The sequence below is a fragment of the Drosophila biarmipes genome, chromosome 3R, assembly GCF_025231255.1.
Source record: "Drosophila biarmipes strain raj3 chromosome 3R, RU_DBia_V1.1, whole genome shotgun sequence".
NCBI lineage: Eukaryota > Metazoa > Arthropoda > Insecta > Diptera > Drosophilidae > Drosophila > Drosophila biarmipes.
Genome location: NC_066616.1, coordinates 30,709,083 through 30,813,234, shown reverse-complemented (window position 1 = coordinate 30,813,234; position 104,152 = coordinate 30,709,083). Strand labels below are relative to the sequence as shown.

The following is a 104,152-nucleotide window of genomic DNA, read 5'->3' as shown; positions in this document are numbered from 1 at the left end:
GCCCGACGGGGTGTAGCGCATGTGCCCAAGTCGCTTAAGACTGGCCTTATACACCCAATCACCCGAAGAAACAAACACACGTACCTAAAAACGTATATATGTATAAAGTATCTCGAAAGACCTCATTTCTCTCGCTTTATTATTTCTCTTGCTGGCTTTTTTGTTAAACCATTTTTATTTTTTTATCGATGGCATACGCACGCGCGAATTTCAGTGCCCCCGCGGAGTCGGGCGATCGCCCAGAGGGGGCGGAGCGGTACAGGGGGCGGGGCACGAGAGCGTGCAAAACTTGGGAACCCGAGACCGGAGACCGGAGGCCGGAGATCGGAGACCCGGAGCAACAACAGCAGTGTGTGTATGGCCATAGCGTGTTGTTGAATTAATTTATATCCAACAGTGCGCTTTCAACTTTATTGCGCCGCGAAAAGCAGCCAGCCAAGTCAACAGTCGTCGGTGGGTCCCCCCGCCGCGGGAAGACCCCCTGCGCCAGACCCCTCGAGAGCCCCCCGCAAACCCACAGATACACCAGCTCACAGATACGCCGCACACCAGCGCAACGCCAGACCGTGGGAAACAAACTCGTGCCAGTCGTTTCATTGCTGTCAAATAATATCTTGATGGGGATCAACTTGAAAAGATTGGTTGGGGCTTGGGCCCGAGCTCGGTCCGCCGTCGGTCCGGGCCCCCCTGCCCCGCTCCGCCGGTCCGCCGCCTCTGACGGTTGCCGCTGTTTAGGATGCGGTCGACGCTTTTGTTTTTTTACCCAGCTCTCTCATTTTCTCATTTTTTTCGTATTTTTCAGATCTCTTTTTTAATGCTTTACACATTTGTTCGTCATAGCCGAGCGTTAAGTATGTGTGTCCATGTGTGCACTCAGAAAAAGGGGTTATAGGTCGCGGTTTTTTAACTTGAGATTATAGGGATTTCAAATATGACTAATACTACGAGTTTAGATACAAGGAAAGACGTATATCTTTAGGATGTTTCCTAGATCCGGTCTCTATCTATGCTAATCTCATACCAATATTTATTATAGCCCTTTATCATATTACACCATTTCAAGTGAATGGTTTATTAAGTTCAATTCCAGAATTAAAGAAGTTCATACTTTATATTTAATATCTTTAAAACTTTAATCCTAATGATTACCATTCTTTTTCCACCTTATATCATCATATAGAAAATCGTATTGCAAGATCATTTTTAGATAAGGATTTAATCGAGTTCCGATTTTATGAACAATCAAAGATAACTGGAAATCGGGTATACCATTATTTTTAAGATTTAACTTAGATTGAAATTTATAATATTATTTTTTAGCCATTTCATTATCTTAAAAAGAAACCTTTTCGAGTGTACCTTTGCTGGCATTGGCATCCCTCGTGGTGTATGGAAAGATCCAAAAAGCCAGAAACCAGTTTGCCATCCGCCAAAGCCAGTGGACTCCGCTCTGTGGCTGCTGGGATGCCGACACATACTCCGCTCGGAGATCACATAAAAGACCCGGCACACCTCCTACTGCAGTCTCGGAGCCCCCTGCGCCTCCGCCCCCGATCCCCTGCTGAACCTCCTCGCCCCCCACTTAACCACCGGGTTGTGAATGGCTCCTCCGCCTGCTTTTATGCACTGTTTGTTGTGTATACACGGTCGGGCACTTGGCACGTTGCCCATTATCTCAAACTCAAACTGGAACTGAGGCTGAAGCTGAGGCTGAGGCTGTGGCTGTGGCTTTTATTTTTTGTAAAAATTTCGAGTGCATATATCATATTACCACCACCAGCAGGCAGAGATGCATCATCATCGTGGTCCCGGCCTCCGCCAAGTGTAAACTGTCAATGGCCCCTTGACAGGAGGCCCCCAGATTGTGGGATCGATCCCCCCAAAAGACTCCCACTTTGCCACTTGGATCTTCGGTTTTTCCCTTCCTTTCCCATAAACACCACTGTCAGCTAGTCTTGGCAGGGGGTGCAATCTGAACGATCCATTAGTGGCACTGATAAAAAGACAACGAACCATTAAACAGGATCCCCATCCCCCGGCCACTAAAACGTATCTTCAAGTACGCGTTCGTATCTCGCCCTCAGCTCGCTTCGCACACACTTTCTCCCTGCGCCCTGTCGAGGGCACAACTCCTATGCTATCTGCCCGAAAGAAACCCTCCCTATCGCTCCACACTTTCAGCACACTTGGGCCGCAAGAAAGGGAATTAATTAAAATATCTATAAGATTGCCGGCTCACCCCTGGGGAGTGTTTCCAAAATCGAAGACAAGTGGCAGGACCGTATTTTATTGGTGGTGGTTTCGAGCCCTGTGGGAAAGTTGGAAATCGGAATCAAAACACCATGACAAGTGATTCGAGATGCCTATACAAACAGCAGATATGCAACCCCAAGTTCTGTTATTCTCCCTTTCATACGTGCCTTTATCCATTTGAAACCAGAACCAGGACGCAGAAATGTGTGGGAATGCGTGGGAAAGGTCCTGGGGACTCGGTGAGTTTCGAAAACCCAGAAAGGGTCCCCTATCCCCTGGGCCTGTATGTTGATTGCCCATTAGGAATACAATTTGCAACTCCTTTTCCATGATGTGATCCTGGGCTTCCTTCGGTGTCGTGAGAAATTTTACCAAGGAACACCTGCCCCGTGTCGGTGTGTCCTGGTTTGCCAGAGTGTTGGTGATTTTTTCAGCTCCTCTCGGGGATTTCTCGGGGCACTTGAATACGTTTCCGAAAATTTTGAGGCCAACGAAAAATTGTTTCCCACACTCGTCGGACAGTTGCAGTTTCTGTAGGGGTTTGTTTCCTTCGGATGGTGCACTTCTTCTCCTCTACCTGCTCCCGAAGCCGAGCTGAAACTTCCCCCGGCTCCTGGCGAGCGTCGTATTTCAGGTTCTCCGCCCCGATTATCGTCGGTCTTTGAGGGCGAGGGTCTCTGGCCTCCCGTCTCCCGTCTCCCGTCCCGGTCTCTGTTTGTATTCCCCTCCCGTTCTGCGGTGCGTGTCTGCGCCAGGGGTCCGTGCGCCCCTCTCTTTCCCTCGAGCGCACAGGAAATGCACTTCGGCTATAAAAGCCGTCCGTTTGCCGGTTGGGAAATCATTCTGACATCGTCAGCCTTTCAAGCAACACACGCACTCAGCACACTCAAATAGCCACATTTTCAACAACCAAAATGTGCCAGCAAGTCGTCGTCGTCGCCACCACCAACAACAAGATGAAGACCAGCTACAGCATCAAGCAGGTCCTGAAGACGCTCTTCAAGAAGCAGCAGAAGCAGCGCCAGCAGAAGCCCCAGGGCTCGCTGGAGTCCCTAGAATCCGTCGACAATCTGCGCAACGCCCAAGTCGAGGAGGCCTACTACGCCGAGATCGACGAGAACGCCGCCAACGAGAAGCTGGCCCAATTGGCCCACTCGCAGGAGTTCGAGATCGCCGAGGAGGAGGAGCAGGAGGACGACGTCTATGTCCCAGTTCGCTTCGCTCGCACCACCGCCGGCACCTTCTTCTGGACCACCAACCTCCAGCCAGTGGCCAGCGTTGAGCCCGCCATGTGCTACTCCATGCAGTTCCAGGATCGTTGGGCCCAGGCTTAGAAACCCAAAACAGTCTAGCCTTCCGCCCCTCAATCTTCAAGCTTTAAGAACTCTGCAAACATTGTGATAGCACCAGCGGCTTTAACCCACTACAATCTCGGCGATCCAGCGCTTCCATTAGTTACTAAGATATTGTGATAGACAAAAAAGAGAGCTTTAAAACACACGTACAAATTACAAAACAAATATCAAAATCAAATTCATTCATCTTATTATTGGTCGAGGGGTTTGGGTTTCAGCATAAGAAGAAAACACTGCAGTTATCTCATCCCAGATTGTTATGATTCGTCGGCATTCCTTGTGAATGAATCGCCTGTTGTCCTACACCAAATATTGTTCTGGAAGTCGACGTGCCAGATAAGAGCAAGTAGTTGAAGAGATATTCTTCGAGGTTTTTCCAGAGCATGATAAAAGAGGAGAAAACACTTGAATTACTTGCCATAAAGTTACTGTGTTATGATTTCGGGGAAGTTTGCTGAGTAAGAGTTCAGAAATGGAAAGGAAATAGAACAGACCTGCAATGGATGTAACAATAGACTTTGATTTATAAATGTTGCTTTAGAGTTCTCTGTAATAAAATTTACTTAAGATTAAAGGATTAAAAAAAGTATGATACTGTATTGTTATGATTTCAGTAAATTTGTAGCTAATTTATAGAGAAGAATCGTGGATATACAATATTTAAATAGGTTACTTCAAGAAACTTCGTTGATAAGGATTGGTATTACCAGTAACATACCAGTGGATTATAATACGTTATCATTAATCTGCTAAAGAAAATATCTTAGGATACCTATAATTATCATGACATCTATTTCAAGCCAGTTTTATGGAATCTACAAGAATATGTGGTAATTGCCTGGGGTACAATGAAATGCCCCTCTAACTGGGTCAGTAAAGACTCCAGCACATCCTGGAAGAAAACCAGCCCACACGCTTTGGCACAAGAAAGTCATTCCTGGGATAGTTCTGTCCCAAAATGGACAACCTTGCGGGCAGCCTTGTCTTGTGGCCATTGTGGCCAGAAGGTGTGATGTGCTCGCACTCCGGAGAGATGGCCGGGAGCCAAGTTGGCCAAGAGCCAAGTGTTATGGCTATCACCTTGGCTAAGGCCACCATCGCCACCTGTGTGCGGCCAAATATGGATGTCGTGCGCATAACTTCACGGCAGCTCCTGGCGAGCGGGCTGCTTGTCGCTTGTCGTACAACTTATTTATGAGTCGGCGAGGGAGTGGAGAAAGGCGGCTAGAAGGCGGGGAAAACCCCAAGAAAGATCCCAGAACGAGGAACCACGAACCAAACACCAAAAACCACAATTAAAATGCAACATGTAGACGTCAACACCTCAAGACATCGAATCACATGCCGAGGCGTCTCGAGGCGGACGTTGAAATTGGGCATAAAAACAGTTGCCGCAAAAAGATAATCGCCTGGGCTAGGGAACTGGAGAATCAAAATCCGACGCAGGTCCCTCGCACGACATTCCCACTCTTTCACACACTCTGTCCGTCCCGCCCTATCAATCTCAAACGCATTTCTCCTACACTAAAAATGCAAATTGATGTCGACAGCGGGGAAGGAGCCAGCGAAGGAGTTGGAAAAGTAAAGAAAATGAATAACAACATGAATAACCAGAAAGATCCAGAACGATTCGAAGGTGTTCGAATCCATAAGATACTCTTCCTTAAACTTAAGGTAGATTTAGATAGTTTTACTTGCTTATGACTCCCAAGTCCTATTTCTTAGAAAACAAATTCTACTACATTAACTTTTATAAGATTATATAAAATATATCAAATGGTTTTATACTTAAAGCACGGATCATATTATTATAAAAGATCTAACTATCTAGATAGGTTGTTTTAATACAGTTTATTAAGTCTAGCTCATTTTGATTACACCAAAGATATATCTGTTAAATAAGTATTTTAGAATCAAGTAAATATGTAATATAACCCAAACCTCCCCTATATCTTATAATACCTCTCCCAAGTGAATACCAAACTTCTGGTAGCGCCGTGACGTAAATTAAGTAGCAATATAAGTTTCTGTTAAATTGCCTTTGACAGCACATAATTAATTTCGTATGCAAAGCGGGGCTTGTCTGCACGAAAGAATTGAGAATTGGAAGAAAGAACCCATCATGGAATGCCGTTGATAATGCTGATGACACTGTTCAGGCCGTTGGCGATGGCGATGATAGCGATGAGTCCGGGGGAGTGGGTCTCTGAATCGTAGCCCCGATGGCTATCTCGCATGGGCTGTGCCTCATTTGCATACCTGTGCACTGAGACCGAAGCAACAACCTGATCCTGCGCTTGCTTTGGCTCTGGGACTGGAACTGGGATTGCTGTGGGGTTGCGCCTCGTGGTCTTCGTTCCTCGGAGCTGGGTTTAATGGACGCGTGTGTACCCAATTCTGGCTGGCGATGACCGGCGGAGCGGCCTTCGCGTGCGTGACGAGCATTCGCTTAGCGGTCATTGATTGGCTGGTCTCTGGGCTTGTTGGTTTTGGCCAGGTCTATGGAGGGCGCCGTCAGCAACAAGTGTGTGAACACCATTAAACGGTGATTAGGCCCGGCCACCACGCTCCCTTGGCCACCGCCACCGCCGGCGCAGATCGGGATTCCCCGCCTCCTGGCCACCGTTTGTGTGTGGCGCGTCGAGAGGCCTCAATTACCATTGTGCCCCACGGAGATCGGCAGTTGCGATGAGCTGTGCAACAATGTGGGCGGTCAGAATGTTGTAACCGAATTAGACCGGCCATCGAAATGTGTGGAGCGATCCACGATCATTTGTCAAAACGTCTGCGAGTGAAGGGTATGGGGGTTTTTTGGGACTCGATAATGAGCGAAGAATCGTGTTGTATCACTTCTTAATCTACTTAGCCATATACCTATTAAATTATCCGATTATTGTACTTTTCTAATTATAAATGTTACAGTTTAAATTATTAGATATAACGTGTATATATAAAGTGTATTTTATTAAAGACTTATGTAAATACAATGTAAAAAACCTAATAGGAACTCTTAAAAAAAAAGCAATCAAAACAACCTTTAATTTGATGGAAATGTCAGCCGTATTTTTAGTAATAAATCACTAACGTTCCAGAGAAACAAGAGTCATCTTCCCAAAAAAAAAAGTTACCTCAACTTGACAATTTGTAAACAATGTTATCACAAGCACAGCCAAAAAAACAACATAGAAAAGTATTCTTCCCCGATATTATCAATATTTTCAGACAGAAGCGTTGTTATATGTGATAAACAAGATAATAGCAGAAACTTTGATGATGCTGTTTTGAAAAAAACATTTTACCTAGACCGCAGACAAGTCAATTGGAAAATCAAAAGTATACTCGCTAGGGAAAGTCAATTTTTTAATGCTCTTACAGTCATTAAAATTTATAAAGATATTTAAGTTCAAGGTTCTTTGTGCAATCAAATGAATACGCAACAGGGATATTTTACGCAATAGTAGGATTTTTATTACAATTATCAGTATCTTCTCCTGATAAAAACAAATATACCCCGCGTAAGGGTATAAAGGTAGTTAGTCACCCAAACAGAGCCGGTACTTTGTAGAACTTTGGAGACCGCGCCAACGAGTTTTTGTTTGGGTCGCTGATAAGGGGCCCGTCCCTATCAGCACGCTATAACTGATACCATATCTCCTAGTAGCTATAGAGAGTCATAAAAATATATAAAAATCAATGAAACTTCAGACAGTCACGGCAATTGAAATCGATAGCTACTACAGAGAGAACGCATTCGTGGTAAAAACCCAAAGAACCCAAAAAACCTAAAAAGAACAACCTCAAAATGATGAAACAAGCTTTGACAATCTGCTGCCTGGTGCTGGTGGCATCCGTGTACGGAAACACGGTATCCACCAATGACACTGCCTGCCCCGTGATGTGTCCCAGCATATACAAGCCCATCTGCGGCACTGATGGCCAGAACTTCAAGGAGTTTGCCAGCGACTGCAACCTCTTGTCCCACAACTGTCGCCGCGAGAGGAACAGCCTGCAGGGTGAGCAAAAAAAACAGAAATTAGCTTGGAAACCGAACTATAAAATCCTTATATTCCCCCAGCCTATGCCGCCACCGATGCCGCCTGGTGCAGCTCCGAGTTCGTCGAGAATCTGCACGAGAAGCTGGGCAACTTCAAGCTGGAGGTCAAGGAGTGCTTCAAGCCCTGCTCGATGATCTACCAGCCGGTGTGCATCACCAACGGCAAGTACCGCGCCGAGCTGGCCAACTCCTGCCTGCTGGAGACCTTCAACTGCGCCCTGCAGGTCTCCGGCGCCCAGCCCGCTGAGCTCTTCCGCCTTCTGCGCGACCAGAAATGCTAGTCGGGATCGCCATGGTCGTAAAGTCGGAAACAATACACTGGACCACCTTTTGTCCGACATAGCCATCCTTTTGTCTTGGACAACAAAATATAAACCTACGAATTTATGAGACACGAGCAAACGAGTTGTTAATTGGGGTGCTCACAGTGGGTGGGTACCGAAAGTGAAATGCATTTTAGGCACAGGCAGTTGGCACAATTTGATATGGTCAGCAGTGCCATCACTTGTCCAAAAAGGTATTAAAGGTCGTTTGAAAATGTTGAGAGATCTCTTAGACTCTCTTAATAAATCAGAGCTTAAAAATATATACGCAATGTCAAACTAATTATATTTTATTTGTATTCCCTTTGATTAAAACATTTTATTTCTGTTATTTTTAAATATTAGTTATGTTTTAGATAATAAAAATCTATTTCCTGTTGGCTATCAACATTTCATGTTTCTTAAAAAAAACCCTTATCAAGCTGTTTAACCACAAGGGTTCCCTCCCACAAATTCTAAATGGTTATTTATTACTTCCAGAATTCGGGATAATAATATTTAACCACAAGCTTTATCAGCTACCTATCTTGAATGAAATTTCCCTAGCGAGTTTCCGTTGGTGCCTATAAGAGGTGTAAGCTTAATGACTGCCCATATCCTTTCACGACTCATTGACTTGAGCCACTCATGAAGGGCATTGACACAGGATACAAGTGTTCAGGCTAACCTTTGCAAGCCTTAATTCTTAAACCTATAGTGTGGCAGCATCGATGGGGCATTCACTGCAAGGTGATACCTGTTTGCACATCCTCCCCAACTCTTTTCATCTTCCCTTTATAGTTTGACAACCCGTCTTCGCAGACCGCTCATCTGTCAGGCCTCATTAGGTTCCACTCATAACACTGCTTCCGTTATCCTTTGCTCTGATCTTCGTTCTTCCGTTATGCCAGTACTCTGAAAGATCGGGTTCTCACCCAGATCCCCAATGATGATAGTACGGAATAGGTGTCTGGTGTCTTTCTTACTGGCAAAGATGATCTATCGAAAGATTGCTTTCCTTTTACAAATATCTTTATCAAGTACTAAATATCCACATTTGATTTCCTAAGTTCTAGAATTCGAAGATAAACACACTTCAAACCCTTTAGATACTGTGTCTCCTAGGTTACATAATAGAATAATATTTTCAAACAACTTAACTACCTTTGGGTTTAAAGGTCCAAATTGTAAATTCCATTAACAACAGAACGCATTAAAAATTCCCATAAAATTGGAGCCCCAAGCATAATGGTTTTCCTTATCGAGAGGGTTCTTTCCCTCAGACCCCCAATCAAGTAATAAAACGTTTCCTTTCTTCTTCTTTCCATTTGTATGGTACAAATTGAGTGTTTATATTTTATTTTACATGCAAATTAGTATCACATTAACAACGTAAATATTGCGCAGGGGAATAAATAAGTGAAATTACAATAATTAGGGGTGTGACCCCCGGTGAGCTTGAGATCTGTTTAGTGTTGGGGGGGGTGATGAGGTGTTTCTGTGGGTGGATTACAACTAGCAGAGGGTTCCGGGCAGCTGACTGAAGCTCTGGCAGAGCAGGGCGTGCAGGAGATCGTCGTCCACCCGATCCTGGGTGTTGGCCCAGAAGAAGGTGCCATTGTCGGTGCTGATGTACTGGAGGGGCAACTGCAGATCCCAGAGGTTGCTGGGCAACTGTGTTGCACTCGCACTGGAGTTGCTGTTGCTGCTGCTGCTGCTGCTGTGGTGTCTGTGCTGACAGTTGCGTCCGTGCTGGCAGTTGCCGCAGCTCTGGGCGCTGACCTTGTCCACATAAACGCTGCTTATCAGGGTGGGCGTGTTGGGGGGCTGGGTGAGGGACAGCTCCTCCTCCTGCTCCTCCGGCAGCTGCCTCAGCTCCAGGCCGTACTTGTGAATAGCCTCCTCTGGCGTGGTCTTAGCCTCCTCCTCCGCAGGCAACTGGACTAGCTGCTGTGTGTTGTTGAGATCCACGTTGTTGGGATGGGCCAAGGTCAGCTGGGCGGTGCGACCTTTGCCGCCCACTTTCAGCAGGCGACGCAGAGGCTGCCAAACGTTGCGCATGCGCCGTGTGGCCTTTGCGTTGGCGGGTGCGGCCGCTGTCAAAGCTGCCGTGCTGCCGGTTGCCATGTTTTTGGTATCCAGATACATGTTGTTTGCGGAGCTTTTGCTTGTGGGTTTCTATAAAAACTATGGTTTTTCGTATCTGGACGGCGAGCGTTGCGTGTGCGCACCTCGCGAGAGTTGGTCGTTTACTGATGCTGCTGCGCCGGCGTCGCTCATATTTATATATGAGGCCAAGTCGCTGCGCTGCCGATGGCCAGTCAAGAGTGAAATCGTACGCCGGCTGATCTCACGAGCGGCTGTGGCCCAAGCACCGTACGAAATTTGAGTGCACTCTCACACACAGCCGGGCCAGGGTGAGAGGTGAACCCACCGGAGGAGGGGTGCACTCGGAGCCAAAGGCCTTTTTATGTGCGCGTATTTCCCAAATAAATTCCAACAGGAATCCACAAGCTCCGGTCTTCTGTGTGTGTACTTTTCCCATGCACGTACAATCGACAAGGGCCGCTTGATGAGTTTTGGCTGCAGGTAGATGAAGACGACGCTGCCGCACAGTGGGCTCAGCGGGTTAAAAAATATAAAACAAAATGAAAACAGTTCTTTTATTATTTTATTCCATTTCTGAGGAGTCCCCGAATATTAAAAAAGGTGTTAGTGTTTTAATTTTAAAATAAAGATACAAAAAAAATTATTTAAAAAAAAATGTCTTTAAAAATTTTGTAATTGCCTATATTTTTTGAAATGCAATAAGAAAATCTAAATAAACGTATTTGAATATTTAAAAGTAAAATATTAAAATAGTAATATTTTCAAAATTTGGTTAAAATTAGATTAAAACAATTGAGTAGGAACGTTACACTAACTTAGGGTTCGTATAAAAAAGCAAGAAATTCGGACAACAGTCTAGAGATATTTAATAATATGTGGGATATAGTTATGTTTTTAAAATATTTTATCAACTTTATTGCCACATACTTATGATATATTGCTTTATTCCTAGGTGGGTATTTAGATTTTCATCATCATGTACTTTTGTATCTAATTTCCCCAATAGATGGTAGCTCCAGCCCACTGTGCGCATCGCCTGTTCGTCATTTATGCACGACTGACTTTGTTTTCACATTCACACGGTACCCAGAGCCCGGAGCCCAGTAGTACATGGGTTGTTGTCCGGTCTGCAGGCTTCAGGGCTCGGGGTCGGGATTTCGGGGGAGATGGATGTGGCTGGCGCAGGAGGAGGGGCTAGGGCTCGCCGCAGTGCCGTAGTCGAAGGGGCACGAACAGCACCTGTTCCTGTGGCTCTCCTTCTGCGAGCGTGGGACTAAGACGCTGGGCATTTCCGTCCTGGGGAACTGAACCGAGCTGAACGGGCAATCGAAATGAGGCAAAGGCAAAAGGCGCAGGCGTCGCCGTTGCTTCGATGTCGATGTCTTCGAGTGTGGGAAAGGGCTTATAAGAATTTCACTTGGTTTTTCGGCTTTTTCGGGGCACTGCCATTGTTGTTGCTGCTGACGACGCTGTTATTTCTGTTTCCTTTCGATGTGATTTTTGTTTCTGCCCGAGCCGAGCAGCTGTTATTGCTACTTGTTGGCCTGTTTGTTGTCGTTTATAATCAAGGCTCGCAGAGCCCGGCGCTGATAAGTTCATTTTAAAAAGGGACTAGTCGCAACGAGGGGATTATGACATGTTGTGGTTCACACGCTCGGCTAACTGGGAACTGGGAAACGAGAACGGGATGGGAATGGGAATGGGATATAAGTAAGGGTATGGTGTGCCTCTGGGCATGGGGGATCTAATGAGGCCGTGACCTCGTTCAGGCAGCAAGTCCTTGCCGCAGCGCAGGTTCCCACACTGCACAGCCAGCGGAGTTAGCTGCCATAACTAGTTGGGCCGGCTGAGGCTCAGAGCCACGAATCGGGTTTTCTCGGCTCTGTAGTTTTTCTATATTTTTTTGTTGGCCCAAACTCGTGCCAATCGCGTGTGCACCGCACGCTTGCGCACCAGAGATCTCTCGGCGCGACTTGACTCGGCTCTCTTGCCTTTGGCCGCTATTAATCTTGGCTGAAACACTGCCACCTCCTCAGCCTCCCGCCAGCCCGCGCACTTTTGCCCCCAATCAGCGTCTAGGCTTTGAACTGCACGTTTGCCAAATTGAAAGCGACTGACTTGGCAACACGGACACCGGCTCAGGCTGCATCTTGGAGTCGCAGCTCGGAACTTGGAACTCCGAAGCCAACTCCGAGTGCGATTGCGATTGCAGCTCCGACAGAGGCCAGCTTGTGCCTGGGCTTGTGCCTTTCGCAGACCGACTCGGGGAGTCGTTAGGCGATTTCTGCACTTCCTTATGAAGGGGTTCCTTGGCTACAGGAAAAAAGATCTTAAATAAAAAGGGAAAATTAAAAAAGATGAAGGAAAATATTTTGATATTATTTTCACACCAAATGTTTATAGATGTTTATTAAACCTAAATATATTACTGGGGTCTAGGGTAATATTTATAAAGTAATAACTATTGTAGCGATTAATTAATAGCTTGTCAATACAGGTAATTTTTATACATTTCCAATGTCTTCTTTTTTCTGTCTCTTTGATTTCATATGGTATTATATATTATAATATATATTAGTATTCCTCCTTCGAGAGCATTCGAAATTCGGTGCCGAGCGACCCCTCAACGCTGTCTTTACCCATCAGCAACTATTTGGCTCTTAAGCTTTTGGTTCACACGACCAGCGCGATGGCAACAAGTTTTGTGCAAAACTATATGGCATATATACACATCGGCGGACACGCGGACGGGGGCATATATGACAAGCAATTAGTGTGCATTGAGGTTAGTCGAAAATGGTTTTGCGGTCTCGCTGTCCGCGCGATTATTTTGCATATTCGCATTACTCATACGCCACGTGTGCCGGCCAAGTTGAAAGTTGAGGCATCTTGAAAGGCGAGCCATCGCAGTGCCTTGGGAGGCTTAATTGTTATGGCTCCAGCTTCAGTCAGCAGAAAGCCAAGCCGTGCCAGGCCAAGTCGAGCCAAACGGCTAACGGAAGTCAGGGCCAGAAGACAAACAAACAGAGCGATTCTGCAGCATCATGGGAAATGCTTAGCCAGGCAAAAAGCCCGGCCACAAAATATACAAAATACAATCGGAAAAAAAGAGGAGAAATAACTCCGAGGCGTCCGACCACAAGTGTCATATTGCCGCCATGGTGATAAAGCCAGCTGCGAATAAAGGGGGCATAAAACAGCCGGGGCAACATTTTATACACTCTGTGCTGACCAGTAGCCCTGAGATCAGCGAATTAAAAAAATATATGTGTGGAGGACGGACGAAAAACGAATCTTAGAACGACAACCGGATGTTAAAGTTTATGGCGAAGGGTTGGCAATCGGACTATGCAAAAGCAGTTTTCTGTTTTATTTTTTTGGAACCGCCAATGCGCCGAGATAGCGAAACTGTTACACTTAATCGATACGCTTCAGCGAAAAGTCAACCCGAAGCCAAAGCCATCATAGTGGTGGTGCACTGAGAGAAAAGAGGGAAATACAGCTAGTTTGCACTAAATTTATGTGGGGCTTGGCAATTGTGAATTACATAAAACTTTAAGTTAGAAATTGTTGACATGCTAGGTGTAGATTACTTGTAAGTCACTAGGTAAAACAATTTTGGCATCTACTTTAAGCCAAGTCCAGACAAATAATTGTTTTGGGATTTTAAATAGCAAAAAAAATCTGTTTAATTTTGTATATTTTTATTAACTATTTTATTGACTGATTGAATTGTTTAAAATCTCTTTAAATGTTGAGTATTCAATTTTAAAATTCTGTAAATTATTTTATTTTTAATTTAGTTTCTAGTTATTAAAAAAATGTTATTGTACCGATAAATTACTGATACCACAAACTCTTCCTTGAACATTGGGTATTAACTTTTAAGCCAATAGTTTCAATGAAAAAACTATCTAAAATGTATCTTCAATGTCCTTAAGAGAAGTCAGAAACCCCCCAAAGGGGCACCCCGATTTCTCCCCGTGCAGTTGTCGCAGTCATCATCATCAGCCAAGCATGCGACATAATTGCGCGAGTTAAGGCAGCCCCTCCCCCCGTGCCACCCCATCCCCCCGCCACCAGCTCGCCCACTGCCCCCCATCGGCGGCTGACAGTCAACCCGCTTGAAATCAACCAGCAGCAACAGCAACAACATTTCAGCAATCCATCGGATCGCATCACAATCCAGCCATCCGTCCAACGTGTGGGAAACACACGACAAATCTGTTTCCCACGGTCTCGTAAAGTAGGCACACCGCACTCACACAGCCGCGGAGCCATGGGTCCCACAATCGCATGGCCGTACATACAGGCGGTCGGTAGTCGTAGTCGTAGGCTCCCTCGTGTCTCCGTCCCATTGTTGGTGCGAGCGGCACGGAGCAGCGGACTGCGACAGCGAATGGGAGCCGAGCACTGTCATCATTGACAATAAGTGCGACTGGGGTGAGGGGCGGCCCCAGGGGGTGCGGGGGAGGGCCTGGGCCTCTGAGAATGAGATCCAATCCAATCCGAAAGCCGACTGCTCGGCTTCCCTCTGGCCATGCAATCAATTGAAGACGACGCGCGCCAGAGCACCAAAGCCACAGATACAGATACATTTATAGCTGCGGCCGGGCACGCTCTCACTCGCTCCCATTTGCAGGCACCTTGGTGCGAAACTGGTGAGGTTCAGCTCATAATATTGCATTTTTAGTTTGTAGTAGGTATTGCTTTTAATTGGGGGTTCAATAAGTGAAATCCAAACCAGGTTGTTTTTATAGCATACTTTTCGGAGTCCCTAGGACCTCTTCAACAAAGTTATAAGTCTCTTGAATCTTTTAAAATTTGTTGGCTTTCAAAAACAAATTTTTATTAAATAGTTTTACCACGATAAATTAAAATATAATTGTTTTTAAGTTCAAATAATAAATAAAAGTACCTAAGCACCCTAAAACTACTAATATCCTTTTTAAGTCGGAATTTTATAGCATACTTTTTGGAGATATCTAAAAAATACAAATAATTTTTGATTATAAATCAATTTTAAAATGTTCTGTATAAAAAGATTTTTAAAAAGGGTAAGTAAAAAAATTAAATAACTTTAAAGAAATATTATTAGTTAGGAGAACCTAATTATTTCTTGGTTAGTTATGGTACTTACCTCATCTCTATGCTTAAGATAGCATGTGTAACATACACTTTAATGGATTATAAAGACTTCAAAATGAGAATAGTAATATGATATTATTTCCTCTTTTTTATGAGGATCAACAAGTGTCTATGCTATTGCAAGACTTAAATATTGAAGTCTATGCTAACTCCTGCTGTAGAGACTTTCCGATCCTTCGTCCTATAATACCTGGTATTTTAGTGGATATTATGCTGTTTCGAATTTTTTCTACATGCAAAGATATATTTGAATCCCCATCCCACGAATTGTAGACCCACTGTGCCCTGCAGACTGCAGGTCCAACCCCCATCGGTGGCCCACAGTAGCCTCTCTTTGTGCCGCTGCCGAGCGCCGCTGGCCGAGCTACCGATCCGCGACCGAAAGAGCAGAGCCGAGCCGAGGGGAACTCGATCTTGGGCCCAAGTGGCGGGCCATGGGAGCGTGTGTGAGTGATCATGCGGGAGCTTTGTGGCCGGGAGAGCGCGCTCCCCGATCTCCGGGAGAGCCGGGCCCGCCGTATAAAAGTAGGGCTGGGAACTAGTTTGCCACTCATTTCGTAAAAGTGCCGCCAGTCGAACGCACCGCAATCGGTGGAACGCGCAGCGCACGCGCACTCTCGTAACTCGCAAAGTCAAAGAACCATCCGAAATCCCAAGTGATAATGTGCAGTTGAGAAACCAGAAAGAACGATCCTTGAAACACACGCGTAGAGACACCCAACCATGGTCATGGAGATGTCCAAGACGTATCAGTACCGCAAGGTGATGAAGCCGCTGTTGGAGCGCAAGCGACGGGCCAGGATCAACAAGTGTCTGGACGACCTCAAGGACCTGATGGTGGAGTGCCTGCAGCAGGAGGGCGAGCACGTGACCCGGCTGGAGAAGGCGGACATCCTGGAGCTGACCGTGGATCACATGCGGAAGCTCAAGCAGCGCGGCGGCCTCTCCCTGCAGGGGGTGGTCCCCGGTGGTGGCAGCCCGCCCACCTCGACCAGCACCGCCCACGTGGAGTCCTTTCGCTCCGGCTACGTGCATGCAGCCGATCAGATTACACAGGTCCTGCTGCAGACCCAGCAGACCGATGAGATTGGCCGCAAGATAATGAAGTTCCTCTCGACGCGCCTAATTGAGCTGCAGACGCAGTTGCTCCAGCAGCAGCAGCAGCAGCATCAGCAACAAATACCGCAGCCATCGGGGCACTTGGCCTTCCCACTGCTGGGAGGATATGGACCGGCGGCCGCCGCTGCCGCCATTAGCTACAGCTCCTTCCTCACCGGCAAGGACGAGCTGATCGATGTGACATCCGTCGACGGGAACGCGTTATCCGAGACGGCGTCGGTCAGCTCGCAGGAGTCCGGCGCCTCGGAGCCCGTCTGGAGGCCCTGGTAATTGGGTCTACGCCTGCCCGAATCTAGATCTTATCCTTACAACATAATAATCGCAAACCCAAAAATGCAACACGATCCGTTGTCTTCCAAAGTAAATCAAAACAACCCAGGATAATTGAGGTCGATGTTTGGCTAATCGATTTCTGAATGCTTTTGAAATACTTTAGTTTTAGTCCCGATAATGGTAATTTGTAAATTGTTTGTTTAATTTCAAACTGTGATATAACTAAAGTACGATCAATCAGTGAATAGGCATATATATCTACTCGAGTGCGCTATTTTCCTACTGCAAACGCTTCCTAAGTTCATTAGCTCGTGGCGCTCTCTTCATTGCTTAGATACCTTATGTTAAGCTTTAAATAGTCTATAAATGTTAATTTATGGTTAGTTGAGAACGAGAAATCAAAAACAGACTACCCAAATAAAATAAATCAATAGAATTGCACATTATATTTTTTATTGGTGGGGGAGGGGGACTTTCTTTATTATCAGATTTTCAAAAGGATGTGTACACTCTGTTATAATGTTGTTAAATACTTTTCAAAAAATTGATACTATTTTGGATTAAAAATTACATGTTTCAATTAACCCAAATGAAACCATCAAAACAGATCTCTTTTGTTTGATAATAATATAATAATACAAATGTTTAAGCCAGGTAACTTAAAATCCTTACGCCTATTTTTTATATACTTTGTTATTTTCAATAAAAGCTATTGTATACTTTTAGATTTAAAGTATGATAAATACATATACTTCAAAGTATAAAGAATTTAATATATTTTCTATAGGAAACTTATATATTATGCTATTTGCATAAACCAATAATACAATATTTATTTTTTTTGGTTTAAAGTTGCGCAATATCCAAGCGAATACGTTTATTTATGGGCCCAAATCACCCATTTTGTTTACTGCCCCAATAAATTACCTTTAATTGCCGTGAAGATGCCTCGCCCTGAATGTATGCAACACAATTCCGACTCGGCCCTGATTCATTCACATAATAAGCTGATCATCTAATTGGACCCTGTTCGTCCACCAATCTGATCGGCCATCAACAGTTCCTCTACCTGCCCGAACCGAAAACTGGTTGGAACTGCAGCCAGATCAACAGGCCAAGCAAGCAACCCCCGACTGTCCCGTCCTCACTACCTGCTGGCAGGTAGGGTGATCAACAATAAGACCCGAAAGGTTCAGGATCGAATCGGATTAGGGCCCGCTCGTTTTTCAAATGAGTCATGCCAATTAACAAAGGATCTCGCTCCCTAGTTATTTTCCGTGTTGATTTGTAAACGGAAAATCGTTGGAACAAAGGAGTTTCGATTTCTATTCATGTGGTTTTCCCCTAAAAAATGTAACACAATGTTATGGTAAAGATAACCATTTCCCCATGAAATGCTTTACAAATGAATTGATAAAACAGCGAAAGTTTCTTTTAAATTGTATATATATTTTGATTGTTTTTGTAAATGTTAAGTAAAATGTATCACAATTTTTGTAAAGCTGAGTTGATCGGCTTGCGAGTTAATTTTTGTGGAATGATGTCAAAAATTAACGGAAGACGTTGATTAAAGCTGGAGATCCAATGGAAGACTTGGTTGCAGGTGGGGGCGGGCTGGTTCTGGCTCGGATTTGCTTAGGCCTGAACCCAGCGATCCTGGGGGATGGCGATCTCGTTGCCGGTGGAGCAGTAGAGGGGCTCGATGAGGTCGTTGTCGGCCGGCAGATCGGAGACGGCGGTCCAGAAGAAGGTGCCGTGGGCGGTGCGGACGAAGTGAACGGGCACGGTGGGCAGTTGCTCCAGCTCGTAGTCCTCCATGTCGCAGGACTGGGAGAGGCGCTCGTTGGCCTCGTTCTCGCAGGACTCCAGCGAGGACTCCAGATCGGCATTGCGGCTGTTCTCCATGGACTCGAGCGACTCCAGCGAGTTGGCCTTGAGGGTGTTCTTGAGGTTCTGCTCCTCCTCCTCGACGCGCTGCTGCTGCTTGAAGATCTTCTGCAGCAGCTTCTTCACGCTGTAGGACAGCTTCTTGTTCGACTTGATGGTCATGGTGTTGGTGTTCCTCTTGTTCTGGCACATGGTGATGTAGAGAGGGAGATGTTTGCTGTACGAAGCGATGAGCTCGAATGATGTCTGGTCCTCGGAGCCGGGGCCCTTTTATACCCGCCAGGACGCAGGAGAAACCCGAACCCCGAGCAGGTCACAAAACACCGAGTGTGGGAAACTACAAGGATACGTGTCCCGAAAAATCCTATACACAGACCGTTCCCCGGCGGGGCAACAACAAAAACGGCAGGTGTGTTTTTCGAAAAGGGACTGCATCGGCATTAACCTGCGTGCGTTGGAGGGTGACGGCATGTGGTGCCGTTTCGCTCGCACCTGTTGGCGGCATGGGGAATTTTATCCTGCTGCAGGATCGTGAGAAACGAGACTTTCTACCAGTTCCCACAGTCTCGCAGAGGATCCTTTTTTCCAAAAAGGAGATTCGTTTGGTTGTTGTTTTTTCCCTTTTACTGCCGATCACTTTTGGTTTTTATGTGCACTTATCTCATTATCCCCAGGCGGTGCGAGCGGGACGGGGCTATGGATCTGGACGAGGGATCCAAGGGGGCGGGGGAAATCCCTTTTCCATTTCTCGAACACGTGTGCAGCTCGAGAACGTGGGAGAATATTTTCAATTTTCAACGCTCGAACGGCGGCGAACAATTAATGCCCGAAAACCAGAAGATCTCCGCATAGCTCAATAGGCAAACAATCCGTAGAATCTGGCGGGGATGGGGTAGGTCCACACACACCATGTGAGCGAGGTCCTGAGATCCTAAATGCGCTGTAATTTGAAATTTATCAAATTGTATGTGGAGGCGAGGCGTGGCCCAGAAATAAAAAGAGCGCTGGAGATGGGCCTGGGACTGGGGATGGAGGACAAGGATCGTCGACGTCGAAGGAGTTGCTTTTAATTTCTGTTGCTGATGGCACACAATTAGCAGGGGACCGCTTCTTATTATGAGGGGCCTGGAGGGTATGGGTAAGAAATAAAACGTGAGAGCAGGAGGAGGATCACGAGGACATCGCTGGAGCAGCACACGCACAGCGGACGCCCGTCCCTTTTTTGTGCGGTTCCTTCGAGGTTTTTGTTTTTTCATGTGGATCTTTGATGGCGCGTGAGGCGCTGAAGCCAAGGTTTCCCAGGATTTCTTTCGCCTTTTTGTGTTCCCCAGCTCCCTTTGGATATCTCCCTGGCGTACTTAATGGATTGTCCCTTGACTTAACCATAAATATTTGGAACCCGGTGTGAGTTGGGACAAATTAAGCAGGACTCCTCGGTGAGAAGTTGTAGGCTGGCGTTAACAGTTCGTCCTGGATCTGGGATCTATTGAGCTGGCGGTGAGGTGATGATGATTATATGGTGCCCTTTGTTGGCTGAGTGGGTGTGGTAACGGATCGATGAGTTGTAGTGAAAGGATGGGATAATTGTCTTTATTTGGGGATACCATTTGGATGACTTATTGAACGAAAAATTACAGTACCATAAAAATACTATTGCCAAGTTAATATGATTTATTGTTACAGCGATCTTAATAAAAGGATTAAGTAAAATAAGCTTACAATTTTGAATCTTAGGTTGCAAAAGCTTAAAAAACATTTTTAAGCAAAACAAATTTAAACATGCTGGGCTTATTAAGGTATATTTAAGGCATATTTATTAACATTTTCTTGAAGACTTTTAAGTCACCAACTCATTTCAAATACCCTTTTTTTTGTGCAAATGTATGTTTTCAGGACATATATATTTTTTTCCACCCAAGCCCCAATTAAGTCATTAAAGAAGCACAATATGCTGACAAAAGCAACAGAAAACTGCACCAATTTTCGGGATTAAGAGCTCAGGCCATTCCGATAAAGTCCCTCCTCTACTAAGCTACAAAGTATCTTTGATAGAGAGGTAGAATATTTCTATAAAATCCCCTGTGTTTTATCTCAACAAGAGCTGCCTCCAATCTCTTCAATATCCTTTGCTGGATCAACAGTCCCAAATTATTGAATTACTTCTTGGAATCTGGCCTTTATAGCCTTGGGCTCGGGACTCATCCAGTTCCACGTATCTTTTTCGGTTGACTCATGCTACCGCATTATTCGGCCTTATTATGCAGGGATTGTGTCGTTCTAATTGTGTTTTGGTCCTTTATTTTTATTTTTTTTCGGTCGACTCATTGCCCCCAGTTTTCCCTTTTTCGATCGTTGTTTTTTCCCAACTTTATTGTGTGCCCACGTGTGCAGGGCCAAAACAAATAAAAATAGCTAACCATTTGGCTGGGAAACCAAGGCCCCGCTGGGGGTCTTTAGGATCTCGGCTGCCCCTGCAGTGGTTTTTTTTCTGGCTCTCGGGTGACTACTGTGGTGCCTACCATCGCTCCCCCACTCCTCCATCTTCCAGGGAAATCTTCGGCCGAACACGTGCACTGATTTCCTATCGCAGCCCGATCATTTAAGGTTCCAAAACTGTAGATTAGCCCGACGCGCACAAAAGACCAGAGGAGAGAGGTGAAAAAAATAAAATAAAATAAAATCAACCTGACCCTGGCAGTCCATTGTCTGCGGGCCAAGTGTTCGGACTCGGACGGGGGGTGGGAACGATCGTGTTTGTACACGTGACGACCTCGTTTCGCTCGCAGCAGGGTGTTACGGTCCAAACTGCGGCCCCGTCACGTCCCCTGATCTACGGTGCACTCCTATCTAGCTGACTATCCACCCAAAACCCATTCCACACCACAGTGCGGCAACGTGAGCAACTTGCCAACGTGGACATTTCACACATGTGCGCTGTTCGACTGGCGGCGGGAAAAGCCCACCGATCATCGAGGTCTTCCCTCCCGCCGCAGGTCCTGTTCCGCAGGTCCTGTTACACCGGACAGCACTAAACGAGACCGGTCAGGACCTTCCACACCCACCGGCGGTGCGGCGACCAGAGGATGTGCTAACTGCCCGAATCTGCTACGGTATTTCCGTTTACGTTTTCCGTGGTCAGCAGCGTGAACATCAAACGAGGCGTGCGAAAAATTCCGTCGAACGTAAGACGATCTGCACTTGAGCTATAAGGTTGGGATGAGAAACATCCCTAGTCAGTCGCATGTGCACAACAGTTAGCATAACAATAACAGGGAATCGGTGAATAGCGTATCTTAAGGAACGAAAGTATCTCGAAGTTTCGATGTTCCCTAAAACTATTAAAGAAAGAAAATATAATTTTAAGATAGATTCTTATTATCATATTTGTTTATTGTATAAAGTAAATTTTAAAGTTATTTGTAGACTTAAAAAATTACGTATAATATAAATTTTATTTAAGTGGATCAAGGCAAAGTCTTAGGTAATATCTAAATAGGTAGAAAATATCTTTAAAAGAATAATTTCTTCTGTTCATATCAAAATATATTATCATTATCTTATCCTTACCAACGAATATTCGAATCCTTAGGATCTCAGCTAGAGGGTACCGCCCCAACTAAAATATAAATATGATATGCTGGACCTACGTGGCGGTTTCTTTGGGTTTGTAATGATAAAACAACACAGCCCGCAATCAGCGTGGTGATGCACAACACATGTGGGGTCCTCCGGCTCATCGGATTACACAGGGACACTGCACTTGACACGAGACAGCGCAACATTCCCTTATATGTGGTTCTTGTTTTTTAGTTTACAAATTAGTATGTGCGATGGTGGGTCGCATATCCGAACTCTATATGCGGGAGGCGAGTTCCAGGAAAGCTGTGGCCATTGTCACTGTTGGTTTAGGATATCAGCGGAGCATCAAGAGTCCCGTTGCCGTTCGATCCCCGCCCATCACTCGGCACGCACGTGCAGTCCACAAAAGGGGTCGTAATTGACGGTTTAACTCGATGGTGCCGGAACCTCCCCTAACTGGATAAAAATAAGAACCACAGCGCTATGTGAGCCCTGTCCAGGGGTTCGAGGCGTAGACGGTATGCAGATTCGACAAGACCCGGCAACACGTGCAGCACCACGGTGTTAAGCTGTTGATCGGGGCGCAGACAGGTCTCAGTATCTCTTTTGTGTCCCTGCGCCTCGGGGGCGTCGTTTGGCCAGGGGCTTGTCTGGGTTCGCACTCGAGGACCTCCTACATGGACCCGGGGGACCCTGGCACTCCGCCGAGGAGGTCCCAGCCGGGGTGTCACGCACGGAACTTGTTTAGATCGCTCGTCAGGTGGGGGAGGGACGGCCTTTGACCCATAAACTGTGGAATTATTCTAATGAATTGATCTATTCAAGTAGGAGTAAAAGATATGTGCATGACAGAAATAACATTGCTTGTTCTAACATTACTTGGACATAATAAGATATCTGTGGATGGGTTTAAGATACATTTGTTTGACTGCACTTAAAATGAAACCTTTAAACAAGATAGCATATCTAAACTGGTTTAAATATAATTTTGTGTTTGCTTATATAAAGCTTTGCTTTATTTTTAAAAAATTAAAGATGTGAAATGATGTAATAAATATACTCCGGTAAACGCAGCCGAGAATTATACTACTGGATTTATTGCTTTCCGATAAGGACAGTAAAAAAATAAAATCCAAGAAGATTTAAGGTAAGTTTTAAAATCACTAGAAACCCAAAACTAATTAGATAATATCTTAGGTAACCCCACACAATTGTGTATCTCCGAAATATTTTTTAAATAGATAATAAAAAGACCAAAGTATTTAGTTTATATGTTTTTTATTTAAAAACTATTAAAGCTGCGGCTGCATTCTCTTAAAACCTAAATCTTATTGAACTAGTAAAGCTTGGTTTTCTTAAAGTCTAAATCTTAATGAACTAGTAAAGCTTGGTTGGTCCTATAAACTAGGTAAAGCTGTTATCACAGTGCTAACGATTCAATTGGAAGACATGATTCGTTTTAGCAGGAGTTGCTAATGGAAGACAGGATTCGATGTCGGTAGTGATTTGCTAATGATTTAGCGATGGAAGACAGGATTCGATGTCGTTGCTTATCAGGATGATGATGATGATGATCTACCAAGGGCGCCACATGGTTTCCTGGGCTGGCTTGGGGCTGGCGGCGGACTCGGAGTCCTCGTTGTCGCTGTGATAGCCCGAGGAGGCGGGGCTGAGTGGGCGAGGGGCGACTGAAGTCTGGACCTGATCGGCCTGCAGCATGCGCTGGAACTCCACTCCCAGGTGGGTCATCACCGTCTTGCCCACATCCACGCTCATGGCCGGGGTGCAGGCCATCACGCGGGAGATCTCGCTGACGGCGTTCATGTAGCCGTTCTTGAAGCTGTCCATGGGCAGTGGGGAGACCGGCGCCTGCTGCTTGACGACCTGTTTGCGCATGAAGACAAGTGCCGCCTCCAGCATCTCGGCCTTGTCCATCCGCAGGATGGCGTCGTCGCCCTGGAACTCGGCCACCAGGGTCTTCAGCGTGTCCAGGCACTTGTTCATGCGGGCCCGTCGCTGCCTCTCCAGCAGCGGCTTCTTCACCTTCAGGTAGTGCTGGGTCTTCGAGACGAAGCCGTTGGAGCCGATGTTGCTGGTCTGTGGTGCCATTTTGAAGGTTGTTTTGTAGAAGTAGTTTTGTGGAAATGAAAGAGCTGATCTGTATTGCTTGCAGGATGCTGCTCGAATGATGCCGGATTCCTCGACTGCTCCGGCTTTTATAGCCGAGATGAGAATCTGGAGAAGGTCCTTGCCGGAGGACCTGCTACCTGCGAGCCCCGAGCCGTGGAGAGCTGGAAATCTTATTGCTCGGCTGTGCGTGCGTGGGAAAGGAAACCGAATTCGAAATCGCTGTTGTTGGGTAAAGAATGAGTTTCCTCGGCTGCTTTCCTTGGCTCCCTTTGTGTGTTTTATTCCCTGCAATTGTCTAGCCATCCAGGAGTGGGGGCACTTCGTCCTGGCGACGCTTTGTAACTGCAATTAAACCGTAAAATGCTGGCCAAGACGTGGGAACGTGGTGCCCGGAATTGGTGTACCAATTGTCTGCGACAAACTGATTCGGTTTGGGCCAGCAAATGAAAATCAAACTGGGTAAAATTGTAATTGTCTTGTTGTGGCTTACTGATCTTTGGACCGTTGAGAGGAAGGGAGGAGATCGCTTAGAGCCTCGAGGAGATCATTGCCAGTTACACAAATAAGTAGGTGTTTTGAAGGAGTCGCATCGTGAGCCCCTAAATATAACAAAAAGTACCTTATAATAACATCATATACTCGTACGTATTACAGATATTCTGTGATTTATTAGTATAAGCTTACAGAACAATAATACTATTAAATTAAATTACTAGATTGTCTCATTCAAAAGAGACGAATAAATCAGTAAACTAATTAAAAACCTAAAAAATCTTTCTATTTTTAAAGACTCCTCCGCTCATGCAAGTAATTGTAATTTCCACTTTATTACAAACAAGCACTTAAAGCACTTTCCTAGTCATGGACCCCCATAGCATTTCACTGTCCCATAAATCCTGACCCAATGTTAGGTCGATCCCCACATCAGCACAACCCTTAATGGTAACCCCAATCCCTATTCCAGATCCAATTCGAATTTCGGATCCCGAGAAAGTGGCAGTCACCGTTGCTGCCGCCGAGGTCTCGAGGGGTCTTTCGGGGTCTCTCGGTTTGTTTTGCTCGATTTTCATATCGTGAGAACCGCTCGAGACGCGTCGTGTGTTTCCCACGCGATGTGCACACCTGCCATTTAAGACGCTTATATGGTTACGATTACAGGCACGGATACACGGAGCGAAGTACAGACACAGATACACTGGGCCGCAGATACACAGAAGCAACAACCAGATGAGGACCTACATTTATCTGTCGGCACACATTTATTGCGCCGGCGCGACGCTTATTATCAGGCCCAAGTAGCAATCGTCGTGTGACTGACTGATGGCCTGACGGACTGAGGGACTGACGTACTGACGTACTGGCGGATTGACTGACTGCCAGACTGACGAACAAACCGACTGATTACCGGCTACTGCTTCACTTTAGTTTTTCACTCTTGTCGCCGTCATTGACGATTGTTTAATTTAAATTGCCAGTCGGCTACCAGTCGGTTGAGTTGGCTTAATGATTATGGCCGGGCCCCGAGTTCCTCGGAACTCGTACGCAATAGTTATTTGTACTTTACGACATGGGCTAATTGAACGAACGCACCCGCAGAAGAAGTTTAACGAGCCGTCTGTCATTGATTGAAGTCGAAAAAGCTGAGCGCTCGAGAGGGGGCGCTCCAGCTCGTCAATGGGCAATCAAATCATTATGTCTCCAAGGTGAGTGAGACTCCCAGTCCCCAGTAGCCAGCCGACAATGATCCCATCGCGGCTGACTGGCAATCCTTTGAGGGATTTATGCCGGACCACCAGTTCGTTTGTCAGGTAAATGTCGCCGGCAAATGTTTGCCCGGCCATAAATTAGCCGCACGATAAGTGGACAATTGTTGCGAGCTGGCCTGAGCTCAGTGTCCACGGTGTCCGCAATCCGTGGGATGCTTAGAATAGCTTGGAATAACTCAGAGCTGGCTGGAGAAGAATGGCCACTTCCTGGTGTTAATGCGATTGTTCTGGCCTTAAATACATCATGGGAAAAATAGCCGAGACGTTAATGAGAGTGGGCCTGAACATCTTCGAGGCTTTCACTTATCTTGACATTACATGGGATTGTCTCTAGATTTTTGTGTTCCAAAATTACAGAGGAAATTGTTTTCTTACTCCGAAGCTAGTGAATATAAGGTAACCACCGTTTCTAGGGTTATTCGATTTAATTATCTTATTATTATATATGTTTTATTATATGAAATGTCAGGAGCTTTAAATATCGGATATTTCCCATTCATCTTTATTTAGTATTTAAAGTAAATAACAGTATTTTAAATAAATAACAGTTTATAAACTTATTAATGAACGTTTTATTTCTGGTTTGTGGCATTCAAAAGGTCTGTTCCTACTGAAGTATGAAGTAATTATAATTATAGTTAATTTAAAATATAAGAAATAAGCTTCCAACTTAGTAATAAATATATTATGTATTCAAAACTATGATAATTTAGCAGCATCTTAACCCCTTCACTTTCTCTCCAAAGCAACTCAATCCATTTAATCAGCTGAACCATTTAGCACTCAAACACAATTGACCTTTCGCAATCGACCCCAAACCCACTTTATAGAGAGCTCGTGCCGAGGTGCAGCAACCCTCGTGCGAAAACCCACCTCCCAATCCTCGGCCCACAGACAACAAACACTCCAAATTATAAGACCATATAATTCGAATTAAAACACTATCAAAAAGGCCGCCGCAAACGCTGCACCTTGCTCCGGCGAGGATTCCCTAAGCCGGCTGTGTTCCAAACACGTGACTGACCCACGCTCCCAATCAGCGGAGCAGAGCAGCACTTGTCCTCCGCCACGCGTTCGACCAACCTGCAAGCTTTCCAATCCCAAAAGCAAACATCAATCAGGTGGAAAGCAAAGGCAGCGCGTGACCCAACGGCGGGCGAAGCAATTAAGCAAAGTTGCTGCAACTCGGGAGCGGCAGCAACATCAGCAGCAAGTGCAATATGTGTCAAAAGGGGCAACAGCCACAGCAACAGCAACACCATAGCCAACGACCATAAACAACCACCACCACCACCACCAATATCAAGGCAACGAAATGAGCGGGGCTGTGGCCTAAATTGCAAACAGCTGCCACTCGAACCGTGGGATACTTTTTCCCCTAGCCTCAGAAAGCCGAGATGTGTGCCCAGGATAGGGGAAGGAAGGCCCTTGCTGTCGAACCTTATCCATGGGAACCACAACTGCTCAACGCTCTCAATATTTATTCTGCATTGAAACGGGAAAAAATGAGGATGGTTCGAGAAATAAAAAAATTAAGAAGGGACGACAAGAGTCGGGGGTAAAAACGAGATTATCCTGCACGTGTTGAGCTTGCTGCTGGGTTCCTTGCGCTGAAAGCGTGGCAGGCGAGCGTTGGGCTGGCACTCTGGCACTCTGGCACTTGGGAACCCGGGATGATATGATACTGTAGCTGCTGCTCCTGCGCGGAGTTTGCGCATGTGGCGAGCACATGTGGCACTTGTCTTGGGTGGTGGGCCTGCTGGGTGGTGGTTGCCAACCACCGCCTGCCTATAAAAGCGCGGCACTTGCCATCAGCCCACAACAGTTGCAATTTGCAGACCCACGCGTCAAGAACTCGAAATCTCTCTGTCATCATGTCGAAAGTGAAGAACTTATTCGCCAAAATGCTGCAGCGTTTGGGCAAAAACCACGCAAATACCGACAGTCAGCGGTACGATAGCTTGGAGGAGATTGCCCAGAACCAGGCCAACGAGAGGATGTTGCGGGAGACCCAGGGGGGCGTGGAGGAGCACCTGGTCATCTGCCTGGAGACGGCGGCAGGCAGCTTCTATTGGCACTCGCAGTAGCAGCTCCGGCAATCTGGGCAGAATGATTGCTGAGAACCAAATCATCGGCTATCACAATTGCTGGCGAGTCAACAACAGCAATTATAGTAAACACAGAAGCAGCAGCAGCCACTCTGGTTGCAACAACAGCAGCAACACGACGAAAGATGCCACAAACTGCAATTATTATTGCAGTGTCAACAGCAAAATCCAAAAATTCAGAGCAACAAGGAGTACAGCAGCAGCATCCCAAACAAACTGCAATTATTATTGCAATGTCAACCTGCAGCGACACCTCAAAGAGCCAAAAGCCCAGTAGCAACCAAGGGGACCCCTTAAGCAACCGCAAAAGCCACTTGGCCAACAAAATCTACAATAACCTGTCAACAAAAAAGCGAGAACATCAAGAGCCAAGACAGTAGCAGCCACATAAACTATAACAATTGCAGCAATGTCAACAGTAGCAACATCTCAAGAAATCACCACAACAGTCTCGAACAACAGCAGCAACGTCAAGCAAAAACCGGTAGTTAGAGCAGGCCAAAGCGACTGAATGGATGAATGAATAATACAAAGCATATCATCATTCGATTTTCAATGAATGAATGGAGCTGTCAATGGCATGGGGTGGAGCACCAAGTACCCAAGGGATCTCTCCAGTGGGTATCCTAGGGATATTATTATGATAAATATAAAATACATTTGTGATATAAACTCAAGCTAGTTAGTGTACTAGAAATGTTATTAGCTTTTAAGACATCAAAATATAAAGAGAAAATCAATCGAAACTATCACCAGTTTTTTATGGGTAATTGGTAAATGGGAAAATCAGGCCAATTGGATTCTGATTAAAGGAAAATCGAATAATGGTTGCCCTCGACAAATCTTTTAGGCGGCTTATCAAATTTAATTAGATCTATTGTTGACTTTGTAACATTGATTGATGTTTGTTATTATGAAAACCCTCTTAATTTGCCACAGGTTATTACACCTCGTTAATAACTTGATTTAACACAATAAGTGACATTTAAAAAACCTACTTTGTAATTACGAAACAAAATGTAAATCAAAGCTCAGCCCCTTGAGCTGGCAATATACCCGCATATCCGGGCATCAGGCTAATCGCAGCAAATGATAATCGCCGCCCTGTCATTCCGCACAAAATGATAATTTCCTGTCGCCGGTTCTCAAGCTTGCTAAAAATCCAACTCTTTTTTTTTAGCTTTTGCATTTCATTCGATTTTATTGCGCATGCGTGGCGCGCAGCGAGCTTCTGTTGGGGGCCCTTTGGCTTTTGTTTTTCAGCGCTGCTCGCTTCTGTCGCGCGTTTGGCGTGCCAAGCATGCGCACACATATTCAATTACACGGCAGCAACATGCACAGCACGGCGGCAGCAGCAGCAGCCCAGCAGCAACACCAGCGATTATAGCGAGGCATTGACAATAAGCCAACCCCGTTGCGTGCCCAAATGGCTGCCCCTATTTAATAAAAAGAGGAAAATACAACAAGACCCCTGAGCTGGCCATGTGCAGCTCGAAAAATTTTCTCACAGTCCGAGTCGCCACAGAAAATTGTAACGGCTTGTTGTGCAGCACACTCTCAGCACGCAGCGCACACACACTTCCTGCCACAGCCACGGCCCCTCAGAGCTCTCCAGACCGGCCACGTATATTGTTTATATAGTTAACGAATGCGATACATTTAATCTTTAGTGTGTGTCAATTTGCCGTACAGTCATTTGGTTTGCATGTCCCTCGTCGATCCGCCGAGCACAACCATCCCTTTTTTCTGTCTCTGGGCTCGGGGATATGGGATATGGGATATGGGAACTGGGTCCCACGATGATGATGTCCCGACGTGAGCAGGAATACCAGACGCGTATATGTGTATGCCACTTAGCGATCCCGAGCCGAGGAGCCCAGGAGTCGAGGGCCGAGTGTTCAACAGAAGCTACAATTCAGCATTCGTAATTGACAACAGCGGGAGCGAGGGAGACGGCTGATATAGGGCCCGCGATGGACAGGAAAAAATTAAATAAAGTAAAGGGCAGGTGGTAGTTTTTTCAGCACTACCCGTGACTCGCACTCGCAGCTCGGTCAGATTTACAGTGGTTCGGGTGGGCTTGGAAAATGGTTGAAAACCTCGGAGGGTTGATAAAATAAAGTTATCATCTGTTTCATTAATACTTTCTACAACTACATGACTATAAAATCTTTTACAAAAACATTTCATTCACAAATATACCATTTTACCATCTTTCCTTTTTGGAAATACCATCATATGGTTCATGGGTTCATAGCAAACCTGCCCAAAACACCTTCCACACAAGTTCCTGTATCTTACACATCTGTTTAGAGAATATCCCTGAAACAGCGATCTTAAAAACACCTCATCGACCTTACGTTTTCCAAGATTCAAGTTCCCACACACCTCCGGAGTCTAAATTATCCGTAGCAAGTAGAAAACAGGCCGCAAATATCCGAAAACTACAAGGTACCGAACCTGCACGGAACACCTTCCTCAAAGGAACCTACATTTTCAACACTTACGTCTAGCAGACATCCTGAAACCTGCAAGGATACCTTTTACAAAAGTCCTAAAATTGCACACATCTTCCGTTTGGAAAACCCCAAAAACCACATCTCTTTCCCACGGCATCCTAAAGAGATACCAAAATTTACCGTAGCAAGTTAGGAACAGGCCACGAAAAATCCGTAAGGTACAATATTCGAAACCTGCAAGAAATACCTTATACAAGCTCATAAAATTGCACACATCTTCGTTTTGGAAAACCCCATTTTCCACAACCCAAAAATCACATTCCCACGATCCCTACGAGAATTTCGAAAACTATCCCCAGCAAGTAGATAGCAGGATGCGTAAAATCCGTATACCTTAGATTTCACCTAGTTGGAAAAGCCTGGAAATCGTCATTGAAGAGAGCAAGGGAATTGTGAAATTCCCGCATGTGTTCGATCGGGTTGGCCCACTGTGCCATGTGCATAAGGGCTCGAAACTCGGTGCTCGGACTCGGGACTCGGGACTCGCACACGGACTACCTCCGATTATAACTTATAACACCAACGAGCGAGAAAAATCTTGTGGGAAACTTGAGGGCAAAGTGTTTCCCACGATTCGAATGTCAGTGGAAAGGAAAACAGAGAAGCAGCATGTGCAACCACCGTGGCACCACCACCACTGCACCGGCGCATCTTCATCCCCTGCCGAGACTTGGTTACGGAAACAGTTGGGGTCACCTTAATAGGATATAGAATAAAGGCCCTACATTTTTAGGGTTCTATATAAATTTTGTATTTAAATTTAAATGTATGCTCTAACATATGAGGTATGGCAGAGAAAATTAGTTGGGAACCCAAGTTTGTAAAACATTTTTATTAAGATCTTAAAATAAAATTTAAAGTATATAAAAAAGTTATATTTTTTAGATTTTTTTTAAGCTAGGATATCGAAACATTGGAACTATAAGTTTTTGAACCTCTTATGATAGTTGTTAAAATCTGGAATAAATATCTCATATAGGAACGAAGAACTCGAGGTGTTCTTATTCTCGGGATCATATTATCTCGACCCTGGCTGTGCACCAAACTTGTTTGTGGAGAAAAACCCACCACCGAAAATGCAGGCGAGAGGATCGTGTCCCAGTGACTGAGTGAGAGTAATTTGCTCCGCAGGTGGTGGTTCTCCTGGGGCCTTGCCACACTCTCTCCGCTCTTTCTCCGCGTAGCGTGCGCTGAGCACGAGACGCTCTCCCCAGCGGCACGTGCAGCTATAAAAGCAGCGGTAACCGGAGACGAGGGCAACATTTCCAACGCAATCGTCGTGCAGTCAACATCTCAGGATACATTCCTCCGCAAGACCGAAGAGGTTCTTCAGCCAGACATTCTTCAAGTTCCCGAGAACTCACAACACAAATTCCAACACAATGGCCACCAAGTACGAGATGTCCAAGACCTACCAGTACCGCAAGGTGATGAAGCCCCTGCTGGAGCGGAAGCGTCGTGCCCGGATCAACAAGTGCCTGGACGAGCTCAAGGATCTGATGGCCGAGTGCGTGTCCCAGACGGGCGATGCCAAGTTCGAGAAGGCCGACATTCTGGAGGTCACAGTGCAGCATCTCCGCAAGCTGAAGGAGGCCAAGAAGCAGGCCCCGGCCAATCCCGAGCAGAGCTTCCGTGCCGGATACATCCGGGCGGCCAACGAGGTGTCCCGCGCCCTGGCCTCCCTTCCCCGAGTGGACGTGGCCTTCGGCACCACCCTGATGACCCACCTGGGCATGCGCCTCAACCAGCTGGAGCAGCCCATGGAGCAGGCGCAGGCCGTCAACACTCCGCTGAGCATCATCTGCGGCGGATCCAGCAGCTCCAGCTCCAACTCCAGCTCCTGCTCCAGTGCCAGCTCCTCCTACTCCGCCATCAGCCCCGTCTCCAGCGGCTACGCCAGCGACAACGAGTCCCTGCTCCAGATCAGCAGCCCCGGCCAGGTGTGGCGCCCCTGGTAAATCTGGACACGCATCCGGATCCACTTCGAAGGACTGAACCCCCGCCGACGGGCAATCGCGCAATCGGAACTGCCAGCTTTAGAAAATGCTTTACAATGATCCTCATTTATTTGTTACGTTACCGAGTTTTAGGTTTCTAAGTTAAGTCTGTGATAGGGCGCGCTTTATTAACTTTTGTCTTAACTCAATCGAGCAGAAGTCTGTTTTTACTCTACTTATACGCAAATGTTTACCAACTAAGAGATCTCAAGAATGCAAGCAAGAGAAAAGATATGAAATCATTTTAAATACAAAATATCAAACGAAATTTACCGAAATCTTCTTATTTGGGGAACTCTTTTACAGCACTCTCCAATAGGATATCTTGGTCCTGCACGAGTTTTGGATGCCTTTCTTTTCCAATAGGAAGTACAAATCTCCTGGGTAATTAACCTTTCATTGAAGGAGAAGGCTTCTTTTGATTGAAATACATCACCATACAAATGTTCATGCACAATACTCTGAATTCAAATATATTAAATATTTACGACTTACCCACGATTTTATATCCACCGCAAAACATGTGCACCGTGTGCTCTAGTTAATTTAATACCTACATGTGTAAGGGAATGGACTTCTTATAAATTATGTTCATTACCTCGAAAACCATCATTATTTTAAACGAGCTAAATTAATAATATGTTCCCATAACAAGCAAAACATAATGAGCGATACGAGATACACTGATGAGCACTTAGTTGTAAGGCCTGTGGTTGTGGTTGCGAAACCACTACCCCGTCACAATTAAGAACTTGGCTTTTTATTGTTAACTATTTGTAAACTTACGTCTATTAAAATGGCTTCTTCATAAAATAAACCATCGAATACAAACTCGAAATTGATTTGCGATCTCTAAACATATCAAATAAATCAATAAATAAATCAACCATATCAATCATATCATGTCAATATCAATCAAACATTACACATTTTTCAAACCAATTAGGACAACATGTGAATTGTTGGACACCTCCCCTACCCACTTAATATAATCCATAAAATATATCCTCACATAAAAGGTCAATAAGGAATGTATGCATCTTGTCTCATTTTAAAACCTTTACCTTCTTTAGGATATCTGAAGTACTTCCTTTTGTGTTAATCAGTCAAATTTGTACATATATTGTGGGGTGAAAAGGGAGGTAGGCACTCGAACCCAAATCCATTTTACATCCCATTAGCCTTTGACCCCTAAATGACGTAAGAAGTGTGAACATCCCTACCTATTACAGCAGTCAATGAAATGTTACTTTACCACTTATTAGTGGTCAATATTATGGTCTCTCAATATATGGGATGCTTCTCCTGATGAATCAATCTTTGAAGATTAATCATCTTTCAGGGGGTTGCAAGGGAGGGTCGTAGGTCCCCTAGGTAGGCATCATTGCAAAAGGTCACCTATTGTTTCCACTATAGTAAACCCCCTCCCAATTTACATCTTGTTAGCGTTTGACTCTTGGATAATGGCCAGAAGTGCTTAAATCGGTTGCATATTATAAATACACAATAGAGTACTAATAGAACACCACTTCATTATCTGCTTGGTCTTTATAGAGAATCACCTATTGTAATATTACAACTATTAATCAAATGATTATGATAAGTCAATAAAATAAAAATGAGTATGTAAACACCTCAAATTTAACCGGCTTTAAATTGCCAAAGCCAGATTTAGTATCCCAACATCCTAACTTATTTAACCTACTCCCAATACCTAGCTCCTAGAGTACTCAAAGAAGTGTGGACACCAATTGATCACCTATTAAACGCCAATTAGGGGGGTTGCAGGGAGTCAGCTACATGCCGTGGGCAGGCATTCCGGCACAAGACCCACCTCACCCTGGGCAGTGAGTACCACTACCCAATCCACGAGTGTGGCACGCGGGGCACACTTTCTGCGCCCGTTTGACCCACGTCGTCCCCCTGCCAACCACCCAAATCCCCGAGATCGAACGAGGCAACCCAAGTCAAGCCGACAACAGGCAGTCGAACGACCCGGCACGAAGCCAATATGCCACATCCACTAATTGTGTCCAATAAACACTCGTCGACGGGGCACTGTGGGAACGGAAAGAGGAGATCTGCCGGGCGGAGGAGTCGGGGGCCCAGGCCATCATCATCGTCTGCAGGCCGGGCATTGATGAAACAATAAGCGAGTAGATGGCACGGCAGGATAACAATGCCGGGGCAGCCCACGCACAACCAGATCCCCCACTCCTCAGGCTCCTCGGTCGCCAGCGATCCCTAGCCCGATCCGATCCCATTTGCCCACATACGTGTACGTACTTTCCCATTCCAGAGACACGACAGGATGAGGCAGTGAAGTATGCATTAAGGATAATAACACCGGCCCAGAAAGCAATGCGAGCAGCCAAAAACAGCGACAGCTGCAAAATTTGTGCCCTGATCCTTAAACTCGAAAAAAGAGACGGAGCGGAGCGAAGCATGTGGCCAAAAGGGAAAACAAACGAGAAAAAATTGTGTGAGAAACTTACTTTCAGCTCGGTTCCCACGCCACGAGCCACAAGGATTGTCCTCCGTCCTCCGAAAATGCAGCTGTTCCTTCAGAGGGAGACGGCAGGAGCCGGGGTGGCTTGTGCGAGCGAAAGAGAGAGCAGAGAAGGTGCGTACCAGAGGGTGGATTTCGAGGGCCCAGGGAGCCGGTATAAAAGGCCGGTCCTCCACAGCGCAGAGTATCACTCACGATTCCGCCATCGAGCAGGCAACAGCCAAGCCGAAAGAGAACATTTCTAAAATTTCCTTTCCGAAAAACACGCAATATCATATCAAACATGGAATACACCAGCAAGACCCAGATCTACCAGAAGGTGAAGAAGCCCCTGCTGGAGCGCCAGCGACGGGCCCGCATGAACAAGTGCCTGGACAACCTGAAGACACTTGTCGCCGAGCTGCGCGGCGACGACGGCATCCTGCGGATGGACAAGGCCGAGATGCTCGAGTCGGCGGTGATCTTCATGCGCCAGCAAAAGACCCACAAGAAGGTGGTGCCGGAGGAGAGGACCGCCCTGCCCCTGGACAGCTTCAAGAACGGCTACATGAACGCCGTCAACGAGGTGTCACGTGTCATGGCCTCCACACCTGGCATGAGCGTCGACCTGGGCAAGTCGGTGATGACTCACCTGGGCCGCATCTACAAGAACCTGCAGCAGTTCCACGAGGCCCAGGCCGACTCCATGGACTGCTCCTCCATGGACAAGGCACCGCTCAGCCCCGCCTCCTCGGGATATCACAGCGACTGCGACAGCCCCGCCCCCTCGCCACAGCCCCTGCAACAGCAGCCCCTGTGGCGCCCCTGGTAAACACCTGAAGGGGTCGAGTGGTGGTGGTGGAGGAAGGCGATGGTGATATGGGAGAACCAACCAACAACGCATCTGTGATAGCCCAACTGTGATGGCAACCAACTAGCAAAACGAAAACAATTAGCAAAACAATTAAAGCAAATATAAACCAATTTAAAAAGAACACGTAAACAGTTTACTTCATGGGGTTGTTTGGGTTGGGGATTGCTTTCACTTATTTCAGGTATTTAACTGCCAATTGGAACCATAAGGGAATTTTCAAGATGCAACTGATCTACCTGTCTTTCTCAGGTGTTAAAAGGATACCCACTTTACACGCTAACTATATTAAATTGAAATTTAATTCCGGCCGAAAGTCTTAGCAACTATGGCCGATTCCCCCTGTACCTTAAGTTTACAAATAAATAAATACAAAAAAAATTAAAATTTAAATTTTATGGTTCAACTATTGTTTTAAATTAAAACATTTTTTAAACTTATTTTCAAGCTTTTAAATTTTCATTAAACAACATTATTTTTTCTTTATTTTTGGTGTTATTATTAATATAATTAAAATTGCGCGCCAACTACACTGAAAGAACGGAATCACTTTTTTTTTTAATTTCACACTAAGTTTTGTTAAAAATGTATATTTCTAAATAAATAAGAATTATAAGTTCTAAAATATAAAAAAACATTCATTTTATTATTTACAACTCTTAGAAATATAAAGAAAAACTTACTTTGATCATAAGGTAACTGCTGCCAGTTCATTAGTTTCCGCGCAATAAAATGTATATATTACATAATTAATTTTAAACAATTTTTAATTTACAAAAGATATGAATTGAATTGAATATGAATTGTTATAATACATTTACCTCAAGATGAATTTGTAATTTAATAATCTAGGACAGTGGCGCCACCTTGTCCATTTTCGGAACTACACAAATAGAATTTTGTACATGAATAAAATTACGTTTTTATTTATTAAAAATAGAGTTTGAGTGTAAACTGCAGTCGAAAGCTATCAGGGCAGAAAGTAGACTAAAAATGTAACAGTCGTTGCATTTTAAAGTCCATACCAAACTTTTTTTAAGTGTCCTTTCTTTGAACATATGCGCGCCATTTGAGTGGTTTTGAATCGCGCGCCAACATTTGTATTTCAGTATATTTCAAAAAACTGTGTTGGTATTTTTTATACGGCTATGTAATTTATTTTAAAATAAAATAACCCAAGCCCTGGTAGAAACCGTTCTCCGATGTTGAAATATCTTTATTTGCTGACACTTAATATAATTGAATATCAGAATATAAAATCAGTATGCAAATAGTATTTTTATTTCAAAACGTATCGATATACCGATGCGTTTACCAACACTGTAGCCGCGCCTGGTCACACAAAATCCCAGAGCGCACGGCAAAATTGCCTAAACCCCGATAACGATAACCGATAACATACATGTACCGACGCGGCCCGTCGCGGACAAAAAAAACAGGAAATTATAAATAGAAACGGGCAGTGCCGATGCCCCAAAGGCCCCCGATTGCCAGCTGCCCCCAACGGCGAGGATTCGCAGTGCCACCGAGGTGAAAAGCGGCGTGCAGAAGGAGTTGCAAAAATAAGATTGAGGCGAGAACGCCATTTACAAGCCGCGTTTGTACAGCGAGTGCGCGTGTAGTAGAGCCGCCGCAGAGAGAGCGAGGGAGAGCGCGTTCGTGCGTGTGTGTGCGAGAGCGAGAGAGCGCCGCCGCCAAAGCTGCCCAACACATACACGAATGCTCAGACACACTTCGGTCGGCAGAAAACAGGCAATTTTATACGGGCGAAAAGTTACAAAAAATAATTTACCCACTTTTCGGTGGCGAAAACAGTGAAGTTCGCGCAACCCAGACCAGCGATTCGAGTGCGGAGCATAGGGATAGCCTGCGATAAAACGTGCTAATCCGGGGCATAAAACTGGTACTGCCATTATCTCGCTTTTTTAATTGCTTTTGTTTATTTTTTGTATAGGACACACAGTATAATTTTTCTTTTGCGCTGCCCGCGAGTGTGTGAGTGTGTGTGTGATTTGGCCACTCGCTGGTTTCTATGTATGTGCCCGTATCGCCGAGCAGAGTTGCCGCCTGTCGCGCACAGTTGCCCAAAGGCAAACACATTGCTTGTAAAATTAAATAAATATCGAAAAGGAACTACGCAAGTGCAAATGAACCTAAGAAAGTTTAAGTATAACAAACATTAGAGGCAGAGGAAAGCAGAAAAGAGTGCCTCGCAGCCATTCGTTTCGCCAACAGCATGGCAACCCTGTTTAATTGCAGTCTGTCTGTATATGTTCGCATGTTGTTTGTGCAAAGTGTGCCGTCTTTAGGCAGAAAAAGTGCTATATTTTCGTTGGCCTATGCCCGACCCGCTCCCATTAAACAATCGGCAAGGGCCCCACGGAGCCGGCCGAAAATCGAGCTGTGATTTTGCGTAACAATTCCGGGGGCCACATGCAACTGTGCGCTTGATTTTTCGGCGGTAAACACTCACACTCGTACCCTCGCTCCCGTTTCCTGCGCCTGTGTGCGTGTGTCTCGCTGGCCCGCGTGCCCCTGTGTGCGTGCCCATGTACGTGCGTGCGAACGTATCGAAAAAAATGGTGCAAAAATATATGAAAAAGCATAGCTAAGCGAATACATGGTGATGTTGTTGTAAAATTCTATTCGCAGGATATGCAGAGTGCGGAGTAGCCCGGAAATGGAGTGCCACTAAGAGCCGGTTCCGTCTGCTCAGCGGGAGAAACAACGCGAAATAATAAAGCGGACAACTGCCATCGTCGGAAGCATACAAGAAAAAACACAGCAGCAGCAGGAAGAGCGAGAAAAAACAAGAGAACCATAAAAAGTGCTGGGTAGCAGAGCTCTGGGTCTCGACGGGGACTTGCCAGCAGTGGAGTGCAGTGCCGTGCTCAGGGACAACCGGAAGGAAGCAGCGAGGCAGCAGCAGGCGGCCAAGGAGGAGCAGCAGCAGGACTTCCGCCCCGGCAAGTCGGTGTCCACCTCGGAACTATCGCCACCGCTCTAGCCGGCAACATACCAGCCTAACAACAACATGTATCCCTCACCGGTGCGCCACCCCGCCGCCGGGGTAAGTCCAACCGCCCACCCCCGAGCCCCGAATCCGTGCTAATTGTGTTTCGTTTCTCCCTCTCCCTCCCACGCCATGTGATCCGCCCGCCACATCGATGTCCGCCTGCACAGGGACCACCTCCTCAGGGTCCAATCAAGTTCACCATCGCCGACACACTGGAGCGCATCAAGGAGGAGTTCAACTTCCTGCAGGCGCAGTACCACAGGCAAGTAACCAGATGAGGTGGATTTTATAGTGCAGGCTGATCCTAATACCTCAAAGGGGAACCAAGAGTAGTAAACCCCATTTATCTAATCATATTTGGAGAGCTATGATCCCACAGAATGCTAATATCACATAACTTATTCTTTTGAATATGAAATAAGACAAGGTCTTTAGTTTTTGGGAGAGAAATCTGATATCCTAGGGCTAATCCTAATCAATATAATGCCTTTTCAAGATCTAATCGTTAATATATTCAAGTAATTTGATAGAATTGATTAAATTACCATCCCTACTTTACAAGAACTTAGTTATCCAAGATCTTATTAAGCAATCCCTATAAAAGCATAGCGGATTAAATCTTTTTAAATCTCTGACTTGCCCAAAAATTAGTTTTACATGGCATGATATCACGAAATATATGTTTCTTACCAGCTCATATTAAATGATTAATGGTCTTTGGAAACATTTTATTGTTTATTTACCCGTAATCTATGTATCTGTAAGCCCACTTTAATAACCAATCAAGTGATTATCACTTAAGAGCTATTCTGCCCCAGAAGTAAAGGCCCAATCAGCCCCAGTTGAGGTTAAACGAAACCTATTAGAACCCTCTGCCCTAACATGCCCCAAAGAGATCGCATCTTAGAGACCTCGCTGTGCCGCCATCGTATGGGACCGTGCGACTGTGTGAGTGTGGATGCTGCGTCTGCGTTTTGCGAAAAGTAAAACAAAAAGCCGAGCTGAGGAGAGCTCAGAGCTGAGCCAAACCGGTTTGGCGCGCCATATGCGCCGCCGCCGCTCGTCATATAGGATAGGATTAACCTGCGCCGCCGCCTCGGCCGCCACTCCATGCTCCACAATCGCCGCTTCCTTGCGAGCTCTGCCCGAGAGTTCTCAAATTCAGTTCGCTTCCGTCGCCCAACTAATTTGCCCGTTGATCACTTTTCCTGTGAATTCCAGCATCAAATTGGAGTGCGAGAAGCTGTCGAACGAGAAGACGGAGATGCAGCGCCATTATGTTATGGTAAGTCGTCGTCATGATTCTCAAATTATCGAGAGATCCCTTAGCTAATGCCCTGTGTTTTGCCATCCCCCACTCCCCGCAGTACTACGAGATGTCCTATGGCCTTAACGTGGAGATGCACAAGCAGACGGAGATCGCCAAGCGGCTGAACACACTGATCAACCAGCTACTTCCATTCCTTCAGGCCGACCACCAGCAGCAAGTGCTGCAGGCGGTGGAGCGGGCGAAGCAGGTGACCATGCAGGAGCTCAACCTGATCATTGGGGTAAGTGCATCGAGGACGGACGAAGACGCAGAAGGATCCCGCGGCAGCAGCAGCACAACGGTTGAAGCGTTCTCGGCTAGAGTCGAGCAGGGAGCAGGGCGGATTGGGGACGCGGTTGCCCCTTTGGAAGGGTTCTGCACAAATTAAGTTTGTTAAAGAGTTCCCAAAGGTGGTTTCCATGCAAAGAGGCAACCGAGTTTGAGCGGGAATCTTGTTTATATTCAGTTAAGCTCCCTTCTTTGGGCCACATTTGATTTGAGTTTGTTTTTCTACTTCCTAATTTGTTATGATTTCGCATTCCGACCAATACAATCCAATCCAATCCAAACAACGTTGTGCAGCATCAGCAGCAACATGGAATACAGCAACTTTTAGTAAGTTTGTTTCGTTGCAAGTTCATTTACTTATTGTTTGTTTACTGTTGCCGTCTGCCGCTGCATCCGCCGAATGTGCCACTGCCACAACTACAACTACAGCTACAGTGCCTCACTCCCCCTTGTTCCTTCTCTGATTTGATTGTCTATTTATATTATCAATATTGTTTCAATAACGCTTCAAACGCCGCCAAGTTGTTGATGTTCTTATTAACCGAAGATGGTCTTTGCTAGAAAGATAACCTTTTTATTTTGGAAGTAGCTCATTTAGGATAATATCCCTATTCATTATCTTCATTGCGTACTTATGATAACATTTCAAGAGTTAACAAGATGGTTAAATTTAATGCCTAAAACATACTCGAATTTAAATCAAGTCAAAGTTTCTTGTTCCACCTTCTGGGGTAACGAAATTTGCATTTTTGTATTAACTCACTTGATAAAAATTAAATTCAAATGCCGAACCGGAATTTGTAATTAGCAAATGCTAGATAAAAAGATTTATGGCGGAAAAAGAATAACATTGGAACCCTAAACGCAATAATATCACTTAAATATGGCAAACACCACCTAGTGTTAATGTTGTCGTTGTGTTTACACACATCCACACACATTCCAACGCTTTCATTCTTCTCACCAAGCACGATGTTCATGCTGAAAGCCAGCCACGCCCACGCCCGATTTCATACGATCTCATGGTTCCATTGCAGCAACAGATCCACGCCCAGCAGGTGCCGGGCGGACCGCCACAGCCGATGGGAGCACTGAATCCGTTTGGCGCCCTGGGCGCCACCATGGGCCTGCCACACGGACCGCAGGGTCTGCTGAACAAACCGCCCGAGCACCACAGGCCGGACATCAAGCCCACGGGCCTGGAGGGGCCAGCCGCCGCCGAGGAGCGATTGGTGAGTGCTCTAGATCTAGCTCTGCACATTCCCTGCATATTTCGAGCTCATTTTCATGCTGATCTTGCAGCGCAATTCGGTTTCGCCGGCCGATCGTGAGAAGTACCGCACACGCTCGCCGCTGGACATCGAGAACGACTCGAAGCGTCGAAAAGATGAGAAACTGCAAGTGAGTATCGAGCTTCTTTCGGTGTTAGCATTGTGCCCTGCCGCCAGTCCTAATAGTCCTGGTATTAGTAGTATCTATCATCCATCATCGCGAATAACCGATAACTGTCATCTCATCTGAGCTGTTGCTGTCTCTCAACTCACCAAAAAACCAAATCTCGTAGTCTATCCATTGTTGTTGTCCAAGTCTGCTAACACTCCCCCAAATCATGCTAAACAAAAACTATATTGCTAATGTATAAGAGACAAGACTGGAGAAACCATGCCTAAAGTCAAGAGCCTCGGCTTTAGGGGCCTGTTCCGGTTTTCACTTCTTAATTTGGGTTGGATTTAGGGGTTCCCTATGAAAAACACTATAACTTTGAAGCTTGCGCCATTTTAATTGCTCAGTAACTTATGATAAATAGTAGTGATATTTTAAAGTAAAATAGAATAAATCAAAAACAAATAGTTGAGCTCATTTAGTATATATTAATATATATTTAATTTCTAATTTGTTAACACGTATTAAACTAGTAAGTTTGCTCATATAACATTAGTCTTTATTATTTGACACATTTTCATTAACTTACCTTTTCTAAATAACAGCTGAAAGTCCCCACCTAGATAATTAGTATTTAAAAAAGAAAATTAGAAAAGGTGTTTCCATTTTTATTTAACGACAAAAAATACTTGTGAAAACCAGAACAGGGCCTAATTGCCAATTATTTGTTACTAACTATTGCTATTGTGGTTGTTGTTATTGCTGTTGTTCCCTGTGGGTTTTTGTATGAATTTTGATTTATATTGTTTTTGTATTTTTTTCAAAATTATTTCCAGGAGGATGAAGGCGAGAAAAGCGATCAAGATTTAGTCGTAGATGTTGCAAATGAAATGGTGAGTTGAGTGTCGGCCCAGATTCAATGCAACCATCCCAAAAAATCCCCACAAAAAAGAAAAAAGAAATAAAACCAAACCACACCTTTGCTATTTCGATACCCGCCTTGAAAACATTACTAAGTACCCACGTGTGCCTTGCAGGAATCCCACTCACCGCGCCCCAACGGCGAGCACGTGTCCATGGAGGTGCGCGACCGGGAAAGCCTGAACGGCGAGCGCCTGGAGAAGCCCAGCAGTAGTGGCATCAAGCAGGAACGTCCGCCCTCTCGCTCCGGCTCCAGTTCGTCACGTTCCACACCCAGCCTCAAGACAAAAGATGTGAGCAGCTAAAGCTTATACCTAACAAGTATCGAAACTAATTAAGAAACCTCCCTTCCAGATGGAAAAGCCGGGCACACCGGGCGCCAAGGCACGCACACCGACACCGAACGCCGCCGCTCCGGCGCCAGGCGTTAATCCTAAACAAATGATGCCGCAGGGACCACCGCCAGCCGGCTATCCGGGTGCACCGTATCAGCGGCCGGCCGATCCCTACCAGCGTCCACCGTCGGATCCAGCCTATGGACGACCGCCACCAATGCCGTACGATCCGCACGCGCATGTGCGAACCAATGGCATTCCACATCCCTCGGCCCTGACGGGTGGAAAGCCGTAAGTTCCTATTTGTCACCATACTGCGTCATAAACTAACATATCCAATCTCGTCCACAGTGCTTACTCTTTCCATATGAACGGCGAGGGTAGCCTACAGCCGGTGCCCTTCCCGCCGGACGCGCTGGTGGGCGTTGGCATTCCTCGGCACGCCCGTCAGATCAACACGCTGTCGCACGGAGAGGTCGTCTGCGCGGTAACCATCTCCAATCCCACTAAGTACGTGTACACGGGCGGCAAGGGGTGCGTCAAGGTGTGGGACATCTCGCAGCCGGGCAACAAGAATCCCGTCAGCCAGCTGGATTGCCTGCAGCGCGACAACTACATCCGCTCGGTGAAGCTGCTGCCCGACGGCCGCACGCTGATCGTGGGCGGCGAGGCGTCCAACCTGTCCATCTGGGACCTGGCCAGCCCGACGCCCCGCATCAAGGCCGAGCTGACATCGGCGGCGCCCGCCTGCTACGCCCTGGCCATCAGCCCCGACTCGAAGGTGTGCTTCTCGTGCTGCAGCGACGGCAACATCGCCGTATGGGACCTGCACAACGAGATCCTGGTGCGCCAGTTCCAGGGCCACACGGACGGCGCCTCGTGCATCGACATCAGTCCGGACGGCTCCAGGCTGTGGACGGGCGGCCTGGACAACACGGTGCGCTCCTGGGATCTGCGCGAGGGTCGCCAGCTACAGCAGCACGACTTTAGCTCTCAAATCTTCTCGCTCGGCTACTGTCCCACAGGTGGGTGACACCAGATGCTGGTTTGTGGACTGCTATTAATCCTTTTTCTGTCATACCCCAGGTGACTGGCTGGCTGTGGGAATGGAGAACTCGCATGTAGAGGTGCTGCACGCATCGAAACCGGACAAGTATCAACTGCATCTGCACGAGAGCTGCGTTCTGTCGCTGCGCTTTGCCGCCTGCGGCAAATGGTTCGTTTCCACCGGCAAAGACAACCTGCTTAACGCATGGCGAACACCCTACGGTGCCAGCATATTCCAGGTGAGTTCTATTGCTATACTATAAACACTATCCCATATTAATGTCCTGCTCTTTCAGTCGAAGGAAACATCATCCGTACTTAGCTGCGACATATCAACTGACGACAAATACATTGTGACGGGTTCGGGCGATAAGAAGGCTACTGTCTACGAAGTTATTTATTAAATCCACAAAACCAAGCAGTTTTTTCATTTTGTAATAAGCTCGTATAGTTTTTATTACATCAGAAAACAACACAACATTTAACTACAACAAGCAAAATGTTCGAAATCATGCAAACAACAGAAAACAGAAAATCCAGCAAGCAGCAGCAGAATCGGCAGTTTAAAGCGAAGGAAAACCAGAAAGGCGGCAGTAGCAACGCATCAAAAAAGCGAAGCAAAAATGAAAATTCTATAATATATATACAAAAAGGAAAACTAAAATTTTAAGCGTACTTGTAGCTACTAAGCCTAAGCTAAGTCCAATAAATAAAAACAAACCAACAAGTTGAACACACACAAATTGCAAGTAAAAACGGAGATAAAACAAGTAAAAATGAGAACCAGAGCGAAATAAAATGCATGCGAGCAACAGAAACGAGACGAGTATGTTGTAAAATTAACGAAACAAAACAAAATCATAAACAGAAACAGTCGGCGATACCTACCTACGTTCATCTTAACATAAAACAAATAGGAGGATAAGTGGAATAGTCATTGCAATTGCACGATCAGGAGCAGGAGCGTTGAGATTATGATTACCAGCTGAGCAGAAGAGTTACACACGATGCGAGTGCTTTTAGTTTGTCCTATGTGGAGAGGTTTTGTAATTTAGCTGACGAGTCAGGCAGCGAATGCAGCAACAAATGTACTTTTAAGTTGTCACTTTCCTTACCTCCCGACTCCCCGGCACACACACAGCATACACAACACAACACCACACCACAAAACACATTGCATAAAAGAAGGTATATATATAAATATAAATGAATATACTTAGTAAGCATTTTAGTTAAGAGTTTTACATTATAAATTAAACACGGAACAACTTTTGAAACACTCACTCGCATTGGGGGTCAGAGGAAAGGCGATAGATGGATAGAGCTCTGAGCAGTCGGCTTTTGCTTGTAATGTAATTTGTAATTTGAAAATGTGTAATGAGGACGATGAGGAATCGGCGTCGGAGTCGGAATTACTTGTGTGAATCAAACTCTTCAGAACCAAACTGTAAAATCCTATATTTTGAGCAGCTAAAACACAACAAGGGACGCATTGAGAACCGAAACCGAAAAGTAGAACACACAGCTAAATTGTTTAGTGTTTAGAGTATATATATATGAAAACGAATCGATTTATATATAATGCGAACGGCGAAATTGTAATAAGCAAGAGATAGAGTGCAGCACACGCTTCGATTTTTAATTTTACAAATATTATTATTATTGTGGTTATATATGTATATAATTATATTATAAATAATTGAAGCAAAACGAAAAAATAAAAAATTATATGTAATCGAAAGTAAATCTCCAAGGATTGCTACCTTAAAAACGGGGAATCAACCGAATCCTTTTGGTGTTACACCAAATTCATCTTATTTTAAAGTTCTGCCTCGAGAACCATTACTTATAGATTAATTCTCGCTTAAAACACATCTGTGGTGTAGACACTTCGCTGGCGCGGCAATGGGGCACCCTGCTGGCGGGACATTTTCTTGTGCAGCTCCCGCAAGCCTTCGCACTGGCGGCCCGAGATCTGGCGGAACTTGTCGATGGCAATGGGCAGCAGGTTGTCCACCAGAAAGATCTTGTTCTTCATCACAAAGTTGGGCTGAAAATTACACTTTTTAGGGGGAATCAATAACCAATTTATAGAACTCACATCCACGGCCATGTCGCTGGGAGGTTTCAGCGAATGTTGAGATATAAACAGCTCCTTCAGCAGGAGTTCCAGACTCTGCAGCAGCGTCTCACACTTGGCCAGGCAGCCACAGTACTCGGTGAGCTGCAGGAAGTGCCTGATGAAGACCACCGTCGACTGGGTGAGGTTTATCCAGGTGTCGCCCGTGGCCTGGGCCCGCACATCGATGCCCAGGACATCCAGCTCGAGGAGCAGCCGCTTCAGATTCGACTTGGTCTGCAGGTTGTACGGCTGCCAGCTCTCCTCGGTGCGACCCACGGAGTCCAGCAGCCGCTCCTTGGACTCCTCGATCAGCGATTCGAGTGTGGTGCGCAGGAGTCCCTCCAAATGGTAGCTGATGTCCAGGCCAATCTCAGTGAGCTTAGTCGAAGGCTTGCGCACACGCTCCACGCACTTGGCCACCGCCTCCAGGGAGGTTCCTTTGGTCAGATAGTGCTTGATCAGCTGGCTGGCAAAGTATTGCAGCTCGGCATTGCACCAGACCACGAGAGCTGGAGGAATCATTCTGATTAGATTGAGTTTACACAGAAATATAGGGGCGGAACTCACCACTAACGCAAGCTGGTTGCTGCTCGAAGGCGGTGAGGAAATCGCAGGCCACCTGCGTCAGATCACAGAAGAACAGCTCCGAGATATCCGCGTTATTCCTGCGCGCCTCCCTTTGTGCCACCCTCAAGCTAACAGCGCAGACCTTCAGCAGAGTGGCACTGGCCTGCCGATAGCGTCCCATCTCCACGAGGATCTTCAGGGGTCTCTTGGCCGCCCTCAAAGCGATTTGCAGATTGCGATTGTGGCTGTTGGACAGCTCGTTGAGCAGCACATTGATCAGCTTCAGCTCCTGCTGCTTCACCTTGCTCTCGATGGCCTCCGCCAGTGGCACCTTCTTCCTGCTCTCGTTTCGCAAAAAGTCCTGGGTGCGCTTGATCAGCTCCTGGGCATCCTCGAAGTGCCGCTGGGCCACCAACGTTTGAATCTCCTCGCTGGCCGTGCCTAGCCACTCGGGCGTCTCGTCCTCCAGGGACTTGGGTTCAGCCGGACTCTGTGGAGTGCTCTCCTTTTCCGGCGTGTTCGCCTTCGACTGCTGTTTGGCCCGAGTGGGAGGCTGTGGTGCCTGACCCTTCTTCTTTTTCTGGTCGAAGCGGAAGGCCTCTTCGAGCTTTTCGATCCACTCGGTTTTGCCCGCAGCCGTTATGCTCTGGTAGATCTTGGAGCCATCTGGCGTGATGATGTTAATGGCGTTCTTGACGCCGTCCAGGTCCTTGATGTTGATCACAGCTATTTTCTTGGGATCGTACTCGGTGAGGAAGTCCAGGCGTCTGGGGGATACGCATATCATTAGTTATTAGATTAAATATGAGATAGAGAGACCTACTTGTCAGGCTTGACTTTGCAGACAATCAGCACATCGTTGAAGAGGAAAAAAAACACCCGCTGGATGGGCCTGTAATCGTTGCCATCCAACACAATGAGCGCTCCCTCGTTGAGGAAGGTCTTGCCCTCCAGGTTGCCGTTGAATCCCTGCACCATCTCCTTCACCGCTCGGGTGGCATGGCTGTTCTCCACCTCCTCCGCCGCCGTGGAGCTCTCCGCCTCCAAGCTCTCGGCTTTCAGGTGACTGGAGGTCTTGCCATCCGTCATGGTGGCCAAAATGTTGCGCTGCTCAATCAGAATGTGGGACAGTTGATACATTTCCGACTCGAGATCTGAAAGGGCATGTTTTCGGTGATTTATATAGATGCTAGGGGGCGTAACCTACGCGATATCTCCTTGGCCGTCTGGATGAACTCCATGTAGTTCTTTTTGCATGTTTGCTTCAAAGTGGCGGCCGTGGTTTCGTTGTAGGCCTCGATCTCCTTTTTTCGCTGCTGCAAATCGCTGCCGCCCACACATTCTTGGGTGAGGTCTTTGGTGTCTGTGGGAGATGTGCTAGGTACAGATCTTATAGAGGTATCAAATCCCAGGAAAACCTACATTTCTCAACGCTGAAGTTGAAATCGTCGAACTCCTTCATGATTTTATTTGGAATGTAAACTGCAGCTGACGCACGACCATTCGCAGCGAAGCACGGTAACCTTAGTGATGAAAAGTAAGGTGGCTCAATGCAACTGGAAACAACATGTTCTCACTCGCAATTACGTATATGCTATATTATCTTGCTTTATTAAATGCCTTAAATGCGTAGGTTATTTTTTTTTTAACAATTTTAAAGTTTTTTTTATCCTACTGGGTCTGACATTTATTTAAGAACGTTTTTTTTTCTTTTATTAAATCCTTTGAATATAGTAGGCAACTGATTTTAAAAATGCCTTTCCATAACCACCTGTAGCTGTGCAATTTTCCATTGAATGCAATGGGAACAGTTCAAACTCAAGTGCCCCGGCACAGCTGCTTCTTCTTTCCAATACATTCTCCTGGAAGCGCAGACACGCCTTGACCACCTTACAATCGCACACACCCTGCGCTTATTGTTTTGGTCGATGAGTAATCTTTGAGAATCTCCAAGAAACTTCGTCATTCCTTCGCAATTGGCTCTGGTGCTTAGAAAACATCCTCAAAATGGACTGGCTATTCGGCAAGAAGATCAGCCCCGATGAGATGCTGCGCAAGAACCAGCGGGCGCTGAACAAGGCGATGCGGGACCTGGACCGCGAGCGGATGAAGATGGAGCAGCAGGAGAAGAAGATCATCGCGGACATCAAGAAGATGGCCAAGGAGGGCCAGATGGACGCGGTGAAGATCATGGCAAAGGATCTGGTGCGCACACGGCGCTACGCCAAGAAGTTCATGCTGATGAAGGCCAACATCCAGGCGGTGTCCCTCAAAATCCAGACGCTCAAGTCGCAGAACACAATGGCGCAGGCCATGAAGGGTAGATATGGGTTAATCAGCTCATCCTTAGGCTTACTAACTTCATGTACTCCCCATCCAGGTGTCACCAAGGCCATGCAGAACATGAACCGCCAGCTGAATCTCCCGCAAATCCAGAAGATCCTGCAGGACTTCGAGAAGCAGTCCGAAATGATGGACATGAAGGAGGAGATGATCAACGACGCCATCGACGATGCCATGGAGGATGAGGGCGACGAGGAGGAGACGGATGCCGTGGTCTCCCAAGTGCTGGACGAACTGGGCCTGCAGCTGGGCGAACAGCTGGGAGATCTTCCCTCCGCCTCGGGTTCCCTGTCCATAGCAGGGGGCGCTGGCGCCCAGAAAGGACCCCAGGCGGTGGCCGCCGGCGGAGTGGGTGGCGCTGGGGCCGCTGGAGGCGGGGGCGGCGCAGGAGGAGGCGGAGCAGGGGGATCAGGAGCTTCCGGTGGCAGCGGCGCCTCCTCGCCCATGTCCGACGCCGATGCGGATCTGCAGGCGCGCCTGGACAAGCTGCGCAAGGATTGAGCTACTCCCAGGAAGCACTGCCCGCCCGTTTTATATAAGAGCCACCCACACCACACCTGTTTGTATCTCCCGGAAAGCGAATGTTAAACTAAAGAGAATGCTTGTGATTTTCCTTCCCTGCGTGCTTGAAAAATCGATGAGTAATTACCATTTGCGCGCTATAAGTGGGAAGTACTAAGTAGTTACATAAAATTCGCAATATTTGTTACTTTAGAGCTATGCAAAATTCGGTATTTTAAAAGTTGTATACATTTCATGCCTGTCTTCAATAAAATTAAGCAAGAGGAATTGAGAAACTTTGTTGATTATCATATTTTATGGGTTTCAATTTGAATACTTTCAAGCAGGTGTTTCAACAACCGATTGTGTCTTATCTGGATAAAGAAATGACACCTTTTGGAGGTGACAAACGAAATTTCAAGATAGCAGCTGCACATACATCGATGGTAAATAATATTTAAGTTGAATACAGTATAGGAACAGGTGATTTTTCATTGATACTGTTTATTGCTTTCCAAATGATCCAACTAAAAATTATTTTCCACAAACTCCATTTCTTAAACATTACAATTCCATTGGGCTTCCGAATCCTTTCAACCAGATACCGACGAAGATGTGTACCTCTTTCCCTAATTAAGTATACTTTTTCTATGTATCTTTTACCTTATCGCGGGCGGAGAAAAAGTGTCTTTTCCATTACTATTAACAAGCGTATATATTTGGAGGAGTACAAATGAAGGGGAAAGATAGCACACTACACTCAGAGAAGCGGAATAGGAGCACGGCATCTAGAAGCCGCTGGCCAGGAACAGCCTCTCCACCTCGCCGAACACCGCCTCCGCATCCGGACTGGCGTCGACCCTTTTGACCTGGCCGGCGCCCTCGAAGAACTTGATGATGGGCAGCGAGTCGTTGTTGTAGGTGGAGATGCGCTTCTTGAGGCTCTCCATGTTGTCGTCCGTGCGCCCGGAGCCACTCTGGCCGCGTCCCAGACACCGCTGGACGCACACATCCTCGCTGCAGTCGAAGAAGAGCACGAACTGCATGTCCACCTTCTCGGACATCTGGCGATTCCAGCCGTCCAGATTGTCCTGGTTCCTGGGGAAGCCGTCGATGAGGAACCTGGACTTGCCCGACGCCTTCATGGCGTTCTCCAGCAGCGAGCACGTGACCTCCACGGGCACAATCTTGCCATTGCGGATGTAGTCCTCGATCAGGTTGCCGAACTCGGAGCCCTCGCGGGAGCGCTCCTCGCGCAGCAGATCGCCCGCCGAGAGATGGGTGAACTGGAAGCGGTCCACGATCTTGGAGCACTGGGTGCCCTTTCCGGCGCCCGGACCGCCCAAAACGAAGACAACCTTTGGCTTCTCCACGCTCATGCTGGCGACTTTGTAAGGTGGCTGCTGGGGTCTCGCTTCACTGGCCTTGCTGGAATGTCGCAATTGCAACTGCTGCGTCAGCGTTAGAGGGGCGAACTTGGGGGGGAGTAGTCCAGCTGCTGGTGACCTATCTGCTGCTCTCAATGCCGTTTGCGCCAAAGCCCGCCACATTGACGACTGAACTCGGGAATTTCGGGGCTAATTGAGTGCGTGGTTCGTGTGTATAGCTCACCACTGCGCTGCCTTCCACTGGAAGCGTAACACTCTGTGACGTCACGCACAAGCGCAGCTGTTCGGAGAGGGCGGGCGCTGACCAACACTGGCCGCGGGGCCGGCTTTGCGCGGGAGCGCGATTTGAATGGCACTTTCAATGCAGTTTACTTCCGGTTTTGAATATTATTTTTCATATTTTATGTTTACATATGAAGAAACTTAAAATTTAAATTAATTGTTCGTAATCCACAATATCACTTAACTTATCAATCTCTACAAAGGTTCCCTATTACAAGCTAAGCAACTTTGTGGTCACAGCATGATTATGATTTTCTCACTTTTATTATAATTACATTTTACCTGGTAAATAAGCCTATTAAATTAGCTGCGCCTGGTTGTTCTGTATCAAGTCGGCTACCAGCTGGTAGGGAATAATGTGCTGGGAGCCGGCGGCCATGTCCACCTCCTCATCATCGACGCCCACGATCACGGCGGGCACTGAAAAGGGAACCAGCCTTTAAAATCTTGAATCTCAATAAGTTGGTTATAGTTACCCGCCACATTGGCCTTGAGGAAGACATGGCTCATCAGGTTGGGCGTCACGATCCTCTGCTCGGCCTCGCCCCTCTGCTGGTTGGGCATGTACTGGGTGGCCACCTTGTGGAAGTACTCGTCCACATTGGCGGCGAACTCCTGGGCGAACTTGGTCTCCTCCGGGGACAGGCGCTTGTCGTCCGGCTCGCGACTCGCCTCCTGGTTGAGGATGTGCTGCGTGAAGGTCTCGATCTTCTGGAGGCGACACCGCAGGTAGCTGGCCATTATGTAGCGCACCCTCTCCAGTTCCATGGAGTGCACCACCGCCCGGAAATCGTTCTTGTCCAGGTCGCGCATCTGCTCCTCCATGTGGGCCACCTGGGAGACCATCAGCTCCAGCATGTCCGTCTGGCTGGGCAGGATCTCGGGGGCACACATCTCGTTGATCCAGGCTGTCTCCAGGATCTCCAGCACCTGTGGGGAGGGAAATGTTTTGTTTATAGAGTTTTTAAGGATTCCCTGTCAGTATACCCTACCTTTTGGGCTGTGATCTGCTCCATGTCGTCGTCATCCTCCTCCTCCAGTCCTGCTCCATCGCTCACGTCGATTTCCAGCTGGGTTTCGGGCACATCTTCAACATCCGACATGGTTTTGGGGTTGTTTGTTTATTTTGGTAGTTTTTGGCGCAATGTTGGCGGCTTTCAGAGAATGGCAACATAAAAATACTTGCGACGACTTGCAACACTGTTTTAAGTATTTAAAATATAATACATTTTTAAATTAAACATTAGATTAAAAAAATTTTTTTTTAAATCTCTTACACTTGAAGCCTATTTTTAAACATTCTAAAATTTAAATACATTTTTAATTTTTAGTTGTTCCCTGCGAATGGCCAACGGTGTGTCAGTTACTCCCTGCGAATGTCACTTATCCCGAACAGCATGGCAGCCACACAACAAACCGAGTTCCAAAAGAATTTCCGCCTGATTGTGGAGAAGATCTTCAACCACTGGCAGGATCTGCGGCTGGCGGTGGAGCATGGCATGGGCGGACGCAATGGGCAGCAGGTGGGTTCAAACATCTCTAAGTTCCTTTCTAACCTAATCCCAATGCATCCCCTGCAGGTGGCCATAGAAATCATGGACTACACCTATCAGTACTGCATATCCAATGAGAACATCACCCAGGGCGAGCTGCAGGAGGTCGTGGAGGAGCTGATGGACCAGGAGTTCAATACCCTCTGCGACGACGACTCCATTCCGGAGATTTGCCGAAATCTGCTGCGCTACAAGCTGATGGCCCAGCAGAATCAGTATCCACAGATCGAGGCGGAGCTGAGTAAGCTTCCTGCCGGCAAGGAGTGGCTGCGTCCGGATGTAAAGATCACCTACACGCCCATTGAGGGGGACTCCTCCTCCGATGAGGACATGGATGACGACGACGAGGAGGATGATGATGAGATGGAAGACGAAGACGCTCCCAGCAGCAGTGGCCGGATGACGCGCTCGCAGACCCGCAAACAGCAGGCCCAGGAATTCGTGGAGCCCGAGGAGGGCTGGACCACCGTGCGAAGAAAGTGATCTTCTTTGGGCTTATTAAAAGCAATCTATTAGTTTTTTAGTTGTAATACGCTGTATTTACTTCCTGGAGGTCAAGAAACCGCAGTGGTGGAATGGGCGCCCTTGTCACGGGCTGGTGGAAGCTTTTGCACAGGTTGCAGTTCACTGGGGAGAGCTTCTTCGTCTCGGATTCCTTGCTCTCCTGGCCCTTTTGCAACTGCGACCAGGAGGTAAACTCCGCGCCCTTGGGCAGCACCAACTTGGGGTCCACCACGGAGGCAATGGCATCCACATTCGCGGTCATCGAGAGATTTATGGCCGGATAGATGAGGAAGGCAAAGAACCAGGCGAAGACCAGCACCAGGAAGGGCACAAAGACGGCGAAGTACTTGTCGGGCAGGTAGGAGTGCAGGCCGAATTCCCGGGGTAGCAGGGCCCAGGCCACGTAGACGAGGAACAGGACGGTAAACAGCATGTAGAAGGCGAAGCCATAGATGGCCCTATGCGGAGTCGGAGCCGGACTGTGCTCCGGCATCCTCCTCGGTGCTGTCGGGGATGGGCTTGTCCTCTGCGGAGTCCCCAAACTGCTTGATGGTGTCCTGGCAGAGCAGCAGGCTCTCGAAGAAGGAGGTGATGGCGGTGCGCAGGCTCTTCACTTGGTCGGCCTGGAAGTGGACCACCAGGACATCGCCGTCCAGGCTCAACGTTTTCTGCACGAAGTTGCGGCGCGGCTCCTGGTCCACGTTCAGCACTCGGTAGGCGATCTCGGCCAGGCGTGGCGTCTCAAAGGGCACTCTTATTGTGCTGGTGAACAAAACATTGCTTAGTTGTGTTAAATAAGTTAAACTTTTCGTAAACTCACGATTCATTTGGTTTTTTAGCTATTTGAGGCATCATAAAAGTTTGTAACCAATTTGCATGTCAGTGGAAAATGAGAATGGCAAACATAGAAGAAGAAGCAATCCGCTTGTTTACCTCCTGAACAGCTGTTTTCAACAAGTTGCAACTTAAAAGTTTAAATTAATCTTTTAAATATTTAAAATAGAAAATAGAGCGCGTACTATGAATAAATAATACGTTAAACTTAAAAGATAAATTCCTTTAATTAGCCTAAAAATTCGTTGATTATAGATCACATTTATTTAATGACTGTATTTATATTGTCAGTTAAAAAAGCTTATATCTGTCTGATGAAACTTTTACTTTAATAGTTTAGAAAAGACTTTAACACACTATATACTATATATTTCACTAATAAATAAATTTCTAAAACATCTGTATGTTGTTTTCAAATGTAGATATATTATAAAAAACATTCTGATAGTTTGGTTATGAACCTATAAACTTTTAATGGAGTTTAAAACAAAGTTAACTTCACTCGCACTACCAACTGCCGATTAAAAGGTGCTGTTAACTAGTCCAGTTTGTGGTTTCTTTATTACAAAAAGCAGTCCAAAATCAGATCCCTTGGGTTGGCTAGGTGGGCGATTTACTTCTTGGACTTGACGACGCCCTTGGGGGCGGGCTTCTTGCCGACCGCCTTGGCTCCGGGCTTGCCGGCCGACTTGCCCACCGGCTTCTTGGCGGCGGCCTTGGCCTTCGCCGGCTTCTTCTCCACCACCTTCTTGACGGGCTTGACCAGAGCCTCGCGCTGGCTCTTCAGCGCCTTGACGATCTTCTGCTCCTCGATGAGGAAGGCGCGGACGATGCGCTCGCGCAGGCAGCTGTGGCACAGCACTCCGCCGTAGGTCCTGGAGACGGTCTTCAGGCGCTTGGACATCCTGGGACGCTCGCTGGGCCTGGAGGGCGTGATTCCGTGCAGCTTCTCCTTGCACTGGCCGCAGCGCGGAACCGTGGGGTTCTTCTTCACGTACTGGTACACCAGGCGGCCTCCGGGAGTGCGCACACTGTAAACAAATGGCACAGCCTTTAGTAAGCCTCTGGATCTCTCAAAACATCATGTACTCACATGCGCCTCTTGTTGGAGCGGGTGTTGTACGACAGACGTCGCCTCAAAGTCAAACGCTGCACCATTTTCAGGCTGCTAAACCATAATATCGCCCGGAATATCCATTATTTCCAAACAAGACATGAAAAAGATCAATAAACATGGGGTCCATAGCATGAGTGGTTTGTTGGCACATAGTATACATATTTCTTCAACTTTATATAAGCTTTAGAAACGCTTTTTGCAATCAAAATAGTTAATAAAATTAAAACACAAACCTCTCCGGAAATCAAAAGAAGGAAGAAGAAAAGCTAGGGATGGAACCAAGCCCGATAGTACTATCGATACCAGCCAAACATTGTGTTGTTCCAGCCCTGGTAAGATATATCGATAGCCTGTTGATCTTACCAAACTCCCATCCCTATATTTCAAACACGCGCTTATTTTGTAAATAAACCGCAGTTTCTTTAGTTTTTGACTTAAAACATGAGTTTTCTGAAGCCCAAGACCCACATAGAGAAGGGCGATGTGGTGATACTCTACCTAAGTGTCAGTTCCATGCATGCCATCGAGGCGGTGCCGGAAATAGTCAACAAAAAAGGCGAAACCATACCGCACATCTTCCAGACGAACTATGGATCCCTAAAAGTTGAAAGTAAGTTTAAAATTCTTTGGTTTATAGCATTTTCTAAAATAAATGTTTATTACAGACATCATAGGCGTGGAGTATGGAAGCAAGGTGGAGCTCTCCAAGGGCTGGGCCCATGTCCTGCAGCCCACGCCGGAGCTGTGGACCCAAACCCTCCCCCACCGCACCCAGATCATCTATACCCCGGACATCAGCATGATTATCCACCAACTGGAGGTGCGACCCGGTGCGGTGGTCATTGAATCGGGCACAGGATCCGGTTCCCTGTCGCACTACTTCCTGCGGGCCCTCAAGCCCACTGGGCACCTGCACACCTTCGATTTCCACGAGGCTCGAGCGGATCAGGCACGCGACGAGTTCCGCCGACATGGCATCGCCGACTTCGTCACCGTCTACCACCGGGATGTGTGCAACCTGGGCTTCGGCGCGGAGTTGGACGGAAAGGCCGACGCGGTCTTCTTGGATCTGCCCGCACCCGATCTCGCGGTGCCGCACGCCTTCAAGGCGTTGAAGCTGTCCGGTGAGTGGCCAACATCGCGTTGACAACTAGTTGTCAGCGTCCTTTTGCGGGCAATCCGGCAATCAGGCGGATATCTCGGCTTGGCAGTGCAGGCGGGGTACATTTGGGAGTTGCCTTGGATAGGTACAACATGCTGGGGTAAATAGGTACCATGGGAAGGTTTCTAAATGGTTATCTCACTCCTTCGGTAATAGAATATGTAACGTAATTTATTATTTTTTACAGAAATAGGATGTTAATATTTTGTAAAACCCTTAAAATTCTTAGAAAATTATTGACAAAAAAGGTTTTAACTCTTATTGCAATGTACCTAGTTAGGAGAAATATTATAAAATACCTTTGTACCACAACACTGTCGGTCAGTCAGCCAGTTATCCATCCAGCGGGCCAGAGATCCAGTCAGCTAGTCAGTCGGGCTGCCATTTCACCGTGTTTGACATTGAATGAGCCCGCTTTTGACACTTGATGCGGCCAAGGCAGGCTGACCGGGCGAGTTTGTCATTAGGCGGATGGGAACTTCAATTGTTCAGCAGGTCTGCACCGGACCTAGGGTAACCACGTCTTAAAAGGCAACCCAATCGAACACCAAAGATGTGGCGAAAGTTGGGTAAACCCGTTTGCATATTTATATGTTAAACAAATGCAAAAATAGGGGTATTGTTTCAAAGATTTTCGTTAAATTAGGGTAATAATTCAATATAACAACCCATGTAAACCTGATTTCCCCTTCGTTTCTCCCCCAGGCGGTCGCTTCTGCTCGTTCTCGCCCTGCATTGAGCAGTCGCAGCGCTGCATCCAGCAGCTGACCCAGCTGGGCTTCAACGAGATCGTCTCCCTGGAGGTGCTGCAGCAGGAGAGTGTGGTCAAGACCCGCACGCTGCCCGTCATCGATCTGGAGTTCCTTAAATTGCCCAAAACCGATGAGGCGACGGCGACGACGGCGGCCAATGCCGAGGAGAGCAAAGCGCCCAAGGAGGTGAAAAAGTACCTGACCTCCAGCAATCCCCAAACGCTGCCCGGCCACACGGGCTTCCTTACCTTTGCCACTTTGCCACCGAACATACCAAAGGCTGATAAATAAACTTGAATTTCCTTTTATTTGACTATAAATCCGCGAGCTCCATCATTCGTCGTAGGAGTAGGAGTAGGAGAACTCCTCGAAGAACTTGCGTTCGGTGGTCTTTACGAATCCGCAGTGGTAGCAGCGCGGCTTCTTATCCTGCTCCTGGTGCTTCCGGTTCCAGGACTTCCGCTCCGGCGCCCAAGGAGTGCGCTGCTCGGGAATGGCCACCTCGGTGCGCTCCGGATTGCCGCTGCAGGTGGGACACCGACCCACGACCGTCGGCTTGGGCAGCATGCCGTAGATGAGCGGGCCCGGCGGTTGTTTCCCGTAAATGGTGACGATCTCCGGGAGACTGGAGTACGGGCGGGTGGGAAAGAGCTTCTCCCGATTGAGGAAACTGAGATAAAGATAAAAGTGATTGTAGGATTGTTTAAATATTTTTCAAAAACGGCATAAAAACTGAAATCAGAAGAAATTAGCCCATATATTAAAAAAGTTTGTTTGTCTGAATGTATGATGCCCTTAAAACAATAATTTTATTTTTTTTGATACCTACTTCAACCTTAGATTTATGGGTTACTTAATTTTCAATAATATTATATAAAAATCAAGTAAAATAATTTCAAAGTTAGTTATAGCTAACAAATACTTATTAGTTTGGTATATCAATTAGAAATACTTCATTAAAAATATGGCTGATTGGTAACAGTTCCGCTTATGTTGCTAAGGTGAATAAATCAGGGAAATTAATAACACCTATAAGTAATCAGTCAATCAACTACAAATTGAACTATAAATGGTTAAAATTAAAAGCAACAAATGTTATTTTTTGGATCGAAAGAGATTCCCTTTTTGAGTCACGTATGGCAGGGCTCCCTCGCCCTGCACCACTCACTTGGGCCTCGGCTCCAGCCAGAGGTTGTTGATGCGCTTGGTGCGCATGATGTCGCCCAGCTTCTGGAGGAGCCGCAGGTTCTCCCGCTCGATCTGCTGCTGGCGCTCCCGCTCGACCTGCTGCTTCTTCCACTTGCGCTGCACGTGCTCGTGGGCACGGGGCGTGTGGGTGTCGATGGCTGGGCGGGCGGACATGACCTTCTCGCGGTGCTGGGCGTACCGCAGCTGCTCCCACGGCTGCTGCAGCAATTTGTCGCGTCGTGAGATCATCCTCGGTGGCTATTCGTCGGACAAGTGTTGCTGTTTCCAGTGGTTTCCTACGGTTTAATCCCCTTCACATGCACACCACCACCACCTGTGTTTGCCACAACAAACAAACAAGCGGCGATGGTGGTTGTGCGTCCATAACAACCTTGCCAGGACAACGGACACTCGGCGAATGTTGCACCATCATGCTGGGATTAAGTTCAACAGCCAAGCGAATGGGCGGCGGAGGAGCCCAGGAACCGGGGAGGAAACCCAGGCGGCGGCCGCTTTGCTCATCTGTCCGCCGAGTTGTCCATCCGCAGAGAGTGACATCTCCAGTGACTCTTGGACTCTTGACTTGCAAATTTGCAGGCCACTGCCAGTGCGGCGGTTGTTACATAATTCTGGGCCGGCTTCTTCGGCTTGTTAGGTCCCCAGGCTGCCCAGGCTGCCCGGGTTCCCGGGGATTCCTGTGTAGTAGCCGCTGCTCGTCGAGAAACACCGGACTTTGGTGTGGCGGCAAAAGTTCCTTTCTTCTTTGCCAGCCGCCGTTGCCGCTGATGTTGCTGCTGCTCATATGTCAACCGACAACATGTTGCATGTGCAACCGGCAACAACTGGTTGCCGTTCTAAATACTCCTCGTTTAGTGTTTTGATGGATGTTAAGTGCCACAGCCCCGTATTGAATTCAATCATTTTGCATCGATCGCAATGGGTTCTCGGTAGTCATTCAGTTTTCCGCTGCTCTCCCTTCAAAGCACTTGTAGATCGCCTTTGATCTGCAAAGCCACGGTTTGCTTCCTCGTTGATTAGCCAACAATAAGGGATTAATTGGGGAGCAAAATATGATGGTTATTAAATTAAATATTTCCTAACGTGCTACGAGGCTTGTAATATGTAAATATTTAATAAAATTATCTTGCATATTTGTAGTATTATAAATATTCATTGTTTGCTTAGTTGCTACCTTATAACCCCTAACATTCAATTGGCATTTTGAGATTGCAGATTAGAAACAATCTGTACTGACACGCAACTTAAAACCAGATTTGGTAACGACTTTAAATTATCCTAAAATATTTAAATGTATATCGTATCATAAAGTGCTAGTTAACTCGATAAAATGATTCATAGGCTTGGTGTCATTTAGATTTCCTGAATAAACTGGAAATAAGTACTAGGAGATTTAAAAGCTTTGATTAAATTATGCCATTTTGGTAGTTAGTTTCTCTTGCAAAATATTAGATATGTTAGATATTTCCTAACAATCGACTCGTATTTAGATTTTCCCCAGAGATACCCGTTGAGCAATGTGTTTACTATTGATTCAATCGTTTTCCATCGTTCGAGGTGGTTTTCCTACATAAGTATTACCCCCACCAACCCAGTAACCACTTGCAATTCCCATCGATCCTGTCGAGAAACCAACTCGGCGCGATTGTTCTCGTTTGAAGTTGATTAGCCCCCCGCTGTTGCTTACAAAATGTGTCTATTGTGTGTTTGCGGCTGCAATGGCCAATAAAATTTCCTAGTATCTGGTGGATGCTGCGTGAGTTGGCGTATTTGAAGAAATTAAAGGTCCACGCCGCATTTCTGGTCGGTTAATTGGAAGATCGGTAATTCGATACAACGTGTTGCTTATCACAGCTCGCCTCGTTACTTTGCGCTGGCCATCCGGATTATCTTGTTTGATGAATCGACAACTGGAACGAATTTCCACCTTCCAAGCACCAGGGGGAGTCGCTTCCAGGGGTCGGCGCTTTTCAGCTCTTCAGCTTTTCACCTTTGGCCGAAATCAAACATCGAAACCACTGAACCCGCCGCTTGACTCGTCACTAAACACCTGCTTAGCTGTGCATAAGTTTCATTTGGATATGATTATTTTTATTGAAAGTTTTTTCTCTCTTTTTTTTTTGCAAAATGGCATATAATTGTGCCGGCCTGGCTCTGTGGTCCAAGTTGCCTGGGTGTGTGTGTGTGTGTTACCAGGGTGCAGCCGTACACCCGCCAGCTATATGGCCAGTTTCTCACCTTTAGAAGCCGGCCCCAAAGTCTCCGATAGCGAGGGACGAGCGAAAATTGATGGCAGCCAGTGCCGCTCGCTGGGCTCCCAGGTGGTGGCCATGTGGATACTCTTTACAGGTATATAATTAAATGAAAGGGTAGAAAAAACAAGGCAATTACTGGTTAATAATATATTTAGTTGGTTTTTTCTAAGTATCTTACTATCATACATAACTATTAATTATGAATAAAGCTTGCTTACTTGTAGAACTCGGAAATATTAATACCTTCTTGTTATATTATTAATAAAATTATTTTATTAATTTTGAATACAAAATACACAATTTGTATGATTGGTTTTCTAAAATCTTTATAACATTTTAAGTAAACATTTTGTTGGCCTTGGAGATATACATATATATTATAATTATATATTTATTTTGCAGATTTTTTGTTTTTCTTTATTTATTTAATATTTGTCGAGTACCCATCCCTTTAGAGCACCCGCTTAAAATGGCATAGTAGGTGTAAAGTGCGATCTTCCTTTATAATTAAATTAATTAAATAGCGACGTTTTTCACCTTTTCCCCTACCTAATACTCTGGTTTTAACCATTTCGGTCCCAGAACCACCGACTCCCAATTGACCCGATAAACCCGCCCGCATGCAGGGAACCCTTTTGTTCTGGCCCAGCACTCGCACATCACACAAAGTGTATACACAGAGGGAGTACTGGGGCCCGAGTCCCGTCCATTTATTACAACATGAGCCGGCGAACAGCCGCGGAAAGTCAGTTGAAAACTGAAAACCGCGATTTGCTGTCAGCTAATAATAATAATTTCGATATTGAAAATACGTTTTCTTAGTTAGGTACGACACTAAACGATTTCGCCCAGTCTGCGGCGGTGCTAAAAGTCAGGCAGGCGCAGTACGAGCACCTCTGCCCCACCGAGTGCACCACTGCCCCACCGAGCTGCGAGCTGCGAGTTGACCGTTGGTGGGGGCGTGCTGTTTGCTGCCGCTGCTTCTTCCACTCCGTCTGCCCCTTTTTTGTACTCCGCAGACAGGTGGTGTGTGGTGTCGATGTTGGCCGGATCGTCGACTTTTGGCTCAGACTGTCTGTTGCCCAGTGCCCGTTGCCCGGTGCCCGTTGGTGTTCAATATGAGCCACAATTGAGGCATTTAATCGAGCATCTCTTAACACGCCTTGGAATGTTGACTTATTATTGGCCCAGCCAACCACTCGAGCCCCCTGCCCGGCATCCCCCTATCTGCATCTTTCGGTGGTGCCTGGTGGTGCAGTCCCCGGCTGGCCGTCCCGCCCCACAGAGAGCCTTGCGTCGGTGTCAGGAGTCTGTAGTTACCTCACAGTAAAAGCGTTTATCATCATTAGACTCAATCTAAAGACGTTTTCGGCCGGGGTTATCATGTTGATTATGTTGTGTGAAAACAAATTACATTTCTTCTCGCCCTCTCGGGTTTTAGCACCACTTTTCCGCTGCCCGGTGGTTCTCCTTCGCCGCTGCTGGCTAATTACGTAGATGATCGCTGATTTCAATTGTGCTTATTGACAAACCAATTGGGCAGAGATGATTTTTGCTGCTTGGTGAAAGGAAAGGCTTTTACCCGAGCCGTGAGAAAAAAAACAGCCGCCAAGTCGAACAACAGCAGAAAATATTTCCAATTTGCTAATGGCAATAATTGTTTCTACGTTTTTTTCCTCAAGTACCCATACTTTGGTATCATTTTTTCTTCTATTTATTTTTTTATTATTTTGCCTGGCACAGCTGTGTTCTATATAGTTGCTGTTGTTGCAAGTGGCATTGCCTGCAGCTGCAACAACAACAGCGGCGGCACCGGCAACTTACAACAGCAACGGCAAGAATAACTGCTTTGGCAAGGTTAACTTTGGCCCTGGCCGCCTGATGAAACTGGTCAACAGAGCGGATCTTAAACTGTTTAAAGTAGAAATTTAAAAAATAAAAAAAACATTTTTTTAAGTTAGAAAAAGTAATAAATGTAAGTAAAATGCTTTAAAAATTAATGTGAATTTGTAAGCCAATTTCATCCCTGCTAAAGTAACTCCTTCTGGGATTTGGCTTTTATCTTTTCTATAGTACTTATAGATTAGTTATTAAATCCAGAATAATTCAAGGACATAAACAGTTTTTATTTTTTGTCTGTCGAAAATGTGGAAACCTTCCTTAAACCTTTTTCTGTAGACCAGTGTAGTTCATTTGTCGTGGCGTGGAAAACCGAAACTCCAACTCCACTAAACATTTTATGCACTTTTAAATGCAATGCATTATTGCAGTTGCCCCGATAACGTTATAATTTTTTGCAGCTTTGTTGTTTTAGATTTGTGCCACACACACAGGCAGCCAGAGTCAAGAAACACAGAGCACAGTGCAAGTACGGGGGAACACCAGGGTCAATGTCGCACCTTGACGCCACTGCCACAGCCAGTATATAGATTTCGAAGCCGATTTTTAGTTTTTTTTGTCACAATTTATTGCATTCGGCCGGGAGTCGAGCGTTTTCCATTTTTATTTGTATTATTTTATTTGCCTGAATCGGTGTGTGGCTTGGCCGTTTTATCTTGTCAACGCAATCGCCTATGAGTGTTTCTTTTTAATTAATTAACAACAATCGCATGGGTGTCAATGGCATGGCTTCGTGGTGGCATACTTGGCTCCCATGGAATCGGACTTCAGTGTCCTCGGAATGCTGAAAGTGAGTGGGGGGAAGTGCTCCTTCTACGTAAACTTGGCCCCGAAAAATGCACAGAAAGTTTCTCCGGCTGGAAACAACTTTGAGCTATGCAGAAACGGCAACTCAACAGGTATGCAATGCCAATCAATAAACTTTCGCACAGAGAAGCCGCGGGGAGTTCCATTCTCGGGGCCCCACGAGAACTAATTGAGCCATTTCGAGGTCTATGATAATCGTTTTTGATGCAGCGTTCAGCAGAAACCAACTAGCAACCAAACGAAGCCAACGCCTTCACATTACCCAAGAGTCAGACTGTGTCAACTTAAGGTACACAGGAAAAAAGGGTCGTAGGTAGAAGTTTCCTTTCTAAAAAATATAATACATATCTTTGAAATATCAAATACATTCTCATATCATTAATTGACATTCTAAAAAATATTTATTTCCCAAATCTATCAAAAAGTTTGCAACAAAAATGTCAACGAGACCATGGACTGATTTTGAAGACGACGTAACTTTTTACTGCATACTCTTAGGCATTTTTATAGGTGATTTTTAACCTCACGATTTGATTATTCAAAGTTATCTTAATAAATACAATAATTTATTTACAAATCTTTAAAAAATATTTTCATTTGATGCTATGCCTAAAGGAAAATCAAGCTTAAAATCTCTTCAGAACTTAAAAGAAACAAGGAATACTGCGTAGCTGTTTTCAGCAGTGTGCAATAAAATTAAAGTTTTGTTTATGAATGGAATTACACGACGACATTTAGATGGCCAAAAGAGCAGCTCGGCCGGGCCAACGCAGCTGGAAATCGAGAGGCCGCCGACTCGGCTCAGATTCACAGACACTTCATCTAAATGTCAGGCCATATCTAGCGACACTCGCAACACTCGGATTCGCACTAGCCTGGGTATTGGCTGGGATTGGATTGGTCTCTGTGACTGGGGCTGTGGACTGTGGACATCTCCTGGTTTCTGGTCTCCGGTCTCCGGCTGTCGGCTCTCTTTGGCGGCTGCTTTGGCTTTGGCCAAATCAATTGAGCCGCCTTCCCCCATAAACGAGCCAAAACAAATGACTCCGAGTTGGCTCGAGTGGAGCTCCACTCTTGGGACCCGGGGCAGCTCAAGATCATTAGTATAATTTAAGTAAATTAAACGCAGCGATTAGGCTCGGGATGCAGCGGTCTGGTCTCGTCTGGCATCGTCTGGTTGAAATAAAACCAGGCAGGACGGACAACAAACGGCACCAAGTATTCCCCAATCGCCAATCGTTGTCGGCAAAATGCTTGTGTTTATTTAAATTTATTGTAACATTTTCGTTGGCGATTTCAATTTGTAAAACAAGCGAGCAAACAAGCTGTTAAAATATAATGATTGGCACCAACGGAGGATGCAGCTCTGCAGTGCGGTGGAGTGGTGGGGGCAAATCGGACTCCAAGATGTGGGTTAAACTGGCCGCATATGCTTATCCGATTCCCGGGAGATGCTTAAAGCGAATTTATGCGGCGTTTAAGCATTGTCCATTGGCCGGAGTATTTTCGCTTTATGATTGCCATGAGCAGTCGAATGCATAAACCATTTGGCATTGAAAACTATCGGTTAGCATACATTGTGTTTTGGTTTTCCTTTTTTATTTTTATTTCGTAGAGTCGCTGGCTTTTTCCCACACAGACAATGGGCCAAAACGGCGACAACTGCGGCTGGCTCTCCGGCCCGGCTGGCCTGGTCCCGAGACTCCATTCGCGTCTTGTGTCTCGGATCGCTCCGCATCGTGTGCAATATGAGGAGCGTTGCAGAGCCGGCTCCGAGTGCAACTGCAACTGCAGCAGCGATCACAAAAGCTCCCAAGGAGCCAGACAGAATTACCAGAGCAGGGCTGCGGAACAATGCCGAAATGCAGGCAGGCAGGCAGTTCGATTGAATGCAGTGGTTAGAATATTTGGTAATGTGTTAGTATCCCCATTTTTAAAAAATAATGCATTTTTTTTATTTATTAATATATTAAAAATATTTTCTGTTATATTTAAAAAATTCTTGAGTTCTCTTTCATGTATTGTATATAGTACTTTCCGTTTGCTGATGTTAAAATTTTCATATTTATAAAAAAGAAAATATGTAAAAATATTATATAACTATTTTAACACACCTCAAAATTGTTTACATACAAGAATCCAATGTAACTAATATTCATTATTTATGAACTTTCACTTAGCTCCCCTATCCCAAACCACTGTGCCATAGCAATTGACAAAAGCCTCGAGTACTCCACCACAGAATCAACAGCCTAGCCAGTGAAAAGAACAAAAAGGCGAGTAACAAACAAATAAACAGTCAGTAGAGTCAGACACAAACAGCAATTCATATTTGCTCTGATTTATATGGCGTCTAGAAGTTTTCCATTTTTATTATGTATCATTATTATTATGCTTTTTTCCCAGGCCGAAAAGCGGGCTGTGGAGCAGGCCAGCCTGCATTTTCTGCCTGTGCCCTGCTGGCCGGTGTAATCAATCAGCAGGAGGAGCCGAGAAATGGTAGTACTATATCCCGGTCTGGTTTTGGGCTTTCGGTTCAGGATCTCTCTCCGGCTCTGCGCAAGTTGGGCGAAAATTAATGTTCTTTAATTTGCAAGTTTGTGTCCTAAGTCTTTCGTTTCGGCCCGCCACACACAGGCCAAATTGGAGTCGCACGGGGCGGCCTGGGAGGTGGGGGAGGGAGGCGCGGTTCCTGGCCGTTGTGGTTGTTTTCCTTCCCCAGAAATGTCATTAAAGCGCCACACAGATCTTCGTGTGCTGGGTGTGCGAGCCCCGCTTTTTGATCTCCTTTGAGCCAATGTCAATTGCTGGCATCGCCCGCGGATCGCCGAGATCAGAAATCCGACAAAACAGAGTGAGATCTGCATAGCTTGATATTCTAATTGCTGAAATTGTTTGCCGCAGACAAGTGTGCTTGTGTGCGGCCCTGTGGCTGCCATGCCCAATGAATAATCATCGAAATCCGTTCGTTGACAAAAGCAGGGAACAGCCCCTGGCAGTGAGAAAAAATTGGGTCTATCAGGGTTTTTATGGAAATAAGTATAGGATTTGTGTTGTGAAAAATAAAATAAAATAGTATACGTTTAAATATAATTATAATAATTATAGCAATAATATAGATATTTCTGTATTTAAAAAGGATACAAAAGATTACCAAATAAGTTAAGATGACATCTTGGATCTAAGTTCCTGCATATTTGGTATCGCACTGAGGGAAATTGAGTTTATTGGAAGTTTTTTAAAAATAAGTTCAATAGTCCAAGATTTTTACTGCTATCATTTCCTGGATTCTCCGAGTGCAGGACAAAAACTGGGATGCCTGCGCTACATGGCCCTGTGTCTCCTGCCTCTTTTGGTGGTCCCTGCCTCATTGGCCTCCTCATTGTGTCGCACTGATCCAAATCGCATCAAATTTTTCGCTGCACTCGTTTTCAGCTCAGTTTTCTGGTTCCCCCGGCATCCTTCCCCCTCCGGCTGGCTGGCAGTGTCTGCGGGTGCCCAACTCCATCTCCTCCTTGGCTCTTGGGGCTTTTCAATCAGATATGAAAGCTGGAGCGCGTCTTCGCGGTTGTTGTCGCAACGCAGTTTTGCTTTTTTCTTGCTTTTTTGGGCCTTTGACTTGATTTTCTTAATTAAATTTTTTGCTACGCCGCTGCCAAGGCTATTCCCGATCCAGATCCTCCGGCTCCTGCCGAGGATGATAATGCGGCGGTGGGGTTGGGGATGATGTGTGTGTTTTATAAGTCGAATGTTGTTGGCTCAGTCGCTGATTTGAGGCCCCTGATAGGCTGGCCTCGCAGTTAACACACTCCCACAACACACAACTCCCTCGAGGGACGAAAAGTGCATTCACAAATTTGGCAGAAACCGAAAAAAAGGGAGAAGGGGAGAAGGAAAACCAAAATCAGCTTCTTCTGCGGCACAATCTTAGGAGCCATTACGTGCACTTGGCCGCTCAACAAGAACTTGAACCTCATTAACCCATCAGCCCCCCCGAAAACAATTTGACCCGGGCTCAACTCGAGCGTACTGCCAGCCACTCGAGGTTTCCACTTGGGTCCGGAGCCAGCATCATTTACATCATCATTCACAATAAAATAAAAGTGCACACGCCCACTTAAAAGGGCCCCATAAATTGTATGGAATAATCAGTTTCAACATAATTTATTGTAATTTACGAGTGTCGGCCAAAGCGGGCCACAACTATATGTATCTATATACCTATATATATTTTTATGTGCACCGGCGTTGGGCACTGACATTGCCAGAAGAGGAGTCGCCTGGGCATTTTTTTTATAGAGCAGCTAAATGCTACAAATGAAAATCCTAAACGAAACATTGAAAGCATCTTGATAAGAAGCCGGGAAACGGCAGGCGAGCACTTTTGTTTAGCTCTTTAGCTGAATCTGAAGGAGAGCCAATGTTGAACTTCAGCCAAAGTTGAAGTCGCAGTCGAAACTTCGATTTGAGGTTGAGCGTGCAAACACCTTTGCAACTCCATATTTCATTGCCTAATAACATTGTGTTTGCCCCCATCTAGATGGGGGTTTCTTGAACTCCTCTGGTTTACATATCCAGCTCCTCCAGTTCGGGGCCTTTGTAATTGAAACTATTGTTTTGCTTTGGCCTGGCTCACTTGTGCTTATTCCCCCTGTGTATCAATCACTCAATAAAAATTCAACGATCAATCAATTTCAGCCATCCGGGGAATCGGATTCCCATCGAAAGTTGGGCTTTTGTCTTCGAGCCATCGCCGTACCACTTCCAATCAGAATTGAAATGTCAGCGGATAATAAACTTCAAGTGTCAATGCAGTCGCAGATTGACAAACTGACAGGCCGAATATCCTTTTCCTTTGGCTCCTTTTATCGCCGTTTCGCAATCATTCAAAGTTTCATCGCGGCCTCGTCAGTGGTCCGCGTATCTGTATCTCTATTTTTACTTTTCCGATTTCATTTTCAGATATCACTGCTTGGCGTACGATTGTTAAGCTCGTTATAGAGTGGGTATTTATAAGGCGGCGTTACTTAAAAGCTTTGCCTCCGTTTGGGTAAATTGGAAATTTTCACTTTGTTGTTAGGGGTAAATAACCTTGTGGTTAGGTTTTTTTTTGCATGGTAAAAAGGGTAATTTCATTGTGATTTTTAATGTGGGTGCAATTAAAATTTTACCACCCATTATAAGACAATTCTGAAAATATTTAGATTGTAATTATTACATTTAAGAAAATCACCAATCCAATTCCAAACTCCATTTAAACATCAAGCAAATAGCTGGTAATTTGTCTACTGGGCCAAAAAGAAACTAACCAAGTTGGCAAACGGTAAAGCTCACATTTTTCTAGTATCTCAGCTGATAGATCACTTCGGTTGAAGTATTGGCAAATATTTGTTTGTTTACTTTGATTAAATTTCGCCGTCTAAAGCGCTTTCATTCTGCAATTACTCAACGGGCGTAATATGTCTGGAAGACCTTCAAAGTTGGCTGCAATTTCTGCGAGTTCAAAGTGCTTAGTAGGATCTGAAAGGAACTCGGGCTGTAGAAACACTGAAAAAACAAAGTGCTTAGAAGGGTGATTATAATAAATAAATAAATGGACTTAATGGTAAATAATGTAGTTAGAATTGGCTATTGCGCAAGTATCTTACTATTAAAAAGGCTGAAGAAAACCTTTGAATGTTATGTACAAAATGTTCTTGGGTTCTTGTTAAATTTAAATAGAATATTGAAGACATACTAAGTGAACTTTAATAGTTTTTTTTAGTGCAGAGTCAGGAATTCTTAGCCTTGCCTGACTTCGCTAATTTGCCACTGAGTGGAGGACTTGACTGGGGAGTTACCTTTCGTTGACCAGGTCGCCGCGCATCTTCCCAGCGTAATTTAAACTAAATCGGTTCGCTGGCCGCGCTGCGTAGAGCACCGAAACAGCCCGGTCCCCAGTTGATCCCCAGAGCCTGGCCCAGTGTAATGGCTAACACGGACGGGGCAGCCACACACTCACTCACACACGCGCGAGTGGAGCGGCTGCTGCGGTGGGAGCCGTGGCCCGAGTTGCATGTGCAAAGTTGGCCCCGTCTTTCGGCTCCGTCCTCTCGTAATAATCAATTATTTCTGTGTAATTTATGGTAATGTTCAGTCATGATGGATTGACTGCTCTAATGTCGCTCTAAATCTTTGTAGCTCGCTTGCCGGGGTACGCTCGCCACAGAGCGATCCTACCGGAGCCCAGCCAAATCCAAAACCACAGCCAAAACTGAACTAAAGTTGAAACCAAACCAGAGCACAGCCGAGGAGATGTGGCCCAGGCAGGTGCAATTGCTCAGCGTGGAGAGATGTGGCTGCGGCGCACGGGTCTCCCACTAAAAGACTTACCCGGCTGTCTGCCAAGCAGCCGAACTGCAACCAGAAAGGCAGGTCGTTGGACAATGGGTCATGTCTCTAGATATTTTGGGGTCTTTAACGGATAAGTAATGAGACACAAGAAAGTATCCAGTAAATACATACATATATATTATTAATATAATATTTGGTATTTGAATACATGTTTTGAATATTTATAAGATGTTCTATCCTATAATATATGATCCCATCCCATGGTGCAGCTCACTTCTCTACTTCCGTCACCTCGCCTCATCCCCAATCCCGAGTGCCTCACCTTCCCGCAGAGGTAATATGTAGCATATGTTTTCGTAGGTTTTTTCTTGTATTTTGTTTAATGGCAGCTTAGATTACACGGGATCCCGACGGGCAGGTGTGTGGGGAGTGGAGTGGGCCAAAGCAGAGCTTCGCATGTTGACTGCCGCTTCCCAACGGATCGGCGAGTCCCTGCCCCTGGAAAAACCAAGAGTCTCCCCCCTTTGCTGTCCAAAGCCCATGTAACCGATGTTTAAAATTGCTCTGTGATTTTCGTGGCGAAATTAATGTTAAATAAGCTTTTAGTTTATGTCCCGCCACAGCGTTGATCAATTTCTCAGTCACCTGGTCCGATCTCATCCTCTTCTTTTCTAGCTGGTTTCCCTACTGCCGCTTCGGCATCCCGGTCCCCTTCTAAGCCTGGCTAAGATGCACTGCTGTGTGCTGGCCGCTGTTGCCTGGATTTGTGCCTTGTTTATGTGTAAATTATGCTTGTACACATTTTACCCACAATTGTGTATAAATTATAGACGAATTATTGTGTTTGCTGTTCGGCTTTGGAGTGGCTTACATATTAATATAGCACCAAAAGCCGCCTCTCAGCATTTGAAATTCAAACGATGGAAAGTGTGTGTAGTGAGGGGCTTAGCTCGAAGTTGGATTGAAATATTATACGGGATTTGGGATTGTAGTCTTATTGTGAATAGAAAATATTAGGTTTATAAAGGGGAAAAAATGCGCTAATTTTTATAAGGATGTCTATCGTTTTTTCTATAAATATATCATTGTCGAATGATATACAGACTTTAAATATCATAGTTACTCAATATTGAATACGATTTCTTTTTCTCACACTCACAGTTATTTTTAACATTCATTTAATAATATATTAGTATTAACAATATTTTATCCAGATGATTTTTTTATTTTCTAATTTATTGTGGAACCCATACGCCCCTCCATCTCCCTTGTAGGTCATTCCAATGGTCAGCTCTCCTCGTTGGCTATTGGTTTTCCTTAGTTACGATATTCAAGCATTGCTCTTGGTGAGGGCGGAGCGGAATATATTTGGCTCCTAAGAGCTGGGGCATTAGTTCCACTGGCAATTGCTGTGAAGTGCATAAAAATGATTTGGCATGCAGTGGCAGAGATCCAGAAACCCAGCTCCTCGAGGGCCTGCTTAGTAGGTGGTTGCGCGTCGCGAGTTGCAGGAAGTAAATGGTTAGGGCCTGGGAAAGATGCATAGTGAAATGGGATTCGGTTTCGGTTTCGGGAATCCTTAAGCTCGCCGTGGTGTTATGCAAATGCCTGGGGCCCCATCATCGCCACCAGAATCAGCAGCACCACTGAGGCCAGTGTGGCACCACCGGACCAGCACCACCAGCACCACTCTGGCCAGGAGGCACCACCCTGTGTGCAGCACAATGGCTACCGTGCGCGTGCAACAGAACACGTACAAAACAGCAGCTGTTTAACATTTATTTGCCTATTTATTAATTTCATGTAACATTTTTTCCTAGGAAAAGTTCCACAATGCGAAATCAAAGCCAAAAGGCAACAAGCTCGACGCATTCTCTTGACGCCAGGCAGTCGCCTCGGGCTTTGACTTGGCTTTTTGGCTTCAGCCTGGGTTCGGGTTCAGTTGCAGGGTCTTCGAAATGTCCAAGCCATCCAGCGGGGCCAACTGTTTTGGCCAAGACAATAAGCTGAAAAGCCCGGGGCCTTCGGGAGGGACTTTCTGCCATACTTCTCCCACTATTTGACTCGGTCTCCGGGCTCCTGCGACTGCTTATGTCGCTGCTGCTGCGGCTGCTGCGACTGTGGCTGCTGCCACAAAAAGTGTCGTGACCCCGGCCAAGGCATTGCATATGGCCAGGATTGTGGGAGGCTTTAAGAGGAGCCGGAGCCGGGGGACCAGGAGGAGCTGGGGAGTTCAGACGGTACAAAAATTACATGTTGTTCCTGTTGAAATGTTTGGTTTTGTGTGCCCAGCATTCCCATTGTCGTCGACGTTTATTTATAAATTTCTTTGCGTTGTTTACCTTTTGAAATGCACTTTGAAATGGGGACCATGGGCAAATAAACATAACCATTTGTTGTAAAAACAATTTATTAGCTGAGTACTTAAATAGCAACATTAAGAATTTGAAATACAATTTTTAAAATAAATGCATGAGCCAGATTCAAATTAAATAAGGTATTCATTATTATAACATAATTTCACAGGTTAGTTTGAACAAATTTTTGGAAAGATAATTATAAATCTATTCAAATAAAAAATATATTCATGACTTGATCAATTTTATTTTGTTTGCGTTGGGGTATATACATAAAGGTTTTTAAAATCGAATAAATAAATGCTGTATTCAATCATGAATATATCTATCTTATCTTTCTTAAAGTAGTATCCATTTTTAGACAGAGTATAGAGCATTCATACCACCATCATTACCCAGTTTTTATGTGATTTGGCCTTTGGGCTAATATTAAAGGCTGAGGGGAAATATGTAACAGTCCTCGTGCTGCTCCTGCAGCCTCGGCCAGGAGTCGCCGTCTCCTCGCTGGCCGCTTACATAAGCATCTCTGGGCTAGGACAAAAACAAAGGAAATGCAAAAATGCCAAAAATCGCACAACTCAAAAAAATCGTAAAAAACCGGGGGAGAAAAATAAAGAAACAGAAAACTCGAATGCGAATTCGAGTAACTTGCACACAAAACGATTCTGGCACCCATGAAGAGCAGTGGTGGCCGACGGATTGGGGCTGGGATTTGGGGAGGATCGGATGCGGAATCATCGAATCGGCCTGGGCGGGTGGTGATCGTGGCACATTTGCATACAATGAGGCCAGGACTGCGGCACACACCCTCCCCTCGACCAGTGTTCCCTCTCCTGGAGCCCAAGTACTATATGTTATCTGCGACTGTGACCTACACCAATATTTCTGAGAATGCTGCTGTTGGCCAACGTCGTCGCCTGTAAGTGTGTCGTCCTCGTCCAGTCCCAAGTCTCCATCTGCAGCCTCAGTTGTGCACAGGAAGAAAATTATATTCACATTTTTTATAAAAAACCCTGAGAAAGACTAAAATTATCTGATAGAATACATAGGAATATGTATTATTCATTTGAGCTCAACTAAAAAAAGCAGTTCATATCTTTTTCTATAAAATGTTTTACTGTTTTTAAAGCCAAACTGTGTCGATTGCATGTTTTATAAGGCACTTTTTCTATTCTAATACCAAAAATGATCTATTTTTGTATATTTTAAAATGTCATGACATAATGTCACGTGTCATGCATGAAAATGTTAAAATTGAACTTCATTTGTGCTGGAAGGTCTTGTGACAGTCATTTCAAAATGTTCTCTTATGTGATGTATTTAGTTTGATTGCCATAATAGGTGACTATTTCTGCCAGTGTGGTTTTTCCCGATCCAGCCCGCCGTAGCCAGTCACATAGTCACATGGCCAGTCAGTATCTCAGACAACCGACAACGGACGACGACGAGGAGTCATTCAATCGCGCCAGCTGCGGCGTCTACATCGTCAGCGTTCCGTTCCGTTTAGCTTGGGCTTTTCTCTCCTCTCTCTGGATTTTGTTTGCTTTGTTTTTTGGTTATTTTGTTGGCCATTCTACTTACAATATTTGTTGGATATCACCAAAAGATCTTGGCAACAGCAGCAGCCGCAGCCGCAGCCGAAAAAAGGAGCCAGCCTCCTCAGCGAGCCACTCTCGAGTGGGCCTGTGTGTGAAATCCAACTGTCTGGCGTCTGTTCTGCGTCGTCGCCGAGGTTTCATAGAGGTTTCATCGGCGGTTCGTCGTCACCATGAAGTGGTGCCCCCAGTTCGAGTACTTTGAAACTGAAAATGTCTATGAATGCTGGCCCAAGCCTGGCGTTTTTGGTGTGGGGAGTGGCTTCAGGATTTTTGTTGATTTTTTTGGGGATTTTCGGTTGGTTAGTTTCTGGGCGAAAGCGAATGATTCGAATTCGGCTGCTGGTTCAGAGAGCAAGGCATTAATGGAGGTCCCCAAGAAAATCATGACATTTTCCCATCGCTTTTCCCAGTCATTATGGTAATAAGCTTGTGATCACCGATCAAAGACAGCATTGCTCAGATTTTTGCTGTGTTTATGACATATGCTTAGATGTGGGTCAAGTTAGTTTCCTTAAAAGCCATTTGGTTTTTATTTGTATGTAAAAATGAAAAAAAGGTAAATTATTCATTTCCGACTTAAATGGATTTTTTATAGGCCCAATGCGATTTATATAATTGCCCATTAAACTTAAGTTTACGGAAGCATATATCATAGTTTACAAATTTGCGTTCATTTTCCTCCCACTCAAAGAAACAACTTTTGGAATTCCTTTCAAACGAAAATACTTTACAAGCTTGTTTATTCAATAGGCAAAATACGAAAGCGTGGTAATAAATATGTGTATAAATAAACGTTTAATAAATAAAATAAAATAATTAACCTAAATAGTCTACGTAGAAGTATAGATATTTATAATAATGCGGAGTTACGGAGTTGCCCGATACTGAAGCACGGGTAATCGTAAAAACTTTAAGCGCGCGCCATAAAAATGTCGCTAATAAAAACGCTACAACTAATAGAGCTCTCTCGGCTTGGCTTGGCATATCATACGCTTCTGTTCCTATATAATCGCAAAACTAATTTCCGAGCGCTACTCGTTCTTAATTTTAAGTGTTTTCCTCAAGATTGCACATACAAAACGGGAATTGGAAAACAAAAGGGTTATATGGAAATCACTTAAATTAGCTGTTTGTATCGAAAAAAACGAAGGTGCGATAGCGCGTTGCGTTTTCTGTTTGCTGTTTTCCTCGTGTTAGATAAAAATAATTTAAACGCTAAGATGACAAGTGGCAATTAATTTAAGTGTGATTATCACCTGGCCGCCATGGCAGATCGCGATCTCTGTGATCTCTGGGTATTTCCAAGCTTTCCAAGCTGGTCACTAATTTTTGGGATCTGCAAGATGACAGATGAGAGACAGATAGAGATATGATATCATGTGAAGGGCGGCGGGGCATTAGCATAAGCGTGGCATGTGCTTGGCGGAAGCCCATAGCTCATCAATAATTAAGATGCCTTTTACTAGAGCTCGGCTTTGTTTTGGCGGCCTTAATTACTTAGCCATGGAGTGTGAATTGGCCGCAGCTTTTTGGAAATCGTGCCGAAACTTAGATATAAAAAACAGGCTAAATACTAACCTCTATCCTCAACCGGTTCGCCGGCATCCCCATGGCCCGTGGCCGTTGGTATCGGTATCGAAATGGGTATTGGTGGCACCACTCCTTGACTCTCCCCCTCCAAAGATGGCTCCCCACGCCCATGATGGAGTGCTAAGTGCTGCTGATGGTGCGGCGGCTGCTGCTGCTGCTGCTGCTGCTGCTGGTGGAGATGTGGCTGTTGTCCCAGGAGCAGATGCTGCTGCTGCTGCTGGAGAGGATTGTGGTGACTCTGGCTCTGACTCTGGCTCAAGTGCTGCGACAGGTGCTGATGATGGTCCCCGGTTGGTGGCCACTGCTGGTAGGTAACGGGCACCAGGGGATCCGACATCCACTCGAAGCTGAAGGCAGGTCCTATGGTCTGGGTGGTGCCCAGGCCACTTTGATGTGGGGTGGCACTGGTGGGCGTGGGGGGCGTGGTCGTGATGCAGGGACTCAGCTCGTGGGAGGATCCAAAGCTGTCCAAGGAGGCCTTTTGCGCCGATTCCGACCACGGAGGACTGGGGTTCCATTGCTCGATGAAGTCCGCAGGATCGGGAGGCAGGGATTTATTGGGCAGCCTCGGTCTCGTCGGCACTATGGTGGCATATATGACCGAGGCATCGCTACTGACCACCGATGACGAGGTGGCATAGGCAGCAGCCGGATGAGTGTGGATGGCATAGCAATCAGGTTCCGGCGTAATCGCAGCAGCCGGAGAGCGTTCGGCATGGAGATATAGGGGTTCCAATTTGCGAGCCCGCTTCTTGGGTGGTGGGGTTGTGGACGGTTTGGAGGAGGGCGGATTGGGAGTGTTCGCTGGGGCCGTCACCTGGCTGTAGTCCACGGGCTCCTGAAAGCTGAACAGCGGCTGATCCTCCTTGAGTTCGATGGACGCCTCCGCATGATAGACTCCCCCGTAGGTCCCCATGTGCGGATGGTGATGGTAGGCCGTGGCCGGGTGGTGCGAATGATGGTGGTGGTGGTGCGGGTGGTGCGAATGGTGCGTGTGGTGGTGGCTGCCAAAGCCGCTGGCTATGCCCAGGCTGGGCGTGGCGCCGCCACCTGGAGTGGCCGGCGGATGGGCGGAGTGGGGACTGTAGTATCCACTGGAGGGGGTGCCCGGCGGCACACGGATACCACTGTCCAGCGGCATGCCGAACTGGATCTTCGACTGGACGGTATAGTAGTGATACAGCCAGGAGTTGGCCAGCATTATCGAGGCCTCGCGATCACTGGAAGTGGATGGTAGAGTTGGAAAATATGTATAGGAAATACATTTAATTTTATTGAGTATTAAAAATGATTCTTTTGTGTAATTTCTATACTTCTAAGTATGAAACAAATCTCTTTATGGTAATAAGAAGTAGTTAAACTTACTTGAGTACTTGGTTGGTGCACACAATAACAGGTTGTTGAGTGGAATCGGGACTATCTCGCACTTGTAAGACCACATGAACCCATGTATATTCTCCACTAGATCTTTGCATTCGCACCAGCAGGATGCAGCTGCGATCCTGTTCCGATTGCGTAACTATCAAAAGTAAATAAATACAGATGTGTAAAATATATTATTAACATTAAATTGATTTTACTAATGTAGCAAGCAATCCACTTTAAATGGTTTTTTTCCCTTGTCAACTAACAGGTTTAAAGCTAGATACATTTAAATAATTTTTGTCGCCAGACATTGGAAAAATACCATTTACCATGAGCTTTGAATTAGTTTGAATAATTAAAGCTGGATTATAAATTACATTAATGTGTATATTAATAGTAGACATATTTCATTTGAAAGCTTTTATGTTGAATAGGCTGGGCAATATTTATACTTAACATTTTGTATAATTTATAATCTTTTATTACCTAAGTGGTTAGTATTTACATTAAATTACTAGGCGATATTATAAGCCTAATTTAAACCACAGTAAACACTTACTTAATCTGTGCTTGTTCTGCGCCTCCCTCAGATTCTCGCTGTGGATGAGGTTGTACCAGGACGTGCCCTGCAGCGCGGTCTTATCATATCCCAAATGGAACTCGCCACTGAAAGCGATAAAACAGCAATAAGCATTAGTATTTATGTGGGGTATCAACCATCAATTTCCATCTATGCCCAGCTACTCACTTCTTGTCGATGTGGGCTATTTTCATGTCCATCGAGTGGATGGTGGTGAAGACGTTGGTGGCACCTTGCACCACACACTCCCTGGTTTCGGGCATGGCAATCGGAGTGCAGGTGGCCAAGAAGACGGGCTCGTTGCGACTGCAGAGGGGCAGGAATGACAAATAGTGACCCTGGACCAGGACAACCTGCAGGAAAAAACGAGGAGACAGAGATGCAACGCGTTTAGCTTTGTTCTGCGGATTGGCTCCCACGAAAATTGGCGCCCAACGTGGGGCAGCTGGGGAGTACCTACTTACTATGGCCATTTTTGGACCGGCATGCCGGCGCACTCTCTCATAGACATTTTACTCTGATTCCATAATTTAAAAAAGGCAATCACAGAAATGTTTGTATGCCAACTCCTCCGCAGAGGAGCAAAAAACCAAAGAAAAACCCACCAGGCAGTCTCAGGCTCGTCGAATCGGAGCCATTGTCTCCCAATTAAAACGTGCCTGCATTTATTTCGTCGTCCCAACTGCAATTGCATTTGCGAGGCTTATGGGCCGCCGCCGTCGTCGCCGCAGCTTCTTCTGCTTAAATGCAAATGCAGCCAGCCCAACGATCCTGATACCGAAAACCCACCCGATCACCCAACGAAACCCGTCGGTTGGGGTTTGTTTTTTCGGTTTTTTTCAGTTTTTTCCACAGTTTTTGGTAAATGAGACGACCTTAGACTGGGGACCAGGCGCCACTGCCGGCGCTGTCGCCGTCTCTTCTCTTTTTCCCTGGCTTTTGGTTTCTTACTTTTTTCGATTTTTCAGTTTTTTGGGCTTTTGTCTATGGGGTATGGCCGTCTGGCACACTGGTTTCTAGCTCTGAACTGTGCCTGACCTCATTCATAATTATTTATTGGTCCATTTTTATTGCATATTAACGAGTGCCAGCCTGGGAGTGAATGTGCTTGCATTTGGCTCGGCTTCGGCTATGCGGCCTGACTCTGGGGGTTATCGCCGGTTCAGTTCATGTGGGTCTTGAGCGTCGAGTGTGCTTGGGATTAGATTAGGCACTTATGTTCTGAGCAAGGCTGGGAATGAATTGGACATTCGCTAAAGTCTTTTAAAGCATTCTGATATTAAATTTTAAAGGGGTTGCTAATTTTTAGTGGGCTATAACAGTTGATGCATTTAAGTGTGCTATACTATACAAGAGAATTGGTAGATCTAAATATATTTTTAATTTAATTTTTGAGACTGGGATACTCCCTGTTTATGGTACATAATGTTTTGTCTAATAAATCTAAAAATTTAATTAAAATATATTAAATTTAATTGTAACCCTTTTACTTCCTTATTGTGCATTGCATTCCCTAAGCTGAGGTCTGGCCCCTTTATCCGCAAAAATCTCCCAGCCCAGCACTTCCTGCACCTCATTAAACTGCCAACACTCAACTTAATTAAAAACGTTTTCAGCCAACTGTCAACGCCTGGGCTTATCTCCATAATTTTGCTCACTGCACATCTGTGCAAAAAAGCGAGGCAAAAATGGACGCGTCTCGGATCGGCGGAGATATGAATAAAAGTGAAGCGACCGCCCACCACATGGTGCACAGTAGCGGATCCCGCGGAGGCTACCAAGCCAACATCCATGACCAAAACGGGTAAGAGCGGCTGCCACAGCCAACGCTTCGCTCAACACGTTGACAGATTTGGTCTTGTCTTGTTCAACCTGCGGCCGAGCCGAGTTGAGATGGCTGGGAAGACAACTTCATATGGCCGCCTCGTTTTATTCACATCATCATCAGCCCGCCGAGAGGCGGCCAATCAGAGCAGGTAAAAGGCAGAAACCAGGTGGGATGGGGTCTGCGGCAGCAACAGCAACAGCACCAGCTCAGTCACCCACCCGTTTCCCATCAACTGTCATCGTTTGTCAGCTTATAGAAAAGCCGGCTCGTTGGCAAGATGTATGACCAGTTGGCCGCCGGCTCAAACGCATGGGTTCGAGGGAGTAGAACCCCCAAGCTCGAAGCACCAAACTCGCAACTCCATCTCCATCTGCAACTCCATTTCCCTGCCCTCATGCATAATTCATGCCAGAGCAAGATGTCGATGCTGAGCGGCGGAGTGGAGGACCTGCAGCGTGGTAAAGTGTTACACGCAACACGCTTCCCAGGTGATTCATTCATCAATTCCTGTCAGAGGCTTACACGCGCTTACTCATCCACGCAAACGTGCACGGAGAGAAAAATCAGCGGTCTTAAGATAATTTTAGTTAAAAATATATGTACTGAAGATTCTGTTTCATTACCAAGTTAAGCCGGTTAAGCCGATATGTCAATTCTGACTAAACGAAAATTTATATTTTAGCTAGCTTTAACTATGGATGCCTAAGAAAGTTATAATTCCCAAGCTGTTCTAGCACTTCTTAGTTCTTATAAACATGGGTTACATTCAAAGGTTGATAAGGTATGAATATTGAATAAGGTAAATTAAAATATATCAAAAGATTTAAATTTGCAGTTAACAATTATGCGTTTTTCTTTTCAGTGCATTGACACTCACCTTTTGATCGCCGAAACGCATTTGCCGTCGCGCATTGCGGCTAACGTTCATGCGACAGAGGAACATGCGATGCTCGCCCTCGAGACTGGAGGCGCCACCAGCACCACCGCCGGCTCCACCGGCAGTTCCATTGCTGGACGTTGAGTCGCCGGCACCACCGGCACCGCCAGCTCCACCGCCGCTCGCCTGACTCTGACTCGAGCCACCCGGCTGCGGCGGCACGTTCCTATTCAGCTCGGCCTGGATGGTTGCGTGATCCTGTTTGTCAATGATATCGTAAACGGAGTCACCGTGTATCAGCAGATCCTCCTGTAACGAGAACGGCGGAGGGGACGTGGTTAACACGGGTTTACACTGGTCAGCAAATAGTTGGGCCCTGTCATATAAACTGCAAGTCAGCGAATAGTTGCGCATTACCATGTAAATGCGAGTGGTGTTTGCCCATGATTCATGGTTGTTGGGAAGTGACTAGAAAGGTTCTTAGATTACACAGAAAAAGTATTTTGTATCGTATGTTGTATAACCTGGGATATAGTAACAAACAGATCTAACAATATATTTTTGTAATCACTCATAAGTTGCCATAATATTTCAAAATATTTGAAGGATACTTTTACTTCCCCTGCAATGTAGCCTCAATTAGTCAGCCTTTAGCTGCAATTTGTTAATGATGTGTCAACGGATCTCGCATGCTCATCGCCTTCGATGGGGCCCTGATGTTAGTGGCCAATTGCCTGCTGGCCGTTTATGTCATGAGCTTTTATTATTGTTGACAATTATGGCCACGGCGAAGGAGAGAGCGATCGAATCGAGGCGAATCGAAGCCAAACGAACGATCGACCAATTTATAATGGCTAGCCGATGTGGTTGTAATTTATTTATGGCCACTGTCGCTACATGACACATTACAATGGCAACTTGTTATGGGAATATGCAAAAATCGAATTCGAATTATGATGCCCAACAACAGCAGAAACATCGGCAATAGTAAAAGCAACTCAGGCAGCAGCAGCAGCAGCACACCAGCCACAATGTTGCCAAGATCAATTGACATTTTTGGCAGTTTGTTAATTAACTTGGCCAGCAGTTGTTGCTGCTGTTTTGTAGCTCTTTTTTTCGGTTTCCACCGCCACTAACTAACTCCGAGCCTTGCCACACAAATTAAAAGGTTGGGCAAGCCACTTTTGGGCCTGTCCATGTGCACACACCACGCCGATTCGGCTTTTATTGTGCCCGTAATTATGCCAACACATGGCATACGAGTGAATTTATGAACTTCACTGACCATTTAGTGGGCTCGGTGGGCTTGTGGGTGTCTCCCAGAGCTCTCCACTCCCTGGAACTCCTCGGAAACTCCTCGCAGCTCCTGATAAGGCGCTCGGCACAAAGGCCAAGAGGCTGTCAAATGTCATGGTTGCCAATTGGCTTGCTTGTTTCTTATATTTCTTCTTAGCTTTTTTGGCTTCTCCTGTCTTGCCGCTGGCTTGTTCTTGTCTAGCTTTTGACTTCCCAAGAGGGGGCTACAATTTAGTTGATATGAGAGGTTGTCTGGTCTGGCTGGCAAAAGTAAAAAACAAGTGGAGCGTTTCCTCTTGATATGAAGCTGCGGCTGATCAAGCCTTTTTTCGGCCATGTAAGCCGTTCTGGGGATCACAGGCCAGGCGCTGATTTATGGCATAATTCTCAGTGCTGGGGCCCAGACATTACACATACGCCCCGTTGCCCTCGAAGACTTTGGCTTCGAAGAGCCGACAATCACCTGGTCGCCTAATCTCAGGTACCTTTGTCAATGTCTGATATTTGTGCTTTATATGCAGAACCGAGATATGTCACATGTTCTCGAGCTGGCCAGATTTATTTAGACCGTCGGTTCAAATGCAAAGTGAAAGGCCAAGTACACATGCCACTCCATATATGTATAAGTATGTGTAACCTTGCTATTTAAGCGGCATAAACGTGCAATAAACAAAGCTTGAAACACGGAGCTGTGGTTTTTAAGGAACCAAAACCAAGCGGCTTATATAAGCTCAATGAATCGGGCCTCTTTGGGTCTTTAGACAGTTGCTAACTTGTCAACGGGAGCAGCAACAACATCAGCAACTAGTACAGCGCAAAAAGTGCAACAAATATGTTTGCTGTTGCTGCTGCAGCGCTGATGTTGCTGCTGTGCTTATGTTGCTGCTGCAGTTGCTGCTGCTGTTGGGAGACTATGACATGCTCTGACGACGACGACAGGCATCGTCGTTTGCCTGTTGTCGCTTGTCAGAGATTTGTATCACCGGTTGTAACCATTTCGCGACCCCCGAAACGGAAAACAGAGAACAGCAAACCAGCCCAAAAACAATCCGCAACTTTCGCAAAAGTCTGTGGAAAAAATGTCTTACCATGGAATGGCCCAAGTACTCGGCCGCATTATCCGATATATAGAGCAATTTGCCATTCTGTGTGAGCATCATCAAAAAGCCGGAGAGTGCCTGTAAAACAAATACGACCGTGAGTACAGGGTGGTTGTTTGGGGATTAAGAGCATTCTAGAAATAATATAGTAGTTATTACAAAAGAACATTTTGTTGTTTAAGAATTAACCATATAGAAATCTATCTTATTATCTGAGGGATTTTCCTAAGTATAAGTAAGTAGAGATGTTTAAAAAAATATTTTCTAAAATAAAGAAAAAGTAGTTTATATTGAATAATATATTTTAGCTTTTCCAAACTTTAATTTAACATAAATATCAAAAATTTTGAAATGGAGATGATAACTGCGGCAGAATATTCTATTTTATAAAGAAAGCTGTTTAAAAATATCTAAGAAATTATTTTTACTGTTCATATTCTTTGGAAAAATATTTATTTTATATTTATTAAGAATAATTTACAACGATAAATACATTTTTCAATAAATTCGCTTATGCAATTGTGCCCAAAGCCGCCTAGCAATTTAAGCGCCTTATCATGCATAAAGCTACCTCACTTTCAACACCCTCTATTCGAAAAAGCATAAATTGAATCTTGTGTTGGAAATGCAAATTCATTTTCGCGTCTGAGCACTAATAAATTGTAAGCCCAAAAGCCTGGCTAAAACCCACGTTGACAGCCGCAGAAAAGCTCCCGAAGAGAACCGCACCGAAAAGGGGGAGTATGGTTGGGTCTGGGTCTGGGTATGAGTAGTGCTCGTACTGTGGTTATAGTATTTAATTCAGTCACGAGTGTGCACAGGTATGTAGATCAATCTCGCCCGGATTGGAGCAGTCAGTGCCAGGCAGCTTGACTGACTACTGTCTTCAGTCGTTTATTTTTTAGGTTTTGTCTTATTTCGGTGCCTGCTGCTCCTGTAAATCTGTTGGCTTTTCCCGGGCATTTATTGTTTGGCCCGCTGGCTTTTGGCTGATTTCCTCTTCTCGCTTTCGGCGCAGCAAGTGGCGGCGAGCAAAACGATTTCTGACTTATGATATGGCCGGCTTTGTGCCATTAATAGAGTTGTTTTCCCGGGAACTTTCGGTTGAGTTGTCACCGCGATGGCTTAAATTGAGTTGTTTCTCTCGGTTCCCTGGGAGCCCAATCGAAATGTCATCGCAATGGAAAATTGCCGAGGTTATATGGTAAATGAACGCAGATCCGCCGGATAGGATGCCTAATTACCCGCTGATTGAATATGAATTGTGTGGTGCAATTCCAAGAAATCGGGGAACTAAATAAAGATTGTTTTGGTTTATAGGACTAAAAAGTTAATTAAATATTACAAAAATTCCAGAAAATTGTTTAATACTTTCTATGCATTTTTAAAAATATTTAAAAATTAGTTTCTTATGTATTAGATACATTTATCTTAGTTCTAGAGATACTTTCATCTTCCTTACCTTTGAGAAGCCAATATTTGGTGTAGCTGTCTGGTGATGGAGATGATGTATCGCATTGTGACGCTTGAAAACTGCAATGAGAGGAGCAGAGGAAACGGATTCTTGAAAATCATGCCAATTAAGTTAATTGACCTTTTGTGCCTTGCGCAGGCGCGCCCTGCCGATCAAGACATCCGTATAAAATATCCAGTAAGTGGATATGAGTATTTTCCCATGGCGGTAATTTGTATGCAAAAGCCTGGCTAATTAAAAAACTATCTGTTAATAATAGACTCGGAAACCTCTCTCACTTTGTGACGGCGGTTGTTAGATGCATTCGATTGTTAATTCATTGATTATATTCTACATTCTACATACAATGAGGCAACGATGTTTGCCTGCCGCCTAACAAAAACAAGTGAATCACAAAAAGAAAATGTGTCATTGTCACTAAGAGCCAGCAACAGCAATGGCAGCAGCAACAGCAACAGCAACAGCAGCAGCATCAACGATAGTGGCAACAGCAACATCAGGCTGCGATCGCCGAGTGCAATTGCTGTTTTGCAGCTGCATTGCAGGCAGCATCAAGATCAATTATTTTTAAAACACTACGAGATACTCCCGCACCTGGCAAACAAAACAAAGAGCCGAAGAGAAACAGCCGCAAAATCAGCATCAGGCCACAATCACCACGGCAACAGCAACTGCGGCACCAGCAGCAGCAGCAGCAGCAACTGCCACAGCAGCAACCGCAACTGGTAATTTCATTGAACTTGAACGGAAAGGCCATGAATGCAGTCAGATTTTCGCTGGGCCTTAATATTACCCACTATCCACTATCCGGGCGAAATACTCAGAAATCCGTTTTGCCCAGAAGTCTGTCGTTCTGTCGTCAGCGTACCTGATTCAGCCGAAATAAAAATAAAAGGGGAGTGGCAGCCAGCTTTTGCACTTGGAAATGCACAATGCACAAGGGCAAGGGAATGTAGCTGGCTTTATTATTTATTTTGCTGGAGGAAACTCAATGTAGGGTCTTGAAGGTAAAGTGTTTAATAGGATCCATTTTCCTGGCACAGATTTATATATGTATATATTTAAAGAAAACATATACTTTCTATTTGAAAAACACTTTTATGAGTTGGTATCTCTCTAATTGGTTAGTTGGCTGAATTGTATCTGTATTCCTTGTTCAAATTGTAATACCTCATCCATAAATAAAAAATTATCAAAAGCGCAACCCACATGAATCAAACACCTTGAACCTCAACCGAAAACTATTTTTAATCTGTGACCACTTCACAGCTCTGTGCCTCTTCTGGCGAGATTCGCTAGCAAACACGACAATACTAAATGCTTGCCAATTATACGCTCTGCGATCTGATCTGATCCAAGCCGGGCCGCCGGGCTCAAGATCTTGCATACGAAAGAATCTCATTGTATTGAAAACTCAATTTCGTTTATAAATATGTATTTCATTAATCGCGACTATCTCGCCCGGCCAGCCACACCCACCCACAAGCGAGTATCCACAAAAAACTCAGACGGAGAGCAAACGAATCCATTGAACTTGGATGGGAATACAAAAAAGCGATTTCGATGGCGTGCCAATATTAACACAATTTGTGATTATAAATGCTTTTAAACGGTGCAATGACAATGAACAACAAAGCCAGCAACTACACACCCAAGTGGCCCAAAAGATACGACGATATGGGGGCCTTGCCACAAAACGCCGACTATTTCTCACACTTAGGGGTTTGGGAATTTGCGGAGGAGCGATGGATGGAGAAAAGAGCAGTACTTAAGTTTAATTTTTTGCAATTTGTAGAACACATAAATCGCACATTTTGATTTATCGCAATATTTATAGCAATGCCAGGCAGAGGCTCGTTGTTACCATTGCAATTGTGAAATTGCCTGGCAAGAAGACTTGCAGTTTGCAGTGCGCAGTTCGCAGTTGGAGGAGTTGGTGGCTGAGATAGTATGCTGTGGATGCCACGGATCTGCAACAGTTTCACATGGGTTTCCTCCAGTTTTCGTTTCGTTTCTGTCTGCGCTCGCGAGATGCGAGCCGAGAGTTAAGAGCTCCCCAGCCTGGTGTGTTATCTATGGGCCTATGTACCGCACAACGCTAATTTGAAAAACAATTTTCGTAATTATCCACAAAAAACAAAAAAAAAAAAAAACAGAAAAATAAACCGAAAGATACAAAAAATAGCAGCGCAAATAGGTAAGTAAAGAGCGAACGATCTTGTTCGGTTGCGCGTTGATCTGCGCGCATGCGCATTAAAGGAGGATGGGACCTCTGGGGACCGATCGGGCACTCGGGCACTCGAGTATCATCTGAGGCACTCAGCCGAGGGGCCCCCAGCAATTTCGGCCCGCCTGGAACTGGGTGCGTGCCTAGACGCTGCGGCAATTACTTGGCCAAAAACAATTTCAGCCGGGCTTTCGGGGCCATGATAGAGGGACACTCGACATATGAATGATGTTGGTTTAAACCAAAGCGAAGCCATGCGCCTAGCGGTTTTTCATTCCGGCTTAAACGAAAGTCGGCGGTGCACTGAGCGGAAAAGGGGAGGCTATCTCACAGGTATTTTGAGGATGTCAAAGATGTTGTCAAAGGGGAAGTCAAGTCTTTAGGGATCTGTATATATAATAAATATTGAGATATATTTATTTTGAATTCTAGATTATTTTTCTTAAATAAGATATATTAAAAATATTCTTAAATACTCCTCAATTGTGGCCCAATTTAACCCATCAAAAAGTGTTCAAATAACGCCTACATAATTTCATCTGGCCAAATCGAATATATTTGCAAATTGAAATCATATGAAGAGGTGTAAGAAATGTGTTAACGTGCTAACCAATTGCTTACTACCCGAGTACTGACTTTGTAAACATGCTACATTTTTGCCTAGTAAATCTAGGGAATTTCGTAGATACACTTGTGGCCACTGCATTTGAGAAGTGCAACGGCGGTGGGTCCTGCACTCGGCGGTCTTAATCTTCGCGGCTGCACAGAGTCACAATCGCAATCGCAGCCGCAATCTCCATCTGCTCATGACTCATGCATATTCAATCAGCGTGCAGCCAATTATCAGCCTGCATATATGTATTTTGGCTTTTGGTTTGCAGTTTTTCAGTTTTTCAGTTTTTGTATCTTTCAGTACCCTGTGGACCTGGGCAGACTTACCTTGCTGGAAGTAGTTGGCTTTCCGCACATAGACACAAACGAGGGCCATCAGCTGGAGCTGCGAGAGGCGCTGGCGCGTCGATTGGGGCAGCGGCAGGAGATCCCTCAGATTGGCTATCTCCGCATTTATGAGATCGCGTCGCATCTTCGAGGCGCCCTTCGTCGACTTGTTGGCATCGAATCTGCAATGGGGCAGATGGAGAGGGGTTGTGGTTAAACAATTAGAATATATGGCTTTCTGTTCACAGCTACGGCTTAATAAGTGCCGAGTGGACAGGCTGAATGCAACGTAGCTATGGGGCATGTGTTTTCACAGCCAAGCACTCGGGTGTGTTTCTACTCGAGAGCGGTGTCTCTGTTTGGCTCTCGGGCTTATTAACCCATTGCCAGGTGATTTAAGCGATTTAAGTCGCTTGGGAATTGGCTAAGGAATGCCAGTTATTTCTGTCTAGATGTTTCGCTTTATTTAGCTTTAATACAAAGACACGGCAAACAGGCATTGACACCCACAATTCAGCAAATCAACTTGAAACACTCTATCTTAATTTTATGGGGTCTGATGGATTGCCTTAAAAGACGTGTCTATTAAAAATATACTGCTTTTTCCAAGCTAATCAACATTTTTTTTAAAAAAGTCTTCATTACATTTTTTTAAGTTCTTAAGAGTTTGAGCCAGTAACTTTTCAGTAAATGGATTGAATATTTTATAAAGAATTAGACCACTTGATTTGCCAGATTGCACAAATTTTGAATGTGCTTCTATATTAATTAAATATTAAATATTTAAAATTGCTCAATTTTTTTTCAAACACAGAAATAATTTTTATGAACTATATTTGCATTTTTTAAGCTGCATAAATTAATAAATATTTCATAAGAAACACGTGTAACTACGTTTTAAAAACTCATTAATGTATTAAAATATATTTAATATTTGCATTATTTATTTAATTTTATTATTAGTACTAGGGTGTATTTTTTAAATATATATATTTCAGCATTAACAATAGAAAATAAGTGATAATTTGTTGATAATATTCTTGCTATATCACTAATCCTCCAATCAAATCTTTCTGATTCTCAATCCCAATCAAGTCAGTGTTTACCCAGTTGCGACCACTTTATTAACCCGCCGATCGAGTGACCACAATGGGTTAAGGATGGCTCGCACATACCGCCGATGCCCGATGCATAAATAACTCATCGCGCATTTAAAAATCATACGAGCAGCGGTATGTGGCTGTGGTGCAGTGTTGCAGTGGTTCGGTGGTTGCCGGTGGTTTGCAGCAGTGGTTGATGTGGGGCACACTTGCCACATGCCTTGTGCGGAAAAATTGTGCAAGTAGGTTGGTCAGCAACGATTGTTGTTGCCGTGGTGGCTGCTTTTGGGCACTGGCGGCACCAGCGTTTAGCAGAAACTGTCCGTGTGTACTTTTGTGAGCATATTATTTACAAGGTTGAAATCATAAATCATAAATTTGTCTTTTTATGCAGTCGGCGTCGGCGGCGCATGCGGCGTATGAGTATTTTTTATTTATGCTGACGTTTCGCCCGTCCATTGTTGTTGTTTCTGTGTTCCCCTGCGATTATTTTGCAAGCCATGATAAATATTGGTAATATTGTTGTAATAACAGCAAGTGCCCGCGCCTTTTTGGCTTTCCTCGTTCGACTGTCTGCCATTTTGCCGCTGTTATTGCCTCTAAATGGCCATGTTAACATTTAAAACAATCTCACTGCGTCCGTGTGACTGTGAGTTGCATGCAACAACCGCTTCGGCGGCATGCAGTAAAAATCGGAAAAAAAGCATAGAAACAGCCACAGAATCTGAGAGCAAATCGAACGCCATCCAGCATCCACAGATCGCTTCGTTCGCCCGCTGGCTTTGAAATATATGCAAGCATAAGGCCTATTCACTCTTGACCACTTGGTACTCGGCTCTCGGATAGAACACTCTTGGCCCGGGCCCAGAATCGAAATTGAGTGGTCGAGCTGGGCTCACACTCACCGGCGAGCTGGCGCGCATTTAAGTCAAGGTGATTTGTACAATTAAAATGAATATTGATTTAAATGCTGCGATTGCGAGTCGCTCACTTCTGGCCGGGCTGACACATTTGTTTGCTTTTCAGCAGGGCGCCCAGCATGTGTGGGCCGTGGTGAAGGGTCAGCCAATAAACTATCTAAAAGTATTCCAAATTTAATAATTTCGGTTTTTGGTGCTTACATTAATGAGGAACGGAAGCTGGGTTCCCTTGCTACACGCATGTATCTTTGAGATATAAAGAACAGTATGCAAGTACCCAGTTTTTATAACTTCAGAAACTCACTTCATTAAAGAGGTATATTATTAAATGTTAAGACCATCAACTACTATTCATAAAATTAGTTTTAATGATATCATCATATGTTGACCTTTGCCTGAACATGATTAAGTCATTTGTTTGAACCCCACAAGTAAGCATACTCACTTAGAACCCCTTAGAAGATTTATTAAGCAATCTATCTGTAGGTTCAAGATAATATTTATATTGTGTTTCCAAATCTCTGTGCTAAACTCGGTCAAAAGCTCTCTCAAATTCCCCACTCAGCTGTTGCTTTCGGTTGACCCCTCTTGATTAATATCTTGTAAAGCCCAACTTTGGTCATTCCACCCCGGCCAATCCACAACAATCCTCCCACACTTACCACATGTACTCAGCTGGGAACGTTCCCCTCCCAATTAGCTACTTAAAAATGTCAAAGGCTTCTGCGATCTGCTATCTGGCTGGCTATTTGTGGCATAATTAATAAGTTTCTCAAATATTTATCATAAACAAGATGCCAGCGCTGCAGGCGATAATATGATAATGCCATCAGCCTCTCGTAATGCCTGGTCGCCGGAGGAAGGAGAATAAAAATCCAAAAACGTGTTAATGGCCAGGCGGAGATATATCAGATATATAAGGCTGTAGCGGGTGGACGGAGGACCCCGAACAGCCCGAACAGGCCGAACAGCCCGCTGTAATCTACATCAAAATTTATCTGAGTGAGCGAGACATGTCAACATTTCTTAATATATCTATCGCTACCCTGAAATCTGCACTAAGTAGCACCAACTTGTTGGCCGTTCGCCGTTGTGGCAACTACTGTACAAGTTGTTGTTGCTAATTAAAAGCATAAACACGATTCTTAGCGAGGCGTTGTGGGATCATCCAGCCAGTGGCCACTGTGTTGGTGGCTGGTCGCTCCGGTGGAGCCACATGTTTAATCTGCGGCCGGGGATCCTCTGGCGCAGTGAAGGAGATCTTAATCAAGTCTGGTCCAGCCCGAGTTCTGGTCCTCGGCCCTCTGACTAGATAAAAAAACCCAAGAAAAACACCGAACTGACGAGGGAAAACTTAACGTGCTCCACAGAAATTAGGCACAAATCTTGTGGGCTCAGATTCTTCCGATTCCAGTGCCAGTTCCAATTGCGATTTCGATTCCGATTCCTGCGATCTCAATGCCAATCGGCAACCCTCACTAATTAGCACATAAACCGCCGGGGTAACATAATGCCGAACTATTAACTTAAATGGATTTTAAATGCGCATCTATGGGGCTGGCTCAGATCCTTCGTTTTCCGACTGATTTTTATGGAGGGCCCGGGCCCTCAGAGCGCCATCGTAAAAATGTGGGCAGCGAATAAATCACAAGACCACTGAACTCCCCAACCCACCCCACAGCTGAACTCCACCCGCTAGGGCTACACAGGGAAAAAATATATTCTATCGATAGCATATTAAAAAAATTGAATTCGTCTTAAAGGGGTTTTAACAATATCTAGAGATTTTTATTGGTCGTATAACGATGGTATATTTGAAGTCATATTTTATAACTCCTCTTTAGAGGCATTAAAAACCTTATTAGATACAAAAAAAGTTAAAATAAATTAGCTTTAAAGTGGGTTGTGTTAAAGATCAGAACGGTGTGATATTAAAGTTCAAGTAAACAGATAAGAGGGATATTAAAATGCTCTTAAAGGTAACCACTTAGAAGCCTCCCATCTGTTTTTTATGATTTATTTAATTTTTTCTCCGTGCAGGTATCAATCCAAGCCGAGTTTTAATATGCATCAGGGGCGTCAGTCGGGTTGGAGGATCCCGATCCCAAAGGCTGGCCATCGAGCGGGTCCAGAGCCAGTCAGTCAGTCAATACCAATTGCAGGCCAAGAGAAACACGAAATTTGCGCAAATTTTTATTGCACTTTTTCCCGGAGCGTCTTGTCTTCTCGGCCCGGCTCCTCGCCCCTCCGCCCGCAGACTGGAGTTGTGCGAATTGTCTGGTCGCAGACTAGATAACTCCCTGCGAATACCCACAGATCCGCAGATCTTTCTCCATTTCTAGCGCTGTGTGTGTGTGCAATTTGGGCGAGTTTATTTGCCATATTCCCACGATATAGTTCGGCCAGGCTATTGGGCTTGCGGGCAGCTCTAATGATTTCTGGCCGCTCCGCTCCGCCCCGCCCTTTCGACTTTCGAACTTGGACTGTGGACTGCATCTCTGCGGTTTGGGCCAACAAAAAATAGTGCAAAACGGCGTATAATGAATGCCAGACCTCTCAAACTGATGGGCAGTTCTCCGGGCAGCCAAAAGTCGGGGAACCTCGGGTAACCCAAAACCCGCACTGAACCCACACCGTGTTCTGGGTTTGGGTTTGGCCATGTTCCAGGCACCCGGTTCCCTGGCAAATTAATTGCCCAGGCGCCGCCGCACAATGCCTGCCATTTTTTCGAGGTTTCCAGGTTTCGAGGATTTCTCGGAATTTTTTATTCAGCCGGCAAACACTTGTTTTTTTGTCTGCAGCTCCTCGCGGGTGCCTCATTGTGTTCTGCGTAAGTCGGTGGCAGTAATCGATACCTTTTCGCCAAACGCACACCTACAAATTAGCATCGGGGCGACGTTTAGCACAGAAAAAGAGCTGGACAAAAGGCATAAGACGGCAAAAAAACAATCTAATAACCATGAGGAGAGCAGCGGCCTTTAGCCAAATTATATGCCAGGCCATGGGTAAGACTGGCCCCAGGTGAGCATTGAGTGTTATACGCTCTGCAGCCAGTTTTTACGCTATTTTAATATGGCTAGAAGATCACCAACCAAGAGGCTGTCTCAAAGATACAACTTTTTTATTGGGCTATAATAGGTCAGTATGCTATACAGCTGAAAGGTTTTTAAAATTCCTAAATCAGTTTAATTTACAAGTTACTTAATAAATCTAAAAAATCTGTATCTATCTATTTATCAAAATGTATATATGAGTGGGTAAGTTAAATGAACACCAGAAATTACTTTACTTTTCCTTTGATAGATGAAAGGTGGATCTTCCCATATTATCATCTAGATCCCAGAACCAAAAAAATATTATAAAAAGTATATAAACAATTGTTCTAAATAAATAAAGATAAATATCCTTAGATAATGTTTATGATTCCTAGTATATGATCCTCATTATACCAAACCAAAAATAACTTATAATAAGTATACATACTTGGCTTAATTAGGTAAAAACCAGTAGTATCACTTCCCTTTCTCAATAATCCTTTTCGGCCTGAACCCGAAACCCCAAAATCCCTATCCTTCCCCATCCCCAATTATCTCAATCAATTAGCTTACTTATGAGTTTGTGTGTCCGTAAATCGCAGCCGTATAATTTACTGCTCTCAAAAGCCCATAAAGAAGTCTGGCGGGCAGCTACTGTGTTTATTTTGACGCATATATTTCAAAAATGCGAGCCACACCACCCTGCACCACTCAGCCACACCAGCGGTGCCCAGGCCGAAAGTAAACCACAGACCGCAGCTGAGATTTCATTGCCTGAAAAGAAATGAAATCGAGCTCTGATGCTCTGATGCTCCGATGGCCCGATGCTACCGACCGCCGACCGCCGTCTGCGATGGTCTTGTATGTTTGATTGGAATCTTAGCCACAATTTAATGATGGACTGCCAAAAGCACACTTCGATGATTGGCTCTTGGACATCGTCATTTGCGGGAGCGCTCCTCCAAGCTGGCAGTGGCGAATCTCCTCCGACGCCGCCGCATAATTTTTCATATTTTTATGATTTGTTGCTACCGGGTACTAAACCCGTTTCTTTCTGCTGATTTTCTTTTTAGCTCTTTGTTTTTTTTTCTGGGGCTTTGAGCCTAACCATGGAGAGCGGCTACCGTTGCTGCATTTGCTTTCGATTATCTTAATTTGCGTGCGAAACTGAGTTTTTTCTTCCTCCGCCCGTAAGCCAAGCCCCAAATTGTGTGTGTACGGAAATTTTCCCATGACTTGGTTCTTGGTCTCTGGGTCTCTGGACGGGGCCCTCTTCTGCATACTTTTTGTGCCCGGCGGTGGCTTGGCCAGAAATTACCCCAACTATGGCATAAGCTATATGGTATGGTGTAGCTGCAACTCCCGGGATTGATGGTTTGCTGCCGTTGCACTTTACCGTCAGGCAATTAGCACAGGGATGCCGCAACTAAATAATTTGGCTGGCCCCAGGGCAGCCCCATCGATCTGGAGCCCTAACCCCCGGCGGAGGTGGCGCACTTATTTGCTCAGCATTTTGTAGCCGAGCGGTTTCGGTTTCGGGCATGGGGATTTTACATAGTAAATCTAAGCCTAAGATTGTGCCGAGTCATGTAGCATTCCGAAATCGATTTCGACGCGCGTCTCCAAATATTGATCTTAGGAATTAGATGCAAGCGGAAGTGAGCCGCAGCGAGAAAAGCAATTCGGGGAAAATCCCTCCATGTTGGGAAATTAAAAATGGAAATCTTTGTATTTACAAAAAAAATACCACATAAATAAAAGTTGATGGAGAGATATCTTAGGAATCATAATATTATAATAATGTTCTTCAATTCAACTACTAAATTTATTCGGGACAAGTGAAAATATTACTATTTTGAGGACATTAAATACTATTTATATATAAGATGCCGAGAGAAAATATCTTATCAGTGGCTGTAATATATGTTTGCAAGCAGAAATACACATGCCATTTTATTTATTATTATTATTCAATGTCACCGGAAAAAGAAATAGTCTATTCTTTTAGTTCCCTTATCTTACAAAACCAAAAGTATCTGAAAGATATTTTTATATCCTACATTTCCATTCTTTTAAAATACCCTAATCCTTAAAATACATCCGAAACTACTTATAAAAAAGTATCTCATGGATGTTTTTACATCCCATGCTTTTCCAAGTACCTTAGAGAATCTCTCGCAGTGCATTGGGCACACTGAGATGTAGTGCAGCATTTGCTGCACCGATAGCCGAGTTGTGGGTAAATAGCTCGGTCCGCTCGGCTGATCGCTTTTCTCGTGAAATGTGTTAATGAAATTAGCAGCATAAAATTGCTACCAGAGCTGGCAGCCCCGCGCAGTGTGTTACAGATAGCCGAACGAAATTGTATCTCAGCCGAGTGTCCGCGGCATGCTAATTACCAAAATTAACACCAGCGGCGCAGGCCCGAAAGCAAATACGAGCTCGAACTCAAACAGAATCCGTACGCAACGGTTTCGGTTAGTTTCACTCAGGAAGCCACCGCGATGCACCCCACAAATCCGTATCTCTTGGCTTTGACTCTGAATCGGAATCATTTAGCTAAGGCCGGCTTTTCCTGCCTTCACCTTTTCTTCTTGGATCTTTTACTCCACTTTTTTGTGGTGGCTCGAGTGGCGGCGACCAGGTTTGTTGACTCTGCCGGCTGGCATGTGTTAAAAACAACAAACGCCGGGTTTTCTTCGGTTTAATTAGTGTCATTTATTATTTAGAGCATATTGATATAGTTTTCGTTGTTTAACGGTTGTTTGTTTCAGTGCGAGGCGTGTTGTTGGCACTTCTCGTTCGAGCCGTGGAAAATATTTATAGAAATCCGCCCGATTTTACCATACATTACAATCCGTATCTGTGAGTGTGCAGAAGCGCGTGCTTTGGCGCGCGAACAATGAACTTTTTTTGGAGTGGAGTGAAAAAAGGTTTGAAGCTTAATTTTCGATAGTTCGATGGCTGGCAGTCCCAGCAGTCTCACATGCTAATTGATAGTTTCATGGGTCACGTAAAATTCAGATGAATGAACTGAATCCAGCTGGTAATGAAGACGGCCAGTCTGTCATTCAGGTGAAAAGAAAGCCATCTAAATCAGAAATTTGCAATCTTATTTGTTTTAAGACACATTTTCTTAGGCATAACTTATATATCTATAGATTTTCTTACGTTTCCTATGACTACTCAAAACTCAAGAGAGGCTTCCACATAACTATCTCAATTTTCGTAAGCGAGTTGCTACTACAAAATGCTCTAATTTCAATGGCGCATCCGGCAGAAAATGACACCCACCCAAAAGAATGGTAGAATCCCCAAGATCAGGGCAACACCTACCCAAGAATCTCCCACACAAAGGCAGGATACTTCGCCAGTCTCAAAAAAAAGAAAGAAAATCTCCAGAGACAAAGAACGAGCCATCAACAACATCACACGTGAGTTTTACACATTTCAGAAGCAACGGCAGCCAGGAGATGTGGCTAACTTCACTGGCATCTCCCCGACTTTGTCGTCGCTTCCCGAGGTTTCTTGGGGTCTCTGTTCCTTTTTGGCTTTAGTTCTGGTGGAGACGCCTTTTTTGGGGCCCCATCCCAGCGTCGCCGGCTTCGTGGACGTCCGATTGGCAACGTGGTAATGTCAATCGCATCGCACTGTGCGGGTTTAACTTATGGCAAAACATTTGAAGCACTAATTAATTGGAGCTAAATAAAATGGCACAGCATCTCCGGCGCGGTTCGGATCGCTTCAGTTCAGCTGGGAGTGAATTTGCGCGTTTTTCAGCTCCTCCGCGGCGGATTGGCGCTGGGTGCTGGGTGCTGGATATTGGGTACGCAGACCGGCCGGAGAGATTACGAGGGCCAGATAACTGCGAACTACAAGTTGCCAATACAAGAGGCCATTAAAACCGGCAGCAGGAGCAGCAGCATCGGTACACGGAGAGAAACAGATTAATCACGCGCAACAATGTATAGGCAATCTACATGCGAATCTGTACAAGTTGGCCAATTAACTCTTTTCTAATATCAAGAGCAATTTTTTTTCGGGAGATGCTAGAGTAGTTTTCTGCCGGATATATTGCTCACTTTATCAAAATTGATGAGATACGATTGGCTTAATCTATTAGAAGTGAAAAATCTATTCCATTCTAATATAACTTCTTAGATATATTCTTCTTTTATCTCAGATACATTCTGCATCTTATCAATATGACATTCGACAGGCTTACTTTTTTGCAGATTTAAGGATGTACATATTTAAGATACTTACTGAAAAACTGAGTTAAATAAATATCACATTTTGAGTAAACACAATCTAATCATAGTCTCATTAGAAATCTTAAATAAAATTATAAACCATAATTCTAAGAGGTTAATGTACAAAATCTGTTTGCATTAGTCATTATTCCTCCTCTATATTTTTGTATCATAAAATCCCTTCCTAAATCACCCCATTTTCTCTCTCTGCATCCGCCGAGGAAGACCTAGCGAAAAACAAAAGCAGTGAAAATCCAGGAGGCACCGAAGGAAATCGACGACGAAGAAATGGAAAGGAGTCGAGAGCCCAGGGAAAGGAATCGAATGGGTCGCAAGGAGTTTCGCTGCCGCCAAATGCGAACTTGGCCCCGTATTTCAAATTCGAATTGACAAATATCGAAGCGTGCGAAACAAATTGAAATTAAAAGTTTGCATGTTTGCGGGGCTGCGATGCGTGGCCGTGTGAAAAGGGAGATAAGCCAGAATGTTGGCGCTAAGAACTTACCTTGTAAACATGCCGGCTGTCTGTTGCTGTTGTTGCTGCTGCTGCTGTTGCTGCTGCTGCTGTGTTGCATGTTGCTGCTGTGTCGCCTGCTGCTGATGCAGGTGCTGCTGCTGCGACAGGCTTGCTGGCGTTTCAAAGTTATGATGCGTGTGCATTTGGTGCTGCAAATGATGTTGCTGCTGGAGGTGTTGCTGCTGCTGCTGTTGCTGCTGCAGTTGCAGGACATGCTGCAGATGTTGCTGCTGCTGCAGGGGATGTGGCTGCTGCTGCTGCTGCTGTTGCTGCTGGAGGGCGTGGGTGGGCGGGGTCGCTGCCGTCACCTTGTCTAGGCCACGTTTATTATCCGCATACATTTCGCCGATCGCACGTTCGCAAATATTTGTTGGCAATTCTAAAAGCAAGAGATGACAGGGCATTTTCAGCGCTAGAGTCTCGGATTGTCACGGTTGTTTGGCCAAAATCTTAGGCCAATCACAATGGGGGAATATAACGATAATATCAATCAATATGTAGATCTTAATGAAAGTCTGCAGACTCTACCCGTTTCGATTTGCTAATGAAATGGAACAACAATTGCTGATTAGGTTTGTCTTTTTCATACGCTGGAAATAGTTCATGATATTGTTCGAATTGTCTGCGGCACAAAAAGAGCCGTATTTTGAAGCAACTGATTTGTATTGTTATTGCCCATTTGAACAATTGCCACGCGGTGCTCGAAGTATTCCCAATGCCCTCCGATGAGTTGGCGCTTTTGACGGATTCGATTTTTTATTTGGCCACTTCGATTGCATAAGGAGCTGGAAATGATTTATGGCATTTACGGCTCGGCGTTTCGCCCTCCGATGGCGGATAAGTAACTAGGGGTTAATGAAATGTCTTACAACACAAATACTAAACACTCGGTGGGTTAAGATCTGTGTTGATCGTATTTGAAACTCGTTAAGTCTCGAATAATGATCAATCAATTTAAGATTTGGCTTTCCGAGAAGCGACTCGAGCTTGTAAATGTTTTCCAGAAAAGGGAAATCTGAATATCTTTAAATAAACAAATTTGTGTCAATCTGAAATCACTGAAAGCCATTAATTTCTATTTCATTGGTAATACGTTTTTTAAACTTAAATTTTATTCACCTTTATTTTAATATACTTTGGTTGAGAAACTAATTATTTTTAAGTTGACAATATATTGAAAATAAAAAAATGTCAACATGTATGTCAATTTAAATTCCTTTGATACAAAAATATTTACATTTTTACTTTTACCGATTTTAAATATAAAGTAATGGCAATCATTGAAAATTTAATTTCAATAAATTAGAAATTGTATGGATTCTATTTCCAAGAAAATAAAGTTTTTTTTAATGTCTGATTCTTTAAGAAATTTATATAAACAAAATATTTTGAAGGCAATACCTAAAGCAGTGACCTACATATCATGTATCCATATTTCCCGGCCAAACCATCCCACTATCACTTTCCTTAAAGCCCAAAACCAATACGGCACATTTCCAGGCCACTTGGGATGGCGCCAAGAAAAATCTCGAAAATCTCTTCTGGGTTCTACTTGGCCCGCGGCCGAAAAGTGCAACAATTGAAATTAGTTTTGTTAAGTGAATTTCAAATTTCCATTTCGAGTGTGCGAGTATTCACTACCGTCTTTGGGGCACTGGCGTCTTGGCCTGGCTCGCTGCTTTTTGGGCCTTTGCTGCAACTCATTGTCAAGTGAACTTATCACCGAGGAGGGAAACAGGCAGAGACGACGACGGAGATAAAAAATTTGTTCGAGTTGACGTTTCGAGTGTCATCGAGGCGATGCTTGAATTTGTTTGGAGTTGTTTGAATAGGGACCACCAAAAGTCATTGAATGAAATGAAGAACTCCACAGATATATCTCTTTGAGCGCGACTGCGACTGTGTATGCTTGATATTTTGAATTCATTCGGGGTTATGGCGCTGGTTTTGCTCGCTTTTTAAGTATTTTGTTGTTTGATTTCTATCAAAGTTAATAATGAAATCGGTAAATTACGGCTTGGGTGCGGGTGGGAGAATGGCAGTGTGGGCCTTGGTCTCAACTTACCTCTCTGCTCGAAAGATTCAATTTGCGATATCCATTTGGTTAGAGAGCTGGCTCCAAAGACGTTTGGCACAAATGATTATTTCATAACTCACTTCGATCAGCCACAATGTTTGACACTTGCATACAATAACTTGTATTTATTATATTTATTTGGGTATTTACTTAGATTATTAGCTCCAATGTGACGGGGTTTCTATTGCACACTATTTGCTTTGATTATTGCCTATTCTTTGCCTCGGCCATTACATAGGTATTCAGAGAATCATTGCATATTCAACACTTTGATTAAATCAAGATTTATGGGGTTTCTTTGCGAGAGAAGCTCGCCTAGAATTTGCAAATCAAATGGGCGCGGATGACGCACAACATGGGCAAATCGCGTTAAGTAATAACTTTTAGGACCGAAGCGATGAAAGAGCGGCCGACTTGCGATCACGAAATCTACAGAATAAAATACCGACGGCTTTTGGGGCTCAGCCGACAACCTCTGGGGCCTCTGGGGCTGGAGCCAGGCAAATCCGTTCCGTTTCCGATGATCGTATAAATCCACAAAATCACCAAAGAACCTCGATCGAGGGCCACACAACCGTGTTGAATGCGCGCGTGCACCTTTCTGTGCGGATCACCGGAGCGACACAGAAGCGGCAAACTTGATTTCGAAACAGGTAAGGCGGCTTTCGTTCAGTTTCAGCCAGTCTGCCGAGCGGGCCAACATCCAAAGCCGGGCTCTGCATGTCCCTGCTTCTGGAAGTGCCTCTGTGTTGGTGCCGAGCGGAGAGCTCGCCCAATGAGGTGGCTGATCAGGCACTGGCAGAAAGAAGGGGTGAGAAAACTATGTCTATTTAATATACATTTTGAATGTAATCTGAATTTTTAAATATTTTCAACTTAACAAAGGTTCTAATTATCAAGTTATAAGATTATGTGATTAAACAAAGATAAAATACCCAATTTTGAAATATTTTAAAGGCAATTTTTGAGCATCAACAAAAAATGTATACCTTGAAATACTTTTGTATATCATATCAAAAATCATGTACTGGTATGGCATATCTTTTAATCTGCATTTTAGGATAGTTTCGTTTCATCCAAGAAAACCTTTTTTATACAATCCTTATTTATATATATTAATATAAAAATATTTAAAATATATTTTGTAATATATATACTTGGTCAGTAAACCTATATGTTCAGATCAATAAAATATTTGTATTTATTTGGAAATATTTTTGCTAAAACTAACCCCTATTTCTGTTCAGTGTACCTGGCTTAATCATGCTCCGCTGCCCACAAACAAGTCAACGCACACTATTACCAACCCAGCCATCTGACCAATACAAGCAGCGAAGCGATCATTTTGTAGACGCCTCTTTGCACACCAGCAGCAGGTAAGCACTCACACACACAGCGGCCCACTCTTGCCGGTTTTGGCTGCCCACTCAGCTGTAAATCTATTCAAATTAGCCATAAATCAATTAAGGCCGATAAATACTATAATAAAACAATCCAAACTTGACTCGCACGGGGAAACACAGATATAATCAGTGAATATTTTACATAATTTCTGGTTAACTTGCGGCTTAGTCAGCTCTGCCTTTTCGTAGGCCAACTTTAGGAGACGCTGGCAACTCTGCTCATTTACTTGGCTAACACATACTTGGCTTGGTGTGCTGGTATTGAGCTGCTTGTTGATTGGCTGCCTGTGGCTATGCTCGTTTAAAAACTATTTACAATTTTTTTCCCTCTTTCGCTTTGCTTTGGCTCGACTTTCGTAGTTTGTGGTCAGCACAAAAGGCGGCTTAAACTGTGCGAGCCAATCGCAATCTGATTTTGGCCGATTTTTCTTTATTTCTCATTTTTTATGTGCGTGTGTGAGAGTGTGTCGGTGGGACTTAGTCGTAGACTTTTCCGGCTTAATTGCATTCGATTAGCTAAATGACTTTGCCGGAATGGAGATTGATTATAATTGTGGAAAATGTGGAACATGTGGAAATGTGGGGGAAAGCTGTAGATGAGGATTGGATATATTAGTATTTTACTTTGGTATTAGTTTTTAGTTTATAATAAAACCACTACGGAATTAATATTTTATATAAATATTTACGATTTCTAAAAGTACTATTTGAACTACAAAAATTAAAACAAGATTTTATTGTTATTAATATTTTTATACGAGAGGAAGAACATCAGAAAAAAGCTACTTCTAGAAGGATATTCTGATGCATAATTTCAAATCAAATGATTTAAATTCTACTTAACTTCTTGATTTATTTTACATACCTTTTCAACGTATTGGTCTGGCCTAAATAGTCGAATAAATCACGACTTTCGAAAACAGTGGCAGACACACTTAACATTAAATTGCTGTCAATGACTTGGGGACAGGACTCGTGTCTTTCTTTTTGGCCTTTCTTGCCTGGTGGCTTAGAATTTCAGCTATTGAACATGGATGGAAATTACCATTTAACCAGCCGAAGCATAAACAAGTCGTGCGTTATATGCAATGAATATTCGATTAGCCAAAAGAGTTTCAGTCAATCGATTTGCAGAGGTGTAAGACAGCAAGGGTCCAACAATTGAATACAAATTATTTTATTAATTGCCAGAGCTCCCGAATTGGGAATGGTATATTGACGTTTTTGCATATATTATTGGTTAAATTTGATGTTCCGTTTTAATGATAAATAGTTTAAAACATTTTAGTGGAAAAAAATCTGACTTTGGTTTTAAAAAATATAAAATTCTTAATGGTTTAAAGGGATACAAATATTTTTACAACGAGTGGTATTGATTAAATGACATTAATTTTAAAATATACAAAGTATACAAATATGCCTCATAATTTTTAGTGTGAAATCTGTTATTTTCTTGTATAGTTAAATAAATAATAAAATAAAATTAAAATAAATTAAAGAAGCTTCTATTACTATTCTTCTTCTTACTATTATTCAGACTTACATTTTTGTGATGATCACAACTTTAATACAAAGAAGTATTTCTCAAATCACTGTGGGAATTTAAAAGAAGACGGAATATATTGCCATAAAATACGATCGATATTAACAGCCCTACTAACCCTTATTGATGAGTCATTGCCATATATCAATTCCTAGTTCAGAGCTTCGGTTCGCTCTTTGAACTCTCTGGGTCGCGTGGCTCAGGAACGAGTCATTCGGTTGCACTTTTGGTGACTCAAACACGTCGGGACTATCGGAAGACAGCTTGAATATTAACTAGGGGAAAAGGTAACAGAACGTTCTATCCCGCATCGAAATGTTTTGGGTCAGACACTCGACGCTCGGCGGAAGTCAGGCAGTCAGTCGGTGAGGCACGCGCTGCTTTCGGGGCTTTTGATTTAACCGATCGGTGCTAGATCTGACCATATAATTGCTGGAAGTAGCGGTAATGTAGGAAGGTAACCCTTCCCCGGAACACTTAGGGAAAATCACTTATTTGTAATATAATATGCCATTTAAAAGAGTCATTTATTAATATTTATTAAATAATTTGTTTAGTTTATAATATAGTAATAAATATTTCTAAATTTAATTAAATTATGCCTATGTCATACTAAAGTTATTCTGTATATATATACTTTTTTAATTTTGTTTTAAAAATGTATCAAGACTTTAAAAAGGTTTTGAGTACCTGTAATATTCCACAAATTTTGTAAAACATATTTTTTCTCTGCCCAACTGCTGCTCCACTTTGCCTGAATTCCATTAGAGCCCTCCCTCGTTTTCCTTATTATTTTGGCCCAGAGCAATCCCACGCCTATAAAACGTAAGCGAGACCCCAGCACGAGTCAAATGTCGTATTTCATTAGACTCAACTCGTGTTAACGCAGCGGTGTCTTGGGTCCTCTGGAAACCCCCGCAGCCGATTCGGATTTCGAAACCAATATCCCGGGCCAGCGCCAATAGAATTGTAAACACATCGGGCCCATGCGCCCACAAGAAAATACAGGAAAAAGGAGCGCGAAGCGGGAAAATTCCGAATTGAATTACATGAAAATGCTCGATGCGTTTGCGGAAAGGAAATCGTACAAACTGGTCATGAAAAATGCATCACTTGACCAGGGCGCAGACCATAAAACGTTTGCAGCCAGACGACGACGTCGTCGGCGACGACAACTTGGCCAGAACTCTGCCGAGAACTTCGTATAGACTTGGCCTTTCGTGGCTTGGCCTAGGCGACGACGACTGGGAGACCGAGAGACTGATCCTGTTCCCGGCCGGGTGATGAAAATGTACGACTTTGGCTCGAGGCGCTAAGTGAGCGAACAGAGAATATTTCACTTTTTATGGCGATGCGGATGGGTTAGGGTATATTTTGCTATGGGGATGATTCCTGGCTTTGTAAAAAACACAAGATACTTTTGTCTTAAAAATAATTTTATTTTTCACACACATTTATTTGTCTGTTTCGATTCTAAATTATGCCACGTAGACTTAGATAAATAAATAAATTAACAGAAAAATTACCTAAAAGAAGTTATATTATTATATTAATAATATAATAATAATATTAACGAAAAGGATGTTAAAACAGTTAAAAATGTTAAAACATGTTAAAACAGTTTAAGTATTTATAGAAATTTTTTTTTATGAAGAAATACAATTTCATTTTTAAAAGTTTTTAACAAATGTTTTTCTATATCTAAATTTAAATCCATACTGATTTCACTTGGAAATACTTTAGAAATTTGTTTATTATTTAACAGTTTTATTTTTTAGTCAAGAAATCGTGTAAAATTATCTGTTTTGTTGAGATATAGATTTAATTTTTTATTGAAATATATTTCCCTAGATATAATCAATAAATTGTTAACCTTTCTAGTATAGAGTATCAGATATTCAGCTTGGCCCACTGCCATCCCATTCCTCTTATTTAGTTACAGTTCCACACACACCCAGGGAGAGCGAGAACGAGATACCCGAGCGGACGCCCCGGGGTCGCCTGGATGTTGGGACTTGGCCAAGACAATCCTCAAATCCTCGATCCTCAATCCTCAGAGCCCGGCTTTCAACGATGACGATCGACCAAGACAACGACGGTGGTGACGACGACCAGCCGTCTAGGTGGTGCTAGCCTCTTGCCCTGGTGGTTCTGGTGGTGCTGGTGGTGCTGGCCCCGGCCCACTCTGAAA

General features: G+C 44.9%; 21 protein-coding genes across 25 annotated transcripts; 10 read left to right on the top strand and 11 right to left on the bottom strand.

Annotated features, from left to right (window-relative positions):
- The first annotated feature begins 3,096 nt into the window (after positions 1 to 3,096).
- LOC108025156 (enhancer of split malpha protein) lies at positions 3,097 to 3,786 on the top strand. Its single transcript, XM_017095433.3, has one exon. The coding sequence runs from the start codon at positions 3,168 to 3,170 to the stop codon at positions 3,585 to 3,587; it is 420 nt and encodes a 139-aa protein (XP_016950922.1). The 5' UTR covers positions 3,097 to 3,167; the 3' UTR covers positions 3,588 to 3,786.
- A 3,539-nt stretch (positions 3,787 to 7,325) lies between these two features.
- Positions 7,326 to 8,064, top strand: LOC108025104 (enhancer of split M1 protein). Its single transcript, XM_017095368.3, has 2 exons — positions 7,326 to 7,621; positions 7,684 to 8,064. The coding sequence occupies exons 1-2, from the start codon at positions 7,411 to 7,413 to the stop codon at positions 7,941 to 7,943; spliced, it is 471 nt and encodes a 156-aa protein (XP_016950857.1). The 5' UTR covers positions 7,326 to 7,410; the 3' UTR covers positions 7,944 to 8,064.
- A 1,231-nt stretch (positions 8,065 to 9,295) lies between these two features.
- LOC108025127 (enhancer of split M2 protein) lies at positions 9,296 to 10,209 on the bottom strand. Its single transcript, XM_017095394.3, has one exon. It carries the CDS (start codon positions 10,110 to 10,112, stop codon positions 9,480 to 9,482), a length of 633 nt encoding a protein of 210 aa, XP_016950883.1. The 5' UTR covers positions 10,113 to 10,209; the 3' UTR covers positions 9,296 to 9,479.
- Positions 10,210 to 15,784: 5,575 nt separating this feature from the next.
- LOC108025062 (enhancer of split m3 protein) lies at positions 15,785 to 17,054 on the top strand. Its single transcript, XM_017095320.2, has one exon. It carries the CDS (start codon positions 15,945 to 15,947, stop codon positions 16,608 to 16,610), a length of 666 nt encoding a protein of 221 aa, XP_016950809.1. The 5' UTR covers positions 15,785 to 15,944; the 3' UTR covers positions 16,611 to 17,054.
- Positions 17,055 to 18,041: 987 nt separating this feature from the next.
- On the bottom strand, positions 18,042 to 18,733 carry LOC108025159 (enhancer of split m4 protein). The gene has a single exon (XM_017095436.3). The coding sequence runs from the start codon at positions 18,690 to 18,692 to the stop codon at positions 18,249 to 18,251; it is 444 nt and encodes a 147-aa protein (XP_016950925.1). The 5' UTR covers positions 18,693 to 18,733; the 3' UTR covers positions 18,042 to 18,248.
- Positions 18,734 to 23,340: 4,607 nt separating this feature from the next.
- Positions 23,341 to 24,246, bottom strand: LOC108025141 (enhancer of split m5 protein). Its single transcript, XM_017095413.2, has one exon. It carries the CDS (start codon positions 24,186 to 24,188, stop codon positions 23,655 to 23,657), a length of 534 nt encoding a protein of 177 aa, XP_016950902.1. The 5' UTR covers positions 24,189 to 24,246; the 3' UTR covers positions 23,341 to 23,654.
- A 3,564-nt stretch (positions 24,247 to 27,810) lies between these two features.
- Positions 27,811 to 28,818, top strand: LOC108025162 (enhancer of split m6 protein). Its single transcript, XM_017095438.2, has one exon. The coding sequence runs from the start codon at positions 27,850 to 27,852 to the stop codon at positions 28,060 to 28,062; it is 213 nt and encodes a 70-aa protein (XP_016950927.1). The 5' UTR covers positions 27,811 to 27,849; the 3' UTR covers positions 28,063 to 28,818.
- A 3,034-nt stretch (positions 28,819 to 31,852) lies between these two features.
- On the top strand, positions 31,853 to 33,076 carry LOC108025097 (enhancer of split m7 protein). Its single transcript, XM_017095359.3, has one exon. It carries the CDS (start codon positions 31,985 to 31,987, stop codon positions 32,558 to 32,560), a length of 576 nt encoding a protein of 191 aa, XP_016950848.1. The 5' UTR covers positions 31,853 to 31,984; the 3' UTR covers positions 32,561 to 33,076.
- A 2,232-nt stretch (positions 33,077 to 35,308) lies between these two features.
- LOC108025126 (enhancer of split m8 protein) lies at positions 35,309 to 36,073 on the top strand. The gene has a single exon (XM_017095393.2). The coding sequence runs from the start codon at positions 35,392 to 35,394 to the stop codon at positions 35,917 to 35,919; it is 528 nt and encodes a 175-aa protein (XP_016950882.1). The 5' UTR covers positions 35,309 to 35,391; the 3' UTR covers positions 35,920 to 36,073.
- A 1,250-nt stretch (positions 36,074 to 37,323) lies between these two features.
- Positions 37,324 to 46,003, top strand: LOC108025285 (protein groucho). 4 transcript variants are annotated; one of them, XM_017095666.3, is made up of 13 exons: positions 37,324 to 37,488; positions 38,611 to 39,028; positions 39,142 to 39,236; positions 40,196 to 40,259; positions 40,342 to 40,524; positions 41,615 to 41,803; positions 41,874 to 41,972; positions 42,791 to 42,847; positions 42,992 to 43,168; positions 43,230 to 43,501; positions 43,562 to 44,235; positions 44,297 to 44,496; positions 44,554 to 46,003. In XM_017095666.3, the coding sequence occupies exons 2-13, from the start codon at positions 38,993 to 38,995 to the stop codon at positions 44,659 to 44,661; spliced, it is 2,154 nt and encodes a 717-aa protein (XP_016951155.1). In that variant the 5' UTR covers positions 37,324 to 37,488; positions 38,611 to 38,992; the 3' UTR covers positions 44,662 to 46,003. The 4 variants fall into 4 exon arrangements, with proteins under 4 accessions (XP_016951155.1, XP_016951154.1, XP_050745273.1 ...); XM_017095665.3 differs by having other exon boundaries at positions 41,609 to 41,803; XM_050889316.1 differs by lacking the exon at positions 37,324 to 37,488 and adding an exon at positions 37,518 to 37,861 and having other exon boundaries at positions 41,609 to 41,803.
- On the bottom strand, positions 45,991 to 48,484 carry LOC108025023 (exocyst complex component 8). The gene is made up of 6 exons (XM_017095278.3): positions 48,369 to 48,484; positions 48,154 to 48,309; positions 47,770 to 48,100; positions 46,947 to 47,713; positions 46,359 to 46,888; positions 45,991 to 46,307 (listed from the first exon to the last, which is right to left on the bottom strand). The coding sequence occupies exons 1-6, from the start codon at positions 48,406 to 48,408 to the stop codon at positions 46,122 to 46,124; spliced, it is 2,010 nt and encodes a 669-aa protein (XP_016950767.1). The 5' UTR covers positions 48,409 to 48,484; the 3' UTR covers positions 45,991 to 46,121.
- A 339-nt stretch (positions 48,485 to 48,823) lies between these two features.
- Positions 48,824 to 50,086, top strand: LOC108025416 (charged multivesicular body protein 2a). Its single transcript, XM_017095897.3, has 2 exons — positions 48,824 to 49,266; positions 49,327 to 50,086. Exons 1-2 carry the CDS (start codon positions 48,954 to 48,956, stop codon positions 49,788 to 49,790), a joined length of 777 nt encoding a protein of 258 aa, XP_016951386.1. The 5' UTR covers positions 48,824 to 48,953; the 3' UTR covers positions 49,791 to 50,086.
- Positions 50,087 to 50,274: 188 nt separating this feature from the next.
- Positions 50,275 to 51,442, bottom strand: LOC108025417 (UMP-CMP kinase). Its single transcript, XM_017095898.3, has one exon. It carries the CDS (start codon positions 51,338 to 51,340, stop codon positions 50,579 to 50,581), a length of 762 nt encoding a protein of 253 aa, XP_016951387.1. The 5' UTR covers positions 51,341 to 51,442; the 3' UTR covers positions 50,275 to 50,578.
- A 98-nt stretch (positions 51,443 to 51,540) lies between these two features.
- LOC108025418 (DNA replication complex GINS protein SLD5) lies at positions 51,541 to 52,628 on the bottom strand. The gene is made up of 3 exons (XM_017095899.3): positions 52,453 to 52,628; positions 51,937 to 52,390; positions 51,541 to 51,880 (listed from the first exon to the last, which is right to left on the bottom strand). Exons 1-3 carry the CDS (start codon positions 52,561 to 52,563, stop codon positions 51,759 to 51,761), a joined length of 687 nt encoding a protein of 228 aa, XP_016951388.1. The 5' UTR covers positions 52,564 to 52,628; the 3' UTR covers positions 51,541 to 51,758.
- A 188-nt stretch (positions 52,629 to 52,816) lies between these two features.
- Positions 52,817 to 53,543, top strand: LOC108025549 (pre-rRNA-processing protein TSR2 homolog). The gene is made up of 2 exons (XM_017096081.3): positions 52,817 to 52,983; positions 53,041 to 53,543. Exons 1-2 carry the CDS (start codon positions 52,837 to 52,839, stop codon positions 53,494 to 53,496), a joined length of 603 nt encoding a protein of 200 aa, XP_016951570.1. The 5' UTR covers positions 52,817 to 52,836; the 3' UTR covers positions 53,497 to 53,543.
- Positions 53,526 to 54,010, bottom strand: LOC108025550 (phosphatidylinositol N-acetylglucosaminyltransferase subunit P). The gene has a single exon (XM_017096082.2). The coding sequence runs from the start codon at positions 54,008 to 54,010 to the stop codon at positions 53,534 to 53,536; it is 477 nt and encodes a 158-aa protein (XP_016951571.1). The 3' UTR covers positions 53,526 to 53,533.
- Positions 53,976 to 54,425, bottom strand: LOC108025551 (uncharacterized). Its single transcript, XM_017096083.3, has 2 exons — positions 54,338 to 54,425; positions 53,976 to 54,279 (listed from the first exon to the last, which is right to left on the bottom strand). The coding sequence occupies exons 1-2, from the start codon at positions 54,370 to 54,372 to the stop codon at positions 53,976 to 53,978; spliced, it is 339 nt and encodes a 112-aa protein (XP_016951572.1). The 5' UTR covers positions 54,373 to 54,425.
- A 468-nt stretch (positions 54,426 to 54,893) lies between these two features.
- On the bottom strand, positions 54,894 to 55,605 carry LOC108025059 (60S ribosomal protein L34). Its single transcript, XM_017095316.2, has 2 exons — positions 55,445 to 55,605; positions 54,894 to 55,382 (listed from the first exon to the last, which is right to left on the bottom strand). The coding sequence occupies exons 1-2, from the start codon at positions 55,507 to 55,509 to the stop codon at positions 54,965 to 54,967; spliced, it is 483 nt and encodes a 160-aa protein (XP_016950805.1). The 5' UTR covers positions 55,510 to 55,605; the 3' UTR covers positions 54,894 to 54,964.
- Positions 55,606 to 55,831: 226 nt separating this feature from the next.
- Positions 55,832 to 57,711, top strand: LOC108025083 (tRNA (adenine(58)-N(1))-methyltransferase catalytic subunit TRMT61A). The gene is made up of 3 exons (XM_017095342.3): positions 55,832 to 56,078; positions 56,134 to 56,592; positions 57,336 to 57,711. Exons 1-3 carry the CDS (start codon positions 55,910 to 55,912, stop codon positions 57,671 to 57,673), a joined length of 966 nt encoding a protein of 321 aa, XP_016950831.1. The 5' UTR covers positions 55,832 to 55,909; the 3' UTR covers positions 57,674 to 57,711.
- On the bottom strand, positions 57,671 to 58,819 carry LOC108025084 (uncharacterized). Its single transcript, XM_017095343.3, has 2 exons — positions 58,551 to 58,819; positions 57,671 to 58,052 (listed from the first exon to the last, which is right to left on the bottom strand). Exons 1-2 carry the CDS (start codon positions 58,817 to 58,819, stop codon positions 57,716 to 57,718), a joined length of 606 nt encoding a protein of 201 aa, XP_016950832.1. The 3' UTR covers positions 57,671 to 57,715.
- Positions 58,820 to 74,560: 15,741 nt separating this feature from the next.
- LOC108025050 (neuronal PAS domain-containing protein 4) lies at positions 74,561 to 99,657 on the bottom strand. 2 transcript variants are annotated; one of them, XM_017095307.3, is made up of 11 exons: positions 99,004 to 99,657; positions 96,927 to 97,317; positions 87,114 to 87,295; positions 83,936 to 84,006; positions 82,462 to 82,551; positions 80,078 to 80,386; positions 77,541 to 77,725; positions 77,352 to 77,458; positions 76,793 to 76,946; positions 75,416 to 76,647; positions 74,561 to 75,173 (listed from the first exon to the last, which is right to left on the bottom strand). In XM_017095307.3, the coding sequence occupies exons 2-11, from the start codon at positions 97,277 to 97,279 to the stop codon at positions 75,160 to 75,162; spliced, it is 2,697 nt and encodes an 898-aa protein (XP_016950796.3). In that variant the 5' UTR covers positions 97,280 to 97,317; positions 99,004 to 99,657; the 3' UTR covers positions 74,561 to 75,159. The 2 variants fall into 2 exon arrangements, with proteins under 2 accessions (XP_016950796.3, XP_050744988.1); XM_050889031.1 differs by lacking the exons at positions 96,927 to 97,317; positions 99,004 to 99,657 and adding an exon at positions 89,796 to 89,872.
- Between the last annotated feature and the right edge of the window lie 4,495 nt (positions 99,658 to 104,152).

Excerpts from the sequence above, each read along its gene's own strand:
- LOC108025156 (XM_017095433.3), top strand. The coding sequence starts at position 3,168 with ATGTGCCAGCAAGTCGTCGTCGTCGCCACCACCAACAACAAGATGAAG.
- LOC108025104 (XM_017095368.3), top strand. The coding sequence starts at position 7,411 with ATGATGAAACAAGCTTTGACAATCTGCTGCCTGGTGCTGGTGGCATCC. Across the intron at positions 7,622-7,683 it reads CGAGAGGAACAGCCTGCAGG|CCTATGCCGCCACCGATGCC; the intron begins GTGAGCAAAAAA and ends ATATTCCCCCAG.
- LOC108025127 (XM_017095394.3), bottom strand. The coding sequence starts at position 10,112 with ATGTATCTGGATACCAAAAACATGGCAACCGGCAGCACGGCAGCTTTG.
- LOC108025062 (XM_017095320.2), top strand. The coding sequence starts at position 15,945 with ATGGTCATGGAGATGTCCAAGACGTATCAGTACCGCAAGGTGATGAAG.
- LOC108025159 (XM_017095436.3), bottom strand. The coding sequence starts at position 18,692 with ATGTGCCAGAACAAGAGGAACACCAACACCATGACCATCAAGTCGAAC.
- LOC108025141 (XM_017095413.2), bottom strand. The coding sequence starts at position 24,188 with ATGGCACCACAGACCAGCAACATCGGCTCCAACGGCTTCGTCTCGAAG.
- LOC108025162 (XM_017095438.2), top strand. The coding sequence starts at position 27,850 with ATGTCGAAAGTGAAGAACTTATTCGCCAAAATGCTGCAGCGTTTGGGC.
- LOC108025097 (XM_017095359.3), top strand. The coding sequence starts at position 31,985 with ATGGCCACCAAGTACGAGATGTCCAAGACCTACCAGTACCGCAAGGTG.
- LOC108025126 (XM_017095393.2), top strand. The coding sequence starts at position 35,392 with ATGGAATACACCAGCAAGACCCAGATCTACCAGAAGGTGAAGAAGCCC.
- LOC108025285 (XM_017095665.3), top strand. The coding sequence starts at position 38,993 with ATGTATCCCTCACCGGTGCGCCACCCCGCCGCCGGG. Across the intron at positions 40,525-41,608 it reads AGCTCAACCTGATCATTGGG|CAACAGATCCACGCCCAGCA; the intron begins GTAAGTGCATCG and ends GTTCCATTGCAG. Across the intron at positions 43,169-43,229 it reads CCAGCCTCAAGACAAAAGAT|ATGGAAAAGCCGGGCACACC; the intron begins GTGAGCAGCTAA and ends CCTCCCTTCCAG.
- LOC108025023 (XM_017095278.3), bottom strand. The coding sequence starts at position 48,408 with ATGAAGGAGTTCGACGATTTCAACTTCAGCGTTGAGAAAT. Across the intron at positions 48,310-48,368 it reads CAACTTCAGCGTTGAGAAAT|ACACCAAAGACCTCACCCAA; the intron begins GTAGGTTTTCCT and ends CATCTCCCACAG. Across the intron at positions 48,101-48,153 it reads GACGGCCAAGGAGATATCGC|ATCTCGAGTCGGAAATGTAT; the intron begins GTAGGTTACGCC and ends ATGCCCTTTCAG.
- LOC108025416 (XM_017095897.3), top strand. The coding sequence starts at position 48,954 with ATGGACTGGCTATTCGGCAAGAAGATCAGCCCCGATGAGATGCTGCGC. Across the intron at positions 49,267-49,326 it reads AATGGCGCAGGCCATGAAGG|GTGTCACCAAGGCCATGCAG; the intron begins GTAGATATGGGT and ends CTCCCCATCCAG.
- LOC108025417 (XM_017095898.3), bottom strand. The coding sequence starts at position 51,340 with ATGTGGCGGGCTTTGGCGCAAACGGCATTGAGAGCAGCAGATAGGTCA.
- LOC108025418 (XM_017095899.3), bottom strand. The coding sequence starts at position 52,563 with ATGTCGGATGTTGAAGATGTGCCCGAAACCCAGCTGGAAATCGACGTG. Across the intron at positions 52,391-52,452 it reads AGCAGATCACAGCCCAAAAG|GTGCTGGAGATCCTGGAGAC; the intron begins GTAGGGTATACT and ends CCCTCCCCACAG. Across the intron at positions 51,881-51,936 it reads CCTCAAGGCCAATGTGGCGG|TGCCCGCCGTGATCGTGGGC; the intron begins GTAACTATAACC and ends TTCCCTTTTCAG.
- LOC108025549 (XM_017096081.3), top strand. The coding sequence starts at position 52,837 with ATGTCACTTATCCCGAACAGCATGGCAGCCACACAACAAACCGAGTTC. Across the intron at positions 52,984-53,040 it reads GCGGACGCAATGGGCAGCAG|GTGGCCATAGAAATCATGGA; the intron begins GTGGGTTCAAAC and ends CATCCCCTGCAG.
- LOC108025550 (XM_017096082.2), bottom strand. The coding sequence starts at position 54,010 with ATGCCGGAGCACAGTCCGGCTCCGACTCCGCATAGGGCCATCTATGGC.
- LOC108025551 (XM_017096083.3), bottom strand. The coding sequence starts at position 54,372 with ATGATGCCTCAAATAGCTAAAAAACCAAATGAATC. Across the intron at positions 54,280-54,337 it reads GCTAAAAAACCAAATGAATC|CACAATAAGAGTGCCCTTTG; the intron begins GTGAGTTTACGA and ends TTTGTTCACCAG.
- LOC108025059 (XM_017095316.2), bottom strand. The coding sequence starts at position 55,509 with ATGGTGCAGCGTTTGACTTTGAGGCGACGTCTGTCGTACAACACCCGC. Across the intron at positions 55,383-55,444 it reads CGCTCCAACAAGAGGCGCAT|TGTGCGCACTCCCGGAGGCC; the intron begins GTGAGTACATGA and ends ATTTGTTTACAG.
- LOC108025083 (XM_017095342.3), top strand. The coding sequence starts at position 55,910 with ATGAGTTTTCTGAAGCCCAAGACCCACATAGAGAAGGGCGATGTGGTG. Across the intron at positions 56,079-56,133 it reads TGGATCCCTAAAAGTTGAAA|ACATCATAGGCGTGGAGTAT; the intron begins GTAAGTTTAAAA and ends TGTTTATTACAG. Across the intron at positions 56,593-57,335 it reads CAAGGCGTTGAAGCTGTCCG|GCGGTCGCTTCTGCTCGTTC; the intron begins GTGAGTGGCCAA and ends TTTCTCCCCCAG.
- LOC108025084 (XM_017095343.3), bottom strand. The coding sequence starts at position 58,819 with ATGATCTCACGACGCGACAAATTGCTGCAGCAGCCGTGGGAGCAGCTG. Across the intron at positions 58,053-58,550 it reads TGGCTGGAGCCGAGGCCCAA|TTTCCTCAATCGGGAGAAGC; the intron begins GTGAGTGGTGCA and ends TCTTTATCTCAG.
- LOC108025050 (XM_017095307.3), bottom strand. The coding sequence starts at position 97,279 with ATGTATGCGGATAATAAACGTGGCCTAGACAAGGTGACGGCAGCGACC. Across the intron at positions 87,296-96,926 it reads ACAGCCGGCATGTTTACAAG|ATTCGATGCCAACAAGTCGA; the intron begins GTAAGTTCTTAG and ends GCCCCATTGCAG. Across the intron at positions 76,947-77,351 it reads GCAGAACAAGCACAGATTAA|TTACGCAATCGGAACAGGAT; the intron begins GTAAGTGTTTAC and ends TACTTTTGATAG.